Source organism: Xyrauchen texanus, chromosome 11 (assembly GCF_025860055.1).
Source record: "Xyrauchen texanus isolate HMW12.3.18 chromosome 11, RBS_HiC_50CHRs, whole genome shotgun sequence".
NCBI classification, from domain to species: domain Eukaryota; kingdom Metazoa; phylum Chordata; class Actinopteri; order Cypriniformes; family Catostomidae; genus Xyrauchen; species Xyrauchen texanus.
Window position 1 is genome coordinate 4842051 of NC_068286.1, and position 102928 is coordinate 4944978.

Below are 102928 nucleotides of genomic sequence, written 5' to 3' on the forward strand. Positions count from 1 at the left end.
CGCAGGAGTAACCACATCGAGCAATTCCTCCGCTGATTTTTTATCGCGAACGGAAAGCTCGGAGGCGGGTAGAGATTCGAGGTCCCCCTCATGAACTGAAACGCGCTTCGAGATCATGGGAAGGACCAGCTGGGTTTGGGGAGAGAGCGAGAGAAAGAGACAAACCCGTCTCTTGGTCCTCAGCCAAATCCATGTGAGCAAATCCACTAAGCGTGGGTGCTGACTCCCAGAAGCAAGCGAGGTGAGCGCGAAGCACTTTGTCCGAAAGCAGATCGCAGTGCTGCACGCTCTTCCCCCAAACAAACAGAGCAAAACTGATGCGTGTATTGAGCGGATCTTCGGCTATAGAGCGAGAACAGGGGAACACGCATCGTTTGCCCTGGCTTTCAGTCATTCTCTTTTTCTATAAATATATATATAATATTTTCTGGAAAGCAGAGAAAGGAGAAAAGGTTCACTGCACACTGCCTAACCAAATTCTAACTTCTAGCAGAGGAAAGAAAGTTTTGACAGGCTTGTGAGACACACACACACAGGATCGCTCTGCAAAAAGAGGATCTGAAGACACTCTGGTGACGCATCTATTTATAGCCTGGCCACAGGTGCATCCAGTGATCTCACCAGCCGAGGCTATAAATTCCGGTCAATGTTCATTGACGTGTTGCACACATATTCACAGCTAGGATTGTTCCCTAAGCGCTTTTCAACGCAGCATCCTAGTGAAGCTTTTTTTAAAGGAAACAGAGACAGTTTACGTTGTGTTTACATTGTGTGTTTAGTTGTTTAATGTTTGTTACTCTGTGTTCATCGTGTCATTTTGGTTTTATTTATTATTACATCTGTTTAGCAGTAGTTGTGAGTTGATCTAAATTCAAAGCTTTTAAACAACACCTGTTTTATTTCTAATTAAATTGAGCTTTTAATTCATTAGAGAGCAGCTCCAGTTTAAAATGCAAAAAGTAAAAAGATCAGTTATCAGTGTCGGTCACAATGAGCTGTGAATTATCAGTATCAGCCCAGAAATTGCATATCAGTGCATCTCTATTCCACATTCATTGAAGAATTAATTGAACGGTGTGAAATATAAACTAATGTTGATATCATATCATGTACTCACTTCCTACTTGTAGATAAACTTCAGGAGAGGACAGATGATCTTTTCCTCTCACAGCACATCTATAATCTCCTGTATCATCACGTCTGACTGACTGCAGCTGGAGCTGATTCACTGTAACTCTTCCTTTAGTGACTGTCTGTGTGTTTCTGGACCAGATGAATGTTGTTTCTTCAGTCAGACTGCAGGTGCTTTTACATGTCAGAGTGACTAAATCTCCCTCTTTCACTCTCTGCTGTGTCTCCACCTGGAGGTCTGACAGCAACACAACAACAACTCTCTGTTTGACCATCATGTTCATGTAATACATAAAGATTAGAGGAATAGTTCAGCCAAGAATGATCATTCTCTCATTATTTAATCACTCTTACGTCATCTGAAACCCAAATTACTTTCTTCTGCGGAAGCCAAACGAAGATATTTTGAAGCATGTATGAGGTGTTTTTGTGTATGATGCAAGTCAAAGGATATTAAAGCTTTCAAGCTACAAAGAGGACAAAAAAGCATCTTAAAAGTCATCTGTGCAATTGAGTTGTAAAGTTCAAGTCTTCTAAAGTGATAAAATAGGTTTGGTTGAATATTTCAGTACTTATTCAGTTTCATGTTTGATATCTGCAGTCTTCTTGCCAGAGAATCTCTTTCACACACTTCCTTGTGCTTGACGCATGTGCAGAGCGCTGTATACAAACCACACAAAGTGTTGCTGGTGTTGTGGTTTTCATGCCCAATCGGCCTATTTTGAAAATGCACTAACAGGTTTTTAAATGTCCGGTGGTCACCAGAAGGTTTGATGGTAAACATCTGATTTCATCTCCATTGAGAAAAAAAACAGCTCAGACATTCTTCAGACTATCTTTGTTGTTTGTGTTCCACAGAAGAAAGTCAAAGTGGTTTGGAACAGCATGACCGTAAATAAATGATGAGAGAAATGTCATTTTTGTGTGAACTTTTCCTTTAAAGATAAAAAATGAAACGCTTCTCACACTGCAGCTACATAATAAAATAAAAACTGTGTTTGTAGATTATTTCTACCTGTGACGTCGAGCTGAACTCCAGGAATCCCTGTCCATTTTCCATCTCCTCTGTTTGATGTAAATCTGCAGTAGTAGATGTGTTTATCAGCTTGTGTTACATTACTCAAAGTGATGCTGTAAGTGTCTTTATTTTCACTCAAACACTGAACTCTTCCTCTGTATTCTGGGTCTGAACACAGGTCAGGTGGTTCTCTAACAGGTACAAATGCAGTTTTGGTCCAGAAGACTGTTTTGACCTCATGATCAGAAGGATGTTTTATAGTACAGGACATTTTCACTGATGCGCCTCTTAATACACAAACATATGAAGGGCTGTAATTCACTCCCCAATTCTGCTGAACATCAACACCTGAAACACAGAAATAATGAAACTAAAAGAAAATGAAAACTATTTAAGTTGGGTGTTTGCAAATATGTTTCCCCATTTTCATTTAAACTGAATTAATTCTACCACTTTTAGAGCTTGTGTTATTTTATAAACGAGTATTTCCTCATTATATTTGCAGAGTCCTGAAGGAAGCGTTTAATCACATCTGTATTCTGACTCTAGAACTGTGAACTGAGAGCGTCACTCACCCGCAGTCATGACCAGTAAGATCAGAGGAAGAAACATTCTGATGAACGTCACCATAGCAACCTCTACGATCATAAAACAGACAATAATGACATGAGATTAACATGAAACGTTATTTACAAATGACATCACAATCAATCGATATTTATTAAATGAATCTATTATTCTATAAAACAATAAATGAAAAGTCGATTTCTTCCATTCAAGATGAGGCACAATCACGAGACTGGAGATCAGAGAGAGAGGAGATTCTTCTGAACATCAGGAGCAGATACTGATGAGAGGATTTAACAGACTGAACAGTTCTAGAATTACCATTAAGACTAATTATTAACAATATGAAATGTAAAAGTTTGTAAATCATTCTCTGCATCTTTATTTAAGGGGTGGAAAAGGGGGGTGAGCACGGCCCTGGTCCCTTTTCCTTCAAAGTTCTTCAGACTGATTTAAACCCTCATAAAATAATGTACAAATGTCTTACCGTGCTGCGATGAGTCTCGTTGCAGGAGTTCAAATGAGGAATGATGGAAACAGGAACTTGACAGACGTGTTAAACTGTCGAACTGTTAGTTGTGATCACACTTAAAATACACTTTGAAGCACAATTTGAATTTGTCTTCCTCTTCCTGAATATTTGTTTCCTCCCTCTCAACAACACAAGACGAACTCAGAAAGAAAGTTACATCATCCTCTGATGTCACCAGATTTAAATGTGGAAATCATGACTGCATGAATATCTAATGAGATTTATATTTGTTTGTTTCATTTTCTCATTCTAACACAAACTCTGTGTTAGTGTTAAACATTTACACAGAACAATTCTTGCACACATGCAAACTTAAATGCCAGTCCCATAACCAAGAGATACATTTTCTTTTATTAGGTAAATACCCATTTTAGTGAAACAACAAATGCGCTCAGCAACCAGATCAATGTCAAATGTTTATCAAGGAAAAATACAATTAATATATCTCTAAAAAGAGGGCTGGGAACCACTGCTTTAGGTTTACGCTGTGGTTCAATGGCAGGTCAGGTCTTGTATCAGTTCTACACTGATTGTGATCAGATGATGTCAGTTCAGCTGCTCTGTAAAGCTGATTCTGAAATTCTTCATGCAACATTGATCCCGCTGTAGATCACAGAGGAATCGTCCACCATTTCAGTAGCAGATCTGTTGAAATTTAAAATGATAATATTGATAATTAACAAAATCATGAGAAGGTGCACAATCAAAAATGTCTCGGTTACTGTCATAAACTTTCCCTGATGGAGGGAACAAGACGTTGTGTCGATAAAGTGACACTAGGGGTCGCTCTTGGGAGCTCGATTCATCTTCAGATCGTTGACAAAAGGCCAATGGGAATTGGCGAGTTTAATTTGCATGCCACTCCCCCCGACATATGGGTATAAAGGGAGGCCAGCAGACAAGTTCATTCAGCTTTTGCACTCAGGAGGTGAGACAAGGTCCCGGCCATTACAGCAGTAAAGTTCTGTCTGTGGCAAGAGGGACACAACTTCTGATTTCCTCCATCAGGGAACGGAGGTTACGACAGTAACCAAGACGTTCCCCTTCTGTCACTCACTCAACGTTGTGTTGATGAAGTGACACTAGAGGTCCTATATACGAAATGCCACAATGAGAGGTAAGTCCAGCCCTTCGTGGGGGGGGGGTTCTACAAACACAGCAACAGGGGCAGAGAGGGCACTGCCAAGGGAGACGTGGGTCTAACACAAGGAAGGGGGGGACCGTGCTGCAGAAGATATATCACAGAAGGTTGACAAGGAAACCAAAAACCTATGGAGCACTTACCCCGGTACAGGGCATGTAGCACAAATGCTGGGTCTGACCATGAATTCCTCTGCAGAATTCGTGAGTCAGAGGGCTAGGAGGAAGAACATCCAGGGTTCACCAGTCGTGAACATGCATGGTGGAGATCACAAGACAAGACCGGCTCAACCCGGAGATTGCAAAACCTTGCAAAGGTATTGGGTGTTGCCTAGCCCGCTGCCCTACATATGTCTGCTAGAGAGGTGCCATTGGCCAGTGCCCACAAGGATGCCACCGTCGAGGTGTTGTCCATGCGGATCAACACATGCTTGCCCTGAATCAACGGCTGTTGCCTCCACAAGGCGAGCAGTACCACCAGCAACTCGAGGCTGTTGATGTGCCAATGCAGATGAGGTCCTGTCCAGGAGCCAGCAGCTACATGCCCGTTGCACACGCCACCTGTGTGCCATGGCACCATGCGTGCCTCAGGACTCGGGTCTGCAGCCAGTGTTGTAGCGGTCTCATATGCATCAGCCCGAGCGGAGTGACCGCCACTGAGGATGTCATATGCCACAAGATTCTCTGAAAGTACTTCAGTAGGACCGACATTTGCTGCCTGGATAAGTTCTGGCATTTCAGCACTGACTGCGCACACTCATTCATGAGGCGCGCTATCATTGACACTGAATCTAACTCCATGCCGAGAAAAGAGATGCTCTGAACCGAGGAGAGCTTGGTCTTTTCCCAGTTGGCCCGAAAACGGCTGAGGTGCATGAGCACCAGGTCCCTGTGTGCACAACGTAACTCCCGAGAGTGTGCTAGAATCAGCCAGTCATTGAGGTAGTTCAGTATGCGTATGCCCACTTCCCTTAGAGGGGCAAGGGCAGCCTCTGCGACCTTAGTGAAGACACGGGGGACAGGGACATGCTGATGGGGAGGACCCTGTACTGATACGCCCGACCGTCGAGCACAAAACGTAGGAAGGGTCTGTGTCAAGCCTGGTTCAGGACTTGCAGGTCCAGGATTGGGTGCAACCCACCGCCCTTCTAGGGAACAATGAAGTAAGGGCTGTAAAAGCAGCTCTTCTTCTCGGCTGGAGGGACAGGCTCTATCGCATCCTGGTTGATGCTGGAGGCGATCTCCGCGCACAGGATGTGAAGAGAACACCTTGGAACAGGGGCGGGCGCCTGGCGAATTGAATCGCATAGACAAGTCTGACGGTTCTGGTCAGCCAGCGCGATGGGTTGTGAAGCGATAGACACGCATCCAAACTCCTGGCAAGAGGCACTAAGGGAAGGAACCAAGGCACTCTCCGAGCGAGGCACTCTCCGAAAATGTCGAGTGAGTGACAGAAGGGGAACAGCCTATTTTTACATTTAAGTGTTAAATCTGAATGTTTCTTAGTATGTTGTTATCAGGTTCCTTGGGTGTTCTGAATGGTTATTAGTTGGTTGTCTTGAGTCAAATAGTCCACCCCCAAGTCTCTATGATAGTCTTGTGGTGCAGATCTATAGCTAAGTTGCATTGCAATGCAGTTGCTAAGGTCTTATACTGAATGTAGTTGCAAAGGTGTTGCTAAGTAGTTGCTTGTCCTGGATGGTTTGTCAATGGTGGTGTACTGACCCAAGTGAGAAGAGGCCACCCCTAAACCTCTTTTGTATTCTGGTGCAAAATATGTCTGAAGTACGGTTGCTAGGGTGTTATGGGTAGTTGCTAGGTGTTATTTAGTGGTTGCAGGGGTATTCGGGATGGTTTGACAGTTGTTGCGCACTGACCCAAATGAAAAGAGGCCACAACAAATCTTTATAACATTCTGGTGCCAGGATATGACTGAGGTGCTTTGCAATGCAGTTGCTAGGGTGTTAGGGTTAGTTGTTAGGGCGTTGCTAATTGGGTGTTCTGAATAGTTTGTCAGTGGAGGGTTGAGTTGAGTTGGTCGCATTGTAACCCAAGTTAAAAGAGGCCACCCCAAAGTCTCCATAAGATTCTAGTGCCATAATTTGAGTTTGAGTTGTGTTGCTATGCAGTTGCTAGTGTGTTATAAGTAGTTACAAGGGCATTGCTTGGTGGTTTCTTGGGTTTTCTGAATGGTTTGTCAGTGGTTGCTTACTGACCAAGTCAAACAGTGTCCACCTCTTAGTCTCTATAATATTCTAGTGCTGAAATTGGCTGAGGAGTGTTGCTATGTAGTTGTTAGGGTGTTATAGGTACATTTTAGGGCATTGCTATGTGGTTGCTAGGGATTTCCTGATGATTTGTAGGTGTTTTTTTTACTGAACCATGTCAAGAGAGGCCATCCTAGTGTTTATATGATATTCTCTTGCTGAAATATGGCTGAGGTGTGTTGCAATGCAGTTGCTAGTGTGTTATAGGTACTTTTTAGGGTGTTGCTAAGTGGTTGCTAGGGATTTCTTGATAATTTGTTGAATGGTTTGTCAGTGGTTTCTTACAGACCCTTGTCAAAAGAGGCCGCCCCTTAGTCTCTCCGTTATTCTAGTGCCAAAATGGGCTGTAGTACATTTCAGTGTGGTTGCTAAAGTGTTATATGTAGATGCTAGGGGATTGTTAGGTGGTTGCTAGGGTTTTCTTTATGGTTTGTTCTTTATGATATATTCTAGTGCCGAAATATGGCTGAGGTACATTGCAATGGTGTTATAGGCAATTGCTAGGGTGTTGCTAAGTCGTTGCTAGGGTGTTCTGAATAGTTTTTCAGTGGTTGCTTACTGACCCAATTCAAAAGAGGTACCCCTTAGTCTCTATGATATTCTAGTGCAGAAATTGGCTGAGATGCATTGCAATGCAGTTTCTAGGGTGTTATAGGTAGTTGCGAGGGCATTGCCATTTGGTTGCTAGGGTTTTCTTGATGATTTGTAGGTAGTTGTTTACTGACAAGTCAAAGTCAAAGGAGGCCACCCCTTAGTCTCTATGACATTCTGGTCTCTAAGTCACTGGATTTGTTTTATTTATTTATTTATTTATCTTTCGCCAAGGGAAAATTGTAAGTCTAATCGCTTATAAAAGTTACAGCACACATTTCCTCAAGAAGTTGCATGATTTAAGGCATCATCATTATTGTAGCACAAATGGTGCAGGATGTGTTACAAGCTGAAGTTTATTAAAGTACACTCAGAAGTGTGCCTCACCTGGGAGAAACAGCAGGACCATGACTCCTAATATTTCCGTACTCAGATGGTGCCTCCACTCTCTTGTTCTCCTTGTTCTTGTGGTGATGGACAGTTGCGTACTGAACCTCTTCGTTATCTCCAGCCATCTGGTCCTGCCTGGATTTTTTGGGTCTTTGGTGAGTGATGCTGGAGTATACTAAATCATTCTGATTGGCTGTTGGTGAATCACACACTGTAGTATGCATGCTCTGATCTGTCACTGCTACACTGATGTTATCCTGAATAAACACACAGTCCAGATGATCAGACGCTAGCAGAGAGTGAAGGGAGGAACTAGAATTCTCCAATCAGTATAATAATGTCTGAATATTTTCATTATAACCACATTTGACTTGTTAACAGCTGGAAAGGGTGCTGAAAGAGCCACTCCTCTAGACTTGCCTGTTTTGAAATGCCACCTCTGACTCCAGTATCTCCTCTCTGTCTGCTGGAGATAGAGAAACACAGGAGGGGTTTCCATGTGTCACACAAATGTGAACATGTTCTAAAAACACAATTCATGATTCATTCTGCTGTTGATTAAAGCAATATCGCTGCTAAAAGAGGAAAATCCATCATTTTTATTCACCTTCCTGTTCTTGTAGTACTCATGTAAAAGTTTTGTTTGAACATGTTCTTTACCATATTATCTTTATGACTACAATAACGATGCAGATGCAGACGAGCACAGCCACAATTCCAGCCGCTGCATACAGAGCTTTATTCTGGCCCGCTGAGTGAAGAGAAATGTAATTTAATAGTGTTGATTATAAAAGCTGCAGAATTTCAATAGTATCTAATATGATTACCTTTTGATGTTATAGACACAGCAGCTGATCTCTGAGATCCATATTGATTCTGAGCCACACAGTAGAAGAATCCACTCTCTCGTGCACTGTAACTCTGTCCCGATCCAACAGATGAGCTTTCATTCACCTTAAACCAGGTGTAGATGTGAGCAGGTGGGTTTGAATCACTGCTGCAGGTCAGAGTCACTGAATCACCCAAAACTATTTCACCAGATCCACTGATGGACACTGAGACTTTCTTTGGAGGATCTAAAATAATAATAATAATAATAATAATAATAAAGTCTTCATCACTTGTCTAGAGGTGAATTTGTATGAGTAACATCATACTCACATCTGACAGTGAGAGTGAGTGCAGGAGATGGGAGATGTTCAGGTTGTGTCACTGCACAGCTGTAGTTTCCTGTATCATCACTGCTGACTGACTTCAACAAGAGTTCATTTGTACTGAGAGATCCTGAGAAAGGTTTGCTGTTCTTGTACCAGGTATATTTAGCACGGTTCCCGAGGTTGCAGGTGGTTTTACAAACTAAAACTGTTGAATTTCCCTCTATGACCTCTTGAGGAATCTCCACTCTGAGATCTGGATAGAAAAGTCACACATTGTTCAGACATTATGTGCAAATTCAGTTATTAATATTGTCATTCATGTGAAGTTTTACTTTACCGGTCACTTTGAGGTCAATACCAGGATAACCCAGCCATTTTTCCTTTTCCACATTTGTTATGATTTTGATGCAGTACATACTTTCATCCTGATCTGTCACGTTACTCAGTTTGAGAGAGAACATTTCTTTATTGTGGAAGTACTCAATCCTGCCACTGTAATGTGGATCATCAATCAAATCAGTGTTGTCTTTGCCTTGAGCTGGATTTATGGTCCATAATGTCTTTGTCACAGTGAGACTATTTGGGTGTGTATAACTGCCTGTTAGAAGAGTTGTAGATCCCTTCAGAGCACATTGGTTAATATTTGTGTACTTCACATTCCAACTTTGGCCACAAATGCCTGAGAAACATAAAACAGGTAAATACATATTTTTGAGTATTGAAGGTCTGTGTGAGTGTGTGTGTGTGTGTGTGTGTGTGTGTGTGTGTGTGTGTGTGTGTGTGTGTGTGTGTGTGTGTGTGTGTGTGTGTGTGTGTGTGAAAACTGCAAAACTATAAGCTGTGGTTACAACACATTCCTTCCACAGACATACTTAAAAACAGAAGTGCGTACAAAAAGTAAATTGTTTCTTCACTATAAGTTTTATAAATAAGATTTAATTCAGACACACCAGAAACCACAAGCAGAAAGATCCGAGAGAAAAGATGAAACATCCTACAAGACAGAAAGAAGATATTTTACATCACACTAATATATAATGGAAGAGTTTTAGTGACATAAAAAATTTTAAATAAAAAAATGAATGTAAAGATAGGTGTCATATTTATAACAATAATTCTTGTGTTTTACAAGATTGCAAATCTTGACATTTTTGAACATTTTGAACATTCAGAGAATTAAATGAATAAACGAAAACATATTGAAATGCAAACAGATCTATAAGCTAAACTGAATTTGAATTTTATCAGTAAATGAATTCATTTAGAAATATGCAGTTAACTGTCCTACCTTCAGCAGTGTTTAGATGTCAGATAATGAGCAGAGCTTCTCCCATGAGAGTCTACTGTAGTCTGAGAAGTTTGTCTTTACCACTTTAACATATCCTGTCTTTACTTCCTCTCTGTGCGAGCACATGACTCCTCCTCCAGACACAGGACATTAGTGCAGATTTATAATTAAACACTTCTATTTTGCATGTTCATGCGTAATTTCACATACATACAGAGTTTAAAATGAATATTCTACAGGATGCATGATTCAACAGATCTTGCAGAAACTGCAAAAATTAAAAGTCACATGACCCTGAAAAGTACAACCTTCAGCATTTGTCTGTCTATTTTTCATCTTCCTCCTCTTTTCTCAGCATGTGCTGGTGTTAAAACAGTTCGAGCAAAGTGCAACATGTCCGCAATGTGTCTGGTTTAATAATAAAATGTTCTCTTTCTCATTCTGAGTCACCCTTCATAGCCACTCCCTCACAAAACAAATCAATGGAAATATTCCCAGAGAACACTAAAAGACAATCATGTGTAAAATTGTATTTGTTTGATGCAAGGGTGTAGGTTTGGTTTGACAGTTCATAAGGACGTTATTATTCAAAATGTAATAAAAAATGCAAGAAAGTTTCTGCTAATATACTGTTGGCAAATGAACATTATTTCCTCATATAATAAGTTTCATTTCCTATTTCTCAGGGGGTTTTTTTCTTCATAAACATGCAGTGGATGAACAGCTTTGTCCATTATCATACATCTCGCACTGCTTTTAAAATGTGCAATGTCAAGTTATAACTCTAAAGGAGACCTCAGCTCTGTTTTATTCAGCTGTGCTGTGTCTTGCTGTTTTGAAAGGCATCCTGGACCGTTTTTGCAACTATCTGCGCTATTTTTAATTGTTTGTCTTTTGTAAACATGCACTAGATGGACGTCTTTGATCATTTTGATGCATTTCTGGTGATGCGAGCCATGTTTTGAGAGCGGTACAAGTGCAACACAGACTGCTAAAAGACTGGAAATGCCACTGAGCAGATGGAGATTGATGTACCAGGATATAATGACAAACTGATAGATTGTGATAGAAAAGACAATGATGAATTATAATGTATAATGTATAAAACATTTAAACAAAAAATAAAACTTAGATGATGGCTGAACTAGTTATTTTAAAAATATATAAGAAATATATGTATAATTTGCAAATATAACTATATGGAGAATGTTGTGAAATATTTAATAAAAGTTTGGCTTTACTCGAAATGTCAGGGGTACTTCAAGCTATATTAAATATATTTGGTCACATCGGTTCAGTTGATATAAAGTTTGGAAACTCTGATCTTCTGTAGTACAGTGTATAATCAGCACCTCGGACAGCAGCTTCACTCGACACCTCTACAGGATTCCTGACATCTACAGACAGACCTGAATCATGACATGTTGTTTCACCAGACTGGACCACAACATTTACTCGTCAACACTTAAACTGATCAGGCACTGTTCAAAGATGGTTATCGTGACCCTGTAAAGTAGACCTGAAGACCGGAAAACATAAACATGCCATTATGACTCATGGAGCAAAATAGATATAACGATGTGAACGGCAAAGAGAAATCTCTTTCATTCCACTCACATACTGTACGTTACTATAAACTGGCTTTTTGATTGTTTAAAAAAAATCTTCCTTTTTTACATATAAATATGCTCCTGATTGGACAAGTGGAAGACTCCAGTTCACCTCTGAGACGCTTCACTGTGTTCCACGCAAACAACTGAACCTGCTTTTGCTTCGTCTTGAATTATGGTACGTTCACTTCATGTCGGAATTACAGTTATTATGACATTTCAACTTGTAAAACGCATTTGTGCCTTTTAAAAGTTGCCGTTCTTTTTAATTTGACATGCTGAAAAAACAGCATCAAGTGGCAGTTCACACCAAATGCATTTTTGTGTCTGTCTGTGATGTTTTCCTATGTTTGCTATTCAAACAGTGCCAGACGGTTATCTTTAGTTGTTGTATTTTCAGCATCTTGTACAGGAGCTTTGCTGTTAGCGATTTTAGCCATTCTGGAACTTCAATGAGATCGTTTAATTAAACACAACCCCTTTCCTCAAAAAACCTGCCCTCCGAAGATACGTTAAAAGGGACACTGAGCAGAAGCGTCTGTCAAACACAACAGTAGCAAAATAACCCCCTCAGCTGACAACTGTTCTGAAAACCACTTACGTTCGTATAGCGTGTTTACCCTTGCCCTTGCTGCTGGTTTCATCCGTCAGTCCACGTCACCCGCAGGAACCGTTTTTTTCTTTATGGGGAAGAAGGACGGGGGTCTCCGGCCCTGCATTGACTACCGTGGATTAAATAGCATCACCATCAGAAACCGGTACCCCTTACCACTGCTGGGAAAAGCGTTCAAGTTGTTGCAGGGAGCATCCATCTTCACCAAGCTCGATTTGCGCAATGCTTACCATCTCATGCACATCCGGCAAGGCGACGAGTGGAAAACGACATTCAACACACCCACCGGTCACTATGAATATCAAGTGATGCCCTTCGGCCTGACCAATGCTCCAGCGGTGTTCCAGGCTTTGATTAATGACGCTCTCCAGGATATGCTAAACGTCTTCATGTTCATCTTTCTGGATGATATCCTGATCTTCTCGAGTTCCCTGCAAGAACACATTGAGCATGTTCAACTAGTGCCCAAACGCCTTCTAGAGAATAATTCGTATGTCAAGCCAGAAAAATGTGAGTTCCACGCCACTAAGGTGCAATTCTTGGGATTCGTAGTTGAACCCGGCCATACGCTCATGGATCCCAGCAAGGTCAAGGCTGACCATCAAGAGTGGCCCACCCCAGCCTCAGTCAAGGAAGTCCAGCGGTTTTTCGGCTTCGCCAGTTTTTATCGGAAATTCATCAAGAATTTCAGCTCTGTGGCATCACCTCTCTCAGCACTCACCAAGGCAAGCCGCACCCGTTTCCAGTGGACCCCAGAAGCCGAGAACGCCTTCGCCAAGCTCAAGCATCTGTTCACCTCAGCACCCATTCTCTCTCTCTGGCTGACCCTGAAGTTCCATTTGTTGTGGAGGTGGACGCCTCAGATATAGGAGTGGGAGCTGTGCTTTCTCAAAGAGGGAAGGATGAGCGGCTTCACCCATGTGCTTTTTTCTCCCATCGCCTTACATCAGCCAAAATTAATTATGATGTGGGGGACTGGGAACTCTTGTCAGTAAAACTGGCACTGGAGGAGTGGAGACATTGGCTCGAGGTTTCTACTCATCCTTTTCAAGTTCTTACGGACCACAAGATCCTTGAGTACATACAAAAAGCTAAGCGTCTGTATCCCTGTCAGGCCTGGTGGTCACTTTTTTTAACCGCTTTGAGTTTACACTTACTTACCGCCCAGGGTCCAAGAATCTCAAGCCGGATGGCCTGTCTCGAGTCTATGCCCCTTCTGTCCGAGAAGATTCTGTAAGATCATCATCCGGGTAACAGGATCGTGGCCCCGGTGTGGTGGAAGATCGTGGATGTGGTCAGACAGACTCAAGTCCGAGAACCTGATCTGGGCAATAGCCCTCCTGGCTGTCTGTTCGTTCCCCACTCTATCCGCTCTCAAGTTTTCCAGTGGGCTCATGCATATCCTCTCACCTGTCACCCGGGTTACGGTCGCACCCTCGAGTTTCTCTAAAGGCTTTTCTGGTGGCATACGATTAAGGAAGACACAGAGACGTTTGTTAAGGCCTGCACCATGTGCAACCAGATCAAGGCTTCTTACCGTGCCCCTCAGGGTCTTCTGTTTCTGCTTCCTATCCCTCGACGCCCCTGGTCTCATCACTCCATGGACTTCATCACAGGCCTCCCGTCATCCCACGGTAATACCACCATTTTTGTCATTATTGAGTTGTGAGTTCTAAGTTTTTTCCTTGGCTGGACTTAATGAGTTTTGTTTTGAAGATTTGTCTTTTGGAACATTACCTACTGCTCTGTTGCTCAGTGGATAGTCAATACCACTCCCTCACCAGAGACCCGGGTTTGAGACCGGCTCGTGACAAAAACTTTCTGAAAGATGAATTGAAACTGACAGAAAAGTGTTTCTCCAGTGTGAACATAACATTTAGGTTCAGTCTTACCTTGAATCATAAACATCAGAGAGAGAATATGAAATATCCTGGAAGACGTTAAAAAGTAAATTGCACAGATGGAAGTGAATTGGCAAGTTGTCAGAAAACAACAAATAAAACAGGTATCATATTTCTAACCATAAATCACATTGGCATTAGATTCAGTGAAAATAATTAATAGTGAATGGATTTAACAGATCCTGGTCAGTCCTAATTTAATGCGGAGTGAAAGCAGTTTCAATATGAAGCATGTATAAATGAATTATTGCATTGAAACAGCAATTAATCAGTTTTAGAATATTCAGAGAACTGTCTTACCTTGCTTTAGAGAAATCTCCAGTGTTCCAATGTCAAATATTTCAATGAGATCTGATCTATTATGAGGTTAAGTTTTTCACAAACATGGTAACACATGCCATCTCTCTTTACTTCCTCTTTCTGTGTGCCAATGCTCCTCCTACAGTCACAGCATACTAAAAACATTTCCTCAACATCAGGAACATTAAAAAACAGATACATGATTCAACATATGCTTAAGAAAATGTAGCCTAAAGCTACACCAAATAACTCAATTGCATCAGGGAGTCAAGCGAGTCTGTGATGCTTTATTCTGAACAGGCACATACAGTGGATATAAAAAAGTCTACACACCCCTGTTAAAATGGCAGGTTATTGTGATGTAAAAGAATGAGACAAAGATATACCAATGTAACAAAGCGCTTATACTAGAATTAAATACCAATTTAACTTACCGTATACCAATATTGTATACCAAAATAACAAAGTGCTTATACTAGAATTAAATACCAATGTAACAAAGCGCTTATACAAATGTTGTATACAAATGTAACAAATTGCTTATACCAATGTTGTAAACCAATGTAACAAAGCGCTTATACCAATGTTGTATACCAATATAGCACAGCGCTTATACCAATGTTGTAAACCAATGTAACAAAGCGCTTATACCAATGTTGTATACCAATGTAACAAATTGCTCATACCAATGTTGTATACCAATATAGCAAAGCGCTTATACCAATGCAACAAAGCGCTTATAACAATGTAAAAAAGTGCTTATACCAATGCAACAAAGCGCTTATAACAATGTACCAAAGCGCTTATACAAATGTTGTATACCAATATAGCAAAGCGCTTATACCAATGTTGTGAACCAATGTAACAAAGTGCTTATACCAATGTAACAAAGCGCTTATACCAATGCTGTATACCAATATAGCACAGCGCTTATACCAATGTTGTATACCAATGTAACAAATTGCTTATACCAATGTTGTATACCAATGTAACAAATTGCTTATACCAATGTTGTATACCAATATAGCAAACGCTTATACCAATGTACCAAAGCGCTTATACAAATGTTGTATACCAATATAGCAAAGCGCTTATACCAATGTTGTGAACCAATGTAACAAAGTGCTTATACCAATGTAACAAAGCGCTTATAACAATGTAACAAAGCGCTTATACCAATGTTGTATACCAATATAGCAAAGCGCTTATAACAATGTTGTATACCAAAGTAACATAGCGCTTATACCAATGCTGTATACCAATATAGCAAAGCGCTTATTCCAATGTTATATACCAATATAACAAAGCGATTATACCAAAGTTATATACCAATATAGCATAGCGCTTATACCAATGCTGTATACCAATATAGCAAAGCGCTTATACCAATTTAACAAAGCGCTTATAGCAATGTAAAAAAGTGCTTATTCCAATGTACCAAAGCGCTTATACAAATGTTGTATACCAATATAGCAAAGCGCTTATACCAATGTAACAAAGCGCTTATAACAATGTAAAAAGTGCTAATAACAATGTAACATAACGCTTATACCAATGTTGTATACCAATATAGCAAAGCGCTTATACCAATGTTGAATACCAAAGTAACATAGCGCTTATACCAATGCTGTATACCAATATAGCAAAGTGCTTATACCAATGTTATATACCAATATAACATAGCGCTTATACCAATGTTGTATACCAAAGTAACATAGCGCTTATACCAATGCTGTATACCAATATAGCAAAGCGCTTATACCAATGTTATATACCAATATAGCATAGCGCTTATACCAATGTTTTATACCAATGTAACAAAGTGCTTATACCAATGCTGTATACCAATAGGGCAAAGCGTTTATACCTATGTTATATACCAATATAACAAAGCGCTTATACCAATGTTATATACCAATGTAACAAAGCGCTTATAACAATGTAAAAAAGCGCTTATAACAATGTAACAAAGCGCTTATACCAATGTTGTATACCAATATAGCATAGCGCTTATACCAATGCTGTATACCAATAGGGCAAAGCGCTTATACCAATGTTATATACCAATATAACAAAGCGCTTATACCAATGTTATATACCAATGTAACAAAGCGCTTATAACAATGTAAAAAAGCGCTTATAACAATGTAACAAAGCGCTTATACCAATGCTGTATACAATATAGCAAAGCGCTTATACCAATGTTTTATACCATTATAACAAAGCGCTTATACCAATATTTTATACCAATGTAACAAAGTGCTTATACCAATGTTATATACCAATATAACAAAGCGCTTATACAAATGTTATATACCAATATAACATAGCGCTTATACCAATGTTATATACCAATATAACAAAGCGCTTATACCAATGTTGTATACCAATTTAACAAAGTGCTTATACCAATGTTATATACCAATTTAACAAAGTGCTTATACCAATGTTATATACCAATTTAACAAAGTGCTTATACCAATGTTGTAAGAGTTGTGAGCAACAAGCAATATTTCGGAAATGTGGCTTCTGTCTATCACATTTTCTATTTGTCTTATGCAAGTAAACGGTCATCAACATTTCCTCATTAAGAAAATCTTAGAAATGTCCTAATTCAGAATATAAAACAAATAGCAATAGAGTTTGTGGGGAATTATATTTGAATTGAATTAAGTGTAAGTAATGTTTAGCTTCCTTGGGTTGAAAAAAAAAAGAGATTACATCAAATACAGATTAAAGCAGTCGTTTTTTTGTATACAGCATGAGCTTGTCTCACAAGTAAAAAATGTTTTAATAAACAACTGTATTTAAGATTGTATTCAGCATCTCAGACAGCGCCTTCACTTCACACCTCTGCTGGATTCATTTCTCAACATCCTGACACATCATCTGGAGGAAAGTTTATGTCATTACATTTCTGTTGTGTTGAGTAATAACTAATTTATAGATTTATTAAGACCTAATAGATCCGTGCTACATAACATATTTAATCATCTGTGTTATAATATGTCGGATCCTTAGATTCAGTGTCGTCTGTGTTATTGCAGGATCTCTTCACGTTCTAGAGGAGAGCAAGAGTGAACATACACATCACAACAAATATTATATTATATTATACCCAAAACACCAAAACAACTGCAGAATAACTCACATGCAGTGTGTCATAATCTGAGCATCTGGACATGGGGTCAAGGGTCATGTAGGTTCCCTCAGGAGACTCGACCTGAAACACAGAATGATGACACAATTAATTACCCCTCCAGAACTGACGGATCACAAACTAGAAGAAACATGAGCAGATTTCGGCACCTTTGTTTTGTGTTGTAATCCTCTGTTGTTTTGCTCTTCTGATGGAGAAACTCTTTTCCTGTGAAACAGTCAGTTAAAGAAATATGCACATGTGTATTGGACTCAAAATAAATCCAAAATTGGCTTCCTCTAAATTCTCACCTCCTTATAAGCAGCGCGATGCCAACCATCAGTATCACAGAAGTAAGAAACGCCGCTGAAATGACTAATATCAAAACTGGGATTTTTCCTTCTTCAATGAAGAGTAGAGGAGAGACAGAAAAAGAAAGATTGTGAAGAACTGTTCTCAGACCAGTACTTAATTTAGAGACCCTGATTATATTTAGACAATCATTTTCAAAACTGCTTTGAGATGCACAATAACTGATTTTTACCTGCAACAGAGACTGATAGAGCAGCTGATCTCTGAGATCCATATTGATTCTGAGCCACACAGTAGAAGAATCCACTCTCTCGTGCACTGTAACTCTGTCCCGATCCAACAGATGAACTTTCATTCACCTTAAACCAGGTGTAGTTCAGAACAGGTGGGTTTGAATCACTGCTGCAGGTCAGAGTCACTGAATCACCCAAAACTATTTCACCAGATCCACTCATGGACACTGAGACTTTCTTTGGAGGATCTAAAATAATAATAATATTAATAAAGTCTTCATCACTTGTCTAGAGGTGAATTTGTATGAGTAACATCATACTCACATCTGACAGTGAGAGTGAGTGCAGGAGATGGGAGATGTTCAGGTTGTGTCACTGCACAGCTGTAGTTTCCTGTATCATCACTGCTGACTGACTTCAACAAGAGTTTATTTGTACTGAGAGATCCTGAGAAAGGTTTGCTGTTCTTGTACCAGGTATATTTAACACCGTTCCTGAGGTTGCAGGTGGTTTTACAAACTAAAACTGTTGAATTTCCCTCTATGACCTCTTGAGGAATCTCCACTCTGAGATCTGGATAGAAAAGTCACACATTGTTCAGACATTATGTGCAAATTCAGTTATTAATATTGTCATTCATGTGAAGTTTTACTTTACCGGTCACTTTGAGGTCAATACCAGGATAACCCAGCCATTTTTCCTTTTCCACATTTGTTATGATTTTGATGCAGTACATACTTTCATCCTGATCTGTTACGTTACTCAGTTTGAGAGAGAACATTTCTTTATTGTGGAAGTACTCAATCCTGCCATTGTAATGTGGATCATCAATCAAATCAGTGTTGTCTTTGCCATGAACTAGATTTATGGTCCATAATGTCTTTGTCACAGTGAGACTATTTGGGTGTGTATAACTGCCTGTTAGAAGAGTTGTAGATCCCTTCAGAGCACATTGATTAATATTTGTGTACTTCACATTCCAACTTTGGCCACAAATGCCTGAGAAACATAAAACATGTGAAAACAGATTTTAGAGTATTGAAGTGTGTGTGGGTGTGTGAGAGAGAGTGTGTATGTGCGTGTGCGTGTTTTTGTGATTTACGGGGACAATTTTTTAAGTTATAAACTGGTAATTACAAGGTTATTATGCTATAAATGTGATTTATGAGGACATTACGAGTGTCCCCATATTTCAAACAGCTTATAAATCATACTAAACAATGTTTTATTGAAAATGTAAAAATGCAGAAGGTTTTCTGTGAGGGTCAGGTTTAGGGGTTGTGTTAGGTTTAGAGGTAGGGTTAGGTTTAGGGTTAGGTTTAGGGGTAGGGTTAGGTTTAGAGGATAGAATCTATAGTTTATACAGTATAAAAGTCATTATGTCTATGGAAAGTCCTCATAATGATAGGTAGACCAACATGTGTGTGTGAGTGTTTGTGTGTGTGTGTGTGTGCGTGTGCGTGTGTGTGTGTGCGCGCGTGTGTGTGTCTGTGTATGTGTGTGTGTCTGTGTATGTGTGTGTGCACGTGTGTGTGTGTGTGTGCGTGAGTGTTTGTGTGTGTTTGTGCGTGTGTGTGCGTGTGTGTGTGTTTGTGTGTGTGTTCTTGTGTGTGTGCGTGTGCGTGTGTGTGCACGTGTGTGTGAGTGTGTGTGTGTGTGTGTGTATGTGTTTGTGAGTTTGTGTGTGTGCGAGTGTGCGAGAGTGTGTGTGAGTGTGTGTGTGCGAGTGTGTGTGTGCGCGTGAGTACGTGAGTACATGTTTGTGTGTGTGTGTGTGTGTGTGTGTGTGTTTGTGTGTGTGCGTGTGTTCTTGTGTGCGTGTGTGCTTGTGTGTGTGCATGTGTGTGTGTGTGTGTGTATGTGTGTGTGTATGTGTTTGTGAGTTTGTGTGTGTGCAAGAGTGTGTGTGTGTGTGCGAGTGTGTGCGTGCGCGTGAGTACGTGAGTACGTGTGTGTGTGTGTGTGTGTGTGTGTGCGTGAGTGTTTGTTTGTTTTTGTGTGTGTGTGTTTGTGTGTGTGTTCTTGTGTGTGTGTGTGTGTGTGTGTGTGTGTGAGAGTGTGTGTGTGTGAGTGTGTGTGTGCGAGTGTGAGTGTGCGCGTGAGTACGTGTTTGTATGTGTGTGTGTGTGTGTGTGTGTGTGTGTGTAAACTGCAAAACCTCAAACGCTGTGACTTCAACACATTCCTGTCACAGACATTGCACTGTACTTTAAAACAGAAGTACTTAAAAAACTTCCTGATTGACACATTTTATGGGTTGTGTCAGTAAATTGTTTCTTCACTATAAGTTTTATACATAAGATTTAGTTCAGACTCACCGGGAACCACAAGCAGAAAGATCCGAGAGAAAAGATTAAACATCCTACAACACAGAAAGAAGATATTTTTAAATGGCTCAAATATGTTTTTTCAAGACTCATATTTATAACAGCACATAGATTTTAACATATTTAAATGATTCAGTTTTATTTGAAGTGTTTTATATATAATGTTTATATCATAATGTTTATAGTAAACATTCAGAGAACTAATTCTTACCTTCCTTTATTGTAATCTGTCGTGTTCAGATGTCAAGTTGAGAATGAAAGCTGATCTACATGCAGTGAAGAAACCAACACACATCCTGTCTCTCTTTACTTCCTATTTCAAAAGCAAGAATGATCCTTCAGTCACATGACACAAGTGAAGATGTCCAGTGTGAGACTTTGAAAACTTGCACAAACACTAAATAAAAGGAAATCAAACAACAAATCCTAGTGAAAAATGTCAATGAAATATAATTGAATCTGTGTTGCGTTCATTCAGACAGACACAGAGGCAGAAGAGCAACTGAGTGTCCAAAACAAAGTTTGGGAGGAGTTTGCTCAACCAATCTGCCAATCAAATTGCAGGCTGCAGATTATATAAACCGCCGCTTAACTCACTCTAGTGACACTTCAGCATCCATCCTCAATCATCCTAGAGTCCCTGCCTTATAGCTTCCTCCATATTTTAAAGGGATAGTTCTCAAAAAAATGTCAACAGAACTCAAATTAAGATTTTTAGAAGAATATTTCAGCTCTGTTGGTCCATACAATGCAAGTGAATGGTGACCAGAACTTTTGAAGCACCAATAAAGCACATAAAGGCAGCATAAAAGAACTCCACAAGAATCCAGTGGTTTAATCCATGTCTTCAGAAGTGATATAATGGGTGTGGTTTAGAAACAGTTCAATATTTTAGTTCATTTTTTTCGCTCCCCTTTTCTACCCAATCTGGCACGCCCAATTGGCAATGCGCTCTAAGTCCTCGTGGTGGCATCACATCAATCGGGTGGTGGAGGACGAATCTCAGTTACCTCCACGTCTGAGATGTCAATCTGCACATCTTATCATGTGGCTTGTTGAGCATGTTACCGCGGAGATGTAGCGCGTGTGGAGGCTTCACGCTATTCTCCGCGGCATCAACTCACCACGTGCCCCACCGAGACCGAGAACCACATTATTGCGACCATGACGAGGTTACCCCATGTGACTCTACCCTCCCTAGCAACTGGGCCAATTTGGTTGCTAAGGAGTTCAGGCTGGATTCGAACTAGCGACTCCAGGTGTGATAGTCAGCGTCAGTACTCTGAGCTGCCCAGGCCCCATTTAAGTACATTTTTAATATAAATCTCCACCTTTGAAAAGCCCCAAGCAGTAGGTGGCTGAATGTGGAAGTGAAAGTGAAACTGTAGATTTGCAGTAAAGAAAATAAAAGGACTTAAATAATGATTTATTTCTCACCCACACCTATCATATCACCGCAGAAGACACGGATTTAACCACTGGAGTCATCTGGAGGCCCATAATGTGGATTTTGGAGCTTCAAAATTCTGGTCACCATTCACTTGCATTGTATGGACCAACAGAGCTGAAATATTCTACTAAAAATCTTCATTTGTGTTCTGCAGAATTAAAAAGACAACACAACACACAGCAGTGTCAGAAAACTTCTGTACATATAGAGATAAATTCGCTTGCTTACCTTATCTATGAAAACTGACACCCACTTGTTAAAGGGTTTCATTGTCATGACAACAAAGTTGCAATATTAGATAGGACTTGTATACTTTAAGGAGTATGTCACAAAGTCAAAAGCTTTTATTTTGTAATAAATGGCGTCTCAAACCGCTTTACATGTCACTGTGGAGTAAAATACAGCATCAGCAACACCTCGCACAGCAGCTTCACTCAACAGAATTCAGCTCTCAAAGAGCAGACAGCACATTACAGGCACATACATGTAACCACATGAACACAAAACACACTATATTATTTTATAATTCAGCATTAAATATATGGAGATACTCTGTAACAAACATCTGTACAGGCAAAGTCAAATCTAAGTTTATAGATCAAATTCTCAATAATAATTCATCATATTAGTATATTACTGCATACAACCAATAAATGCAAGCGATGCAATGATTTCAAAAGATGCAAAGATGACAATAGAGCTCACAAGAGTCAAACTAAGAGTTCAAACTAAATCAGGATGAGTTGAAATACATTTAACTTAATAAATGAAAATGACAGAGGTGGAATATTTAATCATCTGTGTTATAATATGTCGGATCCTTAGATTCAGTGTCGTCTGTGTTATTGCAGGATCTCTTCATGTTCTAGAGGAGAGCAAGAGTGAACATACACATCACAACAAATATTATATTATATTATACCCAAAACACCAAAACAACTGCAGAATAACTCACATGCAGTGTGTCATAATCTGAGCATCTGGACATGGGGTCAAGGGTCATGTAGGTTCCCTCAGGAGACTCGACCTGAGACACAGAATGATGACACAATTAATTACCCCTCCAGAACTGACGGATCACAAACTAGAAGAAACATGAGCAGATTTCTGCACCTTTGCTTTGAGTTGTAATCCTCTGTTGTTTTGCTCTTCTGATGGAGAAACTCTTTTCCTGTGAAACAGTCAGTTAAAGAAATATGCACATGTGTATTAGACTCAAAATAAATCCAAAATTGGCTTCCTCTAAATTCTCACCTCCTTATAAGCAGCGCGATGCCAACCATCAGTATCACAGAAGTAAGAAACGCCGCTGAAATGACTAATATCAAAACTGGGATTTTTCCTTCTTCAATGAAGAGTAGAGGAGAGACAGAAAAAGAAAGATTGTGAAGAACTGTTCTCAGACCACTAATTAATTTAGAGACCCTGATTATATTTAGACAATCACTTTCAAAACTGCTTTGAGATGCACAATAACTGATTTTTACCTGCAACAGAGACTGATAGAGCAGCTGATCTCTGAGATCCATGTTGATTCTGAGCCACACAGTAGAAGAATCCACTCTGTAGTGCACTGTAACTCTGTCCCGATCCAACAGATGAACTTTCATTCACCTTAAACCAGGTGTAGATGTGATCAGGTGGGTTTGAATCACTGCTGCAGGTCAGATTCACTGAATCACCCAAAACTCTTTCACCAGATCCACTCATGGACACTGAGACATTCCTGGGTGAGTCTAAAACATAATAATAAAAAATATATTATCTTGTTTTGAGATGTTTGTGTGATATCAATTGTTACCTTAAAGGAATATCCCGAGTTCGATACAAGTTAAGCGCACTCGACAGCATTTGCGGCACAGTGTTGACATTTCCTTCCTTTTCAACAAAGAAGAAACAATCACTGTTACAGTGAAGCACTTACAATGGAAGTAAATGGGGGCCAATCCGTAAACTTTAAAACACTCACTGTTTCAAGAGTATAGACATAAGAAGTAAACAACATGCATGTAAACATGATTTTAGTGTGACATAAATCGCTTACAAACCTTTTCTGTTTAACGTTTTAGCCAAAAACGTTGCTGCCATGATGACGTTATGACGTAATCCGGCAAAAAACACATTTCCTTCCATTGTAAGTGTAACGGGAGCCAGCTGATAGACAACTGTGCAGTGTGTAAACCTCACACTGCAGGCTTTAGCCTTTAGCCTCCTTGTTAGAGCACCCGATGGGAGTGAGGTTTAGGGGGGTGAGTGATGGGAGCCAGCTGATAGACAGCTGTGCAGTGTGTAAACCTCACAATGCAGGCTGTAGCCTTTAGCCTCCTTGTTAGAGCACCCGCCTCCCATGCCAGAGACATCGGTTCGAGTCCCGTTCGGAGCGGGGCGAGAAGGACCGGCAACATTGGTGCCGTGACCCGGATGGGAGTGAGGTTTAGGGGGGTGAGTGTAAGGGGAGTCAGCTGGTACGTGATAGCTGTGCAGTGTGTAAACCTCACTCTCCTGACCTCAAGAGGTGCACTAGCGACTGACGCTAGAGGCTGTAGCCTTTAGCCTCCCCGTTAGAGCACCCGCCACCCACGCCAGAGACATCGGTTCGAGTCCTGTTCGGAGCAGGGCGAGCAGGACCGGATACATAAGTGCCTTACTCTAACCTTGATTTTAATTTTGTTTTTTAAGAAAAGGAGGGGTGAGTCGAAATTACTTTTGGTGGTTATCAACATAAATGCTGTTGATTGAGCTGAACTTGTTTTGATTCCGGAATATTCCTTTAAGAAACATATTGCCAAACATCTCAAAAAGACCCCGCAAAGTGTCGAGATCTCTCAGCTGACTTACATCCAGGTCTAACATTGATGTTAACAGTTGAGGAGTTGAGTCTCTCATGACCGCTTATAGTGCAGGAATATTGTCCTCCGTCCTCCAGCCTGACAGGACACAGATAAAGCATGTTGTTCCCATGGTCCTGACTGAGCAAACGGCCATCTTTCATCCAGATATACGTTGGTAAAATGATGGAGGGGATACATGACCCACAGGTAAGCAACATCCCGTCTCCCTCCGTTACAACATCTGGCTGTATCTCCACATCTGCGTCTAGACAGCGTGTAAAAGCGGCAGACATTTGCAGATCTGGATATGTACAGTAATGCTCTTTCATAACGCCTACCATCCAACCACTCACCTGTTATTTCTAGATGGAGTCCTTGAATGTCTGTCCAGTTTTTCTCTGAATTTTCCATCCTGAACACAAAGTGGAAGATTCCCTCATCACCCTTTCTCACGTCCGTCAGCAGCAGAGAGCAGTTCCCTCTGCCCGCTTCGGAAGACTCCAGAAACTCCACACGCCCTTTAAACGCAGGGTCCGTAGAGACTACTCTGACCCTCTCCTCCAGTGATTTCTCATAGAACCAAGACATTGCACTCACTCGCTCATGTTTGGGATGAGTGTATTTGCACGGTATGAGCACTGATGATTGCTGGACAGCACACATTGTGCTGATAACATGAGTAACGCCATACTGTTCACATTGCAAACCTGGAATACATATGCAAAAATTGGTTCTTTCCAAGTCGTTTGAAATGACTTTACTGCTCATTTGCATTTGTTGCTTCACTGGACGGACCGACATCACATCGCCAATGGTCACTCATGTTACTCTAAATCGCTGCGTGTGTTGTTCAGTGACAGTGATTTGATTTCGCTGTACTGTTGGATGCTACATAGTTGCCTAGAATCCTTTCAATGTGCATGCAAATGATGTAACACACCCAAATATAGAATATGAACTTATATGTAGGTCTTACACAGCCAATTTTAGGGAATTTGAAAATGACTAATGTCTCAAAATTCTTGTTTACTGCTGCTTGTTGCATAATAGTCTTTGTGTCTTCATACATGTTCCTCAACACAATATTAGCCAAGTGCAAGCAGCAGGGTAACTTAAACTCTGGTTTAATTTCCTCCAACATGTTTCGGAAAAAGGGGCACTCCACCACATGGCTATCTAAGCGGCTGCATATCTCAAAGCTTAGCAACACGTTTTGTTAGCTTCTTGGTCTGTGGTGAATCACAGACCAATTCCTCGGGTTCAAAGCGTCTGAAGTTGTAGGTTGTACCTGTTTATATTCGCCATGATATCTGTTGGGATATTAGATTGGATGTGTTCCCAGAGTATGGAAATTCCTCTCCCATTTTTATATCCGCCAATGCATTACCCAAAACGAAATACCATGTGAAACACTGACAGCACAAAGATTTGGGTGACTTAACATTAATTACAGTTAATGTTTTATCACCCCCTTGTGGTCTCCAAAAATGTTTACGCCGGACTACATTAAAGGTGCTGTAAGCCATTAATCATTCTGAAGCTCTGGTGTCACTGAGCCATTGAATTAGACACGCTCCCACATTCCAAAACCTCAGAAGATCATTTTCAAAAACGTACAGTATCGAGAAAATAATGTGTCAATCAATAATTGATGCATCAATATTTTATGACATTCCTACTATCAACCAAACAGGTTATAGTGATTAGCCCATGGCTGGCATTGGGTCTCGAACAACGTTCATATCAACCTATAGACCATTTCAAGCATGTAAACAACAACAAATTAGAACGCTACTGATCCTAAAGCACTTCCAGTCTGATTACTGGATCCTTTAAATAAGACTCTGAGTTTATATATTTTCTCAAATGGTAAATGTTCTGCACTTATATAGTGCCTTTTTAACCTTAGCGGTATTCAAAGTGCTTTATACTGCATCTCATTCACACATTCACACACCAATGGTGGCAGAGCTGCATGTAAGGTGCTAGCCTGCCATTGGGAGCAACTTGGGGTTCAGTGTCTTGCCCAAGGACACTTCGGCATGTGGAGTCATATGGGCCGGGAATCAAACCGCCAACCCTGTGATTAGCGGCCGACCCGCTCTACCACCTGAGCCACAGCCGCTTTGATGTTCAAAGAACTTCAAACATTTACCTGAAGTGACTTATCCAGTCTTGTTGTTGATACCGAGCATCTACGCAAGAGAAGCAATGAAATTCTATCGTAGTTTAGATGCTCACAATTATTTCTTCAGCGGAGAGATCGGGAATATCGGATCACTCCTATTATAATCAATGAAGCCATTCAATGCAGCTGTCCGCGTGACCCGTGGACAAGGTAAGGATAAAGGATTTCTTTTTTTGTTCCTAATTTGTAAGTCATTTTGGATAAAAGCGTTTGCTAAATGACTAATTGTAAAACTAAATTACTTAGAGCTTTATTCATTATCCCTTATCCTCCCTGTTGTTTGAATGAAGGTGATTTCCATTCAGAAGTGATCGTCCCTATGTCCTATTCCAGGGGTATTCAATTAAAGTTCAAAGAGGTCCGGTCTTCACATTTCCTTTGGAACGTAATTTGAGTTCGACAACTAACAGGAAATGTTCAAAGAACAAAAAGACGTCACTTGCTTAAACTTGAAATGGTCTATAATTATCCCCTGAGGCTAAGTTTCAAGGCTAGGTTAAGTTTAGGGTAAGAGTTGGGGTGTGAGATGAGGCTAGACTGTTTGCTGGACAGAAACCTAAAACCAGAAGACATGAAAGGTTGATAAAAGGTTGTTGAAGCACTTATCCCAGCCATAAGACCAACCCTAAACCCTTTCCCTATCCCTGAAATCTGAGTCGGAAGCGAGGTCCCGCCCACTCCTTGGGGAAAGCAAAGCGATTTATCTGATAGATTTGGCTATTTTAAGAATGAAAAACAAGCTATTGTGTAGTTTTTTGCACTTCAAACAATGCCAAAAAACCTGAAACAGATTTTTTTTATTACCGCCAACTGACAGAAATATAAACCTAAAGCAGAGCTCTGCTGCATAAAGTCGTTTCTCAGCAGCGTCAGGGCACCCCAAGACAGAAGATTACGTTTATGACTGTCACGTTAATATTTGTCATTTGATTGGTATCTTAAAACAGCTTTTAAAATGAGTGATGGTTAAAGAAATTGTAACAAGGCTTTGCTTTCCCCCACACTAAACCACACCCCCCTGGGTATGTCTGTATCTATGGGTTGATAGGAATGTTGCTCCAGGACCAACAATGCTGTAATATCCTACTTGGACAAGTCCTACTTCACAAAATTAAAGGTCACGGTTCCAGTGTAATGAAGCCATAATCTAGGCATGATTAGTATAACCAGGGCTGGACTGGTAATCTGGCATACCGGCATTTTTCCGGTGTCCCGACGCACTTTGGGGCCGATCAGGGGCGGACTGGCCATCGGAAGAACCGAGCGGGCCAGTGGGTCGGCCATGAAATGGTCTGAATGGGCCGCGATGAGCTAAAATGATCCGCCGCGTTATGCAGAATGGACCACAAAACGGCGCCGCAATATGCAGAAAAGAACAACTAACATCCGACCCACCAGACCCCTCGGTTCTCCCGAGGGCCAGTCCCTCCCCGATCGGCCCCAAAGTGCCTCGGCCCAATGGGAAAATGCCCGGTATGCCAGATTACCAGTCCAGCCCTGGAGTCAATGCATATGTGGAAAATGTATTTGAACATGGTAAAATAGACCTAAGACTGATACCGAAAGATACAATCAAATTAGCCAAAATATCAAATAAACAAACAGGCTTGAAAGATGTGTTGATCTTTGTGAGTAACTTCTGTAGAAATCTTTGATTATAAGGACACAATCTTCAACACAGACTGGTCAATAGTACAGTGAATTATCACATCACAGATATTATTTTACCTGTTGTCATCACAGAGATCCAGATTACGGACTGAAGCCATCCTGCTGGACATACCTGGAAGATATTGATATGAGAGACATCTTCTGAAAACATCCATTACATCTTTAGAATATCTGATAATATCTCAACACCCTCTAAAAGTTAACAGAAGTAGCAATGTTCACAACATAAGCTAACTCTGTTCACTTTTGTTATTACTCCTTGACATTTAACAGAAACCACGTGTTCATTAGCATTGCTTAAACTGTAGTTGTGCATAAACCACAAGGCTGCATCTAACCACGCAGTGGCTGTTCTGGCTTAGTTGGTGCCCTAGGCAACCACTGGAGTCTTATGGATTACTTTTAAGCCATAGTTTTGGCAAGTTGTTTAGGACATCTACTCAGTGCCTCTTTGCTTGACATCATGGAGAAAATCAAAAGAAATCAGCCAAGACCTCAGAAAAAAAATTGTGGACTTCCACAAGTCTGGTTCATACTTGGGAGCAATTTCCAAAAGCCTGAAGGTGCCACATTCATCTGTACAAACAATAGTACACAGTATCAACACCATGTGACCACACAGCCATCATACAGATCAGGAAGGAGACGCATTCTGTCTCTAGAGATGAACGTAGTTTGGTGCAAAAAGTGCAAATCAATCCCAGAACAACAGCAAAGGACCTTGTGAAGATGCTGGAGGAAACAGGTAGACGAGTATCTAGATCCACAGCAAAACGAGTCCTATATCCACATAACCTGAAAGGCTGCTCAGCAAGGAAGAAGCCACTGCTCCAAAACTACCATAAAAAAGCCAGACTACAGTTTGCAAGTGCACATGGGGACAAATATCTTTTTGGAGAATTGAACATCATGAGGAAGGAAAATTATGTGAATATATTTATGCAACATCTCAAGACACCAGCCAGGAAGTTAAAGCTCAGTCACAAGTGGGTCTTCCAAATGAACAATAACCCCAAGAATACCGCCAAAATGGCTCAAGGACAACAAAGTTAAGATATTGGAGTGGCACCTTTCACCCATAGCGATCTTGCAAGCTCTCTACAGGGGTGGGGTGGCACGATTCGGGGCACCTTTACCACATGGCAACTGTATCCACACTTCTATGTACTCTACTGTGCAACTAACACTATGAGTATATACTATAAGTATACTAGATGAATATCATTAAAGAGGCATTGTAACTCTCAGGATACATCTCAGTCAATTCACCCACATTTTAAAAAGAAATCTTACCATGATCACTGAAATCTGCCACTGATGACGATCGAACTCTTTTGAGACAAGATGTCTCCGGGCGTAGAATGATGTACATCCTCTTCCCCTAAAACATGTTGAGAACTGAAGACACTATAAATACTGCTGACAGCACTTCTGTTTTTTTCAACAGCTTTGACAGCAGAAAACACCCCTGAAGACGACGTGTTGCTGTTCACAGTTACAGCGCAAGTCTCCAGTCGTGTGGACTGTGGTTTGATGAGGTGGGGTCTGCCATTACTTTTGAACGATCACATTTGGCAGACCATGAATGGGCAAAATAATTATAATCCCATAGATTTACATTATGGGAGGGACCCAATGAGATTTGAGTGCTATGAAGGAGGGAGATTTTCAATAAAACAACCTACATTTCAGTCTGATCCTCACACAAAGCTATCCTCTGGGTTAGAAGACCGGGAACATGTCCTATGGACTGGTGCTTTTTTGTTATTTTTGGAATTTGACAGTGTCACCATCCACTTTCACTGCAAGACATAATCTTGCATGGACATTCTACTAAACATCTCCTTTTGTGCTCCATCGTGGAAGAATAATGAGTGTACTCAGACTATAGAAATAATTTTTCACAACGAGAGTGTGTAAATACTCAAATATTTTAGCCTTATTTTAAGATTTATGCATTTCAATTTCATAACAAAATTACATTCATGTAAAAAACTTTATATTATTTTATTATAGTTTTTATTCAATTAAAATGTGTAAATATAGGGCTATGTATACAAATATATAGTGTATGTATTTATAGAGCCTAAATATGAATGTGTGTGTGTTTGTGTGTGTGCGTGTGTGTGTTTGTGTGTCTGTTTGTGTGTGTGTGTGTCTGTGTGCGTGTGTCTGTGTGCGTGTCTGTGTGCGTGTCTGTGTGCGTGTCTGTGTGTCTGTCTGTTTGTGTGTGTGCGTGTCTGTTTGTGTGTGTGTGTGTCTGTGTGTCTGTGTGCGTGTCTGTTTGTGTGTGTGCGTGTCTGTGTGCGTGTCTGTTTGTGTGTGTGTGTGTGTGTCTGTGTGTCTGTGTGCGTGTCTGTGTGTCTGTTTGTGTGTGTGTGTGTCTGTGTTTCTGTGTGCGTGTCTGTTTGTGTGTGTGCGTGTCTGTGTGCGTGTCTGTGTGTCTGTGTGCGTGTCTGTTTGTGTGTGTGTGTGTCTGTGTGCATGTCTGTGTGCGTGTCTGTTTGTGTGTGTGTGTGTGTGTCTGTGTGTCTGTGTGCGTGTCTGTTTGTGTGTGTGTGTGTCTGTGTGTCTGTGTGTGTGTCTGTTTGTGTGTGTGTGTGTCTGTGTGCGTGTCTGTTTGTGTGTGTGTGTGTGTGTCTGTGTGTCTGTGTGCGTGTCTGTGTGTCTGTGTGCGTGTCTGTTTGTGTGTGTGTGTGTCTGTGTGTCTGTGTGCGTGTCTGTTTGTGTGTGTGCATGTCTGTGTGCGTGTCTGTGTGTGCGTGTCTGTTTGTGTGTGTGTGTGTGTGTCTGTGTGCGTGTGTGTCTGTTTGTGTGCGTGTCTGTTTGTTGTGTGTGTGTGTGCATGTGTGTGTGTGCATGTCTGTGTGTGTGTGTGTGTGTCTGTGTGCGTGTCTGTTTGTGTGTGTCTGTTTGTGTATGTGTGTGTGTGTGTCTGTGTGTTTGTGTGTCTGTTTGTGTGTGTCTGTGTGAGTGTCTGTTTGTGTGTTTGTGTGCATGTCTGATTGTGTGTGTGCATGTGTGTCTGTCTGTTTGTGTCTGTTTGTGTGAATGTCTGTTTGTGTGTGCGCGCACATGTGTGTGAATGTGTGAATGTCTGTTTGTGTGTGTGTGTATGTCTGTTTGTGAGTGTGTGTGTGTGTGTGTGTGTGTGTGTGTGCACGTGTGTGCCTGTTTGTGTGTGTGTGTGTCTGTTTGTCTGTGCATGTGTGTGTGTGTGTGTGTATGTCTGTTTGTGTGTGTGTGCCTATTTGTGTGTGTGTATGTTTGTCTGTCTGTTTGTGCGTGCGTGCATGTGTGTCTGTCATTCTGTGCGTGTGCATGTCTGTATGTGTCTGTGTGTGTGCGTGCGTGCATCTGTATGTGTGTGTGTGAGTCTGTCTGTGTGTGAGTGTGTGCATGCATGTTCATGTGTGTTTGTTTGTTTGTCTGTGTGTGAGTGTGTGCATGCATGTTCATGTGTGTTTGTTTGTCTGTCTGTGTGTGAGTGCGTGCATGTTCATGTTCGTGTGTGTGTGTGTGTGTGTGTGTGTGTGTGTGTGTGTGTGTGTGTGTGTGTGTGTGTGTGTGTGTGTGTGTGTATTTGTCGCCACTGAAACTTCCGCGAGTAATCTTCAGTGTTTCGGCATCATGTCCAACAGTAGCTCCAGCAGTAATCTCGCTGTGGCGCAGAAAGCCGTCAAACAGCTCCGGATAGAGGCGAAAACACGACGAATTAACGTAAGTTCCGACATGTTATTAAGAGTAAACATGAACAAGTTTACCGGTTGAAGCGAATTTCACCGGTGTGAGTTAATGCTAGTGCTATCGCTAACCTTCAACTGTTTTTGAAGACTTATTTCTGGGTGAACTGTTTTGTTTTTAACGACACTGTGTCTCTTAGATGCCTTTAACATGTTGTCAGAAGTTTTAAGTAATCTTCAGGACACTTTAGGCATAAAACTCCAAGCAACAGTTTTTGTTCTCTGTGGTCATTAATAATGCAAACAGAAAGCAGCATTATATTATATTATATTATATTATATTATATTATATTATATTTAGTTTATACTTCAGTGAAACACGTGATTCACGTCACTGGGTTTATACACAATGTCTGTGTAGGCGAATATAAAGAAATCAAAATGAATTAAATACGAAAAATGTCAAGCATGATGAATATTCATAGTATGAATTTGAAATATATTTTAATTTAGTTTTAAATTGTACATTAACCATTTTTCCACATAAATCGTCATTTTGTTGTTGTTGTTCCCCCAATCCATGTTCTTGACATTTAGAACAATAAAATGGCAAATTTCCCAGCAAAACAAGTGATCTAATGACAGAATAAGGTGAGTGGCACAGTATGGTTTAGGCCTATAGTTTAATGCTAAAATCAATATCATATTTGGAGCACAATGTTCGTATCTGTGCATCTCTGGTGTAAATGATCATAAATCTCCATCATTTGATCACTCCAGCAATTTCTGTAGGAGTTAGTTTACGAACTATTTACAGACATTTGTTGTTTGCGTTTAATGAATAAGGTTGATTTTGATGAAAAGTTACGTAGAGGTCCCTTTGTCCTCGTCAAAAACTGCCTATAATATATATATATATATATATATATATATATATATATATATATATATATATATATATATATTATTTTCCACTTTCAATTAGTTAATTTTTTTAATCAAAATCAGTCCTGATCATAACTACCAAATATTCATTCATTTGTTGTATTTTAACCCTTTAAATGTCAGTTTTTTTACACACACACATACACAACACACTCTGGCATCCATACCAACACACACACACTTGTATCTGCATCATGTATTCAGTTGTCCTGCAGGTCTCTATAATACAGTAAACAGAGAATAGGGGAAAAGCTTGTATTTGCTCCACAGGATAAAAATGAGGAAAGTGGCGCCACCTGGTGGAAAATATATAAAAAAATTAATTTTGAAGCGAGGGCTCCTGAATGAAAGCATACTATCATATTATTCATGACATTAAACTTTAATGGCACCAGGATCATATATTGCTGTTTTAATGGGTTTCAATGGGGACATTTTTGTCCTGAAGGTCCCGAGTGAGACTATTTTGTGTACACGGTGTATTATAGATGTTTTATAGGAACTGAGGTTGAAATATTACAATTCCCCTAAATATTCACACCTCTGGCAAATGTATGCTGTTGGCAGTAACAGCCAAAATGATTGAAAAAATGAACAAGACAATAATGTCCCGAAGGCCGCACCAGGGTTCATTTTAAACGGGAGGGGAGAATAATTTCACAATATTGAGAGTTTGCGTTAATGAACTGATGAAATGTATTTGTGTATTAACTTATGATGCTTTATTTGTTTATATGTTAGAGGGAAAAAATCCTTTAAAGTAAAAAAATGACCCCAAAGCTAGGGAGCAAATATTGCCCCCCTTAATGAAAACATGTATTTCTGGCTCTCTGCAGTGGATGAAGTTTAACATGAGCTGTAATATCTGTAGGTGTCTCAAGCGGCTACTGACCTGAAGAACTTCTGCCTGCAGAATGCCCATAAAGACCCGCTGCTGGTGGGGGTGCCGTCCAGTGACAACCCCTTCCGCCCCCCGAAATCCTGCGGTCTGCTTTGAGGTACCTCAAACGTCCTCTTCCTGAACATTCCTGTTGTGGAAGAGATGTGTATTGATTATCAACATCCTGTCCTTCTAACGCAGTGGTTTGCTGAATTAATTTAAATAAATAATAAATAAATATATTATTCTGTGTTTCAGAGCTGCTGAAGATGTTTTGGATTATGTAGCTGACCTCAAGTCTGTCTCTACTTTCACACTACGCCATGAAGGCCTCCTACACACAGACAGACACACACACACACACACACACACACACTGTGTCTCGGTACGATCTGTTATTGTATGCACATTTAACATGAATAGGAGAACACACTCTTGCTGCTGCTGTCCCAGAATGCCTTGTTTTGTTTCTCCATCTATTGCACTGGACACAATTTTATTTTTGGTTCACATTTTATAAAACACTTCATTGTCAGATTTCTGGACGTCCATATTCATGAAGTTGGAGTTTTTGTCCATAATAATTATTACTAAGAGACTTTATAGGATAGTTGTTTACTAATTTATAGGCGGAATAAACCGTTTGGTGTAATCCACTGAATGAATATGTTGCATTTGTACTTTATACTCTTTTTTTTTTTTTCAATGTCTTTTTGCTAAACTGACTTTAAAATAAAAAGCTTTTGTTATTGATCATTCATCTTTTGTTGTGTCGGATTAACATATATTCAAATGCACGTAAATAGTGAGTTTACATGTGCGATTTTACACTAATTATGGAAACGTTTAAGCAAAAACTGGTTATTTTCCCCCATTACTCCGACTTCTTGCATGTAGACATCTGTGCTATAGTGTTGTGTGCATGCATGTTTACACTGACATCAAAAGCACACAATAATCAAGATTATTTCCCATCTCATGTGCATCTGCATGGGCAGATTTTAGGCCGTTATCAGCGTGCTGGTGCTCCTGTAAACACATTTAATGGCAAATCTGTCTTCTAAATCCAACATCAAACTTTGTTGGAAATGAGTGTTTTCTGTAATCCAGCCTTTAGTGGCCACAGCTGCTGCTGTTAAACAGACAAAACTGTTGATAATTGATTAGATGATTAACAGATGAAGTAACTGATTGAATGAAACAGCCGTCTCTTGGTTTGTGTGCAAATAAACTTAATCAAGTCAGTCCCGGTACAAGCAGGAGCTCTCTTGTTCAGGTAAGACATAAAGCAAGTGAAGTTGTTGTGGTACAGATTAACATTGTCTAGATTTGAGTCCAACAAACAGACTTTTATGCTAACATGGCATTGAATGCACACATTGAAGCAGCTGAACAATTATTGGGACATGTCTTTATACAACTACAGATATTATTGTTTCCTCTTATGTTGTATTTGTGGCACAAAATTACATTTACAAATTGCTTTTGTCGGATCATTGTAATTCATTCAATTATTTTGCATATTTAAAGGGTAACTAAACCCTAAACCAACTTTTTTTAGTTAATGATCTGTAAGAATGGGGTTTTATTAGTACTTGTCATTGATTCAAGTAATTTTTTTGACATTTGTGTATAAAGTGTTTTAATTCTACAATATATGGTGTAAAAACGTCTGAGTGCTGCCCTCTTCAGGTTGAACGGTGGCTACTGCAGTTGAATTTTCCTATTGGCTGTTTGCGGTACTTCGTGACGTAACCGGTGACAGCTGACGTAAGCAGGTTCCAGCTTACCACGCCCTTGGTACGAGCTAGACACTGGCCCCATTCTCCCTTGCGTGGCTGCTTCGCTAGCATCGTCGGATGCCGATCGCGATGCGGGAGTTAAAAACCGCAGTTTGAGCCAGCGGCTCGAATTGATATGGCTCCGGCCCTGTGTCCACAGACAATTCACCCTCCTCCACTTCAGGTGAAGGTGGGGGAGAAAAGTCCTCGACTTCAAAAGACCGCTCCGTGGCAAAGCTACTTGCGTCACTCCAGTCACTCTCCATTTTAAAGTCTGACAGCAGCTGTCAATTAATCTGTCACTACGGGTCTCAGGTGCACGCCCCCCCAGCCCCCCCGCTCAGCCTGCCCTCGTTTCGTCCCCTCTATCCCCGCTGGTGTCTGCCCACTTTTCCAGCATTTTTCAAATATTGCTAGTGGGTGGAGTCAGACTCTGAGCAGGGGTTTAGTTACCCTTTAATGTCATTGGTGTGACCAGTGGTTGGAGTGTCATTTACACTGGAGGACAAAAGTTTGGAATAATTTACAGATTTTACTGTTTCGTGAGGAAATTGGTACTTTAATTCACCAAAGTGGCATTAAACTGATCACAAAGTATAATCAGGACATTACTGATGTATAAAACAGCAACATCACTATTTGACAAAATACATTTTTGATCAAATCTAGACAGTAGCATCACTCAAACTCCTTATCCTCGAGTAATCATGATGAATTGATCATAGAAAATCACTTGCCATTATATCAAACACAGCTGAAAGATATTTGGTTTGTTAAATGAATAGACTGGCGTGTCTTAAGGTCAATATTGGGTCAAAAATGGCAAAAAAGAAACTCGTCAGTCAATCATTGTTTTGAGGAATGAAGGCTGATACAATGCTTGAAATTGCCAAAAAACTGAAGATGTCATAGAAAGGTGTCACTACAGTCTTTAAAGATAAAGCACAACTGTCTCTAACAAGGACAGAAAGAGATGTGGAAGACCAGATGTGCAACTAAACAAGAGGATAAGTACATCAGAATCTCTAGTTTGAGAAATAGACGCCTCACATGTCCTCCGCTGACAGCTTCATTGAATTCTACCCGCTCAACACCAGTTTCATGTACAACAGTAAAGAGAAGACTCAGGAGGACTTCTGGGAAGAACTGCAAAGAAAAAGACACTTTTGAAACAGAAAAACAAAAAGAAAAGGTTCGAGTGGGCAAAGAAACGCAGACATTGGTCAACAGATAATTGGAAAAGAGTGTTACGGATCTGAACCCCATTGAGCTTTTGTGGGATCAGCTGGACTGTACGGTGTGTGTGAGAAGTGCCCGACAGGACAGTCACATCTATGGCAAGTGCTACAGGAAGTGTAGGTTGAAAGGTCACCTGAGTATCTGGACAAACTGTCAAAAAAGACACCAGGATTTTTTGATGAGAACTCTTTGAAGTAGTTTAAGAAGTACATTTTCACGTTATTAATGTCCTGACTATACATTGTGATCTGTTGAATGCCACTTTGGTGAATAAAAGTACCAATTTCTTCCCATAAGAGCAAAATCTGAACATTATTCCAAACTTTTGGCTGCCTGTGTACATAACCAGTCACATTCTTCATGCAGATAAAAGCAGCATTGCATATTATGCATTTTGCAGTTTCACATTGCAGTGATGTATAATGTTACATTTGTTGTTCACTATCTAAAGGAGTTTAGTTATGGCGCACCGGCAGGTCACCAGATCACCCACATCACGAACTAGAGCACAGGACAGTTCAGGTAATCGTTGGTACACAGTCTGCCTTTGAAAGGCACATTTATACTAAAGATTCACCATAATGGTCCCAAAACACACACAAGACCATGATATGTTACCCTGAGCTTGAATGAGCTCTCTCTCTCTCTCTCTCTCTCTCTCTCTCTCTCTCTCTCAGAGCTGCTAAACACTCTCATTCTTCCTCTGCATCATGGTGAAACCACTCGCAGCATCTCTCACCAGATCTTCAGAGATGAGCAGAAAGACCTGAGCAACTCCTTACAGGTTCAGAATAGTTCTCAGTTCACTGTCGTACTGTTGCACACTAGGAAAGCATGTGGTTTTTAGGAAAGCACTGTCTGATTGATGTTCACAGGAGCAGCTTGTAGAGAAGGACCTTCACATCTCCAGACTACAGGATGCACTAACATCTGAAAGGGAAAAGGTAAATCTAATCTTCCTGATTAAATGTAGTCTCTTCGGAATATAAACCGCATTACTATTATTGACTTTTTGCATTGGTTATACGTTCAGATGTACAGTCTTGTTGTCTGTGTGCAGTGTGCCAGACTGCAGTCTCGCTGTCACCAGCAGGGATCCGAGCTGAAGCGCAGAGAGCAGCACCTCAACCGCATGAGAGAGAAGCTTTCACAGTTCACCGACAAACATAAGCACCGTGGCGTGTGTGAGACTCCGAGCCACAAAGTGTTTTTACAATCGAACACATTTTTCTTCTAGGATGTCATTATAAATGATATGTTCCGTGTCTGTAGCCATCGAGATGTTAAATGTGTTGCCGAAGCAGACGGGACGGAGAGAGCCTGCCTTCAAGTCTGCAAAGGCTGATGGGAGGTGCGACCCATGTCCTGACTTTCTAAACCGCTGTCATAACAACTGAGCCAGTCATGCAAAGGCAAAACGGAGCATGACTGGATCTAGAGGGGGGCTTGGTTGGCCATTGCCTCCTCTAGACTTCTGGTCCCAGAGTTTGTCACGAGTATTGTATGTGTTCTGTGTCCCCCTGCAGGACAGAAGAAGCACTGCGTCTACTATTGGACCGAAGAGAGGCCGAGCTCAGAGAAGCCATGAAACTACGCCATGCCCTCACCACACTGCTGCACATGCTCCGAAATCATATGGCACAGGTAAGGGCGAGAGACCCATTCATTTGGAAAATGATAATGTATGTCTGTCCCAATATGCATAGTACTGTGCACTAGAAGCGTGTGCTTCACTGGTGTTGGCAAAGTACATTTTGGGATGTATCAAATATTTAATTTTTAATTAGATGTTACAGGAAAACGACACTGAAGTGGAGGATGAGACTGCAGACGATGCGCTGGTCCAATCAGAGCAGTGTCTTGGTGATCATGTGACCGGAGGCGTGGTCCAGGAGTGGACACATGTGCAGAAAAGACTGAGAGAGCTGATGTCACAGAGTAAGAAGTCTGTGTGCTGTAGTGTTTTATGAACTGACCGGTGTCTCTGAAGCCCCAAATCTATAATCTATGAATGTGTGTCTGTAGGCTCTGTTTCTAAAGGAACAGACCAGGAGAAGCTTCTCGTTTACCTTGAGGATGAGTTGGAGCAGAGCAGACAGCTGGTCCAACTACAGCAGCAGTTACTACAGGTCACACACACAGACAGATGGAGCATGTCAAAACCACGTTTGCAGGAATCATTTTCCTCATGTTCTCTCTCAGGACAGTGTCACTGCACCCCTCCCTGCTGCACTGATGGACTGCTACTACCTGGAGGAGTGGGAGCGGCTGCAGGACCAATGGGAGGAGCTTAAGAGGCAGAGGCGGAGCTTCCAACAAGAGAGGCATGCCTTCACTGAAGCTGCTATCCGACTGGGTCATGAGGTGAGTAAAATGGTGTTGTTTTTTTGTTTTGTTTTTTTAGCTCAAGATAAAGTTGTCAAGACAAACTTGTTTTTGATGATGGAAAAGTATGCAAAAAAATGTTACTCCCATAAAGATTTTATGAAATATGTGTCCTGAGATCTCTCGCCGGTCTCGGTGCCAGCTGTAGATTTTACAAACCGCAAACACAAATGTAACCGTGGACCATGACGCTTTCACCTGTCAATCATTTTGCTGGTTCTCATAGTGTTGTATTTGAAGCGGATCATTGAGGCTATGATTCATAATGTTTGTCAGTTGGGGGCGCTATTGTGCCACTGAATTTGACAGCCATGGGAACAAACAATGCTGCTCTTTTGTTCTCAATTATCTTTGGAGGGTGGGGTTTTGGAATGAGGGGGGCGTGGCTAAATCAAAGGCTCAGAACGCTCCTCTCTTCAAGCACCTTTTAGCAGATCAAAGGCCTTTTTTGGGGGGGGGTTTGTTTACATTTGAATTTGACTGCTGGAATCAATTCAAGATGAACATTCCGACAACACAAGTTTATTGAATTCTCTATATTTGATCGTCCACCGTGTAAAAACGGTGCATCTGATCAGTTAGTAAAGACATGGCACATGATTCCAGACCAATATGAAGGTCTGTGCTGAGTTTGGTGGACGTAGCTTGGAAGCTGTGGCATAGCGCACTTTTTCGCCTCACAGTAGCTTTAAATAAAAACAATATATAATCTATGGTATGTTCTCATTTAGATGGCTAAATAAACATGTGTGTGTTTTCAGAGATGTGAGTTTGAGCAGCAGAAGGCCTCCCACCTGAAGTCAGACTTCCTCAGTGTTTCTCCAGTAAATAAAAACTCTCAGTGGAACAGAAGGGAGAGCACAGCGCTCGGTGACTCGCGTACGCTCTGACACATCCGATGCATTAATATCACAGTATAATGTAGCAGCATGGAAAGTAACATGTGCTTATGTGTGCACAGGCGCAGCAGTTCCTGATACACACTCTCCATGCTCTCTGGCCACACCTTCATCCGAGGGGTCAGAGGTCACTCCATGTTCCCGTCAGAATATGATCATGACCCCAAACACCCCTGAGCTCTACTCTGCTCTTCAACTGCCCTATTACAGGTCAAATATTTCTAAAGTCATGTCAGACATGGTGTAAGTGCGATTTATACAAACTATTTGTCTTGATATTTCATTATGAGTTTGGAGATGGTTTGGCCTTTTTCTCCATTTCTAAACTTTAGTAAAAGAGCAGTTTGTTTAAAGTTGTACACGGTAGTTTGTTTTATTTTAAGCATCAAAGACACTGAGTCTTTTGGGGTCAAATCGATTCTCTCAGTGCATCTTTTCGATGCCTTGTAAATGGTTGTTTTGGTTTCTGAGTGTAATCGTGAGTGTGACGGCGGGGAGGAGGGACAGAGAGAGACCTCACGCCTGATAAAGCTAACACTGACTGGCCTGTTTAAGTCACTGTGTTGTGAGGATTCAGTCTTTTTAAAGATATGTGTTCAAATAAAGATATATATTTTGGATTGGCCGTGTATTCATTCAATTTCATGTGTTTTGTTTACTTTTTATATGGGGTTAAAACATGGAGGGAAAAATTGATTTATGCTTTTATATGCATAAATCAACAGATACTAGGAGACCGGGGCTAGTTGTCACAAGGATTGCATATTAGTAACTATAAGGTGTTAAGCTTATTTCTCCAGCATTGGTTTTGTATCAAACACAAAGTTCAACATTCTGTAAAATTCCAATATCATGTTAAGTGAACACAAAACCACACATTCAGACAAGTCCACTGTATAACGAGGACAGATTGTGTCCTTTGTGTTTTACATGTTGTTATTTTATACAATCATTATCATTTCTGTTGGCCAAAGTAATGGTTTGATTAAAAAAAAAATTGACTTCTTCCATATTTTGCCATTTTATTAATTGATTTTGTTCCATAATTGTTTATTTTTCTGAAAAGCCATTAAATAGCCTATAATACATTTCAAAAATACAGAATTGTTTTCATATGTTTTGGTATTTAACTACATGTCAACAAACATGTCACGTGTCAATTTATGCTACATTTGTTTCCTGGGTTTGTTCAATAGCTTTTTTTGTACTCAAGACTTTTAAGGTTTTTGAAATTAATTTTCACCAGTAAATCTACACTTACAAAATATTCCGTGTATTTTTCAGATTTACACATTTCAACTTCATAACAACATTTTTTTTTGTGTGTGTTTTTGAAAGCTAAATTAATCAAACTTAAAATATTTAGTTTATTAAAGACGACAAAAAAAATGTGAGTGCACCCTGAGAAATACCAACTTGACTAAAGTGTGACAACTTGCCCCGTCTCCCCTATAGGCAATATTGTGGCACGTGCATTTGCGAGAGGTTTTGATAATGTTTACAGTTTCAATGGCAATTTATTTCACAACCGTGCCACTGAAGAAAAAATCATTAAGACACCTTGGGTTATTTAGTAAAGTTCTGGTGACCCCAGACTGTCCCCTAAACATGACCGAAATAATCAGAGATGATTACACTTCTCAGACACTAATATTTAAATCTGAAGACGCTTTTAAAGTGTGGAGGAGGTGGTTGTTGGTTGTAGAAAGTGGAGACGTGTGATACAAAAAGTTGCTACAGTGACACCCAGGACGGAGGGGTGCGGAGACCTTTGAGTGCACACTTGTTAAGTCTCCGATATGCTGTGGTTGTACAGGGACAGATCCACCTCTAAAAACTCAATTGTGCCCAAGACAAAAAATAACAAATAAAAAATGACCAAAACTGCAAGTGCCAGTGGGTTGGCCAGGCTCGGGTCCACAGTCACCCCTAGCCACCCCCCAGCTCCGCCACTGTCTCCCGAATCATTTCTCGCGTGTTCTAATTGGTCTCGCGCTGGGACTAATCACTCACGCGTGTTCTGCGTGCTCACGGTTTGTTTTGATCGCTGTCGGTGAGTGCATGCGCGCGTGATATGGCATTCTCTCTGTTCCCGTACTTCCTGTCGTTTTATGGATCTATGGAGTCTAAAAACTGCGACTTTCAGCCCTGGAGAGACTACATGGGATTAGCGGAGATGATCAGAGCGATGCAGCGGACACCTGCGGCACTTTCAGAGCGTCAGGTCGAGAGCTCGCGGTGTGGTGACAAGAGCGAACATGCCTCCGCGACCATGGAGTCTCCAAACACCCCCAACAAGCGTGCGCGTACGGCTCCGGTGAGGGATTCGAGGGGCGCGGACCTCGCGACGCCCGGCAAGAGCATCAGCAGCACACCCGACAAAAAGTTCTGCAGCTTCTGCAAACATAACGGCGAGTCTGAGGCGGTGTTCGCCTCGCATTATTTAAAGGACCGCAACGGAGACGTGGTGTGTCCGTACTTGAGCCAGTACGTGTGTCCGCAGTGCGGGGCCACGGGAGCCAAAGCGCACACCAAGAGGTTCTGCCCACTCGTGGATGAGACTTACAGCTCCGTGTATGTCAGATCGACATGGTGATGCTGGACTGGATTTTGCCCAAGATGTGGTCGAGGCACATTGTAGGCCACTCTCAGTCAGGAGTTTGTCAAATGGAAAGGAGGATTATATTTTTTTTTTTTTAAGATTTTAATGTTTAAGTTTAATCATTTAAGTGTTTGTGTTATCTGTAACATCCACGGCTTGTGTCCGAGTTTGCATGCATGTGTATGTGCTTCCACGGTTTGATTTTGCACTTTCTGACATTTCTTTGTGTGCATTATGGTGGTGTGTGTTTCATTTGGGGGGTTGGTTTGGTTTGATCCCTTTTAAACAAACTTGTACACATGCCAGTAGGCTCGCTACAGGTGCAACAGAGTTTGAACATCCGACACTTGATACAAAAAAAAAGTCTTTGCATTTGATATACTTTTAATATAAGACTCTTTGGTGCAATTTTTTTAAAGTAGTTTTTTATGTGAATATTGAAGTGTGTTATACTATTGAGAGCTATTTGTGTTTTGCATCAATAACAAAATAACAAAATCCCAAATCTGCTTCTGTGTGTTTCATGTCTCTTTTTGCATAATGGGGGCTAGTTGTCACATTTCCAGTTTTTCTCAGGGTTTTATTTCATTTATCTGTACATAACTAACCACTGCTTAGAAAAACAAGCATTTATGCACTTTTAACACTTAAACATTATTGTTACTTGGGTCAAAGACATGACAATCTTTTGTTTTGTGCCGGTTCCATTAAAGGAATATTCTGGGTGCATTACAAGTTAAGCTCAATTGACATTTGTGGAAAAATTTACAACCACAAAAATTAACTTGGTTGTTGTTTTCCTTAAAAAAAGAAGCAAAAATCGAGATTACAGTGAGGCATTTACATTTATGCATTTGGCAGATGCTTTTATCCAAAGCGACTTACAGAGCCCTTATTACAGGGACAATCCCCCCCGGAACAACCTGGAGTTAAGTGTCTTGCTCAGGGACATAATGGTGGTGGCTGTGGGGATCGAACCAGCGACCTTCTGATTACCAGATTACCAGTTATGTGCTTTAGACTACTACAACACCACCACTCGAAGTGTATGGGGGCTAATCTGTAAACTTTAAAATACTTTCCAAAAGGCGGGGCCTGGGTAGCTCAGCGAGTATTGACGCTGACTACCACACTTGGAGTCGTGAGTTTGAATCCAGGGCATGCTGAGTGACTCCAGTCAGGTCTCCTAAGCAACCAAATTGGCCTGGTTGCTAGGGAGGATAGAGTCACATGGGGTAACCTCCTCGTGGTCGCTATAATGTGGCTCTCGGTGGGGCGCGTGGTGAGTCGTGTGTGGATGCTGCGGAGAATAGCGTGAAACCTTCACATGCGCTACGTCTCCACGGTAACACGCTCAAAAAGCCACGTGATAAAATGCGCGGATTGACGGTCTCAGACGTGGAGGCAACTGGGATTCGTCCTCCGCCACCCGGATTGAAGCGAGTCACTACGCCACCATGAGGACTTAAAGCGCATTGGGAATTGGGCGTTCCAAATTGGGGACAAAAAAAATACTTTCAAAAGTATAGCAACAAGACATAAACAATATCTTTGTTAGCATGATTGTAGTGTGATAAAATCTCTAACTAACCTTCTCTGTGTAAAGGTAAAGACAATTTTACAACTTCGTTGCCATGAAGATGTAATGTCAACAAACCCTAAAACAGCTGTAAAATGACCATTTAAACAACTTTACAGCTCAAAGAATACATGAGACTTATTCTAAGTGCTTTTATTAAATTATAAGCTTCACATTTTTGCCTTCACACCCTCCAACAATTGACCCCATTCACTTCCATTGTAAGTGTCTCACTGTATCAACAAGTTTTGTTTCTTTTTAAGAAAAGGAGGATAATGTCTTGTTTTACTGTAAAAGTGCAATACTGAAGCCAACACACACACACAACAACAGGACAGGAGGTTGGACAGATTTATGTTTGGAACTTTGAAGCCCGGTTGCTAAGGTTACGACCCTTCCGCTGAGGGGTCACGACCTGTGATTGACAGGCTTGCAATGTTTACATTTTTGTTTGAACCTCTAAATGATGTTATTTTTGGCGAACAGAAATGGAAAAACTCTGCTTTAGCTCTCAGACTTGAGATTTCTCAAATGTGAACACAAGCCAGATGAAAACAGGAAATGTTCTTTAAACGTTAAACAAATGTATCTGAACAGTTGTGTACATCAAAGTGGCTGAAAGCAAACTGTTAGTACAGCTCAGTGTACATTATCCTGTGTTCTTTTAACAAATCAGTTTATTAGTAGAATACATTCATGAACTGTTGGTATTACATATATATTTCTGAGTGTCGAGGAACGTATGTCCTGCGAAAGGGGGGTCTTGGAGGTCTGCTGCCCTGTTGCATAAGTCCAATCTTCCTATGTGCATTCATCAGAGTCTGACTGCATGTGTGTGAGACAGATAGAGAGCAATATGATTTATTTACAAATAGTTATTATTTCTATGTGTTCAATTGACCAATGAAATTGTTACCTGTGGTAGATTTAATAACAAACATATTTAACTGTAAATCACAAAATGTAAGAATCATGACTTACTTCAGAGAGGTGAGATCTTTGATTAGGCCACACACCAGCTCTGTGGCATCTTCCAGATCACAAGAGGCTTCTGGGATAGGCTGTTTCTCCATCTCCAAACTGACCATATGTAAAGGATTAAAAATGCACAAAAAATGTATGGTGAACAGACAGACAGGCACACAGATAGTTCGAAATTAATAGGACATTTTGGTCTTGGTTTATGGATTTGGTTAAAATACTAAACCAAGTCTGTTGAATAACAGAATGATGGCTTTGTCAAACCAACATAATAATTAGTTCCATAATCTAGGCAGTCTAAATTAGTCGTTCATACACAAAGACATACACATTTCACTTGCCTAATGTTATTGAGTTGGGAATCTGTCACGGAATGGATGGATAAGGGACTGAACGGATCAGGAAGAGACTGCTGGATAGCACCAGGACTCAGATGAGGTTCATTAGCATCACACAATGGACTGTTTGGCCCTGTAATTGACTGAATATACAGCTCAGACTTACTAACAAAATACTTCAAAGAAGTGAAACACAAAACGTAGATGTTTACGCACTCTTTTCCATACAGTGAAAGTAGTGAACTGGGGCTATCGAGCTCCAAAAATGACCAAAAGGCACCATTAAAGTAATCTATATGACTCATGCACTATATTCCATGTGTTAGCTTTCAATAAGGAAAATATGGAAATTTAAGTTACTGAAATTCCATTGTAACTCTCAATCAAGCTATTTCATGGCTTCCTAGTTGTCTGGACTATTTTATTTTATTATGATTTGTTTTTTCCCCTTTTCTCCCATTTTGGAATGCCCAATTCCCACTACTTAGTTGGTCCTCATGGTGGACAAGATTCAGTTGCCTCCGCTTCTGAGACCGTCAATCGGCGCATCTTATCACGTGGCTCGTTGTGCGTGACACCGCGGAGACTCACAGCTTGTGGAGGCTCATGCAACTCACCACACGCCCCATTGAGAGAACCACTAATCACCACCACAAGGAGGTTACCCCATGTGACTCTACCCTCCCTAGCAACCGGGCCAATTTTGTTGCTTAGAGACTTAACCGATTAACTAACATACTTTATGCGCATCTGTAATCCTTGGGAAATTCAATAGGAGTGTATTCTGTGAATGTGTTTCCATCATTGTTTATGCACTTGTCTTTTTGAATAAAAAATGCATCCACCTAAAGAGCACACACATGTTTTTATGCACATTGTGGAGATTTAATTTGCTCCAAAAATATCTTGGTGATTCCATCCAGTATTTTGTTTATGCAATATCCCATCATTTGAATACAAAAACATGGATGGAAGACCAAATAATGATGAATTTTCATTTTAATGGTGATCTTTTCCTAAAAGTAGAATTCCTTCATTCGAAAGTGTTCCTCACTTGCATGTCTTCTTCTTTACCACCAGGTGGGGCTGCAGGAAAAGACAAACTCCTCACACCATCATCTTCACAGATTGTTGTGTTCTCAGCAGTAACAGTAGCAGCAACCATAGTGAAGTCCAAACGATCACATTTATCTGCTCTGCCATGAATTGCTATCTCTGTAACCAGGTTACTCTCTTCAGCACCATCCTCAATGAACAACCTCATATGCTCAAGACCACCCTCTTCATCATGAGCAGAAGCAAACATGGTGGAGGGATTCGTTTTACATTCATGTCGACCACTCTCCTCAACCTCCATCTCATTGAAAACTCCTTCAAGTGGTTCTTCAACATTCTTATCAACTTCAAAAGTGGATGGTGATGCTTTAGTATCTTCTTTGAGAACATCAGGTGAAGCCTGCATCACATCCGCATCCTCGGCTGAAACATCATTTGATCCCTTCCAGTTGTCAGTAAAAACTTCAGAAACTTCGGTCCCAATCTCAGTTGGTTCCATAGCATCAACAGCAGGGTCACTGGACATTTCTGGGGCCAAGAGTGTTTTTTCTTCAGTAATGTTGCTTTCCTTGCCATTATCCTCTACACTAAACATCTCAATTTTATCTTGCGTCTCGAGAAGGCTTGGAGCATCTATATCTGGACTTGCATTGGCAGTTTCAAGAGTTTTGGGGTTGCTTGGCACGTATTCCACCATTAAATGATCTTTAACGTCATTCCCTAAATCGACTTGTTCCTCCTTTAGAGGAATATCCTCCAATGGGCAAGAGGTTGGGAAGGAGGGGCCTGAAAGTTCTGGCTCTGCAGTTCCCACCTTTTCAAGAGAGACAGGGATGTCCTTCTTGAAACTGTCGCTCGTCATGACCAATGACTCATTAACACCCAGTACTGATGTTCCCGCCACATTCTCCTGCCCTTCTCCAATCATCTTCCCTCTTATATGCTGTCCTTTCTGCTTTCTCTTCCTTTCTCCAGGCCAACACATTCCCATTCTCCTCCTTGCTCTCCTCTTTATTGGAGGTACTTCAGAACCTACTTCAGCTAAGGCCTCAGCTACACTTTCTGAACAGCCTGAAAGGCCACCCATCTTTTCCTCAGTGGCTGTAGACTCTACATTCATTTCATGTGACATTTCTCGCCCAGTTTGATAGTCATCTAACGATAACTTCGGGTGTCCTAGAACACTCTGCGCTACCTGAGGTGTCAGAGACTCTTGATTTGAATTGTTTGTTGTGGTTTCACTCTGTTTATCATCCAGATCTGTATCTGGCTGTCCAAAATTGGAAACTTCCAAATTCAAAGGTTCTGAAAGAGTGTTCTTGTCGTTGTTGTTCAGTTCTGGGGTTTTCACTGCAATCGAGGCAGTTTTTTCCATCTTGTTTTGAACCTCTGGACTGGTGTCATGCTCATCTTTATAATTTTGGGATGTTTTTTCTTCCAGGGCACAAGGAGCAACAAGAAACTCTGTTGTTTCATTGCTCTGTCCAGTTTGACAGTCATTCTGCTGTTCTGAGCGTGATGCATATTGGGAATTGTCGTTTCCTAATTTCAATGTCTGAAATTAGACATTAGAAGACAATGAAAAAGAAATGTTATGCAAGCCAAACAGTCCATAGTAAACTGGTGTGTAAATGTGAAATGGTTTGAAGATAGTGTGCTATAGGATTATATCTGAATAAAGAGACGCTCTACAAACATCACCTGATTAATGTCTACAGGCTGCTGGTCTGTTTCCTCTCCAGTGCTTTTATGCCGCTTTACCCTTCATTGAGTCCTCTGAGGAGGTTTAAACTCTGCTAAAGTTGAAAATGCATTTACATTAAATTGATAAGGAAGCCCTAATCAAAGATGCAACAGAGAAAAAGTGAATATAAAATTAATTAATAAACCATATAAAATTGGGTCTACCTGCCATCTGGGAATTTCTTTTGGTCATTGTAGTGTTTTAGTAAAACTCAACAAACTGACAAAAATAAAAAAAATAAACAAGAATTAAAAACGTTAATAACACACTTGATATACAAAACCTCGTTTCGTTTGCATAGGCCTATTCTGTAAATGTAATTGTGTTTTATTCCAATTTCTTTAAAAAAAATCCTAAGGTCTATAACTAGTTTTTATTAACCATTCAACATATAAAATAAACCTTTTATGGTTTTAAAGTGATGCAAACAATGTAGAATTTATCTGACAGACATTAACGGTCATGACAAGACGTACGCCCAAGATACATTCGTGACCGTATTTCTTATATAAATATTTTTTTAAAGAAAATAAACATTTTTCTCACTTGAAGAAAATAAACTTTAACACGACAAACCGTCACACAACTGGTATGTTTAATTTTAAACAGCCGCGGCTGAACTTCAAGTTCTGAGGTGATGCGCGTTCCCACGTGCCGTAAAGCGCGAGGCTTTGCTGTTGCTATGGGAAACCTGGCGTAAAGCAGGAAGTGCTGAGTCTTTAAAGTGTGTATTTGTGACTCTCTGATGTAAACATTTCATGACTGACAGTTTATTCTTCTCAACAGAGATTTATCACGTAAGCAGCATTCGGAGGAACATATGATTGTGGTATTGCGTTCAAATGATTAGTATATTCGTTGTTTCAGCCAGTTATTCGTGCTAAAATAGCTCAAATGTGCTTTCTTATTAACTGTAAAGGTGAACGTATCACCTGTCTGCTCCCTGTTTCAACTAGCAGGGTTAATTATGTTAAAACAGCCGCAATTTAGCTCCAAGTCAGTAAATGCGAGGTTATGGAGATCTGGAAGTTGTTGTCTCGAAATAAAGCTCAAATAAATATACATTAATATCGTAAATGTTTTGGGCTCACGCAGAAGTCAACGCAATAGGAATGCGCCGTGACGTCACTCACCTGTCTGTCAGGTTGATTGTGCTGTTGGAGAGTTGAGTCTGATGCATTGCTTGTTTTTTTGTTTTTTACTAGCATTTAAAAACAAATCTTGTTGTACTTACTTCAGATTTCAGTACAGCATTGAAATCATAAAATGCAACATCAATATCTAATCTTTCATTGGTAAAACTGTACAAAACCAGGACTTTCTTACACATACACATCAGATGTGAGTGTAAATATCTAAATATGTATTTAATACATATATATTGGTAGCCAGAAGTTTGGAATAATGTACAGATTTTGCTGTTTTGGAAGGAAATTGGTACTTTAATTCACCAAAGTGGCTTTCAACTGATCACAAAGAATAGTCGGGACATTACTGATGTAAAAACAGCACCATCACTATATGAAGTATATAATTATATATATTTTTTTATAATTTGTATTTTATTGAGTTTTTGAACACCACTGTTACATTGTAGTCAATAATGTAGACATCATTACAATAGACATCTTAACATATATCCCATAGTGATGATACATTTTAAATAAATAAAATAAAACAATACTAAAAGGAATAAGCCAAAAGAGGTAATAGAAATCAGATAAATATAAATAAATAAAAATAAATACTAAGAACACACATGGATCAAATGTACAGTTTTACAATAATCACCACGCTCTCATCTGGTGGCAATATATCACACCTATTTTCCCCATTTCGCCACATACTTTTCCGCCCTATCATTGATGTTTAAAGATATTTTTTCGTATGATGCCACTTTCGCCAACTCCGTGCTCTCTCAGGTGGCAGTGTCCACTGAGCTATATGTCTCAGGCAGAAGGCATAATGATACAGGGCTAGTTTGGGGAGGCCCATGCTACCCTTATTGATTGGCACCTGAAGCCTTTCCAATTTTATCATTGCACGTTTACCATTCCATAAGAACTTTTTGCATATTTGGTCGAACCTTTTAAAGTACTTTTGGGGTATTGCAATAGGAAGACATTGAAGCAAATAGTTCAATCTCGGGATACAGTTCATCTTCAGGACGTTGACCTTTCCCCATAATGATAAAAATAGTGATGACCATCTATCAGTATCTAATGAGATTTTATTAAAAAGTGGGTCCAAATTCTTTTCGATTATTTTATCAATTTGGTGAGTGAAGAGAATGCCAAGATATTTTATGCCTTCAATAAGCCACTGAAACAGCCCCGCCTGAAATAGGATTTTTGGGCAGTATGAAGTCAGTGGAAGGGCCTCTGACTTAGACCAGTTGACTTTATACCCTGATATCTTGGAAAACGATTCAGTAACATCCAATAGTGCTGGGACAGAACTGGCCGGGTCCGAGGCAAGCCACAAAATGTCGTCCGTGTAAAGCAGAAACTTATGTGTAGACCCATTGATTTTAACTCCCTGAATATTCTGATTCTGACGAATTGCTGCCGCAAGAGGCTCAAGAGCCAGACAGAAAAGCCCTGGCGATAATGCAGAGCCCTCCCTGGTGCCTCTCCGAAGTGTGAAATAAGAGGAAATCAACCCATTTGTTCTCGCTGCGGCCTGTGGGTCTTTGTAAATAATATCTATCCATCTGAGAAATGTTTGACCGAATCCCAAAGTTTTAAGCGTATGAAACATATACCTCCATTCCAGCCTATCAAATGCTTTCTCAGCATTAAGTGAGATAGCTGCCGTTGGATCGTTGGAGTCCTGCACCGACCACATAATATTTATAAGGCGTCTCACATTATCAGAAGAATTTCTTTGTCCAATAAAGCCCACTTGGTCAGGATGGATTAGTGACCCAAGTGTTTTATCCAATCTATTTGCAAGTATTTTAGATAAAATCTACAATCAACAGATATTAAGCTTATTGGACGATAACTTCTACAGTCAGTCGGGTCCTTTTCTTTTTAAGTATAAGTGTAATAATTGCTTGGTTTAAGGAGGAAGGTAATTTTCCCAATTCAAATGCTTCTGCAATCATATTTTCAAACAATGGTTATAGGTCTTCCTCATAACATTTAAAAAGTTCTGCCGTAAGAAAAAATATTTTTTTATCAAATCTAGACAGCAGCATCACTCCAACACCTTATCCAACAGTAATTATGCTAAATTGATCATTTGGTGCTAGAAAATCACTCGCCATTATATCAAACACAGCTGAAAGATATTTGGTTTGTTAAACAAATCTTAACATTGTCTTTGTGTTTGTTTTTGAGTTGCCAAAAACTCAAATAGACTGGCGTGTCTTAAGGTCAATATTAGGTCAAAAATGGCAAATAGGAAACAGCTTTCTCTAGAAACTCGTCAGTCAATCATTGTTTTGAGGGATGAAGGCGATACAATGCTTGAAATTGCCAAAAAACTGCAGATTTAATACAAAGGTGTCACTACAGTCTTCAAAGATAAAGCACAACTGTCTCTAACAAGGACAGAAAGAGATGTGGAAGACCAGATGTGCAACTAAACAAGAGGATGAGTACATCAGAGTCTCTAGTTTGAGAAATAGACGCCTCACATGTCCTCCGCTGACAGCTTCATTGAATTCTACCCGCTCAACACCAGTTTCATGTACAACAGTAAAGGGAAGACTCAGGGGGTCTTATGGGAAGAACTGCAAAGAAAAAGACACTTTTGAAACAGAAAAACAAAAAGAAAAGGTTCGAGTGGGCAAAGAAACACAGACATTGTACAACAGATAATTGGAAAAGAGTGTTACGGATCTGAACCCCATTGAGCTTTTGTGGGATCAGCTAGACTATAAGGTGTGTGAGAAGTGCCGACAAGACAGTCACATCTATGGCAAGTGCTGCAGGAAGTGTGGGCTGAAAGGTCAAGTGCTACAGGAAGTGTGGGGTGAAAGGTCAAGTGTTACAGGAAGTGTGGGGTGAAAGGTCATCCGAGTATCTGGACAAACAGTCATATAAGATACCAGGATTTTTTGATGAGAACTCTTTGAACAAGTTTAAGAAGTTCTGATATTTGTTTTCAAATTGTAATAGTAATTTTTCACTTTATTAATGTCCTGACGATACATTGTGATCCGTTGAATGCCACTTTGGTGAATAAAAGTACCAGTTATTTTCCATAAAAGCAAAATCTACATTATTCAAAACGTTTGGCCACCAGTATATATTTATACACTGTTTTACATTGCATCCTCTCTTCTCAGCCTGTCTTCCATCTTTTAAGTCAATGCCAGTTTCATGATACGCATATAAATCAAAATAATATGTTGTTCCTAATTAGATATGGATTTAAATTGAATGGATAAATTCTCTTTATTTTAATCAATCAATTGATAGATCCGGTGTCATGATAATTTGAACCGCTAGTAATGGGTACTCTATTCAGTGCCTGATTAAAAATCTTACAAATTCCCTTTATGGTATATGCAGTTTTAACTAAGTAAATACGACATTTAATGTCTTTTAAATCATATTTTTCACATAATAATATATAAGTGAGGTATTACAAACTGTTACACCGCATGGGGACTCGATAGTGGGCGGACTCAATTTATCATGACATCGGTTAATCAGTCAGTCAGTTTCTATATCTTTTTCTCTCTGCTCATGTTGTCAGATGGGGCTGCTGTTGGATTTGGCTCCTGACGGTGGGCTGGATGACTCTGGAGGAAATGAGGAGGACTTAGAGGAGGAGCTTCTGGCCCTGGTGGGAGGTGGAGGATGGGGTGGGCCAGCGGGCAGGAAAGCTGGAGGGAAAGGTGAGGACACCGAACATCTAAAAGTGCCCAGATATCATGATAGGATCTCTTCTTTTGTTGGTCGCAGTGTTGACAGTTTTTATATTAATGGGTGTTTCTTAATTTTTGGGCACATTTAGCCCTTTCTAGAAAGCAAAGTCTCGTTGCAGTATTTTTCAAAAAAGTTTAATTTGTCTACAACAAATTTTCAACCGTGTACAGAATGTACATGCGTTACAATTATGGCTGAAACAATTAGTCGATGTTATCGACAACGTCGACAAAAATGTTCATTGCCGAATAGTCGTTTGATCTCATTTAATGTCACATGATATCATATTAAACTTTAATGATGATGCGCGAGAGCAGCACTGCAGTTTGCGCCTGACTGAGGAGAGGAAGAAGCTCCAGGGGATGTAGATCGCAAAGTTTGAGAGAATTATAATGCAAAAATACAAAATAAGTAAATACAGAAGCACACTCGTTGTGGAATAAGTGGAGCTGGAGCTCTTTAAAGGAAACACCCCGTCGTTACCTCTTAAATGCAGTTATATTTAATGCGTAATACAAGATGAATAATCGGTTAAGAGCTCATGATTAATCTTTGCAATAATCAATGAATGGTCGTTAGATTAGTTGATTATAAAAATAATCGTTAGTTGCAGCTCAATCGACAGCATTCGTGGCATAATGTTGATCACCACAAAAAATATTTCAAAAATCGAGGTTACAGTGAGACAGTTACAATGGAAGTGAATGGGAACAATGTTCGGAGGGTTTGAAGGGTTTAATAATTTTATTAAAGAGCTTACATTCAATGTTTTGTTAAAACTCATGTATTATTTGAGCTGTAAGGTTGTTTCAGTTATCATTTTTACAGTCATTTTAGGGTTTGTTGACATTGTAATGGTAACAAAGTTGTAAAATTGTGTATAAATTTACACAGAAAAGGTCAGTAAGTGATTTTATCACACTAAAATCTTGTTTACATGCATATTGTTTACATCTTGTGGCTATACTTTTGAAACAGTATTTTAATATTCACAAATTGGCCCCCTCACTGTTACCCAGATTTTTGCTTTATTAAAGAAAATTAAGTTTTGTGGTAATCACAAATGCTGTCTATTGAGCTGAACTTGTATTGAACCCGGAATTTTCCTTTTAGTGCCATTTGTTTCTAAAGATCATGAAAATTCCCACCACAGCGTCTCTTGCGGCACATTTCAAATTCTGTTTTTTGTTTAACAGAAATCTGTGCTGGAAATTACGCTAATGTAAATGACATTTTTAACGTTTTTAGAAAAACGTATTCATATTTCTTATAATTTTGTTCTCGTCTTTCACTCTTTCTGTTATCATGTAGCTCCAGTGCCCATGGAGGACATCGAGCGGATGGCTGCTCTGTGTATGAAGGATCTGGATGAAGATGGAGAACGATGCTGATCTCGTTGTCAGTGGAGGGCAGCAGTATCCATAAAGAGCTGAAGAACAGTTGAATTGCAGCGCAAACAACCGGGCCACCGTAGATTTCTCCGTGTAGTAGGATTCCCCTCCGTTTCAGATTGTAGGAATCCTATTCCTAGTTGCCCACTCGTGTTAAGACTAGTTAGAGAGATGATGCTTCTGCATTCGGTTTAAGTGGTACTTTAGCATGAGGAGATAGTGATTAAAGTTGTTTAATATGTTTCAGGCCGAGCTGAATGAAGTGTTGGAAGACGAAGTGGTGAGGAAGCCCCCTCCGTCACCAGCACCACCTCAGACAACCAATGAGATGCCACTACAAGAGGCCAGACCAGTCGCACCACCCAAACCGCAGCTACTGCAGCCTCCACCACAGAGATCAACAGCCATAACGCCTTATACACCAGCCATATCGCCACTCACACCCATCCAGCCCAGTGCACAGCTCTCAGGTACAGCCATCTCTTCCAAAAGTGTGATCTTATACAAGCTACTTTAATTACATAAAGTCATGCAAATAGCAGCATAGTCGGATTCTGAGTTGTGTGTGTGTATTTCAGAGGTCAAAGCGAGTATATTAAACAGACAGAGAGAATATAAGCTGGCAGCCATACAGGCCAAACAGAACGGAAACACAGACCAGGCCAAACAACTCTACCTCATCGCCAAGGTAACGACCTCTGCAATCTGTCAGTACTGCAGCAGCATGATTAACATGCTTACCACAGGCATGTTCCCTGTGGTAAAACACATTTTTGTTACTCTCCAATACTGCTGTGTTGTGATGTGTGACTGCAGTGAGATCTGAAGAATTAGAAATGTTTGAGGATTTTATGAGTTGGCGTGACCGGAGCTGAAACACTGTTTACAAAATCTGAATCAAAACTGGGAAAATGATCTCTGCATTTGCGTCTTACACTCCCACAGAAATTAGACTCAATGGTGGAGACTGTTGACATAGGGGAGTTTGTTGATGTTTGCTCTCTGCCGCCCCCTCCTGGTAACGCTTCACATCACACATGAAATGATCTCATTTCTACACTGGAAATGATGGTCACATTTATTCAGTTTGGTGGATATCCCACTCTCTTCCTCAGGAGAAGTTCAAGTGCCACATTCAAACCCTCCTCAGATGGCCACAAAACCAGCTGCTCCCCCTACTGCACCAACAGCTGCTCCAAACACAGGTGAAGTGAGAGGTTGAGTGAGTGAGTGTGTGTGTTTAAGAGAGAGAGAGAACCTGACACGCCAAATACAGTTTAAACCCAGAAAATGTCTCAAGTAAACGTGTGTGTGTCTCGTGTGTGTGTGTGTGTGTGTGTGTGTGTGTGTGTGTGTGTGTGTGTCTGTGTCTGTGTGTATCTGTGTGTGTCTGTGTGTGTCTGTGTGTGTGTCTGTTTCTGTCTGTGCGTGTGCGTCTGTGTGTGTGTGTCTGTGTGTGTGCTTCAGCTCTCTCAGCTCCTCAGAGTGTCGGCAAGGCCTTACAGCAGCGCATGGACAAATATAAAGAAGCTGCAGAAAGCGGCAAGAGCAAAGGAGATGACCGCAAGGCACGCATGCACCAGCGGATAGTCATGGTAACATGCACAAAAACACTCATCACACACTTGCGTGCACAGAAAAGCTTTTCATTTTAAACTCAAACTCAACCAATTACTTTTTGTATGTATTTTCAGCAATATCAAGATGCCATCAAAGCTCATAAAGCAGGACGGCCGGTGAATGTGGCGGAACTTCCTGTTCCACCAGGTAGTAGATCTCTTATCAGTGTGTGTTGTTACAGCATGAGTGTGTACAGTGCGGTTCGGATGGTGTGTGTGTGTGTGTGTGTGTGTGTGTGTGTGTCAGGTTGTCCTCCACTGCAGGGCACTGAGGGTGGTGATCAGAATTTTATGGGTGTTCTGGAGACAGGAATGAAACTGGCCAATCAGGATGCAGATGAGGACGAAGCAACAAAGGTCAGAAAATCTAGAAACTGACTAATTAAAACCTGAATGCTCTGGAATGACTCTAAAAGTTGATTTTCTGAGGAAACTGACAGATTCAAACTGTAAAAATCTAGTTTAATAGAATGAAAGTAGATTTTCTGTGCTTAAATTTGAATAATTTTCATTTGGGGGGTCTGGGTAACACTGACCATCACACCTGGAGTCGCAAGTTTGAATCCAGGGTGTGCTGAGTGACTTCAGCCAGGTCTCCTAAGCAACCAAATTGGCCCGGTTGCTAGGGAGGGTAGAGTCACATGGGGTAACCTCCTCGTGGTGGTGATTAGTGGTTCTCTCAATGGGGCGTGTGGTGAGTTGTGTGTGGATCGTGGAGAGTAGCATGAGCATCCACATGCTGTGAGTCTCCGCGGTGTCATGCACAACGAGTCACGTGATCAGATGCGCCGATTGACGGTCTCAGAAGCGGACGCAACTGAAACTCATCCTCCACCACACGGATTGAGGCGAGTAACCGCACCACCACGAGGATGTACAAAGTAGTGGGAATTGGGCATTCCAACATGGGAGAAAATGGGATGAAAGAATAAATAAAAGATTTTAATTTGCATGCACCAGAGTGACATTACATAACAATAAGAATAATCTGCTATATTAATCTACATAAGAAAAAAATATATATATAATCTACATAATCACTAAAACATTTTAATAAATGATAAATGCAACACAGAGCCTTCCTTGAAGCAAACAATTCATTGAAACCATTTGAACTGATTCATGGAAATGAGTCAGAGTCAATATAAAATCATTGTTCAAAATCCTTGTGAATAATTGATGTATGTGACTGACGGCATGCAGTACTGCGAGTACTGAGTTTGTTTTGTGTTTGAATGTGATTTGTTATTTCTGTGTTTTATGTGTCATGCAGCCATCAGCTCGACCTGCTCTTCAGAAATCAAGAGCTCCCGCACCGCCAAATGCATCGTCCACCGCAGGAACGCCCACTGGCACCACAAATGCCTTTAAAATTGGGGGGAAAGGTATAGTGAGTGAATACTCGTGTGTAATAGTGACATGAGTGTGTTTATAATGCGTGTTGTATTGTAGCCCAGCAGCAGTTGGATTTCTTGACGATGCGCAGGCAGCAGTTTGTGAAGGCGGCGTTGCGCTCTAAAGAGATGAAGGACATGCAGGGAGCCGCTCAACACCTGAGAAACGCTAAAGGCCTGAATCCCACGATCACTGCCGCCAAAGCAGGACTTCCTGTCGACATCACCAAGGTACATGAACGAGTGTAACAGCAAGTGATTCATTCATAAGTAAGACATTTATTATTTCTCGTCACATTCAATTTAGACATTTAGTTCACAAGTTTGGCATATCTATATATATATAGAGAGAGAGAGAGAGAGTTTAGCCAAACTTAAAGTCTAAATTGAATATTTATATGCTGTATATTTCTTTTCCATGGTTAAACAGCTGTGCAGGAAACACTGTTTCTGCATGTGTGAATGTGAATAGATGTGCGGTGGAATTGTTGCATTTAAATAAATAAATAAATGTATTTGAGCTTTAACATTTAACTGGCTTACAGTATGTGTTAAATGTATTTTTTTGGTGATAAGAATGGGAAAGAGATTTCAATCTCTTGCTTATAGTGATAATGTTTTATTTATATATAATCGCCTTTCTTCCAGGTGCCGGGCGCTCCTTTTAGTGAGGAAGACTATAGACTGTCTCAAACTCACTCATTCGCTCTCTCTCCTCGTTCTGCTGAGCAGTATGTTCAACTCATGGGGCATCTTAAACAACAGCATTGTTATTATACATTTATTACACATTTATTCCCATTAACAACACAGTTGTTAACATGTTATAACACAATCATTAATTAGTTCAACTCATGGGGCAGCTTAAACAACAGCATTATGTTATTACACATTTATTACATGTTTATTCACATTAACAACAGTTATTAACATGTTATAACACCACAATCATTAATTAGTTCAACTCATGGGGCAGCTTAAACAACAGCATTATGTTATTATACATTTATTACACATTTATTCACATTAACAACACAGTTGTTAACATGTTATAATACAATCATTCATTAGTTCAACTCATGGGGCATCTTAAACAACAGCATGAGGTTATTACACATTTATTCATATTAACAACAGTTATTAACATGTTATAACACCACAATCATTAATTAGTTAAACTCCTAGGGCAGCTTAAACAACAGCATTATGTTATTACACATTTATTACATGTTTATTTACATTAACAACAGTTATTAACATGTTATAACACAATCATTAATTAGTTAAACTCCTAGGGCAGCTTAAACAACAGCATTATGTTATACACATTACATGTTTATTCACATTAACAACACAGTTGTTTATATGTTATAACAACACAATCATTCATTAGTTCAACTCATGGGGCAGCTTAAACAACAGCATTATGTTATTACACATTTATTACATGTCTATTCACATCAGCACAATTATTAATGTGTTATAACAACACAATCATTCATTAGTTCAACTCATGGGGCAGCTTAAACAACAGCATTATGTTATTACACGTTTAAATCTCTTTAGATCAGTGATTATAAGAAGAACAGATGAGACCCATCAGAACTCCTCAAACAGCACATGGACGACTGCAGGTGCAGAAATCTTACTTGGAGAGACACCCAGCAGCACTGACAGGTACAACACACACACACACTCACGTAATGCTACATGCTACCTTGAAACTGTAGTGTGTCAAAATACAAGCTATAAAAAATAAAATAAAGAAGATCAACTGGAGTAAAGTTACCCTTTTATAAAGTAGTTTGTAACACTACAAGCTACAATTAAAGAGTCATTTAAAAATAAAGCTATGTTAGGAGGTAATACCTTCTTTAAAGTAATATAACTTTTGCTCTATGTGTCACAGAATATGAGAATGTGCTGCTGAAGTTTGTTCACGGTCTCTCAGATTCTGTGAAAATGATTTCCAGTCAAGGCAACCGGGTGAGCGCGCACACACACACACACACACACACTCATGTAATCAGACCCCGGCTGCTCTTACCTCAAACACAAAAGCACTGATTCCTGACATTCTCCAGATTTGCTCTTCTGTGCTCTTTTCTTTTCCTCTATCAGGTGTGAAGGGTTTTACTCTCACACACTTGAGCTTACACGGATGTTTCATCAGAACTCTGTGATGCCAAGTCTGGTCATAATGAGATGAAATCATTTCACATTTTGGATTCAGTCATTGAGATTAAAGCTGAAACTGTTCTTGTTTCTCAGGATGCAGCGAAAGACACTCTCGGACGACTGAAGAAGGTGGAGAATGAGGTGAATATTAAACACGGCTGTGTGTCTCACACTGACACATTTAACCATGTCAGATCTAACTCTCTCACTGTCTGTCATTCTCTCTCACAGCTGGAGTCAGTGAGGAAAAAAACATGGCGAGACTGTCTACTGAAAAACTGTGACATCACTTATGAAATCTTGAGAATATGAATGAATATTGACAGATATAACAGAGAACAATAGGACAATACGCTACACAAATATTTAAAGGGATAGAACCAGTTCAGAATCAAACCTGGTATGACACGTTGACATGGGAGTGGTGGTGGCGTAGTGGTCTAAAGCACATAACTGTTAATCAGAAGGTCGCTGGTTCGAACCCCACGGCCACCACCATTGTGTCCTTGAGTAAGGCACTTAACTCCAGGTTGCTCCGGGGGGATTGTAACTGTAATAATTGCACTGTAAGTCGCTTTGGATAAAAGCATCTGCCAAATGCATAAATGTAAAATGTAAATGTTTCCACGATTTGGCATATTTCAAAACATGCAAATGAATATGAGACTTCAGCACCATGGCAGAGGGCAAGATTTTCATTGACTAACGACTTAATTTCAGTCAGAAAACTTGAAATGTAGCACACAAGGGCTATTTTATGGTCATTTTATGTGCTCATTTTATGTGCTCATTCTCTTTCATTGTACGAATTACAGCAGCTTGGACTTTCAGCTAAACTAAAAACAAGTAATGTGTGTTTGGAACAACACGAGAGTGAGTAAATGATGTCAGTATTTTCATGCGGAAACGGACTCTAAAGCACCTTTGGAAGGGCTGCGCTCCATTTCTCTTTGAATGTTAACCTAGATCTCACCTTTGGTATAAAACATTGAATTATGAATTTTGGTTTCCCAATTGTGACTTTATTTCTTGTAAATGAGTTTATTGCTCATAATAGTATGTTTTCAAGATATAAAGTAAACTCGCAATAACTGATATAGATGCCATTTTTGTTATTCCGTGGTGAGATCAAGGCACCATAACTAAGAATATCAGAGTGAGATCAGACTCATCTGGACTGGGCTGATTTCAACTTTTAGTTTTGTCACAAATGAAGAGCAATCATACGCTAAAATGCTTCGTAAATCAAGACATCATGGACACTGATCAGAGAACAGACGAGGGTTATCAGAGAACAGAATCACTGTCACTCCATTAACGGTTAATGCAGAAAACTAGCACTACAAACTACTGATTTTATGTTCTTTCTTTGGTATTTTATGAACTGAAATCATTATCCTCCCTTATTTTACCCCTCTGTCTTTCTCATGTATAAGTGCTGTTAATCTGTGGTTTATTATAGTGCCTGCACAGTAATCCATGTCCTACAGTATTCCCAGATTAGGATAATACCGCTGTGCGGCTGTGATACGGGAATAATCACAGCACTCCAGGGAAGATGTTGAAGTGTGTGTGAGTGTGTTAGATGGAGATGATGCGCATAATATCCGATAATCACGGATTATCCGCACCCTGATTCTGCTGCAGCCGCTGGATAACAGACGTTTGAACTCCATGTGAGAGATCGGAATAGAAAATGAAACGGGAGTTTTGGGTGGGGGAAGGTGTCGACACGACTGTGTGTGCATTAAGTGTCTGTATGACTTGATAATAGAGAGAGTGAGAGTTGATCAGCCTCGATAAAGGAGGGATTTTGTATTTGGATAAAGAGAATATTTTGTGTGCGTTATGGTGTTGGAGAGTTATTGTGTTTATAGGGAAGCTGCTTTCGTCGTCTTTCGTTTGTCTATTTCGGTGTCAAAGGGGGCATAAACTTTAAGCCCTGACGGACACAATCCGCCTTTGTTCATTTAAATGCCATCTCGTCCATTATTATGTAGATCCACATTTCAACAGCTTCAGTCTGTGTGATGCATTCAGTCATTATACTGTATGAACTCTTTTATGGGGTGTTTGTTTGTTTACGTGCTTTTTAAGAGCCAGACATAAAGCTGCCTCGTTTCCATGATAACCTCTTTATTCTGCTCTCTGTCATCTTGGGATGGCGTCTGAACCCTTTGCCCCCTCTCAACCTTATTTTGGTGTCTCTTTTTTCCCCTTCAGTATCCCGTTTCAATGCCGCATGTACAGACTAGTACAGCGCTTCTGTAATGAAGACAATCAATGCAGCTGTATTAATGTATGTCCTAATGTTTTGATGATGGTCTATTTTTTAAAAGCTGCATTAATTTATTAGTCTATGGTACGGTGATGGATTTGCATAACGTAATTAAAAAGCAATAGTTAACCTGAAAATAAAAATGATGTCATTATTGACTCACTCTCATGTCGTTCCAAACCTGTATTACTTTCTTTTATTCCGTGGAAAACAAAAAAAGGTTTTCGGCAAATGTCTGGGCTTATCTTTTCATACAAAGAAGGTGATTCGAAACCGGGACTGTCAAGCTCCAAAAATGACACACGACATAAAACTGGTCCACACAACTCGTGGCATGACTCATGTTTAACCACATGAAAACGTGAATTAAATTTAAAAAGTTACACAGGAAGGGAACATTTTCAGTAAAAACTGACTTTAATTTGGATTTATTTTGCATTTGTTACCATTATCAAAGTTGTAGTGACGTCAGAGGACCTTAATGGAGCATTTTGTGAGCTCTACAGCCTCAGACCCCATTTACTTTTATAGTGTGGAAAAGAGCAGCCTGAACGGTCTACAAAATATCTCCTTTTGTGTTCCGCGAAAGAAAAAAGTCACATGGGTTTGAAATGACATGAGCGCAGAGTCAGTGATGACAGAACTTGTATTTTTGGGCAAATTAACCGTTTAAACCGAATCCTTCTGAGGCAAATGATGTCCTGATTTATTAAAATATCGACCTCATTGCGCAGTCCTGCATGTGTCAGTGTTTTAATCCATTCTTCTACAGAAACATGATCTTGTTTATGTCTTTCCAGTTCAGATCTTGAACATCTGCTCTCTTAAGAACGGTCTGAGCCGCTTTATTGCTCGGTTGGCGCAGTTATAATAATTAAAGGCGTCATCTTGAATGTAAAATGCGCCTCACAATAAACGGAGTGGGCGTGGTCAAGTGGGCGGGACTTCCTGCCGGGAATGTACACGAGGTTCCGTGAGCCGTGCGCGTGTTTCTCTGACAGTAGAGGCCTTTAAGCCACGCCCACACAGCGCGTTTCCCCGCTTTTAACACACCCCGAATCCACAGGACGCGAGACCAACCGACGGAATCCGTCACACATCGGTGCCAGCGCTCCCGGAATACCTTCAACCGCATCTGATACGGGTCATGACGCTGGAAGCGATCCGGTACCGGTCCGGGTCTCTGCAGATCCTCAACCAGCTGCTGCTGCCGCACGACACCGTGTACGACGAGGTCCGTTCGGTGCAGGACGGCTATAAGGCCATCAAGAGTATGAAGGTACGGCAGGCCCGATCGACGGAACCTCTGCCCGGTCCCGTACACGCACGAGGTTCTTTGTGTCCGCGCAGAACACGGGGTCGCGCTTTGTTCCTGCATGTGATCTGCAGATGCTCTGGAGTCGCTGTAGGCGGACTGGATGCGTTTACACATGGATGATAGATTTATTTAATAATGGTTTAAAGGTGCTGTGCGGGATCTTTTAATGAAGTGATCGGTAGAAAATGCCCCTTAAAGAGATCAATGAAATCTCACATAACTGCGGGCCGCGGTCAGGTTGACGGTGTCGGTACACACGGAGTTTGTGAATGCTGTTTTGTTATCGTTGTATTTTGCTTCGTGAAGTCCCGGAACTGTTAAAATCTCTTTCAGCACCTTTAATAAAGTCCCGCATGTACCGGAGTGAGACTGTGCGGCATTTATCAGCTGTTGGACCCGTCAGGGGACGTTCACACAGGACACGTACATTCTTTCATTTATATACCTGTCTGTTTCTATCTGTCTGTCTGTTTGTTTCTGTCTGTCTGTTTCTATCTGTCTGTTTCTCTATATACCTGTCTGTCTGTTAGTTTCAATCTGTTTGTCTGTTTCTATCGGTCTGTCTGTTTGTTTCTGTCTGTCTGTTTCTATCTGTCTGTCTGTTTCTGTCTGTCTGTCTGTTTCTATCTGTCTGTTTGTCTGTCTGTCTGTTTGTCTGTCTGTCTCCGTGTCTGTCTGTCGGTCTGTCCCTATATCTATCTGTCTGTCTGTTTCTCTATATATCTGTCTCTCGTTTCTATCTGTCTGTTTGTCTGTCTGTTTCTCTGTATCTGTCTGTCTCTATCTGTCTGTCTGTTTATATCTGTCTGTCTGTTTCTATGTCTGTCTGTCTCTATATCTATCTGTCTGTCTCTGTCTGTTTCTCTATATCTGTCTGTCTGTCTCTATATCTGTCTGTTTCTCTATCTGTCTGTTTCTCTCTAGGTGTCTGTCTGTCTCTATATCTGTCTGTCTGTTGTGCTGTTCATCCATCTTCAGCACTCAGCATTTGAAACACCTTAGTAACTGCCTAACAACAATCCAGGACATCCCAGCAATGCCCTAGCAACCACTTATAACATCAAAGTAACAGTTAGGGTGTAATCTGATTACAGAGTAGTTATTTGTTGTAGTATAATAATGTTTAGTCAACACATTACAAGTAAAATATTTGTAATCAGATTACAGTTACTGACTCAATATTATTTGCATCACTTGGGTTACACTAAAATAATATTATTTATGTAAACTTAAAAATATGAATTCATCAGTGCATATGTCTGTTTCTGTGACCGCTGAAGGGCGTGTGACAATATAAACGAGGAGGAATTATTGATCCATTGAGCAGGGAAAAATATTATTTTATAAAGTAACTTACAAGTGAAATAATTAGTAACTAAGTTTAGTAAATTAAAGTTATTAGTAATTAAACAGTTACTGCTTAGCGACTACTCTGAACACCTAAGCAACCGGCTAACAACATCTTAGCAACCACACAGAACACATTAACAACTGTTAAACAGCGCCCATGCAACCATTTAAAGCACCTTAGCATCTGCTTAGCAACCACTCGCAACACCTTAGCAACAATGTAGCAAGGCATACATTTAAAAGTCTCGGGACCCCTGCGTTCAGTTCCATTACACGGCCCCTTGTTGTTCGCAGACAAACATTGTGACATCACAAACGTGTTGTTACATTTTTGAAAGATTTTCTTTTCTTTTTCAATCCATTGTAATTTTGATTAATTTGGTGCATAATTAATCTTTTGCAGTGATTCTTTTCCGCACGCATCTGTGCCTCATTAATAGTCGTCACTGCAAATATCTCTTATGAATTATTGATAAAACTGGGATTCAGGGGTTTCAGCCCTCTGCTGAGCACCGTCATGTCATGAGAGCTTTACTAATGACAGGAAATGACAGTCGCGCTCAACTGCTTTACTTGCAGTCCCTCATACACCAGAGAGCCGCCTTTGCTTTTCATCTAAGTGCAAAGTTTCTCCCATGATTAACCAATCCATTCACAATCCATTTGTACTTTTCTGAGGAAAATAGTGATATTAAAAGGACAGTGCACCCAAAAATTATAATTCTCATCATTTACTGACCCTCATGCCATACCAGATGAGTAACTTACTTACTTCTGCAGAACTCAAATGAAGATTTGTTTTTAGTATATTTCAGCTCTGTTGGTCCATACAATGCAAGTGGATGGTGACCAGAACTTTGAAGCTCCAAAAATCACGTAAGTCAGCGTAAAAGTAATCCATAAGACTCCAGTGGTATAATCCATGTCTTCAGAAGTGATATGATGGGTGTGGGTGATCAACAGATCACAATCTCATTCTTCATCTTGTGTTTTTGGTGATTCGCATTCTTCGTGCATATCTCCCCCTACTGGGCAGGGAGAAGACTTTCTTGCATAAAAGGACTCAAATATTGATCTGTTTCTCACCCACACCCATCATATCGCTTATGAAGGTATTGATTTAACCACTGGAGTCGTGTGGATTACTTTTATGTTCCTTTGTGAGCGTCAAACGTTTGGCACCCATTCACTTGCATTGTAAGGACCAACAGAGCTGAACATTTGTGTTCTGCAGTAGAAACTCATACATATCTGGGATAGCATGAGGGACCATAAACTTTCCCTTTAAGTCAATATTGTTTCTGAAATTAAATAATTAGCTTTTATTTTTTTTATTTTAGTAAAGTCAAAAAGGTGTATTAAAATGTCATGTGGAAAATAAAATGCCTTTATCTAACAAAATATAATTATTTTTCTTCCCAGTATTAAAATATTAGATAAATATTAGTAAATTTTTATATTTATATTACACGTATGTTTAGATTAATATATAGCATTTTATTATTTATTATATTATTGTATGCTTTTGCAGTAATTATTGTTCCAAAGCAGCTTTACAGGAAATGCTGCAATTCAACCAGTGAACAAGAACAAAAGTGGCATTGAAAAGTTCCCTAGAAAGATAATGTACAATACAGTGAGGAAAATAAGTATTTGAACACCCTGCTATTTTGCAAGTTCTCCCACTTAGAAATCATGGAGGGGTCTGAAATTGTCATCGTAGGTGCATGTCCACTGTGAGAGACATAATCTAAAAAAAAAATCCAGAAATCACAATGTATGATTTTTTAACTATTTATTTGTATGATACAGCTGCAAATAAGTATTTGAACACCTGAGAAAATCAATGTTAATATTTGGTACAGTAGCCTTTGTTTGCAATTACAGAGGTCAAACGTTTCCTGTAGTTTTTCACCAGGTTTGCACACACTGCAGGAGGGATTTTGGCCCACTCCTCCACACAGATCTTCTCTAGATCAGTCAGGTTTCTGGGCTGTCGCTGAGAAACACGGAGTTTGAGCTCCCTCCAAAGATTCTCTATTGGGTTTAGGTCTGGAGACTGGCTAGGCCACGCCAGAACCTTGATATGCTTCTTACAGAGCCACTCCTTGGTTATCCTGGCTGTGTGCTTCGGGTCATTGTCATGTTGGAAGACCCAGCCTCGACCCATCTTCAATGCTCTAACTGAGGGAAGGAGGTTGTTCCCCAAAATCTCGCAATACATGGCCCCGGTCATCCTCTCCTTAATACAGTGCAGTCGCCCTGTCCCATGTGCAGAAAAACACCCCCAAAGCATGATGCTACCACCCCCATGCTTCACAGTAGGGATGGTGTTCTTGGGATGGTATCATCATTCTTCTTCCTCCAAACACGGTTAGTGAAATTATGACCAAAAAGTTCTATTTTGGTCTCATCTGACCACATGACTTTCTCCCATGACTCCTCTGGATCATCCAAATGGTCATTGGCAAACTTAAGACGGGCCTTGACATGTGCTGGTTTAAGCAGGGGAACCTTCCGTGCCATGCATGATTTCAAACCATGACGTCTTAGTGTATTACCAACAGTAACCTTGGAAACGGTGGTCCCAGCTCTTTTCAGGTCATTGACCAGCTCCTCCCGTGTAGTTCTGGGCTGATTTCTCACCTTTCTTAGGATCATTGAGACCCCACGAGGTGAGATCTTGCATGGAGCCCCAGTCCGAGGGAGATTGACAGTCATGTTTAGCTTCTTCCATTTTCTAATGATTGCTCCAACAGTGGACCTTTTTTCACCAAGCTGCTTGGCAATTTCCCGTAGCCCTTTCCAGCCTTGTGGAGGTGTACAATTTTGTCTCTAGTGTCTTTGGACAGCTCTTTGGTCTTGGCCATGTTAGTAGTTGGATTCTTACTGATTGTATGGGGTGGACAGGTGTCTTTATGCAGCTAACGACCTCAAACAGGTGCATCTAATTTAGGATAATAAATGGAGTGGAGGTGGACATTTTAAAGGCAGACTAACAGGTCTTTGAGGGTCAGAATTCTAGCTGATAGACAGGTGTTCAAATACTTATTTGCAGCTGTATCATACAAATAAATAGTTAAAAAATCATATATTGTGATTTCTGGATTTTTTTTTTTAGATTATGTCTCTCACAGTGGACATGCACCTACGATGACAATTTCAGACCCCTCCATGATTTCTAAGTGGGAGAACTTGCAAAATAGCAGGGTGTTCAAATACTTATTTTCCTCACTGTATGTACCATACGAGTGTACAGTATGTGTTCATAACTATTTATAGTCATGATTTTGACTAAATGTGTAGTTACTGCGTTTTACCTTTGCATTGTAGTTTTATCATTATGGGAAATGTCAGTAGTAGAAATTGTGACAAACTCCAAGTTTTTATTTTAAATATATTTATTTTATTTATTTATTATAATATATTTTTTATATATATTTATATATAAGTGTGATTTTGTTATAAACACTGTATAAACCCTATTTGCAATGGAAGTCTATGGGGCAAGTGTGCAGGAGGGTTTAAAAGCCGAAATGTGAAGCTCATATTTTATTACAGCAATGGCAGTTCAGCTCAATCGGCAGCATTTGTGGCATAATGTTGAATACCACGAAAAATTATTTCGGCTCGTCCATCGTTTATTAAAAAAGCAAAAATCGCACTTACAGTGGAAGTGAATGGGGCTAGTCAATAAAATACTCACTTTTGCAATGGTAAAGCCACAAAATGAAAACCTCATCTTAACATGACTTTAGTGTGAGAAAAATAGCTTGGTAACTTAATCGGTGTAAAGTTGCATCCAATAATACAACTTAGTTGCCATGACAACATAACGCCGTTCAATCCTGTAAGCGATTCACATTAAAATCATGTTAACACTCACATTGTTTACGTCTTCATGCTATAGTGAGGATTTTAACGTGTATGGATTACATTCACTTCCATTGTAAGTGCTGTATTATAACTGTTCATTTTGCTGCTGCTAAATAAATGAAAAGTCAAAATGACCTTTTGTTGTAATTGATATTATGCTACAAATGTTGTCGATTGAGCTGAACCTGTAACCGTCCTTTATTGTAGTTCTACAGTATATAAACCGTCATGTAACATCCTGCGGCGGGAATTTATGGGGATCCTTCACTCTGATTATTCGGAAATCAATTTAAATAGATCGTTTGTGAGAGGCGCGCCACGTGTGCTACTTAACGAGTAATGTCCCAGAACCTGCCTGATTCACTGCTGCGTGACCTTTCACCCTGCAGGTGCGCGGCGCTCCTGCTATCGCCATCGTGGGGTGCCTGAGTCTGGCGGTGGAGCTGCGGGCCGGCGCTGGGGGCGAAGACCTCGTGTCGTTCATCAGGGATTGTCTATGTCACCTGACATCCGCGCGACCTACGGCGGTCAACATGGGCCGAGCCGCCCGCGAGCTGATGGAGTTCACGGAGAATGAGAGCATGGAGAAAAACACAGAACAACTGAGAGAGAGGTGAACATGATGCTTTAGGGAATATCTGAAATGTCTGTTTTGCAATAAGTTTTGCATTTGCTTAGAACAGCTGTACGAAACTGTTCCACAGTTTTACTCAATTTAGCAATTGAACTGCAGACTTGTAGCTACTTTTTGTATGAAATGTGTATTACGATAACGACAGTAATCCAGTAAAAATGTCATGACCACGACGGTGGAAAGTTGATTTCTGTGTCGTTTATTTTGGCCCCGCCCCTGCTGCAGTGTGATTGGCTGGATTGAGGAGATGTTGGAGCGAGACGTGAACGACAACAAAAAAATCGGCAACTACGGCGCCCAGCACATCCTGTCTGGCGTTCCACGAGATTCCATTACAATCCTCACGCACTGTAACACCGGGAGCCTCGCCACGGCCGGATACGGCACCGCTCTCGGTTGGTTATTATCATGGCCGTGTTCAGAACACTTGCACACTGCCGTATATACTGTATAAACATGGCTTTAAAAGTGTTATAGTGTGGGAATGTGGCTCTGTGTATTTCAGGAGTGGTGCGGTCGCTGCACACTCTGGGTCGTTTGAAGCGCTTGTACTGTACAGAAACCAGGCCCTATAACCAGGGGGCCAGACTGACGGCGTACGAGGCCGTCGCCGAGGGCTTCCCGGCCACCCTCATCACAGACAGCATGGCAGCGTTTGCCATGAGAGAGAAGGGAATCACAGGTGCTTGTTTGTTCACTTGGTTGTTTAATTTCATTCGAGCATCTCCTCTATATTAACTCTCGTGTGTGCATTCAGCTGTCGTCGTCGGAGCGGACAGGGTTGTTGCCAATGGTGACACGGCAAACAAAGTGGGCACATATCAGCTGGCAATCGCTGCAAAGCATCACGGGATCCCGTTTTATGTGGCGGCGCCCAGCACGTCCTGTGATCTGAGTTTGGAGAGCGGCCGTGACATTGTGATTGAGGAACGCCCACCTGAGGAGCTCACCAGCATCAACGGCATACCTGTAGCTGCACCTGGTAAGACATCGTCTTTGTTTACATTTGACAATTCGAGAAAAAATTTGGTTCAGCGAGAACATTTTTTAATAGCAGTGTAAGTGCGTATTCTGACGAGGTTGACCGATAAATCAGCCGATTAATCTGTTAAGAGCATTTTATACCACCTTATGGCACTTTTACACAGCACGGTTCGACTCTACTCGATTTACTTTTCTGAGCTTGCATTTCACTGCAGTTTAGTGCCGCATCAACGTGGGTGGGATTATAGGCTGATCGTCATAGTTGCGCCGCCTCTACTGCCGTGACCTCATCTTAATCACGACACAAAACATTATGGACCATAAACAATAACACGACCGCTAGCTGTTAGCTACTAGCTCATTGTGCTGCATAAAGCAGTTGTTGATGGTGATTTTACACAAGTGTAACAGTTAAATTGGCCTCGTTGTTTTAGAAGCTTCCAGTAATTCCTTAATTTAGAAATGGAGGGAAAGTGAGAAAGGCGATGAGTGCGTGTGACTGCAGGATTTAAGTGAGATTTAAAACTGATCGAGCTGCTTTAATTAAACATTTCTGATATGAGACTGAGAGCGCAAGGGCTGATGGGAGGAATTATTTGACGTGTGTGAATAGACGGAGACGTGTGTAAGAGAGGGAGTGAACTTGTGTGAGTCCGTGACATCAGATTAATTAAAGCTGGAGTGTTTAATAGCTAACGGCGTCTCAAGGGAGAGACTGTTGGATTACAGCCAAACTCTCATGAACTCGGTCTGACTTCAAATAATCGAGTTCAGGATTTGAGACGGGAACACTGATCCCACATCAGCAAGAGACGGAAGAGCTGCTCGCTCAACAGCCCAATCAATACATTCAACGGGACAGAGCGGATGTCAGATTGCAGGGGACCTCCAGATGTGCAAACTACGTTTAACCTCGTGAGACCCCACATCCACATGTGTGGACATTACGTTTTGGCTTCGCTGTAGGCTATGCTTAATTCAAATGTTTTTAAGCCAACTAATCTCAGTTCAGGAGACTCTTGGCTGTCTTTAAAGGGTTCAACTTTCAGCGCACCGAGTCATGTGACAAAACAACGTGGTGCCAATCTCAGCTGAGATTGTCTCTCAGAGAAACGACATCAAAACTACATCTGCTAAGAAGCGAGCTTAAGTTTTCACATTAAAACCTTCTTGAGTCAAAGATTAGAGTCTCTAGTTTCATCCGATATGCCATTTAAAAAATTGCATCGCTTTATCGCGAAACTGCGTGCTGTTAAACACACGTATGTCCACGTATGAGGACAATAGGACTACGTTTCCATAAAAGTACTGTGCAACATTGGGAATTAATGGATGTATCCAAAAGCTGGAAAATGTGTCTTTCAGAGGCTGTATACAGATTTAGGATGAAATGAAGGTGCATTTCAAACTGTTCTGAGACCAGTGCAGACAGACAGCACACTGGATGTTATGTCATGCACTAAATAGGGAGCAAGGGAGCATCCTATAGCTCTCCTATAACTGTTCTGAGACCAGTGCAGACAGACAGCACACTGGAGGTTAAGTCATGCACTAAATAGGGAGCAAGGGAGCATCCTATAGCTCTCCTATAACTGTTCTGAGACCAGTGCAGACAGACAGCACACTGGAGGTTAAGTCATGCACTAAATAGGGAGCAAGGGAGCATCCTATAGCTCTCCTATAACTGTTCTGAGACCAGTGCAGACAGACAGCACACTGGAGGTTAAGTCATGCACTAAATAGGGAGCAAGGGAGCATCCTATAGCTCTCCTATAACTGTTCTGAGACCAGTGCAGACAGACAGCACACTGGAGGTTAAGTCATGCACTAAATAGGGAGCAAGGGAGCATCCTATAGCTCTCCCATAACTGTTCTGAGACCAGTGCAGACAGACAGCAAACTGGAGGTTAAGTCATGCACTAAATAGGGAGCAAGGGAGCATCCTATAGCTCTCCTATAACTGTTCTGAGACCAGTGCAGACAGACAGCACACTGGAGGTTAAGTCATGCACTAAATAGGGAGCAAGGGAGCATCCTATAGCTCTCCCATAACTGTTCTGAGACCAGTGCAGACAGACAGCAAACTGGAGGTTAAGTCATGCACTAAATAGGGAGCAAGGGAGCATCCTATAGCTCTCCCATAACTGTTCTGAGACCAGTGCAGACAGACAGCAAACTGGAGGTTAAGTCATGCACTAAATAGGGAGCAAGGGAGCATCCTATAGCTCTCCTATGCAGCCTAGAGCATGCTTTTCTAACATCGGGTTAAAAGTTCAGTTTCAGGCTGCAGATGATGTTTTGATCACTCAACATGTTTGGCACACATGGGACAATGATCATCACTACATAGATTCAGAGTTGCAAAGTGCTGGAACATTTACATTTGTGATGTGCATTGGAAAGGTAATAATTTACATCCTGACATTCGAAGTGCACAAACATCAAATCGTTGTTCTGTATCTGTAGGTATTGAGGTGTGGAACCCATCGTTTGACGTCACTCCTCACCAGCTCATCACGGGTGGCATCATCACCGAGCTCGGTGTGTTCCTCCCATCTGAACTCCAGGCCGCTCTGACGGGCAGACTCACGGCTCTGTAAGGCCACAGCGCCCCAGCTGGCACGGGTGTATCATTGCACCTTCACCACCTCACAGCTCTCTCGTAATGTTTCACCTCACTCTGGTGGAAGTCGCACCTTTAATCACATGCACAAGCGCCAGCACGGAAGTGTTAACGTTAACAATACACACTCGATTCAGTTCAGCACTTATGAAGTGGATTATCACCGTGTTACACACACACATTGTACAACCCAGGGATGCTTGTAAACACACACACACACACACACACACACACTTCTCTCTGTCTGTAAAGCTCATGTGATGTCATCTCATGCGTTGGCCTGAATTGTTGTGATTCGATTGTTGTTCTCTCTCTTTATCGCTATCTTCCCCTCTTTCTGGCTTGGCTCCAGTTTTTAATGGAAAGTGTTTCACTGTTGGTGGAACTGCATCATGAAAGTAAATACAGCTTTCTATACAACTTCAGCTTTATTGGCAGCATTTGTGGCATAATGACATTCATTTTGACTCGTCCCTCATTTTTTTAATATATATATCCCCTTTTCTATCCAATTTGGAATGCCCAATTCCCACTACTTAGTACGTCCTCATGGTGGCACGGTTACTCGCCTCAATTCGGGTGGCGGAGGACGAGTCTCCGTTGCGTCCGCTTCTGAGACGGTCAATCTGCGCATCTGATCATGTGACTCGTTGTGCATGACACCGCGGAGACTCACAGCATGTGGATGACTCATGCTACTCTCCACGATCCACACACAACTCACCACACGCCCCATTGAGAGAACCACTAATCACCACCACGAGGAGGTTACCCCATGTGTCTCTACCCTCCCTAGCAACCGGGACAATTTGGTTGCTTAGGAGACCTGGCTGGAGTCACTCAGCACACCCTGGATTCAAACTCGCGACTCCAGGTGTGCTAGTCAGCGTCAACACTCGCTGAGCGACCCAGACCCCCTTGTCCCTCATTCTTTATATAAAGCAAAAATAGCAATTACAGTGCTGCACTTGGAATGGAAGTCTATGAGGAGTGTTTCGGAGGATTTAAATACAGAAATATAAAGGATTGAAGCGTTCATGTGAGTGCTTTAACCAAAATATCTGTTATTTGAGCCGCAGAAGTGTCTAAATTGTCCTTTGTAGCAGTGGGACTACTTTTATCAGCCACATTATTCTTGTGTTTGTATTTTTTGATGTTGTTCATGTAATAAAGAAAAACAATTTATGAGTTAATTTTCCGTTGTATTCAACATTATGCCATAAATTCTGTTGATATCGCGTAAACATTGTTCAACATTGAATTATATAAACAAAGTCTTTGGTTTGAACACAGGGCAGAGGGTTCATTAGTTATCAAATTAAATATAACTTTAGGAAAATAATGTAAATGAAGAAATCTTGGCTTGTTTTAAATTAGCGCTGCCCCTCACTGTACATATGTACACTTTAGCATGTTAGCATAATGCTAGCAGTTGTGTTAGCATAACTGATCTGAGCACCAATCCTTTCACAGGACGTCCTGTGGATGAATATATAACACAATACTGAAGTCACAATGTTATATTAACATTTACAGAGTTTTAAACCCCACAGACGAAACTTACGGAGATGCAGAATTGGACACTTGAAATGCAGATTTTTGGATCTTTGATTGAATCTCACGAAATATTTTGGGTCATATTTCAGCACAAAATAACTAATAAAATGTATTATGTGGTAACTGTACAAGATTAGTTAATAACAGTCAATAAAATGTTTACGGCATGTTTAACGTTCTTATTTTGATTTATTATTTAACGTATTGTGAACCAACAATTGTATTTCAATAAAATATCATCGTCACACTTTACGTTAATAATAGTAAATGCATTCAATAAAGTTAACAAACAATTAACAATGTATTACAACATTTATTAATCTTTGTTTATAGTAGTTAATAAAATACAATTGTCCATTTATTAGATTGTGTTAGTTTATAGTGCATTAATTATTTGTACAAAAAATATTAGTATGTTAAAAATAACATTAAGATTATAAATGCTGTAAAATGTGTTCATTGTTAGTTGGAACCTTATTGAAAGTTTTACCATAAACATCCAAAATTAATAAATGCTGTGAAAATATTATTAATTGATGATACTATTACATTTACTAATGCTAAGAAATACAACTTTATATAAAGTATATCCAGTTATATTTAAAACTATTCAGATGTATAAAGTTGTGACCTTTAAAAAATGCTATTTTACAGCAAGTATTTACTGCTAAACTGTTTTTATTTAATTCAGCATAAATGAAATGCCGTGCAAGACTAGCATGATGCATAAATACTTCAAAATAATACATCAATGATGGTATTTGATATATATATATATATATATATATATATATAAGGTATTACGGTTTTAAGGTAATCTTCTACATTTACTCATTTCTTTTGATTTTGGGGTGAAACGTGATCCAGAGATGTTTCATGAGATTAATCTTATTTAAAGTGTCACAAGTAAATGTGTTGATCAGACGAGAGTCATTTGACCAGAGCTGTTGATCTGCCTTTAAAGGACAATAATCAGTCAGTGATTTAAATCGACGGCAAGTCTGTATCTGGTTAGTTGTGTTTGTTCGGAGCGTTGGGAAATGGTGCTATGGAGCTAGACATTAGATAATACCTCAAAAAACAACTTCCACTTTGTTGTTATTGTGATTTTATAGTTGTTTACACGCCACCACAAACACTATCACACACTCACACAATCACCGCTAAGCCTGGGTGTGCAGCTTAACGAGAGTACATGCGACTGATCCAGGATCAGTGCTGTGAGATGGTCAGGGCTTCTGCTCTGGGTTACTGAATGTAACGAGGCAGTTCGGAAATCCTCACTTCCTTACAAGACCAGCGAAACACCCCGCCCACTGATGGCTGATTGGCCGATTGAGACGGAGTAATGTCCACTACGGCTCTCTGATCATATATTTCTCATGTCTCCACTCATCAGTGTCTCAAAGCGCCACATTGGTTTTGAATGGACACGTTTGTTTATGATGTCATCTGTCTTAGGGGGAAAACATGTAGCATCAAAACACTTTGAGCAGCTGTAAATGTGTCATCACAATATATATATATATATGTATGTTTTTATTATTATTATTCCATCTATGTCATAATACAGCTTGACCATTATTTTATTGTTTTGATTTTAGGATGGAAACTATGAATATGAAAGAGTGATTTTAAGGAAAATGTAGCATCGAAATAGGTCATCCGTTTTCTGAAGGTACGAGGTTTGGTTTCACATCATGTTTAGGGGTTGATTTGTTTTGTGTAAATCTATACACTGTATATTCATGAATTGTGATTCTTGGTGATGAAACTGTTGTTTAAAAGTTTTCATTGAGGCCCTCTAAAGACATGACGCGCCACCTTGAAAAGACCCGATGAACAATCCTAATCTAGTTTGACATTAAAATCGGCTTTTAGGAGCAACTCTAGAATTTGAAACCATTGGCATAAATGTGAAGCATTTCTTGCGAGTGCTTCATGTGCTGTGAAGTCACACATGTCGGTGAGCTGATGTGCCAAAGCTCATATATAATCATATATCATTCTCTATTGATCAGAGATGATTCTGATGGAAAATGCTACGCTATGCTAACACCAGACGCTCTATATGCAGTTGGTTGCATGAGTTGAATAAAACCGTTTGTCCATGTGCTTGAGTGTGTTGAGGTGAAGTTCACCCCAACATCTGGTGCCAAACGAGAAGGTGACGTTGTGATCGATGTCGGAGGCCCTCTTTGTGTTTCTGTTTGTTCTCGTTATTCTAATTGATAAACTGGGTTTCTTTTTGTATTCTGTGGAAATAGTTGGAGAAAACTATTAGACTGGATGTTTTTTATACATATGAATATATTATACAACATGCATAAATTAAGAGATGTCTCTTCCACATCAGTATAATAAACAGAGAGAACAAAAACTGTGTTTCTGATCATTACTGTTAGATACTCTGATAGACATGTTCGCTAAAGTTGAATGTGTTCGTCAACTTGAAGGGACAGTGCACCCAAAAATGAAAATTGTCTCATCATTTACTCACCCTCATGCTGTCCCAGATGTGTAACTTTCTTCTGCTGAACACAAATGGAGATTTTCAGAAGGATATTTCAGCTCTGTTGGTCCTTACAATGCAAGTAAATGGGTGCCGAGATTTTGACGCTCCAAAAAGCACATAAAGGCCTCATAAAAGTAATCCATAAGACTCCAGTGGTTTAATCTGTATCTACAGAAGTGATGTGATGGGTGCAGGTGAGAAACATCAATATGAAGGTAATTGTTTGATGGAAATGCTCTCTGCCCAGCAGGGGGCGATATGCACCAAGAATGTGAATCGCCAAAAACACAAGAAGAAGAATGTGGAGGTGGAGAGTGACCGAGCAGAGAGGAAAATATTGTTCTGTTTCTCACCTACAGTGCTGTGAAAAAGTATTTGCCCCCTTCCTGAGTTCTATTTTTCACACTGACTTTGTAGATATTCAAACGAGATTGAACATAAAACAAAGGCAACCTGAGTAAACACAAAATACAGTTTTCAAACATATATGTTTTATTTATTGAAGCAAAAACAGTTATCCAAAAATTTCACACATGTGAAAAACTAAATGCCCCCTTAATCTAAATAGCTGGTTGTGCCCCCTTTAGCAGCAACAACTGCAACCATACACTTCCAATAACTGGAGATCAGTCTTTAATAAACCTGTGGTGGGATTGTGGCCCACTCATCATTGCAGAACTGCTTTAGTTCAGACACATTGGAGGGTTTTCAGTCATGAACTGCCCGTTTAAGGTCCTGCCACAGCATCTCAATCGGGCTCAAGTCAGGACTTTGACTAGGACACTCCAAAACTTTAATTTAGCTTCATTTGAGCCCTTCAGAGGTGGACGTACTCCTGTGCTTGTATTATTGTCTTGATGAATAATCCAGTTGCACTTGAGCTTCAGCTAATGGACTGATGACGGGACGTTCTCCTTTAGGATTTTCTGGTAGAGGCAGAATTCATGTTTCCCTCAATTATTGCAAATCGCCCAGAAGCAGCAAAGCATCCCGACCCCATCACACTGCCACCATCATGCTTGACCGCAGGTATGATGTGTTTGATTTACACCAGGTGTTATGGGACCCCTGTCTTACAAACATCTAATTATTGTTCAATGGGGCAGTTTAAACTGTTCATGAGATGGAAAACTGTTCCTGTGACGGTTCTGGTGCTCAGTGCTCTGTAGCGCCGGCCAGAAGGCAACAGTGGGATGGGCGAGTCGGGTCCAGAGTGATTTTTCCAGGCCTTTTCGTCTCTCTGGAAGTGTACCGTACTTGAAGGAAGGGCAGGGGAGCAACCAATAATCCTCTCAGTAGTCCGAACTGTCCTCTGTAGTCTTCTGATGTCCAGATGTTGCCGTATATGATCCAGTCCCATGTTGCATCATCCACAGACCTGTTTGCTCGATAAGTGACTTGTAGGAGATCTAGAAAGGGTCCAGTGATCTCCTTATTAAAGCATATGACTTTAAAAGTACTTATAATTACATGCTGTCTTTAATACTGATATAAACATGTTTCATTCCTAAAACAACTTTGTTTCACCGTTTGTTAAATTGTTTAAATTGTGATTTTATTTTAAATATCTAATGATTTTGTGTCAGGAAATCAAATAACATAAATGTTGGCTGATATCATAAATGATCATGATATTAATTAATAATAATCAAACCACTGCAAAAAGAAAAACTATTTTTTAATGAAAAATTAAACTTAGCTGAGGTAATTAAAATATAATTAGTTTTATTATTCGTAATAGTTATGTTAATAATTACAAATAAGCAAAAATATATAAATTTGGCACACTTTTTGTATAAACTACACTCCAAATATATTAAAGCCTATTAGTAATATTTATGTCTTTTAATTTTCTTAACAAATTTCCATTAAATCTTACTAAAACTCAAGATATTGAAAGGTTTTATTGTTTCAATTTAATTTGGCTAAATATTGCTCAATCCAATTTAATGGTAATTTGTTATGAAATTCAAATATGTACATCTTAAAATATTATTTTTGAGTTTATTGGCTTTTTTATTATTATTTTCTGTATTTAGATTTTTACAGCCAAATCAAACAACATAAAACCATTTTTATATTAAATATTATAAAGAGTGGGTATTTGAAAAACAGAAAGCCGCTTATATTAATGAGTGAATTATGTTGCCAACACTAGCCTATATTTCTATACGATTTTTTTCATTGTTTTTATTCCATATTTCAGATAATACAGAAAGTACCCGCAACCACATCTTTTCCTATAAACTAATATATCTTATGCAAAAAGCACCTGAGAAAGCACACACATATAAATACATAAATATATGTGTGTGTGTGTTCAGATGTGCATCTTTGCAAAAGCGCATTTTCAACATGGAATCCGAGGATGAAAAACGCGTACGAGTTTATCAGAAAACGGCCTGACGTCACCAACCTGCGCACGCAGCAGCACCGCCATGATGACGTCACTTACCGCTCACCCTATCAGCGCTCGCTCTGTGCGGTACTTCCTCGAGGCAGTGTAGCTGCGCGCGGGTCGGAAGTCCAAATCCGTGAGGACAAAAAAATACATCAAAACAATAAATAAACACTGTCAAACATTTGCTAATATGGATCCTTACACAGAATATTAATCTGCGGTTTGATAAAGCAGCGTTAGGACTGATCAATAAGCGCACATGAGGCGATTTGGGAGACGCTGAGGGAGAGTTAGCCGTAGCTGCTAACACACGAGACTGATTTCAAACTCAAAACTGATGGCAGATTTCACTGATTTCAGCGTGATTTCAACTTTAAACTCCACACTCCAGTGATTTTAAGGGACAGGCGTGTGCCTGGTGTTAGAAGACAGTGTTTTAGTTCAGTCACTGAAGGGTTTTTGTTCATTGAGGCCTGCTGCATGAGGAGTCAGTTAACAGGTTGGATAGACCAGGTGAAAACACAGTAACACGGATCATTCGGATAAAATCACCGATTCTGAGGGACAAACGGTGAAAGATGTCGGCTCAGGCCCAGATGAGAGCCATGCTGGATCAGCTCATGGGCACCAGCAGAGATGGTGAGTGTCTTTATTTCATTCTCATCAAATCGAAATTAAACTTACTGTTTTATTCAGTCTGGAGTAAATTGTTACATTGACTGCAATCAGTGATGATGATTGTTTTACAATGGAAGTGAATGGGGCCAATTTTTGGAGGGTTTAAAGGCAGTAATGTGAAGCTTACATTTTTACAAAAGCACTTACATTTATTATTTTGTTATCTTGTGTATTGTTTGAGCTATTAAGTCGTTTTAGCGTAAAACTGGATATAAATGTTCACAGAAAAGGTTAACCCTTGTGCATCAATTAAAAAAGTTACTCATAGGTCCTATTGATGACAAAAATCTCCACGTCAGAAAACTGCCATAATAATATTATATATTAATATTATATTCCACTTTCACTGAATTAAACAGTCCTGATCATAACTGCCATATTTTCTACATTCATTCATTTAACCCTTTAAATGGCAGTTTGTTTACATAAAGCCACTGTTGTTTTTTATACACACACACACACACACTAAGTTCTCAATATACAAACACAACACACTCTGGCATCCACAAAACACGCAAAAAAAATTATTTGCATTGTTTATTCAGTTGTCCTGCAGTGCTCTATAATACAGAAAATAAAGAAAACGCTTGTATTTGCTCCACAGGCTAAACATGAGAAAAATGGCGCCATCTGGTGAAAAATAAATAAATGTAAATTCTGAAGTCAGGGCTCCAGAGTGAAAGCATAATATCATATTATTAATGATTTTATGCTACTGGGATCAAATATTGCAGTTTTAATGGGTTTCAATAGGGACCTTTTTGTCCTGAAGGTCTTTGTGTAATACAAAAGGACTATTTTGTGTATTATAGACCTATTTTAGGAACTGTATTATGCCACAAATGCTGTCGATTGAGTAGGAATATTCCTTGAAGAATTGTTATTTGGTTGACATGGTGAGATTCATGATTATCGTTTTTAGTTTGATATAACTATGATCCTGTTCCTCTCAGGAGACACAATGAGACAGCGGATCAAATTTACAGATGAGCGTGTTTGCAAGAGTCATCTGCTGGAATCCTGTCCAAATGACATTCTGTCTGGAACTGTAAGTGTGTCTATCAACACTTAAATATTGTGTGTAAAAGTTCATACAATCATCGCTGTGGTTATTACTTAACGGCCTAGACTGTTTGACTATTGCAGCAGTTTATTATGTTATTTCACTCACATGATGAGAAAATTATGCCTGATTCGTGTTTATGCAGCGCATGGATTTGGGGGAGTGTGTTAAAATTCATGATCTCGCTCTGAGGGCGGACTACGAGATCGCCGCTAAACAGCAGGAGTATTTCTTTGAACTGGATGTGAGTATGAACGCTTCACGATCTGCATCAGACTGCTGATCTAGAATCGGTTCAATCTTGCCAATGTAATCGTGATTGATAGGAGGTGAAAGGCAAGATTGTATCCGAGATCAGACGTCTGTCTGTATGAATAATTGCGTGGCTGACTGTCTTCTCAGGCCGTAGAGCATCTGCAGTCTTTCATCGCAGACTGCGACAGAAGAACAGAACTGGCCAAGAAACGGCTGGCTGAAACGCAGGAAGAGATCAGCGCTGAGGTCGCTGCAAAGGTACAGATCCTCCAATCTCTCATCAGTTATATCTGTGGGGGGAACCCCTGCACCGATGTCACTCGCATACTTCTCTGCAACACAAGATTTCAGTTATAGATAAGTTTCACACACCTGCTTTCCAGAAAGTATCAAGTAGGCAAATTCAGTCAGTCGGCACCCTTCAGCACACTTAAAAGTTGCCATATCCTTTTAATGTTAGTGGAAGTTTCCTCTCTTACCCATACTTTTTTGATTCTGTACCTTTAAGGCATCTATATGTAAATGTACTTTATTTTGATTGGCTAATCTGAGCCAGTGTGTGTTTTTGCAGGCAGAGCGTGTGCACGAGCTGAACGAGGAGATCGGGAAGCTACTGGCGCGTGCGGAGCAGCTGGGTGGCGAGGGGAATGTTGAGGAGGCTCAACAGGTGCTGGAGAAGGTGGAGAAAACACGCATCCTAAAGAGAGAGGCAGAGGTCAGTTTGAGGTCACAGAGGCCAGTGTTTCCACAGACCAGCAGTCCTGTAACTAACTATATATATATATATAAATCAGATACATTTATATTTACATACTATACAATACACATATTACATACAATATAAATATAATGTACATAATTAATATACATATTAATGTAATTATCATATTTATATATTAATACATTTTTTCATACGTAACTATATACGGTTGAAATATTAGCAAACTAAAGTTTTGGAAAGTTGTTTAGGACATCTACTTTGTGCACGACACAAGTAATTTTTCCAACAATTGTTTCTCTTTTAATTGACTATATCACAATTCCAGTGTGTCAGACGTTTACTTACACTACTATATACATACTATACACTGCATACATTAACTGTGCCTTTAAGCAGCTTGAACAATTCAAGAAAATTATGTCAAGCCTTTAGACAATTAGCTTCTGATAGGAGGTGTACTGAATTGGAGGTGTACCTGTGGATGTATTTCACAGGTACTAACTTCAAACTCATTGCCTGTTTGCTTTACATCATGGGAAAATAAAAAATCAGCAAAGACCTCCACAAGTCTGGTTCATCCTTGGGAGCAATTTCCAAACACCTGAAGGTACCACGTTCATCTGTACAAACAATAGTACACAAGTATAAACACCATGTGACCACACAGACATCAAACCATTCAGGAAGGAGATGCATTCTGTCTCTAGAGATGAACGTAGATTTGTACCAAAAGTGCAAATCAATCCCAGAACAACAGCAAAGGACCTTGTGAAGATGCTGGAGGAAACAGGTGGACGAGTATCTAGATCCACAGCAAAACCAGTCCTATATCGACATCACCTGAAAGGCTGCTCAGCAAGGAAGAAGTCACTGCTCCAAAACCACCATAAAAACGCCAGACTACAGTTTGCAAGTGCAAACAAAGATCTTACTTCTGGAGAAATGTCCTCTGGTCTGATAAAACAAAAATTGAACTGTTTGGCCATAATGACCATCATTATATTTGGAGGAAATAAGGTGAGGGTGTGCAGGTGATGAGCGGTGCCTGGTTTCCTCCAGACATGAAACTTGGAACTGAGACCAAACAGTTCAATCTTCATTTCATCAGACCAGAGAATCTCGTTTCTCACAGTCTGAGAGTCCTTTAGGTGCGTTCATGTGTCTTGCACTGAGGAGAGGCGTCCCGTCTGGCCACTCTGACATAAAGTCCAGATCGGTGGAGTGTTGCAGTGATGGTCGTCCTTCTGCAAGTTGCTCCCATCTCCACACATGATCTCTGGAGTGACAGAGTGACCACTGGGTACTTGTTCACCTCTCTTATCAAAGGCCCTTCTCCCCCAATTGCTCAGTTTGGCCGGGCGTCCAGCTCTAGGAAGAGTCCTGGTTGTTCCAAACTTCCTTTTAAGAATTATGGAGGCCACTGTGCTCTTGGGACCCTTCAATGCAGCCGAAATGTTTCTGTACCCTTCCCCAGATCTGTCTCGACACAATCCCGTCTCTGAGCTCTGCAGGCAGTTCCTTTGACCTCATGGCTTGTTTTTTGCTCTGATATGCATTTTCAGCTGTGAGACCTTTTATAGACAGGCGTGTGCCTTTCCAAATCATGTCCAATCAAGTGAATTGGCCACAGGTGGACTCTAGTCAAAGTATATAAACACCTCAAAGATGATCCAGAGGAATGGGACGCACCTGAGCTAAATTTTAAGTGTCATAGCAAAGGGTGTGAATACTTATATCAATGTGATATTTTAGTTTTTCCTTTTTAATAAATTTGCAAAGTTATCTAATCTGATTTTTGCATCAGCACACAGTGCTAAAAGCATTGTTTGTATATTTAAAAATTATTTATTGGACTACATACAGTATGTGTATTTGAGTAAACCATTAAAGAATTTTAAAGTACACCATTTATATGTATATTAAATCACCTGAACACTGTGTGTAGGACATCTACCGCAACTCTATGCCCGCCTCCAGCTTCCAGCAGCAGAAGCTGCGCGTATGTGAGGTTTGCTCCGCCTACCTCGGTCTCCACGACAACGACCGCCGCCTAGCCGACCACTTTGGGGGGAAGTTGCATCTAGGGTTCATCGAAATCCGTGAAAAACTTGAAAAACTGAGGGTAAGATGATCCTGGCATACATGCATGACATCATTGCTTCAACCCGCTGTCATTCGGCTTCTCACGGTTGGACTGCATTGATTTCCAGAAAGCCGTGACGGAGAAACAGGAGCGCATGCGGATGAAAAGAAGAGAGGAGCGGGACAAAGAAGAGGAGGGAGCAAGGGAGTGGGAGCTGGAGAGAGAGCGCGAGAGAGAAAAGGAGAGGGAGAGAGAGAGAGAACGTGAGCGAGAGAGGGAGAGAGAACGCAGGAGGTCAGTTATTGTGTTTTATAATCATTCACCCACTTCTGTTCAGAGTTGAAGTCTAAAGAGGTATTTCCTCAAAGTTCAATTATAACCCTTACATGTGTCGTGACTCGAGGAACAAATCTGTACATGTGTTCTCATCACATTATTTGATCCTCTTGTCCTGTACGTTTCTCTTCTCTCGTTTCTTAGGTCAAGATCTAGAAGCGGTGACCGCTATCGGTGAGCATCATCTTTATATCTTACATGTGTATCACACACATGGATGCATACCTGCTGAGTGTGTCTCTGTCTGTCTGTCTCAGGGAAGTAGGGAGCTCATCGTCTCATCGCTCTCGTCGACACCGTGAGGATGGAGAGAGGGAGAGAGAGAGGAAACACAGACACAAAGATCGCCATCGCTCTCGCTCTCACTCACACAGGAGCAAAAGGAAGAGGTACAACTTCAGTTTGATTTGAGATCTGCTATTTTATGATATTTTACTCTACGGTATTAAACCACGAGAGCCTTTACATTACAGCAATTCTAACTTGGTTAAGTGGGGTTGGCTCTAGGGCTGCTAGGAGTTTTGGTCGACCAAGTTTTGATTGTTCGGTTGGTCGCAGAAAAAAATGTTACTGATAACAGTCTTTCTCAGCTCTGGAACTCAAACCATTTCCAAAATATATATATTTAAGTTATTCAATTAAAATCATAAACGTGCGACAGCTAGTCGACTAATGGCTTAAATTAACGGCTACTAGTCGACTAAGAAAATCTTTGGCAGCCCAAGTTTGCTCTTAACTTGGTGAAAGAGTTGTAATGGCGGCCACATGATAAAAGACACAAATATTATATGGGATCACAAACAAATCAATGTCCAAGTAGTGTATTTCATTTGCGTAATTGTTGTCGGTTTGCAGTCAATTTTGCACGTCAAATTTGTTGTGTGTGAGTGTCAGTGTGTGTGTGTGAGAGAGTCTGTGTGTCTGTTTGTCTGTGAGTGTCTGTCTGTGTGTGTGTCTGTCTGTGTGTGTGAGAGAGTCTGTCTGTGTGTGTGTGTGTGAGAGAGTCTGTGTGTGTGTCTGTCTGTCTGTGAGTGTCAGTCTGTGTGTGTGTGTGTGTGTGAGAGAGAGTCTGTGTGTGTGTCTGTCTGTGTGTGTGTCTGTCTGTGTGTGTGTCTGTCTGTGTGTGTGTCTGTCTGTGTGTGTGTGTGTGTGTGTGTGTGTGTGTGTGTGTGTGTGTGTGTGTGTGTCTGTGTGTGTGTCTGTCTGTGTGTGTGTCTGTCTGTGAGTGTCTGTCTGTCTGTCTGTGTGTGTGAGTGAGAGAGTCTGTGTGTGTGTCTGTCTGTGAGTGTGTGTCTGTGTCTGTGTGTGTGTGTGTGTCTGTCTGTGTGTGTGTGTGTGTGTCTGTGTGTGTGTGTGTGTGTGTCTGTCTGTGTGTGTGTGTGTGTGTGTGTGTGTGTGTGTGTGTTTTTCGGACATTTCCTTCCCATGAGAGAGGAACATTCAATCGTGCTCTTTTAGGTCTTTATGTATTTTAGATAAACCAGAAAAATAATTCACTGTTCATTTGAATTATTTTTCATTTTATTTGTTTAAAAGTTATAAAAACAAATATATTATTTTAAATAATTTTGTATTTGAACATTTTGGCCAAATCAAATAAAAAAAATTATAAACTTTTTTTTTTTTACTAAATTATTAAAAATTACTTTGACTTCTCACATGAGCGATGATTCACTTTCTTTTTCTGAAGTTCTTTACACACATTCTAGATAACAGAAAAATAGTTCACTGTTAAATAATTGTTTTATATATATATAGAGAGAGAGAGAGAGAGATTTAATTACAAAAAATAAACATTTTATAATATTCCTTCTCTGACTAATCTCTGAGATCTCTCCACTTGAGAGACGCTTTCACTTTCCTGGCAATTTAAAATTAATTATAAAATATATATGTACAGCGTAATAAATTATAGATGGATCATTTTGCATTAAATAAATATTATCTCCACATCGAATTTAGGGGGGAAATGCATCTTTCCCCTCTCCGTACAGACACTCATCCTCAGTTTCTCTTGCAGGTCCTCACACACCAGAGATCAAGAGCCTTCTCTGCCTCAGGAGAGATGGAGGGAGAACGCCCCAGAAGAGAGATGGAGAGATAACGGACGGAGGGAGATGGAGAGAGAGATATCCCCCTCCACCCCTGACATGAGCCAAATGAGAGAGCGAGAGAGGTCCGTCTCGCTGGAGAGAGAGCAGCGCTCCAGTTCAGAGGAGAGAGAGTCCGGAGAGATCTAGAACACAATGAGAGATACTTTACATACTGTAGCCACTGTTCCCTGTTCTGTCTCTTACAGCCAACACTGATCCATCAATAACTGATATCAGTGACGCATCACACCATCAGAAGAGTTTCTGGACTGATCTGAGCTGTGTGAGAGAGAGCGCGAGTGTGTGTCTTACATCAGTGGAGGCCGGACGGCTACAGAGCGGATGCCAGTCACAGTTTTCAGATTGTGTGTGTATGAGTGTGTGAGACCAGCATAAAGTTTATTTGAGATACAGAGACGAGACAAAAATACAAGTTACACATGTTGAGTAGACATTTACACACGGATGTGTAGAAATCACTCATAAATCCATACGTATGTAGATCGTCACAATTGACGTAAAATGGCTTTATGTATGATTTAGACACATTTTGTTCTGCTTTTATTTTGTGAATAAGATCATTTGGGCCCAGTTCATTAAACGCCAGCAGAAAGGATTTGTGCCATTGAACACAACGTGCCGGTTTAAGTGCGGTTCTCATGAATGGTTTAAAGCACTTCTGCTTGTGTTCAGTGAATTGGTGCCCACCGGATTGCTCAAGATGGTCCAAATTGATGAGCAACCCAAAATAATGACAGGTGAGAGTACAGCAAGCGGAAAGAGTGAATTTAGAAGTCGTTTATTTTTGCCGTGAAAGGGAAGTGGACACTTGCCAGAATAACTAAACCACCGTCGAGAGACATCTAATGGCTTTTTAAGCTGGCTCTGTTCATCTTTCTTTTAGAATTACATTTCCTAAAATTGACTTCTTTTTTTTTATATATGGATTTTTCTTTCTTCTAAAATGTTTTTCCCTCTTTCATTTGATATGGATTAAAGTCGGAGCTGAACTGAGCAGTAAACTGGATACAAATGTGATTTTCCACACCACACAGAAGCTGCACGTCTGTCGCTTGGCTTACATTATGAGCAAACTGTCTTTCATGGTACCATTATGTGTGTGTGAAGTTTCTTTCCCCTTTTTAATCACTCTTTCTTTTTGCTGTGTTGAAGTTGTCTGAACTTAATCTTGCCTACGCTATGAAACAATAAATTTGTTGCTTTCATTGTTTAAAAAAGGTGCTTTGAACTTTTCTTTATTTAATGTCAAATTGAACATGATGCACTCGTAGAAGGAATGTTATACTAGTTTCATGCCTTGATGAAAATACAGTGTGTTTGCAAGGCTGCAGATTTGAGTGATATGATCTAGAAAAGGTGAGAGTTCAATTAGAGGAGGTACTACAGGTGAAAAGCCTTTTCCTTAAAATAATACTCTAAAAAAAACTAATAAAATGTGTACTTTCAGTATTGTACATTTACCCATACACACTTAAGGGTATGCTGTTAGAAATTATATAGACAAATATAGAAATTGTAAAAAAAAAAAATACAAATAGTTGGTCATTTTAAGATCCTTATTAAAGTCCTCTCGATGTCCGTCTTTGGAACTCACGCGGGCAGCGGAAGCAGCATAGAAGTACAGCTCCTGTCTACTGGAGTAGGGAAAGGGCGAAATCGCCCAAACGGTTGGTCAAGATTACTAAGAACATATCTGAAATCAGCCGTAAACTCTGACAATGCTAACATAAATTATGTATCTTTAAAACCGATCACGTTAAGAAAATAAAAACGCTATTTTTCAGACTGGGCAAGCTACTGCGCATGCGTGTTCCCCGGGTTGCCTGACAGGCTATGTCTGTATTACCTGTAAGGCGGGACTTGCTTTTATGCACCCGCCATATTGTGAGTTCCAATTTCTCCCATTAAACACAAGTGTTTTTTATCAGGCTAAACAGTCTTTGGTATTACATTGCCATAGCGATATAAAATATTATTTTGGGTGTTTTTTATAAAGTTTGATAGTCTGTTCCTTACAAAATAATTGTTTATAAAGAATTCCGAGCCCTGTAATTATTTGTGTGTATTCCTGAACGTGCGCGGGCTGTGTCGGCGCGGTGACGTCATGCGCGTGCACTTTGAAAAGACGCGCGAGGAAGAAGCGAAGCGACGTGTGAATCCGGAGCTGTTGCTGCTGTGTCTGCACACCAATGAATACATAAATAACTATAAACGTGTGGTGTACACAAACTTATACAGATCTCCATGGCGTTATTGACACCGTACAGTAAAGTGCCTGAGCTGAACACCGCCACTCTTCTTGTGAGTAACGCGCGCATAGCTGATGCTAGTCATGTCAGACTACACAAGATTGTGTTTTTAAAATTCTCTTTTTTCGTAGTTGGTTGAAAATGAAGAGCAGCTGCAGTCCAAACTGGCCAACGCCATAGTGCAATATGAGAAAGAGTTCAACGTCAATGTGTAAGTAGAGCACTGAAGAGCTATCATAGAAAGATATTCTCTGTTATTGAGAATCTACGGTGGCCGAGGAGTGCACAACAGAATTAGCAAAGCGAAAAAATAAGAAGCTGATAACAACTAAATTAAGCTACAACACAAATGAAATATTGCCTATTTACATTGTACTGCGGCTTCATTTTTATTGTGTTGTGGTGTAATTGAGTTATTTTTGCAGCTTAATTGTGTTGTGCCTTAATATTAGTTATAGGGCGGGGTTTTGGAAAGAGGGGGTGTGTCTGATTCTATGGATCAGTCTTGTGGAATTTCCAGAATGGCTAAAATGGCTTACAGCACATGTATATATTTAAAAAATCATGTCAAACATTTATTGTAAAAAAAACACGTCTCATCATTGAGGTTATGGCTTGATATTATATGACTGTTATCATGTGTAATCAATATTTCTGATGATTGTCAGACGACTATCCAGAAAACTTCCTCTGCCCGTAGAGAACAAAGGAACCCGACCGCGGATTGACTTAATTGTGTTTATAGTCAATCTCCAATCGGAGCGCAGGTACAAAAGTTGTTTAATTTGTGTTTTGGGACAAATCATATTTGTGATACGACTTGATTTGGTCATGGGGGACTCTTTCAAATCTATGATTCAATGACTCATTGTCAGTTGTCAAACTCTAATTGTACATCTCTGTTTGTAGTGTCCAGTCCGTGGAGAGCTCTCTGAATCACCTGCACTCTGACTGTTTCCTGGGGAAGGTGTGTTTCCTGGTAACCGATGGTAAGTTACTTCTGTTAAAATGCTAGATGTTTTCTTTAGGGTTTGGTTTACGGTTAGTCCTGTATTCTTTATAATTCCCTTGATATAGAAACAATAGATATCTGTGTGTGTTTGCAGCTCGATGTGGTTCTCACACTCATGAGCGATTGGTCAGCATCAGAAAACTGGCTGCTGTACATCAGTGTCCTGTTCTCTGTGCTGAACACAAGGTAAAAGACACACACACACATCCCACTTTATTATGAAATGGTGTCCGCTGATTGAAATGAACATTTGTCTCTCTCTGTTACACACACAGACAGCAGATGGCGTGAATGCCGCAGCTGTGCGTCTCCTCAGCATTTTGAAGGTGTCTGCGGGTATGTCACCCATAGCAACCACCGCCCTTTATCTGTCCACTCTGACCCGCTGCTCCGTGACCTCTGATGACCTTGATGAGGAGTGACTTTCAACTGCAAGACGTAGATGAATTAGTTTTGCATAAAGGACTCTGTTAGGACTGTAACTCAGTTTGATACTTTGAACATCAAAAATTCTCACAAGCTCGAAATTTACGCATTGCATAATATTTTTAAAATTGGTGTCCATTAATTTTGCATTGGGGCATTGTGTGTGTAGTGTGTGTGTGTGTGTGTGTGTGTGTGTGTGTGTGTGTGTGTTCTCCAAAACAGCAGGGGGAGCCATTGGGTAGGCAATGTATTGCTCTTAACACCACTATTAAATCCTAATTAATACATTTTTATATGTTTTGATTTATTTTTAAAGCTGAATTTGTTGTTTAGATGTATTTTTAAGTGGAAGTCTAGTCTGTGCAGTATTGAGTTTGAGTACACATGTTAAAATGCTTTTATTTTATATTTGTATTCAGGTTTAGGCTAACACAATTCCCAAAAGTGTCATGAAGGCCACGACAGAGTCCAGATATTTTAAAATGTATGACTTGTATAATATAAACCGACTGTAACAAGAGGTTGTTTAGTGAAGTCGTTAATCACTTTCTAATCATCATTATTAACTATTAATTTTTAATTGGATTTTCAGATTGCATTTCCCAATATAAGACCATATGGGGCTGTAAAATTAGTGCCCCATTACACTGTGTGCATTCAACAGGAACCAGCGAGGCAAAGGATCCTAATTTAACTTGATGTTAGTTTAAAGTTTATGTGGCAAATATCCTCAAAAGCTCTGACTTTATATTAACATACGCTGTTAATACACAGCACCAACACGCATCTCAGAATAACATTCAGAGATGATAACCTTCTCAGCACAATTGTACAGAGTGGTTATCAAAACCACCTGGAGCTGAACACGCTCAAAACGGTGGAGATGATAGTTGACTTTATGAGGAACACCCCAACATTGTCCCCCCTCACCATTCTCAACAGCACTGTGGCAGCAGTGGAGTCATTCAGGTTCCTGGGCACTACCATCTCACAGGACCTGAAGTGGGAGACCCACATCGACTCCATTTTGAAAAAGGCCCAGCAGAGGTTGTACTTCCTTCGCCAGTTGAGGAAGTTCAACCTGCCACCAGTGCTGCTGAAACAGTTCTACTCAGCAGTCATTGAGTCTGTCCTCTGCACTTCAATAACTGTCTGGTTTGGTGCAGCTACGAAATCAGACATCAGAAGACTACAAAGGACAGTTCGGACTGCTGAGAGGATTATTGGTTGCCCCCTGCCCCCCCCTTCAAGAGCTGTACACTTCCAGAGAGAGGGAAAGTGCTGGAATATCCCTCTGGACCCCACTCGCCCATGCCCACTGGTTTTGTCTGTGCTTCTGTCACCAAGACAAATAAAGCTCATTCTGATTACAATAGCTAATTACTTTGTAATATGATTACACCCAACACTGGTTGTGAGCCATTTTAACTTGCATGTTATAAATGCATAATAATACACTTGTCCATACTCATACTAAAATAGACTATTACTGTGAGATTAAGAAGTGGGATTATGTTATTTTACTATGATTTGGGTTTAAATCCATGAATGTAGTGGATTCACTTCCTTGTGTTGTCACTTTCCTGCAGGTGTGCCAACTTACCTACTTCTAGTTACCTAGTTAAGTCCTCCGAAAAAACACTTTTTGCTTATTCACAGCCGTTATCATGTAAATAAAGACCATTAAACCACACCAAACTTTATATACAGGTTTTGAATCTGATGTAGATGCAAGTGTATAGCAAAGATGTACAGTGGGAGAAATATCTTTATTAAGACTGTTTGAATCTCAATCATCTCGAATACATATTTTATGTGGTGCACTTTATTAACCTTGTCCTCAAATGCACTCTGCTCCCCCCAACCCAATCTTCTCCTCTTTTGTGTTTCCATGACAACCTCACCTGTCGCAGGCCAATCCTATCTGTCACCTGAATCTTGCATAATGGCCGTTCTTTGCAAAGAGATGACAAGAAGCCTTTCTAGTGTCCTACCCGTGGTACTGTATCTCTCTCTCTCTCTCTCTCTCAACCTTTCCGTTCGGTCCCTCCTGACTGACCTCATTCACGTACCGGGTCCAAATCCAGATATCCTCTTGCAACACAAACCATTTAAATGACTCTTTCACTCTTTTATACTTATTAAGTCATTTAAAATAGACCGAAATGGCAGTTTAGCTCATTCTCAAAGCCTTTGTGTAATATTGGTCCATTATCTGCTCTGTTGGCTTTCATTAGAGTCGCTCACAATCCCAAATACAGAGCACCCGTGTCTCTAGAGACCTGCCTTTGTCCCACTTCACATTCTGTTACTGAATAATGCAGATGCTGTGTGTTTGTGTGTGTTTGGCAGAGCGGGACAGGAGTGGATGTCTTGCATGTACTACTTGACTTTTAGACCCGTTATACTTTATTTGGGCCAGGCAAAAATGAATGATCAGAACAAACTCCCAACAATACACATTAAACTTTAGCACCTGCTCTTACTTTTCCAAGTTTACCTGGTGGATTACTATAATATTATAATTTGATGGGCTTTATTTTAAGATGTTTGTGTATTTGAGTTTCGTGTCAGTGTTGTGTGGATACAGACTCTCTAGAGAGTCTCTGATTTCTGCTCTACCCCTTCCTCTCACACAGATAACACAGGACAACTCTGAGCTTCCCTGGAAATCACACACACACACACACACACAGGAGAATAGTGCTCCCTCACACACACATTTACACAGGAGATGCTCAAAAGATCTTAGAAACCAGATGCTCTCTTTCAGCGCTGCGGAACAATACTCGTACTGAGGACGAGAAACGCAGCAGACCACCGTTAGCAGACTGCTGTGATCCTCAGATTAAAAACCTCAGACTGAATCTACAGCTACATTAAAAAACTGCGTTTTCGTATCAAAACACTCTCCGTCCACACTAAGGTTTTCCAAAAGTTGCTCGTCCACACTGAAACGTATGAAAATGCTTATATCGTGTCACTGCGCATGCGTAAAATTCCCGCTACATGTACGGTCTGAAACGCAATTGTCCTCGTGTTCCGTCACCGGACACCAACTCCGAGTAAACTTCCCTTCACCTTTGAAGGAACGCAATGTGAAGGTTGTACAATCCATCCATCCATCCATCTTCAACCGCTTATCCGAAGTCGGGTCGCGGGGCAGCTGCTCCAGCAGGGGGCACCAAACCTCCCTATCCCGAGCCACATTAACCAGCTCTGACTGGGGGACCCCGAGGCGTTCCCAGGCCAGTGTGGAGATGTAATCTCTCCACCTAATCCTGGGTCTTCCCCGAGGCCTCCTCCCAGCTGGACGTGCCTGAAACACCTCCCTAGGGAGGCACCCAGGGGGCATCCTTACCAGATGCCCAAACCACATCAACTGACTGAGGTTGTACAAAGTGATATTTATTTTTTAACAACACTATCAAAGTGAGTACCGGGCACAACATCGCCGCTATAACACAGACCGCCATCTTGCTTCTTTTGGTTGGATAGATCACATGACTAAAAATGCATCATCGTTTTCCAAAGTGTCCGTTACTGCGTTTTCTAATTTATCCACTTTGGAGCGTGTTTTCAAAAAGCTCCGTTTTCTCAGTCAAAAACACCGTCTCAGTGTGGACCTCCATGGTCATTTTTACAGTCATTTTAGCATTTGTTGACATAACATCATGGCAACAAAGTTGTAAAATTGGCTATAAATTTACACAAAAAAAGATATCAAGTGATTTTTTCACACTAAAAGCATGTTAACACTATTATAATATAAATATTGTTTATGTTTTGTGGCAATACTTTTGAAACAGTGAGTATTTTAGCAAACGCGTCATTTTGTCATTTTCCCTTGTTGACTTGCGTGCTCTTTAAGACTCGCAGCGCTAATCAGTTGAGCTAGCCCATGTTTTGGAAGTGCGTAAATGTAGTTGGTTGACTAATGTAAACGATAAAAGTATCGTCTTATATGCACTATATTTAAATTAGATGTCAAAAGATAGAATAGTGTGAGGAACAGGGTGAAAAGTATGTGTTCATGAAGAATGTGAATAAAAGTCATTATTGTTGTATGATACGTACAATTAGCCACATGCAAATATAGAAACGAGATTCAATGAGACCAAGTTGGATTTTTCTGGAAGAATTGAGCTTGCATAGCTGTGGAGAATGTTTTGGGCCTGACACTTTTTGGAACACAAATCAAGCTAGTGTACGTTTACGTTCAAGTACAGTATTTGTATTAAGGTTTGGGGCCTTCAACTTTGTAGCAAGTATACACTGAAAATTTTGTCTCGCATGCAACCAAAGGACCAAATCAATCAGATGCACTTCGTATCACTTTTCACACAGCTGTACGCATCTAATATCTGAAGGAGCGAGATGCACGTGGAGGTCTGGGACATGAAGTCAGGTCTCTAAACGCTCTGTCCTTGGCTACGTGTCACCAAATGCAACTACAGCGAGGCCGAGTGAGGTTGAGTCTGGGTGGAAAGGGAAAAGAGAGAGTTCAGTGGCATCAGACTGAATAGGGTGTGACAGCGACTGTTGTCACGTCTAGTTTGGCAACTGGTGGGAAAACTTCACAGTAGCTCGTTAAACATCAGTTGGACGAATATAAAGATAAATCGTTGCTCGGTAAACAGAGTTTAGCACATATTCAGCCATTCTTTCTAAACACCTCTGTGGTTTCAGTCACGTCCACAAACAGCCGATAAGACTCTCGGAATGAGATTTAGGAGGAATGAAGTATTGGACTGGGAAAGACTTTATGTTTAAGTATGCACGGCGGCGGATTAGCTCGGCTAATTAGTATGATGATGTAACAGTTTGGTATTCTACAGATTAGGAGTTCTTAGAAAGACCAGTAACATAAAATAAATAGAGGTCTGGATTTAGCAGAAGTACACAACAATGCTTAGGGATCACCACAGGGGCGGAGCCAGGAGTTTTTCAGAGGGTAGCTGGGCAGGGGCAGCGATCAGTCTGTGGGGGTACAGAATTTTTTGGGCAGCATTTTTGTAACATGGTGGGGGGTGTTGGTTGTTGGTGTAGAAAGCAGAGGCACGTGGATACAGTGACACCTGGGATGGAGAAGTGCAGCGACCTTGGTGCGCACATGTTAATTCTCCTGTGTGTTGCTTTTGTACAGAGACAGTTCCTCCTCTAAAAACCCAAACTGTGCCCGAGACAAAAAATGACCAAAATGGCAATTGTGAGTGGGGTAGCCAATGGGCTTAGGCCGGGGTAACCAGGCTTTGGTCGTTGGTGGCTAAGGTCACCCCTGTCCACCCCCTAGCTCCGCCACTGGGTCACTGAAGGCCAGCGTAAATAAATAAATCTCATTCCAGACAGATTGTGTGCAAGTCAGGCCGAATGACTTTATTAGCCATGTGATTGTAGACTAGATTACCATAAACCTACCAAAGTAGGTCACACGCCCACATGACCTGGAAACGGTATTGTGAGGTTTGCTTAATAAAACACTATTAATGCTGGCACTTTTCATGCACCAATGCTCTACAGAAACCAACTGACTTATCATATGACAGCTAGAGTTGTTTTAAAGAATAGTGAAAAGCAAAGGTGAGTAAGTCCTTGGGTTTCACTGCACGAATGGCAAATAAAGACAAACTGCAATGTATTTTGTTTTCCAGCAGGTATATGCAATGTTTATTAAAAGCGTTGCTTCAAAAAAGTAAATCACCTGAATATTATGATTTAAAATCGTAAAATGCCTGCTAGCAACAGTGAATGCTCACTAGTAACAATTGAATGCATGTCCAAAGGCGCATCGAAACAAGAATTACGATTAGCAGTCATTAAGAACGTTAAAAGGTTCATTGAAAAGAAAATGAAAGGTTATTTCAATGGATAATCACCATTAGTGCAATTTAAATAAGGTCCTCCTGAGACCCTAACACACAGTCGCCATTATGACATCACCAGGCAGCATTATGACATCACCAGACAGCATTATGACATCATCAGGCTCACTCACTGTTTAAACAAACATCAGATGACATTCCAAACCTGACTTGATTCAAAACCACAAACATGCACATTTAAAAAAAAGGCAGAAACAACCTTATTTCGGTTTTATACATGATACATGATTATATGTTTTCTGTGGACAATTTACACAGGCAATTTTAATGTTTAATGTTATTAGCTTGCATTTATAAGCACAATCATTTCTATGTGCGAATGGCGATAACACAACAAGCGCTTTTCCTATGATATACTCCCATTGTGTCATGATCTACATCCTGCTGAGTTTGGGATTGTCGGGGTTTGGTGTCATTTATCCAGCAAATCCGATTTCTTTGTAGTATCCGTCGATATCGCAGACGACGACATCCATCACGCTCCTCAGAGCGGCCTGACCGGCACCGTCAAGACCCGCCTTCTCCGCCATCAACTTCACGATGACTTCAGTGATCAGCTGTCGAAATGAGACAAAGAGGAAGATTTTTCCAATGGAATTATTATTCAGTCGCAAGAATGAAAGTGAGTCTTAATCTTCAAGATGGAATCGGGCATCCACACTTGTTCCAAACCCTAGTGAGCTGCAGCATTTTACAGCCAGAATCATAATTTATGCAAGTATATGTGCGTGTAACGGGAGTCAGCTGGTACGTGATAGCTGTGCAATATGTGTAACCCTCACTCCCCTGGCCTCAAGAGGCGCACTAGCGACTGACGCTGAACGGTGCCTGTGTGCATCATGTGAGTAGTGCTACTTCAATGCACGGAGGTGTTGCCTATATAGGGCGCTCCAAATCTGTCATTTATGAGATTCCAGTGTTGGGATGCTGCCTTAGAGAGCATCTGGCTATGTAATCAGCTCACTCGGTTTTGGAACAGGGCCCAAGAATGAAGGACAGCATGTCAGTGAAAATATGAACGGATTGGGCGGCGGTTTCCTGTTGCGTTACCCTGAAGTTGTTGAGGCCGATCTTGTGTATGTTGGCGTGGGTGTTGGCCAGCGGTTTGAGGATCCCAGCGTGATCACCTCCGGCCTTCAGCAGCTCACCTAGCTTCTTCAGCACCGTCGCGCCATGGGCTGCTACCGCTGGATGTCCCACCAAATCACCCTGTGCGATGCCCTCAAACTTCGGGAACAGTTTTAGAGTTTCCGGGTGCTCGTTAAACAAACTGGAGAGTGAAATATAGAGTGGGAATATTAGCGAAACCTGACCAGGGTTCTTACAAAGCCTCAAAATCCCCTCATACAAGTACAACTAAGAATCTTCTAAACTTAAACGGAGAGTTCACCTGAATATTTCAATAATAAATTCCCTTAATTGTTTTATGATTAATATTTAAATTGAAGCCAGTACTGACCGGTTCAGGACTTCTCCTCCGTAGCCGGTGTAGTCGGCTTCCACTGGGCCCCAACATTTCAGAACCAGGTCATGATCGGCCATCGTCTACACGTGAGAACAACAGGACAAACCAGCGAATGTGTGCGTTCACTTTCGTTATTTCTAGGCTACGAGGTTTTGAAATTAAGCACACGGGAGTATCTGAATAATCATTGTGAGTGTATTTGGGTCTTTGTAGCAAGTTTGTGCTCATCTGATCTCTACAGAACACTCATTAGTTTAACACTTGCCAGTTTGTACCTCAATAGTAATTATGTGTCAATACTTTGTGTTTCTTCGTTCTTGTATATAAATGATGATAATATTATAATTTGATTTAGGGCTGTTTGTGTTTAAATGGTCAAACATCTGCGACTGACACTAAACACAAGATCATTTATTAGATTCTGCTACAAAATATAATTGTACTTTTAAATTTGTATTTATTAGTTTTTTGGCTGGTTTACTCGTTTCAAGCAAATTAATCTTCAACATAATACTTTTTTTTTTTTTTTAACCTTAGTCAAACAAATTTTGCTACAACATAAAATCGCACTTTCAATTTTTTTTTTTTTTTGCTTGTTTACTCTTTTTCAAACAGATTTATTTACTAAATATAATTATATATATATATATATATATATATATATATATATATATATTATTTTTTGTAGCTTATTTTGCTTTTGTCAAACAAAGAAACTGCTGCAAAATATCATATTACCTTTCATTTTTTATTTATCTTTTTATTTGTATTTTTTGGCTGGTTAAACCTTTTTCAAGCAAATTAATATAAAACATTATTTTACTTTAAAAAAAATATTATTTTGATTTTCAACAGAGAATCTGATGCGAAATGTCAAATTACCTTTAAATAATACTTTTACTTTTAAACTACAGATTCATCTACAAAATGTAATTTAATTTGAACTTTTTCACTAGTTTTCCGTTTTATTTTAATTTTTATTTCAAATTGTTTTTAATTTTTTTTGTCTGGTTTACCCTTTTTTAGTTTTACCTTTGTCAAACAAATTCTGCTAAGTATGACAAATTTGATACTTTTAACCTTATTTTACTAGTTTTTACTTTCTCAAACAAGTTTTACTTCAAAATAACAAATGATACTCAATCACTTTGACAATTGCATTGATAATTTTAAAACAACTTTTTTAATATGAAAAAATAACATAATTCTAGTTCAGTCAGTTGCTCATGTTTTGCATTTTAACTTTGCACAAATCATTTCTAAGCCCAGCCAAACTCCTTACCGATATCAGCGTCCCGTCTGAAGAGCGTGTGACTGTTTGTGGGTTTGGAAATCTCCCCGAATATCCTCACATCACTAATTCTTCAAATTCACATTTTATATGGCCACTTTGTGACATCCCTTTCCCTCACCCGTCAATCACAGTGTCCCACTCCTGAACTTGAAAGGTTAACCCCGCCTCTTAATTTCCCCTATCAGAAAACAGTCACACACACACACACACACACACACACAGCAGCAGCAGCATGTGGAGCAGTCTGTGATAAGCATCCCTGTATTATTACACAAGCCCCAAAAACAGTTGCCTGACTGCACAACACACAGGAACTATAATGCAGAGCAAATCTCTATTCTTTATAAAAACTATAGAAAAGTAATTTTATGATCAAAACAAACTTTCAATGAATCAATGTCAACCGAATAATTCCTTTTATGACATGATCACTCACGATCTCTCGTGTTGTGTTTGCTGATATCGTGGAAGAGCAGATAAGACATCAGTGTGTGTGAATATACTGGACACAGAAACAGGACAAACAATGACCGACATGCGTCCAAACAAACACAGGAAGATGTGATTAACATCCTCAAGCTTTATTCCAAATCTGTCCTATCACCATTTATCTGTCTGTCTGTCTGTCTGTCTGTCTGTCTGTCTGTCTGAGTCCACTAGCACAAAGAAAGAAACAATGAAAGAGAATTAGGGGTAAATAGGGACCGGGTGGAAATAATAAGCTATTGGCTCTGAAATTATATGAGATTTAAGATTAAGAATTAAGAAACACAAATCGGTTTGGGTGAAATCACCAATAACCAGCCAAATAAAGAAAGAATGCAACAGTCCTGTGACACTTCTTTCTATCGTACGTGAGCTGAAACTGTTTTGGCAAAGAGAGAGAGTGAGAGAGAGAGAGTGAGACAGAGAGACACAGAGAGAGAGAGACAGAGAGACACAGAGAGAGAGAGACAGAGAGACACAGAGAGAGAGAGACAGAGAGACACAGAGAGAGAGAGACGGGACCTCGGCCCTGACAGTCAACCATCAAAAACAAACGTCATGATCTTCCAAAAGCGTTCCAGATCTCAGGGACTTACAAACATATTTTGGTTTTCATACAGAAACATTGAAATCACAAAAACACACACTTACATCAGTTCTAAAAATCAGTTCTACAGGTCATTTTGCTTTGGCTGTGAACTCAAAGAGAAGCACAAACGGTGTTTTATGCCATTAAATAATCTATTAAAATTGATTTTCCAATTAGGATCTGGCTCAAAATATTCAAATCAATCATCAAACCAATTGCATTTTATGGCAGTGAGGTGTGGGGTCCTCCTGTAAAATGTGACTATTTAAATTGGGAAAAACATCCCACTGAAACTCTCCATGTGGAATTTTGTAAAAGAATCATTTATGTCCAAAGAAAAGCCCCAATGTATGGATGCAGGGCAGAATTAGGCCAATACCCTCTCTTTCTGAACAAAAAAAGAGCCATTAAGTTCTGGAAGCACCTAAAAACAAGTGACCCCAACATATACACGTATATAACACATACCATTATAAAGCCCTTAAGTACCAAGAGCTGAGCTCAGTGAAGAGTCCCCTATGCCAGCTTCTCCTGAGACTGACTGAAGTCACACATTCGGCCTAACCAAATTATACACAAAGAAAGGGAAAAATACATCACGCATTGGACAAACACCATTAAAAATCAACACAAATTGGAAAGTTATTCAGCACTAAATCGAGAGAGAGAGAGAGATAGATGAGTGAGTGAATGAGATAGACAGAGGGAGATAGATGAGTGAGTGAATGAATGAGATAGACAGAGGAAGATAGATGAGTGAGTGAATGAATGAGATAGACAGAGGGAGATAGATGAGTGAGTGAATGAGATAGATAGAGGGAGATAGATGAGTGAGTGAGTGAATGAGATAGACAGAGGGAGATAGATGAGTGAGTGAATGAATGAGATAGACAGAGGGAGATAGATGAGTGAGTGAATGAGATAGACAGAGGGAGATAGATGAGTGAAGGAATGAGATAGACAGAGAGATAGGTGAGTGAGTGAGTGAATGAGATAGACAGAGGGAGATAGATGAGTGAGTGAATGAGATAGACAGAGGGAGATAGATGAGTGAGTGAATGAGATAGACAGAGGGAGATAGATGAGTGAGTGAATGAGATAGACAGAGGGAGATAGATGAGTGAATGAATGAGATAGACAGAGGGAGATAGATGAGTGAGTGAATGAGATAGACAGAGGGAGATAGATGAGTGATTGAATGAGATAGACAGAGGGAGATAGATGAGTGAGTGAATGAGATAGACAGAGGGAGATAGATGAGTGAGTGAATGAGATAGACAGAGGGAGATAGATGAGTGAGTGAATGAATGAGATAGACAGAGGGAGATATATGAGTGAGTGAATGAATAAGATAGACAGAGGGAGATAGATGAGTGAGTGAACGAATGAGATAGACAGAGGGAGATAGATGAGTGAGTGAATGAGATAGACAGAGAGAGATAGATGAGTGAGTGAATGAATGAGATAGACAGAGAGAGATAGATGAGTGAGTGAATGAGATAGACAGAGGGAGATAGATGAGTGAGTGAATGAGATAGACAGAGGGAGATAGATGAGTGATTGAATGAGATAGACAGAGGGAGATAGATGAGTGAGTGAATGAGATAGACAGAGGGAGATAGATGAGTGAGTGAATGAGATAGACAGAGGGAGATAGATGAGTGAGTGAATGAATGAGATAGACAGAGGGAGATAGATGAGTGAGTGAATGAATGAGATAGACAGAGGGAGATAGATGAGTGAATGAATGAGATAGACAGAGGGAGATAGATGAGTGAGTGAGTGAGTGAATGAATGAGATAGACAGAGGGAGATAGATGAGTGAGTGAATGAGATAGACAGAGGGAGATAGATGAGTGAGTGAATGAGATAGACAGAGGGAGATAGATGAGTGAGTGAGTGAATGAGATAGACAGAGGGAGATAGATGAGTGAGTGAATGAATGAGATAGACAGAGGGAGATAGATGAGTGAGTGAGTGAATGAGCTAGACAGAGAGAGATAGATGAGTGAGTGAATGAATGAGATAGACAGAGGGAGATAGATGAGTGAGTGAATGAATGAGATAGACAGAGGGAGATAGATGAGTGAGTGAATGAGATAGACAGAGAGAGATAGATGAGTGAGTGAATGAATGAGATAGACAGAGAGAGATAGATGAGTGAGTGAATGAGATAGACAGAGGGAGATAGATGAGTGAGTGAATGAGATAGACAGAGGGAGATAGATGAGTGAGTGAATGAGATAGACAGAGGGAGATAGATGAGTGAGTGAATGAATGAGATAGACAGAGGGAGATATGATGAGTGAGTGAATGAATGAAGATAGACAGAGGGAGATAGATGAGTGAGATGAGGAGTGAGAGTGAATGAGATAGACAGAGGGAGATAGATGAGTGAGTGAATGAGATAGACAGAGAGAGAGATAGAGTGAGTGAGTGAATGAGATAGACAGAGGGAGATAGATGAGTGAGTGAATGAGATAGACAGAGGGAGATAGATGAGTGA

At 40.3% G+C, this 102928-nt stretch overlaps 9 protein-coding genes and 1 pseudogene across 10 annotated transcripts; 6 read left to right on the forward strand and 4 right to left on the reverse strand.

Moving 5' to 3' along the window:
* Positions 1-2415: 2415 nt before the first annotated feature.
* si:ch211-286b5.9 (B-cell receptor CD22) lies at positions 2416-10177 on the reverse strand. Of its 2 annotated transcripts, XM_052137465.1 has the most exons (10): positions 10082-10177; positions 9744-9787; positions 9131-9472; positions 8798-9046; positions 8464-8712; positions 8297-8387; positions 8057-8102; positions 7634-7893; positions 2725-3893; positions 2416-2497 (listed from the first exon to the last, which is right to left on the reverse strand). In XM_052137465.1, the coding sequence occupies exons 2-9, from the start codon at positions 9784-9786 to the stop codon at positions 3833-3835; spliced, it is 1341 nt and encodes a 446-aa protein (XP_051993425.1). In that variant the 5' UTR covers position 9787; positions 10082-10177; the 3' UTR covers positions 2416-2497; positions 2725-3832. The 2 variants fall into 2 exon arrangements, with proteins under 2 accessions (XP_051993425.1, XP_051993427.1); XM_052137467.1 differs by lacking the exon at positions 9744-9787 and having other exon boundaries at positions 10082-10166.
* Positions 10178-16875: 6698 nt separating this feature from the next.
* Positions 16876-20804, reverse strand: zgc:172106 (uncharacterized protein LOC100136844 homolog). Its single transcript, XM_052137469.1, has 9 exons — positions 20728-20804; positions 20508-20551; positions 18847-19188; positions 18514-18762; positions 18189-18437; positions 17956-18046; positions 17815-17872; positions 17657-17728; positions 16876-17566 (listed from the first exon to the last, which is right to left on the reverse strand). Exons 2-9 carry the CDS (start codon positions 20548-20550, stop codon positions 17492-17494), a joined length of 1179 nt encoding a protein of 392 aa, XP_051993429.1. The 5' UTR covers position 20551; positions 20728-20804; the 3' UTR covers positions 16876-17491.
* A 1523-nt stretch (positions 20805-22327) lies between these two features.
* si:ch211-286b5.6 (B-cell receptor CD22) lies at positions 22328-30024 on the reverse strand. Its single transcript, XM_052137468.1, has 9 exons — positions 29950-30024; positions 28714-28768; positions 25151-25504; positions 24805-25062; positions 23454-23702; positions 23221-23311; positions 23080-23137; positions 22922-22993; positions 22328-22831 (listed from the first exon to the last, which is right to left on the reverse strand). Exons 1-9 carry the CDS (start codon positions 29950-29952, stop codon positions 22757-22759), a joined length of 1215 nt encoding a protein of 404 aa, XP_051993428.1. The 5' UTR covers positions 29953-30024; the 3' UTR covers positions 22328-22756.
* Positions 30025-32158: 2134 nt separating this feature from the next.
* On the forward strand, positions 32159-34885 carry si:ch211-286b5.5 (uncharacterized protein LOC100003596 homolog). Its single transcript, XM_052137926.1, has 3 exons — positions 32159-32376; positions 34156-34282; positions 34423-34885. The coding sequence occupies exons 1-2, from the start codon at positions 32287-32289 to the stop codon at positions 34279-34281; spliced, it is 216 nt and encodes a 71-aa protein (XP_051993886.1). The 5' UTR covers positions 32159-32286; the 3' UTR covers position 34282; positions 34423-34885.
* Positions 34886-42542: 7657 nt separating this feature from the next.
* On the forward strand, positions 42543-43064 carry nanos3 (nanos homolog 3). The gene has a single exon (XM_052138174.1). It carries the CDS (start codon positions 42543-42545, stop codon positions 43062-43064), a length of 522 nt encoding a protein of 173 aa, XP_051994134.1.
* Positions 43065-49473: 6409 nt separating this feature from the next.
* LOC127652048 (coiled-coil and C2 domain-containing protein 1A-like) lies at positions 49474-63216 on the forward strand (annotated as a pseudogene).
* Positions 63217-63267: 51 nt separating this feature from the next.
* Positions 63268-75139, forward strand: mri1 (methylthioribose-1-phosphate isomerase 1). Its single transcript, XM_052137686.1, has 6 exons — positions 63268-63790; positions 69445-69668; positions 69915-70084; positions 70195-70371; positions 70447-70671; positions 73140-75139. Exons 1-6 carry the CDS (start codon positions 63659-63661, stop codon positions 73271-73273), a joined length of 1062 nt encoding a protein of 353 aa, XP_051993646.1. The 5' UTR covers positions 63268-63658; the 3' UTR covers positions 73274-75139.
* A 4722-nt stretch (positions 75140-79861) lies between these two features.
* Positions 79862-88204, forward strand: zgc:158803 (LUC7 domain-containing protein). Its single transcript, XM_052138225.1, has 10 exons — positions 79862-80408; positions 81401-81495; positions 81656-81754; positions 81913-82023; positions 82337-82480; positions 84432-84608; positions 84697-84863; positions 85050-85079; positions 85163-85294; positions 86926-88204. The coding sequence occupies exons 1-10, from the start codon at positions 80348-80350 to the stop codon at positions 87143-87145; spliced, it is 1236 nt and encodes a 411-aa protein (XP_051994185.1). The 5' UTR covers positions 79862-80347; the 3' UTR covers positions 87146-88204.
* A 944-nt stretch (positions 88205-89148) lies between these two features.
* On the forward strand, positions 89149-91378 carry pane1 (proliferation associated nuclear element). Its single transcript, XM_052137994.1, has 6 exons — positions 89149-89320; positions 89400-89479; positions 89937-90035; positions 90178-90257; positions 90375-90466; positions 90556-91378. The coding sequence occupies exons 1-6, from the start codon at positions 89264-89266 to the stop codon at positions 90700-90702; spliced, it is 555 nt and encodes a 184-aa protein (XP_051993954.1). The 5' UTR covers positions 89149-89263; the 3' UTR covers positions 90703-91378.
* Positions 91379-96350: 4972 nt separating this feature from the next.
* On the reverse strand, positions 96351-99478 carry mb (myoglobin). Its single transcript, XM_052137583.1, has 4 exons — positions 99336-99478; positions 98048-98133; positions 97639-97858; positions 96351-97145 (listed from the first exon to the last, which is right to left on the reverse strand). Exons 2-4 carry the CDS (start codon positions 98128-98130, stop codon positions 97005-97007), a joined length of 444 nt encoding a protein of 147 aa, XP_051993543.1. The 5' UTR covers positions 98131-98133; positions 99336-99478; the 3' UTR covers positions 96351-97004.
* Positions 99479-102928: the final 3450 nt, after the last annotated feature.

Coding starts and splice junctions, on each gene's coding strand:
- mri1 (XM_052137686.1), top strand. CDS start 63,659: ATGACGCTGGAAGCGATCCGGTACCGGTCCGGGTCTCTGCAGATCCTC. Junction 63,791..69,444: donor AGGCCATCAAGAGTATGAAG/GTACGGCAGGCC, acceptor TTCACCCTGCAG/GTGCGCGGCGCTCCTGCTAT. Junction 70,372..70,446: donor GAGAGAGAAGGGAATCACAG/GTGCTTGTTTGT, acceptor GTGTGCATTCAG/CTGTCGTCGTCGGAGCGGAC.
- si:ch211-286b5.6 (XM_052137468.1), bottom strand. Junction 23,703..24,804: donor CATCAATGTTAGACCTGGAT/GTAAGTCAGCTG, acceptor ATTATGTTTTAG/ACTCACCCAGGAATGTCTCA. Junction 22,994..23,079: donor GATTACAACTCAAAGCAAAG/GTGCAGAAATCT, acceptor TCTGTGTCTCAG/GTCGAGTCTCCTGAGGGAAC.
- si:ch211-286b5.5 (XM_052137926.1), top strand. CDS start 32,287: ATGTCCAACAGTAGCTCCAGCAGTAATCTCGCTGTGGCGCAGAAAGCC. Junction 32,377..34,155: donor CGAAAACACGACGAATTAAC/GTAAGTTCCGAC, acceptor TAATATCTGTAG/GTGTCTCAAGCGGCTACTGA.
- zgc:172106 (XM_052137469.1), bottom strand. CDS start 20,550: ATGTTTAATCTTTTCTCTCGGATCTTTCTGCTTGTGGTTCCCG. Junction 18,438..18,513: donor ACTCACTCTCACTGTCAGAT/GTGAGTATGATG, acceptor TTATTATTTTAG/ATCCTCCAAAGAAAGTCTCA. Junction 17,873..17,955: donor ATCGCGCTGCTTATAAGGAG/GTGAGAATTTAG, acceptor ACTGTTTCACAG/GAAAAGAGTTTCTCCATCAG.
- nanos3 (XM_052138174.1), top strand. CDS start 42,543: ATGGCATTCTCTCTGTTCCCGTACTTCCTGTCGTTTTATGGATCTATG.
- zgc:158803 (XM_052138225.1), top strand. CDS start 80,348: ATGTCGGCTCAGGCCCAGATGAGAGCCATGCTGGATCAGCTCATGGGC. Junction 80,409..81,400: donor CATGGGCACCAGCAGAGATG/GTGAGTGTCTTT, acceptor TGTTCCTCTCAG/GAGACACAATGAGACAGCGG. Junction 84,864..85,049: donor AGGGAGAGAGAACGCAGGAG/GTCAGTTATTGT, acceptor CTCGTTTCTTAG/GTCAAGATCTAGAAGCGGTG.
- mb (XM_052137583.1), bottom strand. CDS start 98,130: ATGGCCGATCATGACCTGGTTCTGAAATGTTGGGGCCCAGTGGAAGCC. Junction 97,859..98,047: donor GGAGGAGAAGTCCTGAACCG/GTCAGTACTGGC, acceptor TTCACTCTCCAG/TTTGTTTAACGAGCACCCGG. Junction 97,146..97,638: donor TCGGCCTCAACAACTTCAGG/GTAACGCAACAG, acceptor TCATTTCGACAG/CTGATCACTGAAGTCATCGT.
- pane1 (XM_052137994.1), top strand. CDS start 89,264: ATGGCGTTATTGACACCGTACAGTAAAGTGCCTGAGCTGAACACCGCC. Junction 90,036..90,177: donor AATCTCCAATCGGAGCGCAG/GTACAAAAGTTG, acceptor CTCTGTTTGTAG/TGTCCAGTCCGTGGAGAGCT. Junction 90,467..90,555: donor TTCTCTGTGCTGAACACAAG/GTAAAAGACACA, acceptor TTACACACACAG/ACAGCAGATGGCGTGAATGC.
- si:ch211-286b5.9 (XM_052137465.1), bottom strand. CDS start 9,786: ATGTTTCATCTTTTCTCTCGGATCTTTCTGCTTGTGGTTTCTG. Junction 9,473..9,743: donor CTTTCTGCTTGTGGTTTCTG/GTGTGTCTGAAT, acceptor TATGTTTCTCAG/GCATTTGTGGCCAAAGTTGG. Junction 8,388..8,463: donor TGTGTCTATAACATCAAAAG/GTAATCATATTA, acceptor CTCTTCACTCAG/CGGGCCAGAATAAAGCTCTG.